The sequence below is a fragment of the Parasteatoda tepidariorum genome, chromosome 11, assembly GCF_982258835.1.
Source record: "Parasteatoda tepidariorum strain Cologne lab strain chromosome 11, Ptep-v5.0, whole genome shotgun sequence".
Taxonomy (NCBI): domain Eukaryota; kingdom Metazoa; phylum Arthropoda; class Arachnida; order Araneae; family Theridiidae; genus Parasteatoda; species Parasteatoda tepidariorum.
The window spans coordinates 47,849,981-47,974,334 of record NC_141765.1 but is presented as its reverse complement, the minus strand read 5'-3'; the positions used below and the strand labels follow the sequence as shown (position 1 = coordinate 47,974,334).

At 27.6% G+C, this 124,354-nt stretch overlaps 1 protein-coding gene across 1 annotated transcript; it reads right to left on the bottom strand.

Annotated features, from left to right (window-relative positions):
- Positions 1–3,755: 3,755 nt before the first annotated feature.
- LOC107439185 (tolloid-like protein 2) lies at positions 3,756–108,656 on the bottom strand. Its single transcript, XM_071187656.1, has 10 exons — positions 108,541–108,656; positions 62,745–62,832; positions 45,567–45,633; positions 40,154–40,331; positions 35,499–35,689; positions 21,781–21,978; positions 21,548–21,701; positions 9,903–9,997; positions 8,331–8,486; positions 3,756–5,802 (listed from the first exon to the last, which is right to left on the bottom strand). The coding sequence occupies exons 2-10, from the start codon at positions 62,802–62,804 to the stop codon at positions 5,528–5,530; spliced, it is 1,374 nt and encodes a 457-aa protein (XP_071043757.1). The 5' UTR covers positions 62,805–62,832; positions 108,541–108,656; the 3' UTR covers positions 3,756–5,527.
- Positions 108,657–124,354: the final 15,698 nt, after the last annotated feature.

Here is a 124,354-nt window from a genome sequence, read left to right as displayed (position 1 = left end):
ACCTTGTGTCTGGCTCTATGAGATCACCAAAAAGTTCAATAATGTTTATCCAACCTATTTGGAAAGGATTTTGTTAAAATCGACTATAAAATAAGATGGTTTAATAAGAAGTGATCCTGATTTTATTCTGATACTTTAGAGCTTGGCATAAGAGCCATTTATTCGGTTTAATTTACTTTTCAGTTTTGTATTTTTTGCTTAAGTGTGGTAATAAGAACGATAATTTTGATGAGCAGAATTTCTGGTAAACTCTAACCATATGAACGGAAAGATTATTAAATGAATGATTTAAATACCATATATTTTGGTTTTATTAACTAGAATTATGTTTTTGTTTTCAAGAAATGTCAATTTAGTCAAACTTTCATTCTCCAATCAGCCTAATTGCCATCCAATTCAAATCAAAATAAACAAAATTCAATATTTTTAGTGGATTCTATTATTATTCCATCATTACAAAGAAAAACAAAAATTCTATCTCTTAGTTTTTAAACGGTACATATTGATTCTTTTTGAATAATGTGAAGTTATAATAAGTATATTTTGATGTATTTTGTAGATAAATATATCTTATGTTTTGTTTTCTAAACTGCATTTTATTTTTACAAATCAGGCTCATAATCGTTTTAAACATTTCATTGATTTGTGTGACACAGTAAAAAAAAAAAAAGAAACAAAATAGCTATTTTAGAAATTTCCCGATCCAATGAATGCGACCGGTTTTCTTTCTGGTGGTTGAACAATGAGCCAGAATCAGTTATTCTGCGCCAAATATAAACGAAGTCGAATTTCGAGTCAGTTGAAAAAACAAATATTACCGAAGTTCTTTTCCCTTCCCATAAGAAAACCTTGGAATAACCTTTAGACAGTCTTCTTCAATGTTTAAACCTTAATTTATATTGAAATAACTGAATTTTCACTTTCTCAAGTGTTTAAAGGTAAACAGTTTTAAAAGAAACAGTAAAATAGTTTATTTTCTTAATAGTCTTTTTAAAAACTTGATAAAAATTTAGAAGCTAAAACTAATTTTGTTCAAGACAAAATAAAACACTACTTCCAGAAAAACTAAAAATCTATTGGTAAAAAAAATTTATTTTTAATTTTAATCTTATAGCTTTCAATAAAATACGTTATTAATATTTCAAAAGGTTGCAGTTTCCTAAGTGGTAAGAAGTTAAAGAGATAAGTTTAATTTGTTTAATTAGGCAAATATTAATTTAAAAGTTAAATAAGACTTTAAACAATAGGAATTTGAAGAGGTTAGCTGAGAATTATCAATTGCAAATTAGATTAGTGTATTAAAATATTATTTCCTTTAATTATTGTCTTTTTCGATATTATAAATTTTCGAATTAAATCAACTGAAGTGATAATTCCTACAAATGATGCTGTATTAAATAATTTTTGCAACCAAAAAATGTCTTAAAAGATAATAAAATTTTTAGATATTTAATTATGTGTGGATATTTTACTCTATATTATAATTGTCTTTCTTAAATAATAAAAACATTCTGAAAAGAGGGGTTAATTAAATAAACTTTTTAATTATTTATTTTTCTAATTTTATTTTCCTTATTTATTACCCTAATAAATGATGCCAAGTTAAAAAGTTTCACGCAATAAGGTTTTTTTAGACATGTTTTTGCTAATATCTTTTTCTTGTAATATTTTTTTTCAAGTTTCGAAAGAAAATGCAAAAAAAAAAAAAAAAAGAATCATATTAACAAAACGAAGCTATATTGGAAAGTTTACTGTATAATTGAATAAAATATTATTGAATAAAATATTGCATCCAAAATATTTAGACTTTTTTTCTACTTTTTACTATTAAAATTCAGCCGTTTAAGAAAAGAGACAGTTTTTTCCTCATCTTACCCCACCTGACCCTAATGATTCCAAATATAATATCGGTCAAAGTTCTTCACCAAACCCTGTTAGCTGCGAAAACTAGTTCACGAGACAACAAAAACAAAAGATTACCTGATTCTATTCTAGTAGTTAGAAAACCTTAGTAATAACAACGCAATGTCACAAACAATAATGATCAATTTGGTAACAGACATTTATTTTTTGTAACCAAAAAGACTTAGGATGTTCTCTTACTCTTGTTTTAAAAGACTAACTAAAAAAGCGAAAAGATTCCACAATCTTTCCTTTTTTTTTCTTATCCAATCTTCGAAGCAGTTAGCTAAATAACTAATTAACTTATATTGTTAAATAATATAAGTTAATAAGAACTTTTTAAAATGTACATAATGAATTTCCTTTCATACAAGGTGTTCCTTAACCACCACAATAAATATGCATTTTTAAAATCCTTAGCAAAATGAAAATGAAGAAGTGCGTACATTGAGGATCAATATTTAAGGGAGGTAGAAGCAAAAATGCGATCGAAATCTGAGAAGTCATTATACAGAAACGCACTTGTAACAAACAAGATAAGTTTGATTGGTCGTGGAAATAAGGGTGAGGGGAGTAGAAAGAAGTTTATTTGAAACACCTCTAATAAGTTTCGACTTCCTATTTAACTTGTTCTGATGTCTATTACCTGCACTGTGATTTGTCAGGTTTTGATAACGGTTTTCTTTTTTCCTCGTTTAAATATTAATTTGCGACCTCCAATGCGTAGGGTATTTTATTTTCATTTTTGATGATGATTCTAAAAATACATATTAAAGGTGGTGTTTACGGAACAGCATGTATTGTGTGAATTTTTGTAATGAATTAAGGAGATTCACATGGAATATTAATAACTGATTATTGTTTATAAAACAATTACATTGTCAATAATTATAAAAGTCTAACGTCTCATCAACAAGTGTTAGCATGAAAACTATTCTATGGTTCACCATCCACGCATGCTTTCGGAGTCAGAGACCTAATCGTGTGCCATTGTTGACTTGAATACACAGTGCTTTACGACTCCCCTGGACTCCCCAATACAGCTATTGGTTTTTAGGACTGGAAACACGTTCAGAATTGACGAGACTTGTTTCCGATTGTATGGAGTGAATCGACGTGTACGGCCCAGCGAGACAATTTCCTGAATCCATAGACCTACTTATCAACTGGGGATTGTTCAAGTTGATGAAGACTATCAACTTATATATGAACTTATATCAACTTATTCTGAAGACAATCATGTTATAGTGTCTGTGCAGTTGGCGTGATATGAGACCCTTTATACGTATATATACGATTCTTTAGATGACAGGCATGCATGTAAATATCCTATCCGATTGTCTGCATCCATTTATGTCTGTTGTTCAATCTAATGACTTAGACAGCTGACCAAGCGACACCCAACGCAGAGACTTGTAACCAGAAACACTCGTCTGTAGACACTTCCAACTCATCATCTGAATACCCAAAAATGAACGTTATTGAACTTATTTGAGATGCCTTGCAACGTGCTGTTCAGAGAGACTTCACTCTCCCAGCTCACCCTACTATATATTTGTAGATTGCCCTGCAGCATTCATGTCTCCAACTCACATTCGTTGAGCCAGTGCCACATCATCCGAAAGCACTTCTGTGCACTCAAAGAATATATAAGTGAGTGTACTGACGGGTACTGACGGGGACTCATGATATTAAACAAGTGTACGTGTTTTTTTTGGGTGGGGGGGGTTAAGGGTATAATATATAGATATTTATTAAGAAACGCGTATGAAAAAAAAACTAAGAATTTAAGATATTCATATTCCTTTGATGGTACATCCTTTAATAAAATTTTCAAGAAAAGAAAACACAGCTGAAACTTATATTTTATTAATCACTAAACAAATAATAACAAGTGCATCAATAGCAACAAAAAATTATCTGTGTTAAAAATATATACTTAAGCATCTAATGTGCTCGAAAAAGGCGGGCTTTCCTTGAATGTTTTTTTTTAATTTAATGAATCTATGATGAATAAATATAGATACTAAAAAAGTGCATCATTAAAAATTGTGTTAATGCTAAAAGTCAAAAAGAAAAGTGCTGCTATAAAAATTATGAAATATTTTTTAAATTTACTTTCTTTCATCATCCTAGTATTTAGTAAACAGTAACAAGCAGGGCAGTTTTCAATTTATTTAACTCTCTTGTCTTTAAAATCGTAATGAGGCGTATATTATAAAAACCAAATAGATATCAGTGCTTATTCCCAACATCAGGTGACTTTTTAACAAGCATTTATATGCCGTGTGTGCTGAGAAACACTATGTTAATCCATTAAATGCAAAGCGTCTCTTTTTAAGGACGATACTAAAAATGCACAATAATTTCATAGAAATTACATTTCAATGTCAATGCTTTAAAAAATTATTTTTTGTTTAAAAATGGCAGTATCAATTTATTTTTGAATCAGGTGCAATAGTAATTTTCTTGTAAGTTAGCTTAATTAGTTAATTCTCTATATAGGCTCAACACGTAATTTTTTTTGGAATTTCATAAAATATTTTTTGTTACTATTTGCGTTCTTTATTTTCTAGGTAAAAGCCCTCTATAACTATGGAGAAATAATTTTTTTATTTAAAAAGATGCTTTTTACCTTAAATTGATTTTCCCAACAGAAAAAAATTTTTAACTAGAATTTGAAATTTTTGCACAGCGCCTCACAATTTACAGTGAAAAGAAAAAATTTTTCGAGGCAACATTTTTCAAGTTCGGGAGATTTTGATTTTTTTTCTTAAAAAATCACCATTTCAGCAAAATTTGGTATAATAAGAAATCTTATAGTGTCTTCTGTAGCTATTTGTATATGAAATCAAAATAAATTTTATTTTTCATCACAAGTGCCAAAATTTCAAAACTGAAAAATTTGCATGTACTATTAGTTCTGTCGCTTGCTCTTCATAAAGAAAGGTCATATATTGTAGAAATACTGTACGATTGCTATTTTATTTTATATTGCTTTAGAAAAATTGATTTTTATAGATTACAAAGAAATTTGTTTTAGAATTAAGATTTATTTTACTGTCTTGCTGAAAGAAATTTACAAAATATGCTTATTTTTTCCAACACTGGAATAGCTTTACCTATTAAGGGATTAAACAAAAAATCGTTTTGCCCGATATTTTAGCCATTTTCCTAGATAACCCAATAGCATATACTGTTAGATTAAGCAAGTAAAATATCATTGGTAAGATGTGGTTTTGGCATTAATGGACTAAGTATAAATATATTATCTCAGTACTAGTATTTGTGATGTTGACCATGAATTAAAAATTCTTCTAAAGAGGGTTAAGTAATTATCAAATAATCTCTTATTCATCAAAGGAGAGACTGGCAGTGCGCTTTTATATTGTTGAAAATAATTGTATGTCGTATAAAATATTTCTATTTGGAAAATTTCCAAATGCCTCTATAATAAGATATTCTGACCTATAGAGTAGTATAAAATATTTGGAACAATCAACCATTTTGTGAAAAAAAGTTTTTCAGAAAATTCAGATTAAAAAGCTTGGTTTTAGAAATGGTTGGCATGATATTTTCTTTTTCTATATCTTTCTTGGTCCCTTTGACAAATATTTATGATTTTCTAAACAACAGTTGGATATCCCTTGTAACATATATTGTATGAATCATCAGACAACTCAGCCAGATGACCATGAATACTGCAGTCGCTGGATTGGGATACGTATTGCGAACTTCTTACTAAAGTGTTTGGACTGTGTTCCAGTTGACGAAGTTGCATTGCTAAAGCTTCTCTTTCATTACGCTGTCTTCTTTTACGATATATATAGTAAAATGTACATGCAATGGCTAATAAAAAAGCTATGATTCCACCACAACCTGCAACTAAGTGTAGATGGCCTGCAAAATAAAATACAAAATATAAAATTCAATGCAGAAAAAAAAATTTTTTACTTTTAAGTTTTGGTAGCAGAATTTCTCGGTAACTGCAAAACTACACTGTAAAAATTCCAGAAGAAATTATGGCATAAAGTATCGGCATGCAGGGTGCCGGTATTTTTTACCGTAAAATTCATTTTTATCGGAACATGTTACGGTATAAAAAATTCTTAGACTGTAATTTTTACAATAATAATTCACGTAAAATCACGGAATCAGTGTAATTAAATAAATGATACTTACACATTATACAGTTTAATAATTATATAGTTTAATACTTTTTGGTAAAAATAAATGTTACAGTAAAATGAGTTTTACGGATGATGCTCACGAAGTGCAAGTACTTTTTTACCGTAATTTGAGCTGGAATTTTTTTCAGTATATCTTCACAAATCCAAATTTGTCTGCAACCTCGACGCAGTCTGACCGAGATTATTATTGTAAAAATTCAGCTTAATCTAACATATATATGATTCACAATGTGCAATTATGCATAAAAATATCATATTGTTTAAATTTAAGTTGAATTTTATACAACTATACTAAAAAAATGGAATAAATTCCTGTAAAAACCCTGTAATCACGTATAAGAGAGAGAAGAAAAATTCTTTATTTCTTGCTCTTGGCGGTGTAATTCTATCTATTCAACTTTTTGATTTCAACTAGAAACAAATTGAGAGATATTTTTAAAGGGAGTTTTAGAAATTCCTCCACATTTGTTTGTTTGTTTTTAAAAGATAACATTTAGATGAAAAATAATCTGTAAATACTGTAATAATCTGCAGCGCCCTCTGCCGTAGAGGGTTTCTGATACCATGCCTATAAGTTTTGTAAATGCCGCTATTACCTGTTGCTAACGTAGAGTTAGCAAAAGAGAATGAGAGAAAAGAATTTGCCTAAATAACTGTTAATGAAATGATTGAATTCTAACGAACTATTTAATTTTTTGTGGTTCGAGCAACGCACTTTACCTTATTAGTGCCCACGATAACAATTTCATTGACGGTTTTGAAAAGACAACATTAGAGAGGAGGATTTCTTCTTTTGAAGCATGTATGAGATAATTTTATCTATATTGTATTTCATGTATGAGTTAAATTAAGTCTACATTTCTTTAATTATCAGCTTTGATACAGTACAATGAAAAGTTCAGTAGTCCAGTCTGGAAGAGTATTAAAAGAGTTTTTGGTGAAAAGCACCGCAATATACGCGCAGGTAATATAACCGTCATGTTTTTGTGTATTGTGCTATTGTTGAGTGTGATTTCTATAGATTTGAAAAATATGTATCTGGAAACAGTATTAAGGAACAGTTTGACGTAAGAATGTTACGTTCCTAAAAGAGAGGCGTAACTAAATATTATCCCAAACCCGTTCATTTTATCAATGACATAACGTTACAAACGTTGCATGCTCGTAATAAAGCCTTTTTTATCTCCCTAGCGCGAAAATAGTTCATCAAAATGGTGAGAAAAAAGGTTTAGTTTGTAAAACATTTATTAACTGATTAATTCTCATTCAAAAAAATATTTTAGTAAACACAATTGTAGGAACATTTTTTTCCTTTCAATCTCACAAAATTCAAAAATTCATTTAATTTTGATATTTTGCATTTGATCTTCAAAATTTACGGATGTATCGATTTTCTCAATTAAAGTAAAAAAAATAAAACGTATAGAAAGTTTTTTAGATCATTTAACGACACTTATTATCAATACTGGAACATTATTAAAACTGCAACTTGGGCAATAATGGATTAAATATGCAAATTACTGCAGACGATTAACTCAAGTTAATGTGGAAATGATTAATTATGAAATATTAAAACTTATTTTTTTTCTTCATATTTATAGTCTCAAAAAACTTCAAAAGTGATCGAAAAAGCTTCAAAACTACATTTTTAAAGTTAGCCGGGTTCAAATCTTCACAGATTGATTTTATATTTAAATTGTATGTTCAAAATTACATTATTTACAGAATTACATAGGATGTTTTCGTTTTATAACATAGTTTTTTTTTAAGCGTAGTTCCTGGAGATTTTGTTTGGGAATTTTGATTCTTTTTTCTAAATACGCTCTTTTTCATAAAATTGGTTTGACCAAAAAATTTCTATTTACCTCTGTAGGTATAAGCATATATAATTGAGGAATAGTTTTGATTTTCACTAAAACTTAAGAATTACAGCTCTTTCGTGAAAGAAAGGCTCCATCGAAAAAAAGCCATACACCCACCATTTTTTTTTAATCACTTAGAAAACATTAACTTTTACAGTTAATTATTCGTATAAGAAAGAACCTTTTTCAGAATTTTGACTTATTGCTTTGTCCTGTTGAAAAAACCCCTCCAAATATGCCTATTTTACCCCCACACGAGAGAATTAACCTCATAAAGAATAAATTTAAATTATATGACCACGTATATATATATATATATATATATATATATATATATATATATATATATATATATATATATATATATAAAACTTACATCTTTCTTCATCACTATAGTCGTCTTCACTGCAATTTGGTAGACCGTCACACACTAGGGACTGATCGATACAATACTGAGGCATCACATTACAAATTGTAGTTGCTGAATTTAAGCAATAATGGCTATCTCGGCAGATGTGCTGCTCACATTTCTCTGTATCATAAAAGAAAAATATTTGTTATCGTTTAAGAAAATTTAATTATGATTTTTGTCAGAAAATATAGAATCCTAATACTTATAGCAATATCAAACAAAACATTCAGAACAATAATTAGTAAAACTACGCAGTAAAATATTTCGGTGTATGGTTGCTGCTATTTTTGGTGTTTAGTAAAACTAAAATTTTTTATTGTGCATGCAGTCACATTTTTTTTATTTTCTCTGTTAGAGTTTTATTTATTCATTTGTTTGTTTGTTTGTTTGTTTGATTGCTGTCATCAAATATTTTCAGTCCCATTCAAATCAGTTAAATGACTTCATAGCAAAAACATTTCATTTAAAAAATAATCATACTTTTTGTAACATAATCGCACTAATTCTTACAAAAAATTATTATTTTGTCAATTTTATATAATTTTTGCACGATAATTACAGTTTTGTGCTTAAAAATGTGTTTAGTTTACCTCAGCACCAAAAAATGGTAGCAACTATACATCAAAATTTTTTATTGTATACTTAAAATTAATTCAACGAAAAAAGATTGCAGGATAGCAAAAAGTATTTACTTTTTTAGAGATTTAATAAAACTTATTTCATGTTGTTGAAGCTTTTATTGCATTTTCATAAATGAGTTTCAATATATTTTATGACAACTTAATACAATAATAGTACTTAACTTAAAATGTTTCTTATAAATGACTTATTAAAGATAATAATTAACTTAATTACCTTATAAACAAACTATTTTCTTAGAATCTAGAAACAGCAAAATATTACACTAAAAATCTATCTAAAAATAGTCAGGAAATTAATTCTGTAACAAAGGTTTGAAAATTTATCTCAATGTAAAGATTCTAAACTATAAGTATAAAATAGAATAATATTATATTATTAAGATATGCAACTGGCTTTGATATATTAAAAATATTTCGAATCAGCATTCTTGTACAAATTTAATAAAAATAAAATTTTAACAAGTCGCATCTAAGAAGTCCCAATTGCCTTACTTTTTCATAGAGATAATTTTAATAATAATTCCTTCTTAAATCTACACCCTCTAGCAGCAGCAGTTGAAAGTTTTACTTTGAGACAGTTCCGATTTTTTAAAGTTATGTCAGAAATTAAGTCCTTTGTACAAATCATAAGCGGCACGAAACGCACGAAAGAGTTACACGAAAAATAATTAAAAAACATTCCTTTTATATTAAAAGTTTCAAATTTTGTTACAACAAATAAGAATGATGTTATGTCTTGAAATATTATTAAACTATGAAATTGAATGTAGTATGAGAAGAAAATCATGCAGCGAAAAATGTATCATAATATGCAATTGCTCTAAATAGTTAAAGCCTAATCTATAAATAAAGATATAATCTACAGAAATTATTATTTAATGAAAATTTTACTTACCAAGAAATTCAAAGCTAACAGCCGTCCAAATTAATTTAAACCCCATGACTTTTTCAAAGTTTCCTTTTTGATCAGATGATACTTTTGTTTTAAATCTGTAAGATAAAAAAAGTTAATTATGGATCTAAAGCTGAAACATTTTCTTTTGAAAAAGAAAGAAATGTGTATGACGTGGTGCGAAAAAATCTCATTGGGTTTATTTGAATGATTTATACGAATAGTGTGCAAAGAAGAAATAGAACAACCTGAGTAACTTTTAATCTAATGATTGGATTTTCACTGAGACTCAATCTTAATGAATCGAAATCTGTTTGTGGCTTATTTCTCAGATTCCTTGTTTTTACTTGTTTTCTTTCATAATTTATTGTCGGTCTCCCAAACCTCTGAAAGCTTTAAATCTTATTGCTAAGTAATGAAAAATCGTATGAACTGACCATTTCTAAAGCTATAAAATGAAACTTTAAATACTTCTTGAGAAATTTTAGAAAATATCAAAAACCGGAATGGAAGTGTATCTTCCATTATTGTAGGGTAGTGTACCTTTTTACCTTATCAAATTATTGGGAATCTGGAAAACATGCTCTTAATAGTTTGGTCAGAGATCGATAAAAAATTTGGCCCCATAAATGTTAATTTTACTTTCTGCGTTTTTCTCCCTATCTCGGGAACTTTTTGTGAATCAAAACATTTTTGCATCCATTTATAAAATTCGTTTATCCGAAGATACTTTCATGGAAGAAATAATTACTTATTATTTTATTCAATGATAATAAGAACACTGAATTATAAAGCAAGCAAAGTTCCACACAATTTTAAATATTGCTGTTTATATGGTAAAATATAAAATTTGAAAGAAATCGGTTAAATAGTTTCTGAGTAATAAAATTTTTTAAAAAGTCGTATATTTAAATTTTGATTACTCGAGATTTAATATTTTGCGCACTGTGCATACAAGACTAAGAAGAAGTTAAAGCACATAGAAGAGGCTTCTAATAACAACGCGTAAAAAGTCATGTCATGAAATTTATTTAAAGTTTCTCATTATTTATTTCTCGTAAAAAACATTGGCTACTGTTTTGATAAGTCGAATACACATATCTTGACTGTATAGTCCCTTAGAAAACGATGCCACCCCAATGCTTGCTTGAGCTCATCGAATTGGAAGATACAAGGGACAGATCGAATCTGGATTATGAAGGGGATAACTCAAGAGTTCCTCCTTGAATTTCAGCTGAAGTTTTTGACTGTGTCAGTGGTTAGCACTGCCGTGAAAAAGAAAGACCTTGCGAAAAAATTCATCTGGAAGTTTGAATTTAATTACCATTATGAATTTTTTTTTAGCGTTTCCCCAAACCTCTGAACACTGACTCAAATTCCATAGCTCCTGGAAAGCAACAAAGAGTGACATCCTGCGATTGTTCCCTCCACTAAACGCTGCTTTCAGAAACTGAATAAATGCCTTGACAGCTGTCTCATAGCGGACTGATAGCAAGACACGGTTTCCAGGACAACACCGAAATCATGCATTACTGCCAGTGAGTGGATGGGTGACCACTTTGATCAGCCTGCAAAGGGACTAAAGGTGCATGGTATCGGTCAGTTCCACAGTAAAGTGTTCGACTTCACGCACAGGACGTTGGGCTACTAAAGCGCGGGAGCCACCTTTTAGCAAAGTTTCAAAACTGTGATGCCCATGTCTTTGGATTATCCTCAGTGATGCTCCCGAGACCCTCGACAATAGCCTATTGTGGCGTAAATAAAATACTACCATTTAAACTCCATAGTTCCCAAAAATCAACAAAGAGTGACAATTCTCTATTGTTTCTACATTTATGCGTCGTTTTCAGAAACAGAATAATTTTTTAACAGCTATCCGGTTGCTATTTTTTCATCGTTGTTTTCCGCCTAGAGAGTAAAAAACACGATTTTTTTAAACACACCAGCAATCACGTTTCGGGTCTGTTTCCATTTTTTTTTAAATAACATAGTTTCTGTTTACTTAGGTACTGCCTCACTATTTATTGAGAGAATCCAATATAATGATTGTATAAGCTACTGCACCGTTTAAATTATTGTATGAGAATATCCAACATATACCCGAAGCCTAACATGCTCAATAACGTGCCTAAATTATTCGCCACATAAGGTATGAGTAGCATTTATGTCGTCAAACATCATTAATGTTTCTCGAACCACATCACAAAATATTCTAAACCTCTGTTTCGGAATTTCAAACTTCCATTAATTTCAAACATGTCTACAGACTTTAAACTACTGTGACTTTAGAGGGAATCACTAATTCCACGAAATCAAAATGAATCAAATTGTTATAATCTTTCTCCACTGAATTATTATTGATCGAAGATTTTCCACAATTCCTATTGTCGACAAAGTGAAATGGTTAGATATCAGCAGATAATTAATTTGAAGTTCGTTCGATAAAGATGGTGCTTATTAATATGCTCAAGATATTACCAAATTGGGCTAGATTTATATTTCATTTCTCTCCAATTCTCTACCAAAATAAAAAAAATAAAAATAGCAACTTGGCTTCGAAAATTCTTCTAGAATTTTTGACTGTATTTAAAAGAAGGTTTTTTAATTGTAAATTTAAATACTTCCAAAGGATATCAATTAAATAATGTAAATACTAATCAATTTTTGAACTTGATTCAGTGAAGATATAGTGATAAAAAAATAAAAACATTGGAACATTATAGTAATGCTCAATTAATTTAAACCATTAAGAGTCCGTAATTTCATAATTGAACTCATAATTGAACAAAAACTATAATCGAACTCAAAATTAATAATTGAGCATAATTTAGTTCAATAATAATTTTATAATGGGGTAAATATGTGCTAAAACTGAAGGAAGACTGTATTGATAATACACCTATTTCATAATATTTCGACATTTTAACTTTTAACGCTGATACTTTTCAGAATATACATTCACAGAAAGTGTTTAAAGACATTGAAGTGGACTTAATGAAAAAATGGTATCTATTCAGAAAAAGATTCTGCAGAGTTATGAGCTGGGTTCAAAAACACCTTAACTGCAGAGATAGGTTAAATCATGAAAACTCCCTCCTTTGCTTGTAGAGGTTTTGAGCCATTTTAGTAAAAATAGCTGTCAGGATCCTGATTCCTCTCCCACGCATTTGATTGACCCCTTGACCTGAGGGTCAGAGGGTGAAGGACACTGGAGGTGTCGTCCCCTACATTGGGGGTGGAGCAAAGGACTGTTGCTTATGGGAAAGAGGATTTTTTTAGAGGAGAGATTAGCTTTGAACGCAGAAGAGTTGAGTTTCGAGTTGAACTATGCTAGAGAAAGAATGAGAGAGAAGGGAGCAGCAGCGCTCCGGAATATTATATTCTCAAATTCATGTATCATTTTGTAAATAATTCTATAATCAAGAATTTAGTAATAAATAAGCTAAAATTGAAATAATCCTTGGTCATCCTTATTGAGGAGTCTTTAAAAACGAACCAAGAGACAAAAGGTCTCACAAATGTCGCAGCCTGACAGGATGGAAGGAGGACTACTATGCTAAGGAAAAGAATCATCGCCGATGCCCAGTATGAGAAATGCCCAGTAAAGAGAGTTGCCTTATGGAGTTTGTCTTGATAGAAGGATGCCTACGGAAATGCCTAGTGAAAAAGATTGCCTGAAGGAAAGGATGACGGCGGACTGACAACACCGACGGGAGTTGAAGAGACGGTACTGGAAAGGGACTATTATCGCCGGAGGCGATAGGCAGCCAGCGCTACCCCCCCCGTGACCGGTGACCAAAGAGTGTGGTTTCAACATCGACTCTCTGACAAAGAGGACAATTGAAAAGATAATAAAGGGAGGTAAGCTTTATCTCATGCATGAAAGGATAAATTACACGCTCACATTTCTGGGTAGAAGTTTAACAAAAAGGGTAGTTAGTTAAGGGGATAAGTTTATTTTGTTTTGGTTTAAAGTCAACCTGATGTGTTACTTTATTTGAGCTTAAGAGATTGGCCAGTTAGCTATAGTATTGTTTGTAATTGATTTGATGTTTTTTTTTTAAAGTAACCTAGTGGTTGATTTGTTAAGAGTGTAATTTTTTTATTGCTTTATTAAGAGTATGTATGAAAGAAGAAGAGTATTGATTTAATAACATGTAAAGAAGTGTAGGATTATTTAAAGATTGTGTTGTTATATGTCAATAGCGAGCTGAGTAAACAAGGCTCTTGGTTTATTATTATTTAGTAGTGATTATTATTTATAATGCATTCTGTTAAAGTAATTTTGGACGGAAAAAAAAAAAAGGGTCAAGGAAGGGGTTTGCTTTTGTTTAAATGATAAAATGGTTAATTATTATGACTGTAGAATCTATGAAATTTAAGAGTTTAATTTTGGGGAAAGTAAAAGTGTATATTTTAGGTGTACCAAAAGAGTACGAAATTGTATTATTTTGCAATGAAAGTTGAAAAGAGTAACTTGTATTTATGTGAATTAAGAAGTAATGTTTGAATATTGCACGTTTTGAATATTGCATGATACAAATTGTATTGTATATGTTATGGTTACATGTGAAGGGTTAAATTTCATAATAGAAGGTCGGTGTATGAGAATGAGGGAAAGTGTCACTAAGTTTCCTTTTTTTTAATTTTATTGTTAAATAGCATTGTTTTTTTTTTTTGTGATTAGGGAATTAAGTTAATACTATCAGTATGAGTTTTATTTTTAAAGCAATAAAGGTAGATTTGGTAGTCCTAGCTGAGAAGCTTGGGATAACGGTTCCCGAGAACGCCACGGGTGCTAAGATAAGGGCATTGATCATCGGGAGTTCGGATTACGATGAGCAATTTACTAAAGATGTTTTAAGTGTGATTAAAGAGGATAGATTAGAAAAAGAGGAACGGGAAGATAGGGAACGTGAAGATAGGGAACGTGAGCGACTAAAATTAACAGAAGATAGGGAACGGGAGAAACAAAAATTAAAAGAAGATAGGGAACGCGAGGATGAAATAAAGAGGCAAAAAGAGCACAGACGAAAATTAAGAGAAGGTGCGGAACGGGCGTTAAATAGAAGGATGCGTGAACTGGAATGGTTAAAACGAGAACGGGAATATGATTATGAGCGGATAAGAAGTACTATAGAAGGGATTGAGCTGATAACAAAAATTTTAATGAGTGACCAGGATGAGGAAAGTAAAACCCAGGATTGTAAACCCTTAGGCAATTTAAATGGATCGGTTGGATGTTTAGGCACCGTGGAATCAGCGGAGAGGCCGGAGTCCCGAAGGTTTGGTTTTGGAATTGAAGGAAAGGAGGTGAATGTGAAGGGTGGGGTGAGACGATTTCCTGAATGGAGTGGTCCGAATGTTAATAGAAAGGGTAAGTTTCCGCTTGAATCGCTGAGGAAAAATAGTACTAGCTCAGGAAAATGGTCCCCGAAATGTTATAACTGTGGAGAGGTAGGACACTTAAAGAGGGGGTGTCCGAAAATTAATAGATTTAGGTTAGATCTGAAGAAAGATCAGGCTAAGCAAGATTCCGTAGAACGCGTTAGTCACGAAAAGAGGGTGAAGAAAGACGAATCGGATTTGCGTAGAATCGAGGTGGTTGAGGAGAAGTCTTGTTTCTCAAAAATAATATACAATGTTCCTAAATTAAGCGTATCAAGGCAATCGTTAGATCCTGAAGAAAATTTTGAGATAGGGAGATGGATCTTTGTAAATTCAGAGATAGGCCCTGCTGTAGAGGAAAAGCTCAGTAATGTTCCTAGTAACTGTGGGATAGGGGAAGGAATAGTAAACCCAAGTGAAAAAATGCCGGTAGTGGTCAAAAGTGAAAACGAGACGACGGTGATAAGGGATAGGGAGTCAAAATTAAAGGAGCATGTTTTTGAAAATGCAGGGGATGAACGGAAGGGAAAAGAGTGGGAGAAAAAGATGATCGGTTCTGAGGGAAAAGAGCAAGAAGGGAACAAGGGGATTGAGGCTAAGGACACTGACCTTGCTTGCGAGAATTCGGACGGGAGAGGAGTGCGAATCACTCCGGGGGGTCTCGAGGTGTTGGAGATAGAGTCAAACGGGCGAGGGGACGAAGATCCACCATGTATTTTAATGAATCCGGAGTGTGGGGAGAAAGTAGGGGGTGGAGATAAGGAATCACCCTTTTCTCATGGCCAAAGATTTAAAAAAGAGCAGGTGCAGGGCTCCGAATTTGAAGGAATGTTAGAGGAAGTGAGGGAGGATTTTAAAGGCAATGAAGTTTGTGGTCAGCGAGGGGTTGGAGTGAAGGTTATAAGTCCAATTAACGAGTTGAAGAGGATGGATTTGTCCTGTGAGAAAAGAAAGGGAGATAGCGACGGCGCGATGGAATCTAAACTTCTGTGGTTTGAGGGGAGAGAAAAATTGTTTAAGTATCCTAAGAAGGAGTTGTACACAGCTGTGAATTCAAACACTCCCGATATCAGAATTAAAACCCGAAAGGTGCAGGTGAAAATAAGAATTAGTTTTCAGAAAGGGGGATCGGAAAGAAACAGTAGAGCAAAAGAGTTAGCTAGTCACTTAAGAGGAAGTGGTATGGAAAGAGATATGTTCCAGGGGATTAGGTCAATGAACTTGAAAGAGTGGACATTTGGGCAATTTGGACGGTTAATTTTGTATGCTAATTATTATTATTTGTTAGGCAGGAATTGGGGACATGACTTTAAGGATTTTATTTTGATGGAATTTTATAAATGGATTTTGGCATGGATATTTTATTTTTGGCCTGATAAAAGTGATTTTAATGCTTTGATTGTAAAAATATTAGGTTCTTTTATGCTATGTTTTGATTTTGTATTTATTAGTTGGTCAAGTGTCCTAAGTGTAATTTTATGTTTATTAAGGTATAATGCGGCCAATCTCTTTTGCGCACGGGAATGTGTGCGTGTAATTGTTTTTTGGTGCTGGGATGGGCTTGCATTGTTTTTAGGTTTCACTTGTACGACCAGGGAAGAAGGTCGAACTAGATGAAACCGGGGGGGAGGTGTCAGGATCCTGATTCCTCTCCCACGCATTTGATTGACCCCTTGACCTGAGGGTCAGAGGGTGAAGGACACTGGAGGTGTCGTCCCCTACATTGGGGGTGGAGCAAAGGACTGTTGCTTATGGGAAAGAGGATTTTTTTAGAGGAGAGATTAGCTTTGAACGCAGAAGAGTTGAGTTTCGAGTTGAACTATGCTAGAGAAAGAATGAGAGAGAAGGGAGCAGCAGCGCTCCGGAATATTATATTCTCAAATTCATGTATCATTTTGTAAATAATTCTATAATCAAGAATTTAGTAATAAATAAGCTAAAATTGAAATAATCCTTAGTCATCCTTATTGAGGAGTCTTTAAAAACGAACCAAGAGACAAAAGGTCTCACAATAGCATATGAGAACAAATTCCTTGTTAAAGTTAGAATGAAACTTCTGAACTAAAATTCTATGGCAATCTAAATATGAGATCTAGTTGCGTGTTTGTTTCTAGTTAATTTGAAAAAAGTTTACATTGAGAGCGAAAGTTGACAATGCGAAAAAATTTACATTGCAAATTATTTACATTCCGAAATGAATGTACTACGTATAATCCAATCAAAGTAGGAAAATAAAATTAAACAAAAATTAAGAACAAATTCAATTTAAAAACAATAAGATACGTGTACACGCGTAAGATTATTACACATACGTTTAAACAATATATATCTTGATTTAAAAAAAAATTATTTATAGTTTTGTTCTCATGCATTTCTTTTTGCAGTGTTAAGCAAATTACATTCCGAAAAAATATTAATGAGATATTTATAACAACGGGTCTCCGCTGCCGTATAAACGATTTTTTATTTAAAAAACTTAAAGAAAGCTTTGGTTCTATTTTCTGTTGGTAGCCTGAATTCCTTGTAAAGAGATTTACAGAAAAAGTAAAATTAAATAAAGAATATTATATCAAAGAAAATATGGAAGTAAGAAATAAAAAAGAAAAGTAGAATTATAATCTTTTCTTGAGCCAAAAGATAATAGATCAAAAATATCATGAACGTCAATAAAAATAAAATAAATTAGTTCAAAAGAGGAAAGAAATATGATATTTCTTTCAAAAGAAAGTTAAGAAACAAGCAAAAGTAATTTTGAAAATTAGAAAGTGATCCGGGAGGAAAGTTTTGAATTTTCAAAGGATTATTAAAAACTAACTTTTCTGAAGAGTTATTAAAATACTTTTTACTGACTTTTCAATAAACGAAATATTATCAGAAAAATATAAATTAAGCCTGAGTGAGTTTAATTCCAAAAATGCTTATTCATATAAATGAAAAAAAAAGTAAATCAATGACACTTTATTTAGCAAAACAAAACAAACACACGCTGATTTAAACGCCAACAATCAAATTGAAAATTCTCAGAGTTAAGAACCAAATTATCGTTTATACTTATTTAGTTAATAAAACCTTTAGATCTTAAAAAAATTATGTATGGAAATGCATAATTAATGCATAAGATGCAGAAATTGCAAAATTTTTATGTTTGCATGATAACTTTTATTTTTTAAAATATTATTAGAATTAATTTATCCCCGATTATATCAGATAAACAGAACTTAAATAGATACGAAAATTATTTTCGTATCTATTTAATAATAAATGCAATGATTTACATAAGATTATAAAAATCACTATTTCAGAAAAGGGAGGGAATGATATCAGTTGATATTATCAAGAGCAGAAAAGCATTTTTGTTCGTTTATGTTACGATTTTAAATATTTTTAAAAAATATTGTGTTGCAAAAAGGACAAACTTTCATTTTTATCACAGCTTGGAGAGTCTTAATATATGGAATTGAAAATGAGATGCAAGGGGGGGGGGCACAAATAGGCTGGTGAATTTATAGTACTTGAAATTTTAATTTCAAAATAATAAAATTGGTTTTGTAAATGATTAATTGTAAGGAATTTGGTCAACAGATTAATAGCATTTTATTTTAAGTTTGAGCATTTTACTTTAAGCTTAACATACTTTTGTAGCTTGGGTTAATCAATTTGCTGAAGCGAAATACTTGCTTTTTTTAAAAACGGTTTCACACAGCGAAAAAAATTCTGATAAAATTACAGTACAATATGATAACAACATTTCTGGTAAAAAAAAACGTAATTCTGGTTAATAAAACAAAATTATACGGTATTTAAACCATCAATTTGGTAATTTTGTTTATTCGTATGGTAACTCTGGCTCCGGAAATTCTGGTTTTTAAAATTATAGCTCTTTTTACCATGTATTTAGCAAAAAATATAAAATTGAAAAATAAACATTATTATGCTGTTGTGTCTTTTTTTCGTGTCTGCATTTTAAGTTCTTAGATTTATTTATTTGATTAAAACAATTGAATAAATGCTTAATTGTTTAATTTAAAAAAAGAACAATTCTATACGTGACTTATGTTAAGAAGTAGAAAATCTGTATTTTAATTTAGACACGGAAGAATTAATAATGCAATAAAATATAAATCATATTATTATTTATTTATTTATTATTTTTTTTAATTATTTCTACTTAATGCATTTTATTTCCACAAACTAGCTATGCATTCTCTGTGCATTAATAAAAACATTCATGGCTCTCATTACAGCGAAGTAAAGTAGAAACTAATGTAATATTCCTTTAAATATGCATCATTAAGTACACGGAGAAAAGAATTCTGGTGAAATTACAGTACTGTACAGAAATGGTACTTCTGGTAAAAAAAAAAAAATTCTGGTTAATAAAACCAAGATATACGGTATTTAAACTATTTACTTGGTAGTTTATTCGTTCATATTGAAACAGTTTACCGGAAATTCTGGTTTTAAGAATTGTAATTCTTATTACCACACATTTAGTAACAAACACAAAAACTGAAAGTAAATTTAACAAAATAAACGGCTTTTATGCCATGCTCTAAGTTATTATGATAAAATTACTAAATTTTACCATATTTACCAAATTTTATAAAACATCATAAAATCATATTTTACAGTTAATTTTACCATAATCAATATAATATAATAGTTAATTTTACCAGTTAATTTTACCATAGCGTTTCGGTAAAAACTACTGAGCATGTTGGTACTCCCATAGAGCCGGAAACACGGTAAATTTTACCTTATTCTGGTAGTTTTGACCATACTTCTTTTGCCAGTAACACCTTTACCTCGTATTTTTTGGTAAAGAAATTTCAATTTCATTTTTATTTATGTTGCCATTCAAATATAAAGTTGCCTTGCTATTGAAAATTAATTGAATCAGGAAATAGTCATCCATGCTTATACGCTCAAACGTATTTTTATGTCTGGTCTATGAGCATCAGTAATTGATCAATTTACATTTCGTAGAATCAATATATCAAGCCTATGTATCATGCACCTTGTTTCAACAAATTGAATGGTACCAAACTATTATGGCTAACTAGAGATTTTAAACTGTTTTATGTATCTTAGTATAATTAACGATGAAATTATGCTATAAATAGGTTAAACAAAGTTCTGACAAAACAAAAACATAACAAATGCAACAAAATTTAGAATATTCAATACTAATGTTAAATCTGTCCTACTCTAAAGATTTGAGACATGGCACTAAAATGAAAATAACGTGAAAAAATTCAAGTATTTTTTACAAACAGTTTAAGAAGAATCATACGTTTCAAATGGTTCTATGAAATTTGAAAAGCAAAAATCCTTAGAAAAGCAAAACAGAAACCAATTGAACTCGAAACTTAAAAACGTAAACGGAAATGGATTGGTTATGTTCGACGTAAATCTGAAATATTTGAAGTAAAACAAGTTTTTGATTCGAACCCTCAGGGCAACTGAGAAGAGGAAAACCTAAAAATACTTGGTGAGGGTGAATTGAATTATAAGTGAATCGAAAACTATAGAAAGATATGGAGAGAGGTAAAATATCTGGCTCCAAATAGAGTGAGATGGAGAGTTACGATAGAAGCTCTATATTCCAATTTGGAGTGAAGAGGTATAATGTGTCTTACAATGATGCGTCAAGTTGGCTCAGGGAATAGAGCACTTGCCTCTCAATGAGGTGACCCGGGTTCGAATTTTGGTCCCGAGATTGCTTGTTAATATGAATTCCAGACCCGGATTGCACTGACCACAGTGCTGACATAAAATATCCTCAATGGTAGGCAGATCATGAGTTAGAATTACTTTGCCAATAGAACAATAGAAACAATATTGCTAACCGCGGTTTTCGTGGTTTTCCTCTACATTTTGCTCAAATCCGGGTAAGTTCCATCAAAAAAGTCCTCCAAGAAGGCAATTTCTCCCAATACTTGATCCAAAAGTTCCCTTGTCTTCTGGATTCGGTTCAAAATTACAAGGCTCTGAAGTTGAGCATTGGTAGTCGTAAACTCAATATTGGGTCGGTGGTTCAACGACGGTTATAAAATAAAATAAAATAAAATAGTGCGTTAAAAAAATTTAGATAAGATAATATTTATCTGCGTTCAATTGAAACCTCATGATTAATATCCCTCAAATTATGTAGTAACTTATTTATGACTACGTTGTTTAAAATATTGGCTAAAGGAGCAAAAGTGCGTTATAAAAGTTAAGACAATTTTTTAAAAAAATTATTAAAAGTGAAATATTACCTTATTAAAAGTCTATTACGCTTGGACATTTGAGTTCGCTCTTCAACATTTTTGTAATATTTTAGATCTCCACAAAATTTCTTCATTATTTCGGGATTAACAGTAAAACTAGAATATCCATCATAGATAGAAAGCTCAGCATCAGCACAGTTAGCTAAGTAAAGAAATGCAGAAACATAATGAGGTACTTTTAAGTACATATACGTGAATGTTATGAAGCAGTTTTCTCTTACCTATACTTCCATATAACTGAAGTTCCAATATACGGATATATATGTGCTTATTATAATCTACTCGAATCAACCAAACGCAGTCTACGTCTTTAGGAAAAGAATGCGGATAGCCAGGAGAAACTATAGTACCCCCAACTCCAGTTTCTGTTCCACCGCAACCTTTTATAGATGGAGTGCTTTCTGGAGGTGGTATGTATTCTAAAAAAATAATAATTTCATAATTAAAAGTAATTAGGAAACAATTTTTCTTTTAACGCGAATAGCAATGCTAAATTCAATTATTAGCTAAAAAATTACTGATTTTTAACTACACTTTTTCTGAACATTCGAGAATATTTAAGTGGACGAGATGCATTAAAAAACACGCATTAAGCACATTTCGTAAGATTTTAATAAAAATAAATTCAAACTCGCAACATTACAGATTTTTCTTACATAAATTACAAAGAAGAAGTGCTTGATTAACTGTAAAGATTAATTATATAGTATCAGCAACAGAATTCCTTTTTAAAAATCGAAATAGGAAAACGACCTTCTTTATATACATAATAAAAGTATATAATGAATTCTATTTCCACCCTTTATAGGAAAGCTATAGGAAGCATACTTCCTATCAACATCATTAATTTTTAAATATCGATAAGAAGCTATTTCCCGCCTGTGTGACTTGTGCGGCAATCTCATAATATTTTCAGAAATACAAAATAAATAAAATAAATAGTAAGTGTAAGGGTTGACGGGGTCAAGATGAAATATTAGCATAGCGAAGTTATTTTTGTGTGCGTGCGTGTAGCGCTCTTAAATTTCAAAATTTTTCATCTAGTTTATTTGTAGTTATCAAAACAAAATTTATAAATTCGGCAATTCATAAGTGCAGAGATTTAAGTTAATTGCCAGTTTTTTAAGTAGTGAAATTTTAAAAATCCCATCAGAACAATGGTCTTAATCATATAAATTTGAGATAATTGGCTAAATGAATTTCTTTTTTTAAATCAATCTTAATACCATAAATGTTTTAACTTAGCATAACTAGAAAAAATTGCCATTTAAAGCTTTTTCTTAGCATTTTTTAAATTTGAGAGATTATTACATTTTTAAATTTTGATTTTGATTTTTAAAAATTTGAAATTTTTTATATAATTTTTTAGTTTTAAATTTCATAATTTTTCGCAGTTTTGATATGAGTAAATGAGATGGCAAAATCGTATCTTAAAATTCGTATTGATTTATCGTAAAATATTATTACTCGAAGATTTTTTTAAAAAAAGTATATAAGTTTAAATTGCAAGAAAAAAGAAAAGGAAGATGTTCCCGTCTTATTTTTTTAAGATATTTTATCGCATTTTACAAGTTGTATGGACATGATAGTTTAATTATTGATTGATCATGATGTTTTAATCGATATTTATCTACTTGCATCCATAAAATTGTATAAACATATAATGTTTCAAAAACACTATATATTTAAAATCATGTTACTTGAAACATTAAAACATCAAAGTAAATAATCATATTATTTTTTTAAACGCGATAAAACTCACAAACTCAATAAAACATATTGGTGATTTTAGATATAAAAAATGCTTAATTGAAGAGTCATATAGTCCGAAGAAATATAATACTTTATTAAAAAAACGAAGCAGAACATACTAGTTGATAAAAGTTTTTATATAATTAATTATTCAATAACCCTACTTGGATTTAATCGTGTAGCATTAATTCAACCTAACAAAAATAAAGCTTACAGAATTATAAAACGAGCTCCAGGAAAATTAATGGAATTGAAGCCATTAACTACACATAAATTTAACGTATTTTAATTCTATGACCTTTTCCTTTTATAATCAGGCAAATTTAGTTTTTTGAAACAAACAATAAATCACTACTTTAAATTATTTTGAAGAAAAAAAAAATAAATGGGTAAAAGCGTTTTCATATTCCTGGTCAAAATAACTACAACTGATTTATTTACTAGAATTGTTTAAAAAAATATAATTCCTGAAGTTTTAAATGCAATTTTATGCAGTAAAAAATTTGTGTGTAATTGATGTAGAGGTTTACTTAAAGATGAGAAAGAGAAGACAAAAAGAAAACTGATAAATAATCTTGAAATGCTGGTAAAGCAAAAGGGAAGAATAATTTTTCTTTCCAGATATTATTTTTCGTTAATCTAATGCTTTTCTGAAACAGAATATTACCCATCATTCCTTATAAATGTCTTTATTCACAACTGAAATTACAGTAGTTGAATTGCCAAACTTTATACATGGAGGCCAAATAGATTTACATTATTCATAAGTTTTGTTTGCTTGAAATTTTTACATTTAAAAGTAATAAAATGATAATTTCTTTTAATTCGGACTTTTGTATAAGTTATCTTTATTTTAAAAGCAATGTTTACTAATTTAAATTATTAAAATTTCAGAATATGATACTTTTTAAAACATTTCGATTCGAAAGTTTGAGTAATGTGCCAAGCTTAACTTCCTTAATATTTCAAAAAGCTTAATCATTTTTTAGAACACGAATGTATGACCAATAGTTCAAAATTTTTCAATGGCATTTGGCTATTATGAGCCATTGCACAGAGCGAAAAATAAAAAAAAATGAACACTTTAAATAACTTTTGATTTATTGTTCGGATTTTCATGTGGTAGGACTTAATCTTATAGGTTCAAAGGTTTAACCTTAAATACACTAGTTACACTAGTAGTGCACTAGTTGTACACTAGTAGTGCACTAAATACACTAGTTGTGCAGATGGAATCAGACACAAAAAAAATCACTTCTCTGAATTAGCATGCCTTCAAGAAATGAGGAATAACTGCAATCTGGAAAATATGGTCCCAATAGTTTAAGTAGGAGAGGTCTTAATTTGAAATAGTGTCAGTTCTAATTAATTAGCAAACTTTAAGTTTAGCCTCGAATTATTAAGATTAGGTTTTAGCACATGAACATCTGATCATTGGATCAAAAGTTATTGAGGTTGTTTTACTTTGTTTTTTATATTGGCATTAAATTTTACTGCACTGTATACAAGAAACTTAGATGCTGGCTTTTTGTTTTAAACCCTTCTGCAAGTCACACAAAAATGAAATAAATATAATATATATTCTCAATAGGGGTCTCAATATGATATCTAGGTGAGATAAATACAAACACAATCAAAACTTAACTCAACCTTCAGGAAAAAAGCGAGAGAAATTATTATATTCTGTTCTACCGCAAGAGAAAAGGTGGAGTCGGTTATATGAAACGCCCCCAAGCTTCATCAGATTATTAAACTACACTGAAAAAAAAGTTTCTCAAAATTGATCAAAAATGTGTCGGAAGCGCTCGAAAATTGATTAAATTGATAAAATTGAAACAATATTGAACAATATACACAGTTTTGAGCAAAAACTACAGTTTCAAAAGTGAGGTGGAGGGAGAAATATATGAGACAGATGTTCGTAAGTTAATCACATTTAAATATTAATCGCCCCCTTGAAATATTTCCTCATTGTCACTAACTTATTTTTTAGAAATAATTAATTTTAAGTTTTCTCTGCTTCTACTGAATAAAAACAGTTGAAACTTAAGATTTTTCAATAGAAGAACATGCAGATTAATATGGTATGAAAACTTTATACTTCATAATTCAAAACTTTTTCATCCGCAATTAAATATAAATAATTAAAAATAATAAATATATATTAAAAAGTATTTTTCGCATGAAATCATTTTTGAGTAAATGGGTTTAATGAGTAGGTACAGTTTTTTTAATTGATTTCTGTGCCCGATTTCGTAACCTAACTAATAGTTAGCACTGAATAACTAATATATTTGATTTTATCTTCAGGATCCATTAAGATTGACACTTAGAGCGTGAAAATCCGATAATTAGAACGAAAGTTATTCAGGGTTATATCTTTTGTTTTGCGCACTGTACAACCATAGTGGTACGGCGATCCTGGATGTCATTGGTTCCAATCCTGCCGGCAGCCAACGAACTCTCTCACACATTTCTCCTTTCACATCTCTTTTGTGACTACACATTTTGCTCAAGAATAAGTACACTATCTAGCCATTAATGACCGGACACCCCTTGAACGGCAGATGGACTCGTCCTGGCGAAATAAATACGGAACCTGTGGTGGGGGAAGGACCATTCGCAAGCAGGCAACGACCATACGAGCGTTAACTGAGAAAATGAGTGGACGGCGAGAGCTGAATGAGGCGGAAAGGGGCATGATCATAGACGCCCACCGATTTGGTCCTTCCATACGTGCCATCTCCGACAAATTTCAGATACCACGGTCAACAGTTGGTGACGTCGTGTTGAAATGGGAACGAGAGGGAGTGATAAAACCGCAGTCCCGACCCGGCAAGCCCAAAATAATGTCCGACAGGGATCGACCATGTCTTCGACGTGTAGTGAAGGCAAACCGACAAATGTCGTTCGACACTGTCGCTACCAACTTCAGGGCTGCATCTGGCAGTGTTGTCAGTACAAGTATCATTCGTCGGGAGCTGATTGCGCAAGGATTTCATGGACGAGCAGCAGCACATAAGCCAAACATCTCTCCATCAAACGCCCACCACCGATTTCAGTGGTGCGGAGCACGTCGCCAGTGGACAGTAGAGCAATGGAAAAGCGTTATGTGGAGTGATGAGTCACGCTACATGTTGTGGCACTCTGATGGACGGGTGTGGACCTGGCGAATGCCCGGAGAACGGTACCTACCGGAGTGCATTGTCCCCACTGTGAAGTTCGGCGGTGGAGGAATTATGGTGTGGTCCTGTTTCTCATGGTTTGACCTTGGACTCTTGGTGTTAGTGCGTGGAACCCTGAACGCAGAAGGGTATAGAGACATCCCGGACAATTCGGCGCTTCCCACCCTGTGGCAACAGTTCGTAATGGCCCGTTTGTGTTTCAACACTATAACGCTGCCATTCATAAAGCACATGCCATCACGGACTGGTTTGATGAAATGGGGGTGCAAGAGCTTGACTGGCCATCCCAAAGTCCCGACATCAATCCAATTGAGCATCTCTCGGATGAGTTGGAGCGCCGGTTGAGGGCCAGACCATAACACCCCAAAACCACCACTCAACTCTTCGCCATGTTACAGGAGGAATGGCGGGCAATACCTGCCGACGTGTATCAACACCTAGTGGATAGCCTTCCTAGAAAAAAGCTGTGATTCGGGCGCGTGGCGGCCCTGCGCCCTACTGACTTGATACTAGCACCTCATGTATCCAAAATGAGGGGTGTCCGATCATTAATGGCCAGATAGTGTATATGCTGTTGCAATTTTGAATACTCCAGATTTTTGTTTATATTGTAATACTAATATTTGCTTTGGGGCTATTGTAAGGAAATGAAAGTGTTATAGGGCAATGTTTTAAGGAATGTGAGTATTACGAGCAGAATATATTAAAAAAGTCTTTAAATAAATAAAATTTAAGATTATAAAGCGAAAATTAGTAATATGTTTCTTTGAGCTGTGGTGGCTCAGGGGATAGAGCGCTCGCCTTCCAATTAGGTCACCTGGATTCGAATCCTAGCACATCCAGTTCGCACCGATTACAGTGATGACGTAAAATATCCTCAGTGGTAAACAGATTAGGGGTTAGAATCTCTTTGCTGTCGGCTTAACTGTAGAAGGTTTTCGTTGTTTTCCTCTCCATGCAACCCAAATGCAATTTAGTTCCTTTAAAACGACCTCTATGAAAGCTAGTTTGTCCCAATGCTTGATCCAGAAATAATCTTGTGTTCTGGATTGGGTTCTAAATTACAGGGCTATAGAGTTGAACTTTGATAGTCGTAGGCTTAAAATTGGGTCGACAGTTCAACGACGGTTGTGAAATAAAATCAAATCCTTTTAGTGTGGTTTTACTGTTTTTAGTCACAACTACATTAATCGTAATTCGTCAGATTTTGATAATATTTTGCTTTCTTTCTTGCTTAAATATTAATTTGTGATTCCTATCATTTTTATTTATAATTTTTGACTTTATTTTTGTCAAAATTCTAAAACAATGTCTTATGAGAGGTGATTACGAAACACTCTGCAACTTTTAACAGATATCAAGATACTGTTTGATGATTTAATTTTCTTGAAATAGTTTCTTGTTATCTTTTTTTCCACAGTTACAATCAGTTTGCCAACAAGTTTGCCGTGTTCTTTTAAACTCTTTTATCCATTTTTGAAGTTAGATTCGAAGTAATTTTTAAAAGAGATATTTTACTTTCTCTTACTTGATTCCAAAATTCGTATGTTTTCTAACTTTACTTTTCTGTATTTTTTTTATTTTATTTGTGAAGAACTCAATATCCTTTTTTCTTTTTTTTTCTTTGCGTGTTTCTATATACCCTTGGGGCTTCACTCAAATGTTCAAAAAGTTTGAATTAGATCTTAAAACTTTTGATTCAATAGCCGAAAGAGAGGTTTAATTTATATAAGGACTTAATTTAAGTTTTTAAGTATAGGGGAGAGTGGGGTCAATTGTAACATTTTTTGCTTAACTATTTTTAACTAACAAAAAATCCAATATATTATTAGTATTAATTGACAGACGAGTAAAGTAGACTATCCTCTACTAGAAAAAAAAATAAATACCTTATTTTAAATGTTATTATATTAGTGATTAACAATTTTTGACAGTCGCGCACTTGTTACAATTGTCCCCACTTACGGGGTCAATTGTAACAGTTCATAAATTCAACTAAAACATAGTTAATTATACATATTATCATAGTTGTGATATATTTTTTTATTGATCAAAATAGTAATGGTATTTTAGGAGTAAAAATAATGAGCAGAGACCTAAAGGGTTAAACTTTTAACTTTAAGGGGTTAAAAATTTTAATTTATGCTGTGAAAGGTGACAAATGAAATAATGCACATGCAACATAATATAAATGATATAGGAAACTATTGGTGGTTCTTAAAGAGTTAAGTAATGGTTTGTAAACATAAGATTATTTATTTTCAGCTGTTACAGTCGTCCCTTTACTTATTGTTACAATCGTCCCCAAGTCGCCATTTCAGCTTCATTTGTTAAAAACAATGCTAGTTAATTAACAAAACTAATCTTTTTTTTCTTAAAATGTTAATTAAGGTGTCCACTTACATATTCGGTTAATAATTTTTATTTGTTTAAACAAAATTACTATGTTACAATATAATATTCTAACACCAAAAAAAGTACTTACGTAGCGTGAAAATACCTTTTGTGATATAACTCTTTCAAAAGTACATAAAAATGGTTGCCAGCAGGGGTGTACATGTAGATTTATTAAATACACCTTGTGCGCCACGTAGGAACCGAATCTAGAACCCGACACTCGAAATATTTCCTCTGTTACAATCGTACCCTGTTACAATTGACCCCACTCTCCCCTACCAACGAGGAAAATTTGTTCCATACTTAAATCTTATGCTAATTATAGCATAAAATGTGAAATTCTGTGTTTAAATTGTCAAACATATTATACATGAAAAAAATTCTCTGTCTCGTTTTTGTCATGAGAAAAAGTGTTTTCCAAAATATACATAATTTATTAAAACAACTTTGAAATTTTTTTTGATCTGTAGTAAACGTAGTGATAAATTATTTGCCACGTGTTCAAATTTATTTACGTGTTCATATTATAGGGCACCGTTTTTAATACAAAAATGTGAAATTTAGGGAGACTTATTTACAGAAATAAAAAGAAGTCGTAGGCTTATATTCTCTTATACTAGGTAGCATTAAAAATCATTGCAATATGCAAATAATACCAGATAAACCCTTCTTTCAAGAAATTAAATATCTCAGTTTAAGAAATTGACTTACTTGGGCATTTACATAAAGGTATATTTTTTGTGAAAAAAATACAAATAGATTTTCAAACTGTTAAGCATATTCAAAATGTAAAATGGATAATTAAGCGTAACCACTTCATTCTTTTTTTTTAAAAAAAAAAAAAAATTTAAAGTCTTAGATACGCTTTTTATTTTAAATCTAAGGAAAGAAATCTGAGAAATTCAGATATTTTAGTTTTGAAAAATTAATTAATAATAACTTCTTATCAAGAATAGCATGCTAATGCATTTTTTTAAAATTAAAAAATCGAAGTTATAGAGCTGTTTATCACTAATTTCGTTCCATATTTATTGTTTTAAAACTTCAAACATTTTTTAATTGCAATTAGAATGAGTTTGCACCCGGAGTTCACTCTATATATTCTATTTTGCTTTATCAGTAACCAAATCTCATTGGTTGGGATATAAAATAAACGTTTTCTAATCAACTTCTAAAAATACCATACACTAAAAGTTAACACATCCACTATTTAACAGTGTAATTTTTTATCACATTTTACATTAAGTTTTTTAATGTATATATTTATTCTATTACGTGTTTATTTAAAAGTTGTTTTATTAAATATAGTTATGCACAACTCTGAACTTTTGAAACAATCGAGTTTAAGCTTACTTTTCGGTTTCTAAAAAATAAAGTAGCAATATGTAGTTTTCAAAGTTATTTCACAAAACTCCGATTTTACTTTTTTTACTCTGCCGAAAGGAATTTTATTCATCGTTACTTGATTTAAATCGTGTGACAACAGTATTTAAAATGGAACGCCTTTATTTTATTTCACCGCGCTATGCTTCAGAATCGAAAAGCTATCTTCAATCTAAGACATTTAATTATTTATCTTTTTTAGTTTATCTATAATTTGTCTTTTTTCTCAAATTAGTAACTCAAAAAAAGATAATTAACTTCCTTTTTCTAAAGAAAAACTAAATGTTGTCAATTAATAGTTCTAAAGTAAAGAAAACAAGTAATAAAAGAACTAGCAACATGCTTAGAAAACAAAAGCCTGAAGTATCTGCAATTTGGCATTTTGTGGTTCTAAAAACGTTAATTAATTTTTATCTCGGAGATTAGAAGTGTGCTTCTCTCAAAATTTTTAAAAAGGTGCAGATAATTTCCTGAGATTATTTTCTGATGCACACAGCTGTTCATTTCATAAAATAATAATGCTAGAGTAGTATTTCACAAAATAATAGCTTCCAGCGAAGCAGTGTAACCCAAAATATAATGATTTCCTGTCCAAAAGATGGAATGAGAATAACATGAAACCTGACGTATATCACTCCAAAATGTATGAAAGGCTTCCTGTTAGTTTCAATTAAATTACTTCTGATTGCAAAAGATCACGAATAATTAAACTTTTTAAAAGAAATTGAAATAAATCTTTTAATTTAGTTAATTCTGCTTCTAAGCGCTTTCTATGAATAGTATATACTTCTAATTTTGAAGCACGTAAAGGTAGAATTCCTTTTATGTCTTCGGCAAAGTTGTAATATACAAACTCGAAGTTTCTTTTATTTCTTACATTCTAAACTTTTAACTACTTTTGACTTTTCTAAGTGATTGTTTTGAGTCGTTCACTATTTTTAATATCCTGCAGATTTGTCTAAGCAACAACATACGAGATTTATAAAAACCTCTCAGACTAGACGTATAGTTTTCCTTTCTCTTTCTTTTTCATGATTTTTTTTTTACTGTGAAAAAATTTAGTTTCTTTCCCCGTTCGAAATTAAATTTTTTTTCTAAACTTTTAACTTTTTTTGGCTGCTATATGCAGTTTTAAGATGCATTTATAGATAAAAATGAAGTAAAATAAGGAATATAAGGTAGAAAAATTAAACACTAACGTGTTCAACGGCAATGTTATTCGTTTAAGATAAAAGAGAGATTTTGCGTAGAGTTTGTATAACGTTAACCTTAACTATAACTTTACTATAACTATAACGTAACTATAACATTGTATAACGTTAACGTTAGAGTTAGAGAGAATTGTAACGCTTTGCAAAATCTCTCTGTTATAAGGAGATGTCCGTTAAAATATGGTAATTTTAAGGAAGAAAAAATTCTGGTGAAATTACTTTACTGTGTTTACCATACAGTAAGGTAATTTTACCAGAATTTTTTCTTCCTTAAGCATTTAATATTAGACTTCTTGACATTTCTGGTAATTAAAACTCTAATTTCGGTAATGAAAACCAAAAAATATACGGTTTTAAACAATGCCTTTTTGTTAAACAAAAAAGTGAGTTTTAATAAGTCAAAATATAAATTTAATACTTAAGACCTTAGAACCTTTTGAGGACACAATAAAATATTTTTATTAATATTACATTTATATATAGATCTTTAATATAATTTAATATACCTAAATGACTTTAAGAACATCATCATTTATGTTTGTCTATCATAGTTTAGTTGTAAGAAGTTCCTTTTAAATTAGAAATTTCTTTACAGAGCACAGAAAAAAAAACAGAACACGTAAGGAACTTTTATTCTAGAGATCAGATTTTCACGTACTAGGATGCAATTTTAATGGTTTGAAAGACTGACACTAAATATACTAATTAATTAGTGCACACGATATTTTAAGTAGAAAAAACAAACACTGAAACGTACTTTTACTGCAACACACATGCTTTTTTCACAAAATTTAGATTATTGACATACTGAAAGTATAGGTGGTTGCCACAATCTATAAAATATTGTCCAAATAGTCCATGCAAAAGAGTGGCAAAAAATTTGAATTCTCTAATTATGAATTACACTTTTTGTGTATTTCCAATTTTCTCTATAGCTATTTGAGAGAAAGAAAAAATTTTTACACACTGTTTTAGAACCCGTTAATCTAAAAATAAAGATCCTGCGAAATATAATTTTTCCAATTATTTATTATATTTTTATAATTTGAGTTAATAATTATCTAATGCATATTTTCAATTACAGCTAATAGGAATTTTACTACAATTTGAAGTAATGTAATTTTCAATGACAAAATATAAATTGAGCGAAATCTGTAGTATAGGTTATTAATGGAACTTCAAATAAGTATTTTTTAACTTTTCATTTATCAGGAAGTAATAGCCCGATAGTCAAATGTTTTCAAATATTTCTTCATTTAAATTTAGATAGTTTAAAATAAATTAAAGAAATGCGTATCTTACTTGTAAAACTGTTTCCAATCATCATAAAATTAAATAATCAAAATAATAAAATTTCCTGTTTGTGATCAAATTTTTTTTTGATTCCTCTAAAACAGTTTTGAAGATACTGCAAAATAATCCAAAAATTAATTAAAGAATAAGAAAACTTTCGGCCACCCATTTGATTAATTGAAATTTTTATAGGTTTCACATTTTCAATGTTGCATCAGCTATTTAGCATATTTAACGTCAGCCCCATGAGTCATTAAGTTTGCATCTCAGTACGTGACCATCTGATCATTAGACCAAAAGTTATTAAGGTGTTTCGTTTTATATTCTGCGCAATACATTTTCCTTGATAGCCAAATACCACAATCTCATGTTCGAATGGAGTTGCGGATAAAATATTCAAAAAATATTATTTTTTACCAACCAATAAATAGAGATTGTTGGTAGAAGAAAAAATTTTATTCTTTGACTAAGAATTCTTATTTGTATAGTCTGAATCAAGGCACATTTATTTTTTTTGCCTCAGTGAATTCATTAAATTTTAAAAGGAAATTATCTAATTTGCACATTTGAAAAGAAAAAAAAAACTAACTCACGCATAAAAACAAAAATTCATGGCTTATTTTATTTTTTAAAGTTGTCAAATTTTTTAAACCTTTGATTCATAGCTTAATAATAAAAAAAATATTTTGTCCTCTACTCTCATGAATTCCTATAAAGAAATTACATTAGAGTATAAAAAGAAATATTTTTTTTTCTTATCATGCAAAAAAATGAAAGAAAAAAAACGTTATGTGCTAAAATGCTCGTTTCATTTTTGTATAATGCATGATCATAACTTTTACTTCCCATTATGCAATCACTTTAAAAGGAAAAGTTTATGTTTATTTTTCTCTTTCAAAAGAAAAGGTTGCATGTAAAGAATTCTTATTCATAGTTTATGTTATCCAATAAAGAATTTAGCTAGTTTATATCATCCAAGGAACTTAAAATATTTTATACTCTTAAAATATAAAATATATAATTTGTTCACAAACATATCACATTTGTTTAGGAAAAAGAAAACTATAGAAAAGAATAGAAGAATAAAGATAATAACATCATTACAGAGAAAACTTATATACAATATTATATTCCTGTGAGTTTCATAAATTTCTTCAGAGAGTATCTTATTTCTTTATAGGTAAATAACATCTCAATTTTTCTCATGGAATAAAGTAAAATATTTTGATTTACTCTAAAGAAGAAAACAAGAGTTGAAAAGAAAATTCATATAATCAGATGTTCAGAATTTATCACAAATATTATTTTTTCTTGAAGTTTAAATAATTTGTGATTTAATTTGAAATTTCCACCTAGATAAGTTTTCTTTAAAGAAGCATTTTTACGGTGGAACATATTTACTGCAGTAAATTTCTGATACCAATGATACGTCCACTTATAAATGCAACCACTTTATTATTTAAATGCAACCACTGAAACGTCCCTATTTACACGCATGTTCTAATGGGTGTTTAATATGCTTGCTGAAGTTTATTGTTTTCTTTTGTATTGTTTCTTGTTCTAAAATTTTTGGCAATACTAATTACCTGTATTCTTTTAAGTTATGAGCTTTATATCTCAAACTAACAATAATATTGATGAAAAGCAATACCCACCGATAAGTATTATACTTAAGTAGAAATCTGAAATTTGGATAAGGATGATCCTTAAAAGAGTATATATAGCATGTATACTCACACTATTGTATTGATATATTTTGATTTCGCTATGTTAATACAATATTAGAATCTTTTTTGCTGATATAATAGTGTAGGCTGATAACGAGATTATATAATCTCCTTATTTTGTTTTACGGCTTGTTTGTTTGTTTTCAACTTTTTTAAAAATTTTTAAATGAAATTTATGTATTTTAAAAAACAATATATTTGTTATAATGTTTCTATTTCTCTTTAAAATTATATTTTTTCTTGTTTTTTTGTATTTGTAACTTTTATGTATATATATATATATATATATATATATATATATATATATATATATATATATATATATATATATATATATATATATATATATATATATATATAGCAGATTCATTATGAGGTCTCTATGTGAAAGAAAGTCTATGTAAAAAAACTGGAATTTGACATTTTAATTTTGAACTGAATTTTTGAATGTAACTAGAGCAAAATATATATGTTAAGATGAAAACAAATTTTAGTTCATTAGTTAAGTAATTGATGAATATTTAGCAGTTTCAATACTGATGAATATTTATTGATGAATATTTAAATATTTAAAATATTATATAAGATGTTCTGTAGTATTTAATTCATCATAATTTGAAAGCGGCTACTTGTTTTAATGAAACATATTTTCCAAATCAGTTTCTGAATTTTATTAGAAAAGAAATTATGTAATTAAACAAATCACTAGAGTAATTAACTATATTTCTAAGAAAAACTGAAAAAACAGTTCTCTAGTCTTGGTTTGAAATAAAACATCGAAGCATGCTCAAAATTGGAATGAAGAAAATCAACCCACGCTTTGGAACCATACATAATTCATGTTTACTTTTATTGACTTTCATAAAAACGTAAAAAAATATCCAGAAACACCGAAAATATAATAATTACCCAAGATTCTAATGGTCGAATAAAATGAGATGAGAAAATCACCTGCAGTAACAGAAAGGATTTAAGAAAATGCGAAACTTACTTTCTTCCCTGAATTCATACGTGCCATAAAAACCTTTATGGTGAACAATGTGATTGGATCGGAAGATGATTTCTGCTTTTGGATGCATGGATAAAAGAGGGCTATCTATTCTTTTGCCACAGTATCGTCCTACCAGTTCTTTTACATCCGATGCTGTTATTGTAGAAACATCTACGTAATCGGTAAGACACCTAAAACGTCGAACAAATGCAGCAGAACATTAAAAAATATATATTTATTATTTTCATCGTATATTTAGGGATGTTTATTACATGCCTATTTTCAATCAGAGTAGGTAAGATTTAGGACACACCATATAATCCATTGCAGTAAAAGTATGGTTTTTATATGATTTTGTTCAAATTATTCTTAAACTGTTCAAAACTCATATGTCCTCAGCTGAGACTTTATTGAAGTTCTAACAAAAATAGCGAGGTATTAGAAGCGAATTATAACATAAAATTGACAATTTATAAATTAAACAGTTGTTGAATGCATAAAATATGTATAGATTTCCTTGAATCATATATAATAAAAGCTATTGAGTTAAAAAGAGTTATAATATTTTCTGTCGTTAACTGTTCATATTGTAGCGTAGCTTCTGGTGAACATTGTTGAGTAGTTACAAAAATAGCACTTACTGAATTTGTAAAAAAGTACATATATTAATTAAAAGGAAGCTCTTAATTGGAAATTTCGTCTTTGCTATTTATTTTAAAAAAATAGCTGCTTTTTTTAACTATTCAGAGTTAAGACAATTTTTAATTACAAAGTTTCATTGTTATGATTTAAGTTTATGTAATATATCTTTCATGTTCTTATGTACTTCAAAGCTTATTGTTATGATCTTAAGCATAAATTGAATTTGGATTTTGTTTTAAAAATTAACATTAAGATAATATTTAAAATTAAATTTCATAAAAAATATAATCTGATATTTTTTTTCCGGCAATAAGTGTATTGTGTTTATATTTCGAATTGTTAGTGTTTTAGTTATTTTCAGAATGGCATGTTTTGAACACATTATTACACTCTTTTACAATTTTAGACACTTTTGAACAATTTAAGACATGTTAGAGTAAGGAATTCTCACTGGTGTTAACCAGTTTAGGACATTTGAAATCTCAAACCCTGATTCTATTCAATTTAAATAAGTTTAAAATTGGCAAAAATGATTTGTAGTAATTGTTCAAATATTTACATGCTTCTTATTGTTTTTAGTTTAGCTTCCATGATTCATTCACTTATATTTTATTCATATATTGTATTAGTAGATTGTCTAATTTTCTAATGTAATCTTACTAGCCTAATACATCTGACTTCAAACAATATAACGCGTTAATGACATTTTTCATTATAAATAATAACATATACACTTATAAAACAATTTAATATGAAACAAACTGTATTACACTTTATTGTTTCTTGCGTAATTTTTAGTGTATTATTAGATTTCGTTTTAAAATATTCGAAAGAGGTTGGTTTGAGATATCTTTTTTTCTGTTTGAACTGATTTGATGTAGCATGTACTAAGAAACAAGTAAAATATTCAAATATTTCATGATTTCGGCAGCACTGTGTTATTCACGGTATTATTTTTTAAACTCTAGTTTTAATAAATATCAATAACTTATCAGTTTAAATGCAGGCGGCAAAAAAGATTAATTTTAAAAGTGATTTAATTATGTTCTTCATTTTGAATAAAATAACAAGTAAATATTACTTAGTGTAAAAACTTCATTCTATTCAGAAATATACAGATTTGAAAAAAAAAAAGAAGAGAAAAGCAGTTGACTTGTTTCAAGCGCTCAAAAATAGGTACCTACATTCAAGACTTGCCTGACGTAAAATGTATTTCCACGCGTTATGGAGTGATGGTGAGGAACTAATGTCTTCGGGAAGGGAATCATTCATATGAATGAAACAAAATTCCAGGCCATCAAGATAAGCTGATGACATATGTGGTGAAAATAATTTTGGCTCTGACGAAATTCAGTCCATGTCCAAGATTCCAACAATGCGCAGCATTTGATAATTTCTCGTATTCTTGTATTTCTTATTTCAAATCTGTATATTTTTTGAAGCGAGTAAAGTATTTTAATCAATTAAAATCTTTGAATTTATTTCAAATAAATATATATTTTTAAAATTATTGTTATCGATGAACAGTAAAACTAGAAAACTGGAGGCAATTATTGCTTCTTCTTTTATATAGTTATTTTCTTGCATTTTTTTTATTAAAATTTATTTTCTGCTTCTATAAGTTTTTTAATAGTTTATATTGTTTCTCTAAAGGTTCTTTAAATTTTGATTATAATTATTCATAACTATTACTTTTTTATTTATTTTTAGGCACATTACTTGTATGTCCTCCCAAAGATTTATTTTGATTTCTATCTTCTGCTCATATCCTGTGTTATATCTGTATCAATATCTGCTAGATGCCCACAGGGAAGGACAATAAATAACTCCAAAAATGAATAATTCATTTCTCATGTTTAGTATTGGTCTACATGAACGATAAAATTTTGCGAAGTTCCATTTATTTCAAATATATTGCTGGTATATATTATTGAACAGCTCTGAATTTTTATTTCTTTATTTTTATTATCATCTTTAAAACAGATTTTCTTTTTCTGAATAGGTTCATGATTTTAAAAATGTTTATAACAAAAGGTATTTATTTTGTTTTAGTTCCGATATATCATGTCAAAATTAATACATACTTCTGGTGAAAAGAGGGAAAAAAAACTTGATTTTGTAGTTTAATGTTCAGTGCACATAAAATATAAAGGAGAACACGTGAATAAATTCTGATCTACAAACAAGATTTTTAGGCTCAAAAATCTTTGGGATTCAAGGCGTTTACTTTGCATTTGCTAGTTCTTTAGTGAAGATCTTAAGTTACAAAATTAAATTAAAACTGTACTTTCACTGAACAAACAGACGTTTTTTTTGCAATTGATGTGTATTTTTGATACTCAAAATTGGGAAAAGTCGCAATCTTGAAAATATAGTTTAGACAAGAGAGCGGTCGAAAGCTTGTGTCTTTTAATGTTAGTGTTTAATGTTTAATTAAATGTTTAATTAAAATAATTTTTTGCATACTTCGCTATGAAACTAAAACTGTTTAATAGAATCAAAGAATTTTTTATCACAATTATAAAACTCGTTATTTTGAAGATAATTCCATGTGAGAAATAATTTTAATAAAGGTCAATAATTTTTTTATCATTCAATCTAATAATGATTGGAACATTTTTGAATAGTTGGATAAATAAATATTTATATCACATTAAACTAACTTATTTTGAATGACAAAGTCAAAAATTTGAATGAAATAGGTTGAGTACTCCATGAAAAATATAACGCTTCAATGAAAGTATTATTTTTAAATTTCCATTTCTCGAAAACTATATGTTTGATTTCGGTCATAAATTTGATTGATCGGTCGCAAATTTAGATTTTGTGATTGATTTCGTTCATTATTTTGTTAAAAATTGCGTAAAAATGCTTATATTTCCAAATCATTGGCGAATTCATCTGAAACCTAGTTTTCATATGAAAACTACGGGGGAAAAATGTTTTATATGCATAAAACATGATTTGGAGGGAAAAAAAAAGAATTTACACGTGAAAAGGAAGTGTTTTCAAGAGTATAACCCATCTTTATTTTGTAATAACTCTCAGGGAAAGTTATTTTCATGTTATTGATTTTTCAAAATTTAGTAATCCTCAAATTGCAACGGATGGTGATCCAATCGTCCTTTTTGTGAAAAATGGAAATAAATCGTTCTTTGCCTGTGGTCTTCATATGATATATACAGTTGTTTTTAGATTGACCCATTAACTATCAAAACTCTGGTATTGTCCAGTGTACCTCTTTTAAACTATGAAAACCGCTAAATTTTTTATTATTTCATTCCTTTAGTTTATCTTTACAAGCGGAGATTCGTGTTCACCAAAATATATTAGTATTGTTAGTTTATTTTATTTGAAACTATGCGTTTGCAATATTTTTAATATGAGTGATAGCCAACTAAGTTAGCTTACGAACTATTTCTGTATCACTTTTTTAAGGATGGTACTTTTGGTGATGGTACTTTCATTATTTAGTGATGTAAAATCACAAAATAATGTTGTGCTAAAACGTCAGGGAAACACTTTCATAATTTTAAACAGTTTAAGCATATTGAATGAATTGTTTAAATCGTATTGAATAACAAAACCACGTACAGTTTAAGAAATTACGGTCTTTTCTTAAAAAATTACGATATATTAAAAAAAACAGCCTTTTCATTTCTAAAGTTTAAAAAAAAAACGATTTTATTATTTAAAAGCACAAAATGTATACGCCCCAGGCTTCTAAAGCAACAAAATGGCACTTATGACATAAAAAAATATCCTTCATGCGAATTAAAAAAATTATGGACTTTTCTTAAAAAAATTCGATATATTAACAATGCAGCCTTTTAATTTATATAATAAAAAGAATGCTTTTTATCCAAAAGCACAAAAATTATTTACCTCAGGCTTCTAAAGAAACAAAATGGCGCTTAAAAAAATATTCCTTATGTGAATAAAAAAATTCTCAAAAATTTGCCTTCAATGTTTCGGTGTTACATAAATTACAGAAAATAATATTTATTTCTTACCCTTTGGAGTATGGAGGTTCAAGGTCAAAAATGTGAAATATGATTTTAAGCGTTTCAAAATCATGACCCATGAAGTTGTAGTAGCAATCCATATTTCCGGAATATTTTTTGGGATAATTGGGAGAAGAAAAAGTTCCTTCTTTGCTGATTTTGCTGTCAAATTGATAAAGGCACTTCGCTAAAAAATTTAGCATTAGTTATAATGACAAACTTATTTGAAATTTCTTAACATTATAAAATTGCTATCAATTATTGAAAGATTATAGCATTATTTTACCAAAAATGTTTGAAGAAAAATGATTAAGATTAGATAGACAGTTTTCTGTGATTGCAGTGAAATCATTCAACGCTTCTAACTCTTTTCCTTTTTATAAAGTTAATTTACTATTCTATACAGGAGTGGACACTCGTGAAATATTGGATCCAGCTCAAATGAGTGAATTATTGGATCCAGCTCAAATGAGTGAATTATTGGATCCAGCTCAAATGAGTGAATTATTGGATCCAGCTCAAATGAGTAAAACTGTAACTAAAGCTAGTAGGCTGAGAGATACGATTATTGATGATTTGGTTAATACTGCAGCTTCTAAGGTTAGCTAAAAAAACAAATATTATCGATTCATTTAAATAGAAGATAAGAATGCTTAAAATAAAGAAACTTTATTATAAATTTTTGATTAAATTTAAATTTATTGTCAAAAAAAGCAATTTTTTTAGCTTATTAGAGCTTATACTAAATCTATATTAAATACTAAAGCAAAATCTTCTAAAAATGCTGAAACAATTTGAAATCTAAATCTTTTCTTCTGAAATATTATGATTGCAATCCAAAGCTAAACTTAAATTATGTTTATTACATTTTGTGTGAGTAAAATTTATCCTACATTATCAGTTTTAAATTTCAGTTGAAATATTTTCAAACTTACTTTTAAGAGATAAACTACAATCCATATTTAATACAAAAACAAATTCTTTGTAAAATGAGAGAAAAAATTTAATCGAAATCTTTTGATACTACTATATTATGTTTAGCTGAGATTATACTTGTATTATACTTATTACATCTGGTTAGAGCAAAATAAGTTCAATAAAACCAAACATATTATTTCTGTTTTTAGTTTCTTAATTTTAAACATATTCATGCTTAATTTTAATTGTACCCCAGTACCATTAATATATTGTTAATATTATATGTTGTACCTAATTTCATTAGAATTAGAAATGCTAAATTGGCAATAGATCTTAAAAAGAGTTTTTCTCTAAATCGTGTTTTAAATTTGGTAACAGTGCAAAATATTTGTTCGCTCGAAATGAAAAACTTTATACGGAACAGTAGTACTTTTGTAAATGGGTTTTAATTTCATTTTTAATACAAAATTAAAACCAAGAAATATTTCTTCTTCTAAATCTCGAATAAAAAAAAACATTCAAAACTGATTCCTTAAAGATTTGGATAACTTTATTCGAGTTTTGTCAGTTAATTAAAACCATTCCGAGAAAAACACGTTTAAAGCTTAGAAATTAAATTTAAAAAAATTATACGTTGAGTTTTTTAAAGAAGCCAATTTATCTTGAAAGGTTGGCTGTTTTAAAACAATTTTAAAGCAGCCAGGCTTATATCTTATTCCCGACACAAGAAGTGTAAAAGAAAAGTTTGATCAAATTATATAATAATTAATTATCATAATTATGAAAATTTACAGAAATTATCTATTTTAAAAGTTGTCTAGTTCTAGTTATCTAGTTCATTTTAAGAGTTGTCTAGCTTTAACACTTACCGCTAGGTTCCAAATACGATTGGTTGCAGAGTTATCTAAATAGAAATGACTATACAATTCAATGTTGTAACTAGATAACATGATCATAAAATGTACTGGGAAACATATTAGTATCTTACAAAAAATATTTTTCTATTTTCTTTAAATACAGTTGTTACTATTTGCTAGCTTATAATGTTTGTCCCATGTTTACATGATTATTATTATTTTTAAGTTATGAACTCTTTTAGTTAATGATTTTTTAAGAGTGTAAAAACTGGATCAAACCTCCCACAAGTAGAAGGGATTGACTAACAATAAATAAAAAAGGTGTATTAAACCTATACAGCATTAATTAAAAGCCTAAGGAAATGTCACAGGCAATTATTTGAAATAAGGAAATATCAAGTAATTATTTCCAATTTAAAAAACAAACAAAAACAAATCTGAATCAAATTTGTTAAATGAACTTATTATTCCATAAATTAAACTAACTGGCAACAATTAATTCTATAACTTGGTTTTTTTTCTATTTGTTTCAGGTCTTCTTTTAAATATTTTGCAAAGTCTTTTTGCTTTTTCTTTGTTTTTTCGAACGTCTTTTCGAATTCGTCTTTTCGAACTACACCGAATTTTCGTATATTAACGTTAGAACACAACATTTAAATGCACGTTAAGGCATGTTAAAGGCGCAAGAAAGAAAACCTTGCTACCAAAAAAAATTCATAATATACATGTTTTTTTCAGGATTTTATTTTCAAATTTCTAATGGTTACACTATAAAACCTGTTGTATAATATCCCTTCGAATATGATGTTGAACAACTCAAAGGATTTTGTGAAGAAACCCTTTACACGGATTAACACCAAATCGCGCTACCACGTACCACTTAGCGAATGCAATTTAAATCTAAGCACTTATAATAGAATTATTTTACACCAAATTCTTGATCATTTCCACAAAACGAGAAATATTTTCCCTTCCGAAAGCACCGATGTGTTGCACTTTTTTTTAATCACCAGAAGTATTGGTAAACAAGAATTAATCGGCACTTCTTTATTGCTGTAAGTGATTGTGATTTGATTAAATGATTTATTGTACGTCGTTTAAATAGGCACATATGTTTTTAATTGTGCAATTATTACGATTATATATTATTTAAATCTCAGTGAGTATATATTATTTGAATCTCAGTTAAGTGATTTTAACTTGCATAATTTCTATTAGCTTCCGTTTTGTTAAGCCTTGTTTGAATTCGTTTTTATCTTTTCTCTACGGTACTCGCTAGTTTGATTTGCAAGCTAATTTTATTTTGTAAAGTAGCGTATATATCGCTCTAAATTAATGATTCTTACTTCATATTGTATCGTTATTATACGTTTTCTGACTTTCTTGTGACTCTTATCTAACTATAATTATAAATTTTAATGCTTTTGAATAAAAAAAATTTTTTGGTGGCTACTTTACACTTAGTAATGTAATAAAACATTCTTGGATTAGTGGAACACGACTTTGGTGTGAAGTAGGCTTGGAAATATATCCACGGTATAAACTCATAAAAGATATGACATTAAATTTCGTTATATACTTACAAAGTTTTCAAAGTTTTCTTAACAAATAGTTGAATTCCAAAGATTCTGTATCAAAACATGTTAAAAATTTTGCAACGGGAAAAACATTATAAAAATTACATTTGAAATATTTGATAATTTAAAGGCGAATGTTAATTTTGTTCAATATGACCACTTCAATGAAACGACCACTTTAACAAAATGAAATTAGCCAAATAATTTCATTATTCAAGGAATTATATTCTTTATCTACTTTAATTACTTTCCTTCAACTTCAATAATAATTTACTTTCATCTCTATAAGTTATTGTAAATTAAATTAGGGAACATCACATTGCGACTTAATTAATTTGATTAAAAACTGAACGTTTAGGTTAGCATTGGGTTAACGTTTTTGTTTTTATAAGTCTGTTTGATGTTTCCTTGCATAATTGATTCATTTTGCCCATTTAATTTATTAATCATATTGCAATCAATGATAATAATTTGCTGCTTTTGTTCTTTTACTTATATTATTTTTGTTCTGAAAATTTGATCTTGTTCATTTTTTTGAAGAAACAAATATTAATTTTGCGCATTCATATTTGCGTGAATATTTAAGTCTTTATTTCGTAATAAAGTGTAACAGACTGTGTTTATTTTTGTATTAAAGTACAGAAATATGTTATGTATTTTCTCTGTATTTATATATATATTTTATAAGGAGTATAGTATGATTATCTCTTACAAACTTTGCACTATTTATGATTTTTTGTTGTATACTCAAAAAGTGCTTCTAAAGGGTAAGGGATACCTTTTTGACACATTTTTTTTATATTAAAAATGTAAGAAGCAATTGATTCACTTAAGAAACATATAAAAATATTTTCAGATCTTTTATAAAATATTTTGAAATATTTTCAACATTTGAAAAAAAAATAATGTGTTCAGTTTTTATCATAAATGAAAATATGCTATAAAATAGCATTTTTTTAAAAAAATTATTTATCAAAAACTAAAACAGGATTACATGCTTCAACTTTCTGAACATCAATTAAACTATAACATAAACTATGCAGTAATTTTAAATATTTATATTTTTAAAGTTAATATGGAAAAATTATCATGGAAATTTTTAACATCTCATTACCATTTAAAACATATTTAATATCAGCATATTTTTAGTAATAAAAATTTCAAAATTAAGAATTTGATGTAATGACTCATAAATATTTTTAACAGAAAATAAAATTTTGATTAAAGAAGCGCTCATATAAAATCATTTTTTCCCAAGTTCTTTCAGTTTTAAAGTATTAATTTTGGATAAAATAAGGCATAACAGAATACTATTGGAATAACAAATTATTTTGCAGCAATCGATTTGATAGAAATATGTATGTTTAACGAAATCAGTTTATAAGAAAGAAATTTTCACCTATTTCATACGCATCAGTTATACAAAAAAAAACATTATTATTTAAGCATTTAAAACATGAATAATATCGGTAATTTCGAAATAAAATGATCTAAACTTTTAAGATATTTGTGTTCTAGATCCTCTTAAATTTTTTATTCAGCTAAAAAAATTGAATGGAAATGTAGAATATGATTTCAAAGAGCAAACAAATATAAAATCACTTTTTTTTCAAAATTTTATTGCTTTTAGGTGTCAGCTTTATATAAAATAATTATTAATAGAAATTATATAGTTTATTAAAATTTTATATAGAATTATTAATATGCACTAGTCTCTGCACTAGTCTAATTTGCACACCTCTGTATATCAGAAAATTGTTTGAGTTGCAAATTATTCAACAATAATCGATTTGACAGAAATATGTATGTGTGAAGAAATCAATTTCATGGAAAACAATGCTTCGCTTATTCAAATTCAAATTATTAAGAAGTTGAAAAAGAAATGCATAACTTTATTACCAAAAAGTAGGAAATAGGTTTTTATTTATTTAAAAAACACGTAAGAATCTAAATTTCTATGTATGAAGAAACTTTGTAGTTTCAAGATAAAAAAAATTGGGTTAAAATTTACATAATTACATAAAAAGCCAATTATCAAATTTAAAAGAGCAATTTCAAAAAGTAACTTACCTATTGTCTCACTGTACATAAGCATTAAAACGGGATATTGTATGAAACTTTTAACACTCAAACACATCTGAAATTATAAAAATACTAAAAGTTTATTTTTAGTGAACTGCAGTTAAACCCTTTAGAATGAGATACGCAGGTTTTTATATTAAACTAGAAGTATCTCGTATAAATTAGTTAACCGCACTGTTAGAAATTTCTCGGAAAAAATGGTTAAATAACAATTTATTGAATGGTTATTTTACCATATTTAATCAAAACAGTCAAATTACCATAAATAAAATGGTAATCAAACTGTTAAGTTTGAGAAAAACTGTTTATTGACTGCTTTCACCTAATGCGGTTAAACAACAAGAATTTTATCTCACCAATTAGAACCACCTAATGAGGCTACTTAGTTCTATGCATCGGCGTACATATCATAGCCGAGCGGGCTTATCTGTCAATCTCATGACCGGCAGAACTGGAGTTCGAGTCCCAGAGGTGACTCCACAATATTTCTTCCATTTCCTTCACCACATGGAGAATTTCCAGTGTCCGGCACTCTCTAATTACCATTACCTTACGTAAAACCGAGCTCCTATACACAGTTAAATAATGATTTTTCTTTACGTTTTTAAAAACTGCTAGTGGTAAATGGTTAAAAAAACGTATAGTTTTATATTCATCGTTTTATAACCACACTTTTTGTAAATGGTTTCAAAACCATAAAGGAAAAAAATGTTCTTTACCGTAAACTTTACGGTTAATCGGATGGACAGACAGCTGCCAGTTATTTTACCATCATTTCAGAATGAAAATTTTAACAGTGCGCTTTTAATGTCTCATTATTAACAGAGGCAAAATTTTAATATAAAAACTATCACATATTAAGAAATATATTTCCTGTTATAAATATTTGAAATGTAATACTAATTATCATGTAGAGAGCCACTCGTATATTTAAGGAAATCTCGGCCGGGTCACGTGATGTTAAGTGCACTGGTAACAAATTGAAATAAATAAAAAAATACATTTTTATTAATAAAAATTAAGTAAATTTTTAATAAATTTTAAGTAATTATTTTAAATAATGTAAAATTTTGTTTTACATCATATTTCACACTGTCTGTCACCAGGGGTTGACATAGCCTAACGGTAAGTTCATAGTCAGTCACCAATGACTGACATAGCACTCAATGTATTTAACACAATCTTATATAGAATAAGAACTTGTCTCTTTTCGACTTTAATAACTGAAATATTATTTTATGACAATAGAATGAGGTTTTTCTTAAGATCGCGTTGTCGAGAAAATTTTTTGTGTTACACTCCGTAACTCGCTCATGGGCTTACGATTATTTTTTTTTTTGAATTATTAACCCTTAACTTAAGGAATAAGTTCAAGAAAATGAAATAACTGATTTTTATCTATTTTAGTTCTAAAATGAATTATAAATTATTAACTATAATCCATCTTTTTTTCGTTTACAAATGCGATATTATCATTTGTGTTTCCTAGTTTTTTTTATTAACTGTCTATAAAATTATGTTTTTCTTTAATTTTGTTGCTTTTCATCAAATATAACTCGTATCGGATCATTTAAACTAAATAAAAAGTTTTTTTGAGAGGAAAGAATTCCTTAACATTTTGAGGTAGAAAGCACATTTTTTATTTAATGCAATTTGCATGATACTTTTAAATATAATCATATATACATACTTTTAAATATAATCGCCATCTAGAAAAATTTGTCATCAATAATATAGTAATTAATTTTGCCACACTCTTAGTTAAGACAAAGCATTTGACAGTAAATTCTTTTTTCTCCTGGTTTCTAAAATAAATAAGTTAAATCTTTAATCTTACCATCTTACCTTTATTGCTTTCTAAATTTCTTAGAGCAAATTCTTGCAACATATTCCATATGATAAATTGAGTATCAAATTTATTGCTTTATATTGCCTTAAAAAATTCCAGATAAAATTACGGAAAAAGTATTGGAACCCTGGGTGTATCATCCTTAAAATCCATTTTTACCTTAAATTTTACAGTAACGTTTATTCTATTAAAGTGATTCAGTAATTTTTTAGTAAATATTACTATAAAAGTATGGATAAATCAGATTTTATTCTGTAAAACTTAGAGTAGAAATGAATTTTACAGAAAAATGAATTTTTAATCATAAATTTTTAATGAATTTTTAACTGTTGTCGTATAAAATTACGGTACATCAGATGATTATTCTGCAAAACTTCAGAGTAAAATTGAATTTTACGCAAAAAGTATCGCCACCCTCAGCGCCAGTACTTTTTTTACCGTAATTTGATCCGGAATATTATACAGTGTATAAAGCATAAATCGTAAGAAGTAAATTAAAATAAGCTTAAGTGTGTTATAAACTGTGTAATGCCACAAAACTAGAAGCAAAATATTATTACAAAATTTTGATATTTGATTCTAGCTTCCATAAGTAAATTAATTGTGAGGAAAAATATTTATTATTACAAATTTATCTTAGAATTAATTGTGACCGAATTAAAAGGTTCCATAAAAAATTATGATAAATATATTGAATTTTGAATGTACATAATATGTATAACGTGTTAAGAAAAGAACAGAACACCTTCAATAACTTTTGATCTAGCAAAGCGGATTAATATCTTCTTTTTAAGATGCAATGGCTTCAAATGCTTTACCTAATATGTATATAGTGTAACCTATTTATTTCTGCAGACGATGGTTTTAGTTCCAAAAGCAGACGCAAAAACAATTTCTAAGAATAAATATAAAATAAAAATTACCATAATTTATTTATAATTTTTCAGATTTTAATTCAATATAGATCGATATTATTTGAAATATGAGATATAAAAAATTAATATGAAAGCAAACTTTGTAATTTTAGATTTCAAAATTTGAAGGAAATCGGTCAATAGCATTTGAATATTCAAATTTCAAACAAGCTGCATTTTTAAATTTTCAATTCGCAGGAACTATTTTAGGTTTTATCTTTTAAAAATATATCTGTTAAAGTAACATAATTTTTTTTTTACTTTACATATCAACATTTGTTTGATTATTGCTAAAATAAATGATAAGAAATAATAATTATAAAAATTTCTTTTTTTTAAGAAATTGGATCATTTTTGGATAGATGCATTTTATGATTGCACTCAAAAATCGTTTCCTTCGCTAATACATGTCAGAAAGTTCTCGAAAAAGTGGTTAAATAACAATCAATTTAATTGTCTTTAAAGTCACCACTTTTTACGACATGTGTTCACATTTATTTACTAACTTAATATTATCTGCCTCAATAATTTAGAAAATTTAAGCTTAATAATATAAATCGGCTGATCAAATTAAAAGTCTTTTAGTTATTCCGTTTTTTTATTTTATGCATTGCAGATAATTTCTATGTAATTATACTGATTGGGTTAAGTCTAGTCAGCTTGCACCACAAATCCTCACCAATTTTCATTCGGATTAAGATTCGATGGTTTAGGGAAGCCTAGAATTGAATTTAATTATCTCTGGAGAATCGCTTGCTAATATAATTTGTTATCAAACCGTTGTGATATTCTGAAATTCAGCTAAAGTTTTAATCTTCACGTATCTAGGGGAATAGAATTATTAATGAATCAGAAATGCATTTATCTTTAAATACTATAGGATGAAGAATTTAGTAAGTTTCATTAAAAATATTTGTTATCTAATATTTATTAGAATGCTTTAAAACTTTTCTTTTCTTTGTCAAAATGGATAACTATTGATTCCATAATAAATCCAAATAATTGTTTCGGTATGGCAACATTGGAGAAACACCATAGCAAAAATGTCGAGAAAAGTTCAGAGCGTTTTAACACTTTGAAGCGTAGCCTTTAGTATGGCATGCTTTTAGTGTTTAAAGATTGAAATAGCTTAAAAATCTTTCTATACAACGGATTGATCACAAAATAGTAGAAAAAATTTTAATAAAATTTACCTACCCCACTTTTTACTGCATTATTTCACATTTAGGCTAATTATCTTTATTCATATTCTATTTTTTACTGTTTTTTGAAAAAATTGTTTTTACATATATTTGAATTTTTTTTTGTCAGGCTGATTCAACACAGCAGCATTGTTTGGATAATTTTTCTATTGTTGTTTTATTAAAATGTTTTTAAATAAAAGAATTTTAAGAAAAAAATATTTTATTTTCTTAATAACGTCAAAGTTCGTCGACCTTAAATTTTCTTATAAGAAAAGAATCGCAATTTTAATTTATTTTTTCTTAATACGGTGTTTATGTAGATTGACATAATTAAAACGAAGGGAAAATTGCTGGTTTTAATATTGTGTGCACTGCAGTGTTTTTTTAATAGAAAACTATTCAAATAAAATTATTTGGAACAGATCTGGTTGATATTTTTCAAAACGAAGTATTTTTTCAATATAAAAACACAGGAAACAATCAAGTGTCGCCAACTCTGGTTGCAGAATTTTTCAATAATTTGTTTTCAATGGTTTTAAATATTTCACACTTTAAGAAATTTTCGTGAAATTCTAAAAGTTGACCATTAATTTATACGGTCTACTCCCTACTGTGAGAAAAAAGCCTATTGTCAGTAGATATTACGAACTTCAACAAAATTAGAAGAATTTAATTAAATTAAATTAAAGCACACCGTTAAATTAAAGCACTAGCTGCAGCTTCCTTCTTCCGGAAAGAAGTCTTCCGAATGTAAAAATATAGTTCTTGATAAATTATTTTCATGATGAGTAGCTGCCATTGGTTGTAAGCTATTAAACCTCTATCCGGAAAAGTTCAACATATCAGCATAAAAAAGACACTGGGACTGGTAGAAATAATACCAGAACCTGAATAAACTTACTACCAGTTTATAATTATGTATGAGACAATACTGGAAATTTCGGAACATGGTATGGCACAATAGCGGACATTTTGATACAGGTTGACAAACATACTGAAAATTTTGAAACTTGTTGGGAAAAAAGCTATATATCTCTTTCGGCGAACAAATAAGCTAATTTTAAATTCCTCGCTATTTATGAAGTTTTGAAGGTAATTTTATTCATTAAGATCTTCGACGTTTTTATTTTTTTCTTGACTTTATTTAGTCAACCACAATTTTTCAACCACAATGTGTGTATTCGTTTTTCTTAATTTTTCACAAGGATTTTAAACATATATATTAAGAACGGTGTGTTATGTACATGCAAACACGCGTGTGTCGATATTAATAAAGATACATAAGATTAATAATCTTTGACATTATTGTAATTATTTTATAACTTTGAAGCATCAAAAAATTGAAAGTGAAATTTTTACAAATTTTGATTATTTGAAATTCTGCTTAAAATAATTTACTTAAATAAGTCTGTATTGTAGCAAATTTTAGCTTAAATACATTTTTATTAATTTTTTTTCACCTTTGCTTTAACAAAAATTGCTTTTATGCAAATTTATGATAAAAAAATGTTAATTGAAATTATAATTTTTTTTATTCGAATTCATTTTAAACTAAATCTCCTTCATATTCAAGACTGAACTTAACATTTTGTTCCATCGAAGCAAATTACTTTTATTATAAGTTTGGTTTTTAAAAAATTTTTTAGGTGGTCAAAAAAATTAGTGGTTGGAACCAGAAAAAATCAGCGGTTGGAACTAGAATTTGAATCGACTTGCTATCGCTGGGAATCGAACATGGGTTGACTTATTGAAAGGCGAGCGCTTTATCTTCTGAACCACAGTGAAAGTAATGTTATAAATTCTTTTTAAATAATTTCTGATATAATAAAATTATACTTTATTGGATTCATATGTAGTTTAAAATATTTAAATTATGTCTTAATATGTACTTTTGTAAATTATACTGTATAATATTCTAAATTTTAATGAAAATCGTTCAAATACTTTTTGATTCTGCAATAAAGTGTTTTATTTGCTTAAAATTATTGGTTTCTTTCAACAATTAGAAGAAACTAACTGAAGGAAAGTTGACTTCGGAACTAAGTGCAAAAAATATATTGAGAATATGTAGCGTGATTAGAAGCAATAGAGATAATTAGAATTCTGAAAGTGCAGACCAGTTCATATTACGTGTAGATTAGTGTGAAATCAGATTAGTTCGCTAGAGATTTTTTTATCTTCTTCATTAAGACTTTCACAAATTCAGTAGTTTATAAGGTAGGATTTTTTTTACATAAGTGAATTACTTAAGAAGAAACTGCACTGGTACTCTGCAATGTAAGTATAGTAATATTTTACACAACCATTTATTAATTCGAAATAAATGTATTAAAATTTAAAAAATTTTTTATAGAAAAAGTATTTCAATTTTTATTTAATAGTGAATATTAGTTGTAGTTCTACTAACATAGATAAGAAAATAAAACGCAGATAAAAAAATTTAAAAACATAATACTTCAGTTTTGTTAACTTAAGTTTTTTCCATAAAATAAACATTAAAAATTTATTGTTTATTACTTTAAAATTAAATATTTTTTAAAAGATGATTCAAAACTGTTTCATTTTAAACCAGGAAATTAAAGTTATGTTTTAATTCTTTGTTAACTAATGTTTTTAAAGTAAACATATTTTATTTGTTACAAAAATTTAACAGATCTCTTTTTATTGCTCGTCTTCCTAAAATTAAATCGATAACTGAATAGATTTTATTTTAATTTTATAATGGAAAATTGATTAATATATGTATAGTATAAATTTTAAATGTAATGGTGTTTTAATAAGCGCACCAAGTGAAATAATAATTTTATAACATATAAACTAAAGTTTTAAGAGTAAAAAAATAAATTCTCTAATGGATATCATTTGCTGTTAGTATTGATGAAATAAAGACATTTATAGGATATAATTGTTATTTAACGACTCTATAAATTCGCAAAAGACGTTATAGACTCCACACGTCAAATCTGATTATTATGGCAATAAGGCTTTTATTAAGGTGCCATTTTCGAGCATTATGTTTCTGATTTTTTTTTAATAATTTCTTTCATCAGGAACATGGTGGCTGTTTGATACACAACAATTACAGAAGCGACCTAATTTATAGAATAAAGGATGAAACTTTGGATTTCCCAATTTTAAATTCCTTCAAACGACAGTGTAGAATCAGCCGTCCACGTTGAGAAATTGAATAACAGTAATGACAACAAAATTAACAGAAAGATTAAAGCCAGAATTCAACAAGAGTTTTCCAATCAAAGAGGAAACCCTCAATAAGATAGAATTCCTTGCCATTATTCTAAAAAATGATGAAATACACTACCCTACAGTAATGAAAGAGAAACTTTCAGTTTTTGACATTTTCTTAAATTGCTCAAGATATACTTAAAAGATTATTTTGTAATTTTAGGGGTGTTTAGTTCATGCTATTTTTCATACTTAGCTATAAAGCCTAAAGCTTTCAGAGGTTTGAGGGACCGACAACGAAATATAGCAAGTATTTAACAATAACGAAAGAAAGCAAGTATTTTTGAACACCCTATACGAGAAAATCAGACAGTAAGCTTGTAACTTCTATCGATTACTTTGGTTGCTAATTGCAAAACATGCATAAAATTTCATAAACCTAACTGAAATATTTATTCAGGGGCTTGTACTTTTTACAGTAATTTAATCTGTAATTTTTTTTAACATTCTACTGCACCATTATCATTTTGTGTCTCGGTACCTATTATGGTACTTGTTATGGTTCCCAGACGATATTCTATAATTTTTCACTACAATAGTTTTGTATTATAAGCTGTATTGTACTTTATTGCTATTTGTTTGTTTTTAGAATTCTTACAAATCGGCACTTTACTATAATATCCTTTTTCAAATTAGATTAACCTATACAATAACAATCACCACTGTATAACGATACCAAAATGATGCACAAAAACTACTTTTCTTAACGTAATCTAGCATTTATGAAATTATTATGTTTCAAAATGGAAGTGGAACAAGCATGTCATTTGACAATATGCCTTAATAATTCTATATTCTATAGTACGAGTAATTTTCTAAAGCATTCTGTAATCATAGTTTATGCCATTTAACTATATACTTAATCCTGCATGAGATTTCCTCCTAAGTTTATTATTTTATGAATTTATTCTAAGAATTGTTTGGGTACTGTTCTCTGACAAATAAACTGCCTGTTATAACGCAGAAAAAGTGCTATTTCACACTACGTCAGATTAATAATTTTATGTTTTTTGGAATAGGAAGTCTTAGCTTTCTACATTTATAGTTTGTGTCATTTAACTCTTAACTTAATCCTGCAAGAAATTTTCTCTAAAGATTAATAACTTTTAAAATTTATATTTAGAATTGTTACAGAAATTATTGTTTTCTTACAAAGAAATTGCCATCTCCTAACGTTGAAAAAAATATTTTCCTTCAAGTAACAAAAAGAAGAAAAAGAAGTCAAAATTAAAAATGAAATTCACGTTTTCCTTATGGAGGTAAAATAGAAACTGATACATATGTTTGGAAAAAAAAGAGGAAATGGAAACTGATATATGCACCGTAAGGTTCAAAAAATTGAACTTCTTACACAACCTACATGACAACCTGCGTCTAACAATAAAATGTTTATTCAGCAAGTTTGTGACAACTTCATTTACAGAAAAACATTTTTTTTCCACGCTTCAAATAAAAATTATAAAAGAAATATCCAATATCTCTTCCAGATTTTACAAAAATGTTTTTGAGTATTTTCGAAAAAATCTTGAAATGATACTTTTATTCATTCTTTTTGCTATGTATGAAAAAAAGGAAAACATTTTTTCCCTTTCTGATAACATCTTTGCCAGAATACGCTGCATTAAAAAAATTAGTTTGCAACATCTGCATAGCCTCAGTTTATTTCCTAAAAATATTCAGGCAATATTTACCATAAATACATATTGTTCTGTAAATTTGAAGTGCCACATTATGCGAAAACCTCAAAATGTTTCAAAAATATTCTCTCTTCTTCGATTTTCTCACGATACTTGACATTCTGCAGGGATAAAAAAGGAAAAATGCTTTTATAAAAGAGTCGGTGAGAAATTTGTTTCTACCAGAGAAATAGTTTGAAGTAGAGCAAGCCGTAGAATAACATCACGCAAACGCCATTACTTTTAATGGGAATTTCTGTGAATTGTGCTTTTCTTAACTATCGATTGAGTTCCAAGTCTATTTCTTGAACCATCCATAAATATCATTAAACGGTCCAATTTTTATTTTATGATTCAGTGAGCGATTATTTGAGGCACTTGGCAACTTACATTTTTTATTTATTCTTAGCAATTTTTATGTCTTTTACACGCTAATTGTAAGGTTTAAATAGTTAATAGTAAATTTCTCAACTTAATCCAATAGTAACTTTTTTTAATTCTAAATCAGACTACTTAATTTTTGATTTTCAAAAAATGAAGAGCCATTCAATTTTATTAATGTTTATGTTTTGCTGCTGCTATTACAGGGCTTCATTTTTTTAAAAATACTTTCTGTACGTGCAACTATATAAAATTAAGATAAAAGTAATGGGTTATGCTTTAGTATCAAATATTGAAACTGCATTAAACTTAAATAGAATAGCATTATTCTAAAACAAATTTCTAAGAGAAAAATTTTTTAAAGTTTTAATTTTAACCTTCGAATCAGCAAAATTAAAACTAGTTTTATTTTCCATAAAATAGTTATATATTTTTTAAAATATTTTTTAAACAATTAACAAAATATTTATTTAGATTGAAAAATTCTTAGATTATTTTTACTCTAACCGGAGTAAGGTGCGTGTTAAATCTGTTGTACCTGAAAGCATTTTTGTTGGCTGTGGAGTGGAAGCTTGTAGCAAAGTGTACCAGATCAGGTACTGTCCACGTCGTCTGACTGAGGTCTAAATTACGTGGCTCTATTTTGATGGCCGCTAAGGAATAGTTTCCTAAAAAATGGAGCTAAGTACTAGACCATCGATGGGTGACGTGTATTTATTTTGATAATAGATTGACCATGGTCGGGTGAAGTGATATGTATTTATTTTGAAATACTATCAGAAACTTGAAAAGAATCAAAAATGCGAAATGAAAAGAATTTTTTTACCATATGGACATCTTAAAATTTGTTAATTAGAAATAGAATCCTTCTGTTTGTAGTTTGAATTTTGGAGAAAAAAATTAATAACTAATTAGTCAACTGTTATTTTCTCATAATTAAGGCAGTTGATAAGGTAATTTTGAAATATGTTTTTAATAATAAGAAGCCATACTTTTATGCTTTTTACACACTCTAAGAAAATTTAAGCTTCTTCCAATCGATCAATAAAAAAATACGAAAAGGAATTTTGCTAATCTATTATTTTTTAATATGTAATTATCTATAATTAAGGTTTCAAATTATTGCTTCTAATAGGTGAAGTATAAACAATAATAACAAACAATATTATTTTAACCTGTAAAAAATCACATTTTTTTTTCCTTACTTGGCCTAAAAACTTTTTACGAGATAAAAAGTTTAAGCGACGACAAACCTAGCATTTAGAATAATACTAAATTTTTATACCTATTCAATTTGTATTTTTTGTGATATTGGGCAATGTAAATGTTTGGTAATATGAATAAGCTTCTTTAGGACCTTTTTTTCTGAATAATTTACTTTAATAACAAAAAAGTAACATAAGAAGTAGTTACGTCAATGTGCATTAAATTTTTAAGATTTTTGGGTAACAAATGTTCTCTAAAACTGTTTAGTTTGTAAGTGAATCTGTAGATTTCATACCAAATAAAAATTCATAAATTTATAAATCTCATTATCTTTGTGAAAGTTAATAGAAAAGCTTTTGCGAACATAATCGTGAATATGTAAAGCTCTTCTCTGGAAATATTTGATAACATAGAGGTGGATAACATTGTCGGTAAATTTTTACTTAAAATATTTTTAAAACTTATTTTATGACATAAGGGTCTTTGAAATTAAGGTAAATAAATATAAATTCATAAACTATATTTGTAAGAAAAAATAGATCCTGAAATGGAAACTTCAGTATTAATATACAGGGTGTTAAATTTTTACACGTTAAGTGGATAGGAATTGAATCTATGGAGTCTGTGGGTATTAAAAAAGCATCTTTATGGTAAATTCTATTTAGAATCAACTTAGTAAAACTTTAAAAACTTTCTCTATGAAGCACGAATCTGGTCTATTCGAGAACTCAAAAACTTTTCTGTCAAAATTACCATTTCTTTTTCTTTTTCTTCTTAAGAAAATAATCGATCATCAAATTCCTTACAAAGTACTGTAGGATGTGTTTTTTTCTTCGTGTATTTGAATTTTTATGAGTTCTAAATGAGTTCTATTCTCCACGCTTCAATGAGTTTTATTCTCTACTCTTAAAAAACACTTTAAAAAATCTTAATAAACAAGGTACCATACTATTTTTTATCTGAGCTCAAAAATTTGCTCCTGTTTTCAAAAGTTTTGAATTGATTTTGACCAGAATTATGAAAGTCTATTTAAAAAGTAGCCCTGAATTCTGAAGGATAAGCTTTACTGTAAAATTCATGAGAGAAACTTACCCGAATTTGCATATTATGTGAAAAAAAATACATTCTGTTTCAGAAAGGGAATACCACGAATATGTTGCTAAAGAAGGAAGAGTGAGCTCGATTATTTCAATCATGCTCATTTACAACAGCATAGCTCTATTTCTCATACGAATATAACCTTTTTTAGTATAATGTTATAGGTTTGTTTATTATAAAATATTTAAGTAAAGACTTACTAAACAATATTATTTTAAGTATTTCATGTGAAATTTGTTTTGTTAAAGATGTGTAATATAAATACTCTCTAGACTATTACAATATGTTTTTCATATATTACGAATCTACTTTCTGTTAGTGATTTTGCTCTTTCTTCACTGCAAAAATTCCGAATAAAATTATGGTAAAAAGTTCTGGCACCGTAACTGCAGAATCAATAAAACCGAATTTACTGTAAAATTTCATATTATAACTTTTACAGTAACATTTATTTCATTGCAGTGATTCAGTGGTTTTACAGTAAATATAACTGTAAAAATTATGGTAAATCAAGTATTTTCGTACCATAAAATTTTACGGTAAAAAATAGTGGTACACGGAATGCTAACACATATTTTTTACCGTAATTTCCACCGTAATTGTTTACTGTGTAGTAAAACGTTTTGAATAAATAGATATTTGAAATGATTTCTTTTTAAAATTAAACTTCAATAAAATTTTCAACTTCACAGCTTCTTTCCTTTTAGATTAGAATAAATTAATATCTTTTAGCTAGTAAGCATATATTTTTTATAACTACATGAAATTATTATTAGAGACATATGTACTTTAAAGCTATACCATGCAAAATATTTTCATTGATCCCAGTAAATTATCGAAATGAAATTACTCAATTAAATTACTGATGTCGGTGAAATTGAAGTTTAAGTTCATTCTTCATTGAAAAGTTTCGTTTCTGACATCACCTCTTTATGAAATAAGTCCTTTTTTATAAGCTAAATGTTAGAAAAGGAGTTAAGACTCATTCCGAATCGCTTATTTTTGGAGGACTTTAGAATAGCAAAATGATAGTTCAATTTACTTCTATCATTTGAATTACATGTCCTAATGGAGCGAAAATGACATCTTAAATAAATGTGCGATTACTTCGAAATTGCCTTCAAATTGATAGCTCACTGGATATCTAATTTAATGAATTAGTTCACTATGAAGACGTATAAGTGAGGTATAGGCACTGTAGACCCATTTAAATTGCATATTAGCATTTAGTCTTACTATTTTGGTACCGACTGCTTCAGTTACTGAGTTATTCAGTATATTGAGTATTATCTATTCAAAGCTATCTGTAACTATTCTTTAAAGAGTTAAGAAATTTAAAATGCTTGTTAATAAAAGAAACTGAAAGTGTTAACGGGAAAAATATAATTATAAAAATCTCTACTATGGTAAGTATGGCTATATATTTCTACAATTTAATAAAATGAAGTTCATATAACAACTGTAGGTAAACTTGTCATACTGAGCATTATCGTTTAAAATTGTAATAAAATTTCTAATGTTGTGTTGATTTAACTTTGAATTTAGGGAACATTGTTATGAGAAAAAAAGTATGATCGAAACTATCAGAATATGGGAAAAGCTTCCGTGTTTCCGGCTCTATTGGAACACCAGAAAGCAGGGTAATTTTTACCGAAGCGTTTTGTGAATGAATTTGGTAAAATTGACAATAAAATATGGTTTTATAACACACGATAAAATTTGGTAAATGTTGCAAAATTTGTTACTTTTATTATGATGCCTTAGAGCATAGAAACAATTTATTCGGTAAAATTTACTTTTCAGTTTTGTATTTTTTACTAAATGTGTGGTAAGTAGCACTATTTTGAAAATCAGAATTTCCAGTAAACAGTTACTACATTACCATAATTGCCATTACCATACGAATTTTTTTTCTCAGCGTGCTTAAAAGGAAAGTACTCCAAGTGTCACTTATGACTCATGCTGAATGTAGTATATAGATAGGTTTTAAGGCTAGGTAATAATATACGGACATTCTTTAGTCTGTTTCGAACTAGTTACTAAGTTTTAGGTGCTTTATATTTTCTCAAAATATTTTTTCGTCATATATTACGTTAACTATTAAAGTCAGAATTTGAAGAGTAGTAATGGTTGTGAGAGGCTGCGTTTATCAATGTAAGTAATGCTTCTAAATTGTAAGCTTTTTACAATTCTTTTTATGAAAAAATTATCACAGAAATTACTTTAGTGCGTTACTTTTTATTTCAAAAAATAAAAAATTGCTCGTATTTTAAAGTTGGAGAAACAGTTTTCTTTTTCAGCAAATGATTTCAGAAGCATTTTATGATCGTTTTCTGACCTCATACACTTGTAATAATTGTGATTTGAAAAAACTATGAATAAATAAGGTGTTACCATCATGGGTTATTCAATGTATTATTTACTTGACAAATTACATTTTAATTAATAAAAACAAAATACATCTATTGTTCCGACGGAATACATAATATTTTTGCGTTGATTACTTGTTTTCTTAATTTTTTAAGAAACAGTTATATTTAATGAACATTTATAACTTGTTAGACAAAAACTTGATAATTCATTTCACATTTTTTCGTCAAAACTTAAGCTTTTAATGATTTTTATTTTCCAAACCAAACTAGAATTTGCTTTAATTTTTGTCACGTCCTGACTCTTAACCTATGAGTCTCTTTGTAAATAAAAAGTCAGCTCCATTTGCAAAAGACACTTCCTTGTTAGTAGGAAAAAGTAAGAATTGATCTACCAAATATATGTAAAAAGAATAAGTAAGAAATTGAAATTCGTTTTTACACTTCATTGGGTGCACCTGGGAGTTTTTGATGGATTTATCGAGCACGTTGAATTTAGGAGATAACACAGATAATGTATAACAATAATACCAAAAAAAAAAAAAAAAAAAAAAATCACACTCTAAAAAATGAATATTTTTTAGTTCTACCAACCATTTCTTATATTTTCTAGAATTTGTTTTTACCACACAATTCATAAAATTTAAGAAAACTATCGATTTTTTTAAGATAAAAATTTTTTTTAATTTTTTTTTTCATTGTTTAAAGATCATACGTGCGCAATGATGTGCAAGGGTGATATTTTATAGCTTTAATAGTAACGAAGCGGTATATGTATATATCAGATCATCGTATATATATTTTGCAGGTAATAATGATGTCAACTTTACTTGCTTATTATTTGATATTGGCTTAATATTTTAAAATTCTGTTTTTTAATCGGAAAGTTAAACAACCCGACTGTTTAAGAAAATCATTACAAGTTCTAAACACATGAAAGATGTTGCTTTCAAAATTAATTTTGTAGTAAATGTAACGGTTAAAAATTGTCATTATTATGAAGTATGAATTCTTATGTGGGAAATTATGGCATCGTAGTAATATTATTGTTTTCGGCTTTAGTTCTACTTCACAGCAGAAGCAACAAATTAGTTCCCTAAATTATATCCAGGTAACTTTAATCTTATAAATGAGCCACATAGTCACCCAGGTGAGGCTCTTAAGGTCAACGTTCAGTCTGATCCATCTCAGATTATAACAGCAGAAATAGATTGCTACAAAATAGATGAAATGATGTAAAGCCTAGAGAAAGACAGCCGAAATTGGTCAATAGGTTTACTCTTGCATTTCGCCGGACAACGCTAGACAACACACTGCACTAATGACAGTGGCGAAACTACGGGAATTGGAGCTTTATCATCCTCCTCCATACATACCAGACCTAGCCCCACTTAGTACCTCTTGTTTCTTAATTTGGAAAATTTTTCTTACGAAAACAATTTAATTTAGACAAGATTGAAAAACTTGTTTTCTGGAAGTCTAATAAATTCGGTTCGTCAAGTCTTTATGCCGGAACAACCTACCTGCTACTTAAATAACAAGAACTTAACGACAATATGATTGTGCATACTTTAATGAATTAAATATTTCCTTATATTTGTAAGTTATCTATCAACGATTTCTTTTTTTAAACAACACTATTATACTTTAAAATAAATACCTATATTTGTGTGTTAGAAATCATGAAAACTTTAAATTTACTTATAGTTTACTTTGATATTTTCTATATTTTGATATTTTTACTTTCATATTTTTACTTTGATATTTTCTATATTTTGATATTTTTACTTTCATATTTTTACTTTAATACTTACTTTTTACTTTGATACTTGAACTTTAATGCATAATTTTAGCCTCAATATTTTAACTTTAATACTTATTGTTTTACTTTAATATTTCATTTACTTATTTGTATTTTACATTTATCATAAAATGTCTAACCTTATCGACAGTAAAACCTATTTTTTTGTTTATGCAATAAGAATAGAAGCATATATTGAATGAGATATCAAATACTTTTGCTAAGATTAAAAAAAGAAAATAGAAAGTTTCATATTATCCTCAATTAATGGCCTATCATATTTCAGCTTAACATAAACATAAATGCCGTTTTCACTAAAAGAACACAGAAGTGCTTTTCCACAAACAATGATAAAATAATGTAGTTTGCTCTGCACATTTTTTTCTTAACCATACAAGATGAGAATATATTCGATATTGAGATTTCACGTCTAGGCGAGGAAAATTATATTCATATATACTTTACCTTAATATTTTCTTTACTTTGATATTTTTACTGTAATATTTTTAACTTAATACTCGCTTTTTGCCTTAATATTTTCTGCATGATATTTTATCAGGAAATATCTAACAAAATCGGAAGTAAAACTTATTTTCTTGTTTATGTAGGAAGAATATCGATATATGTTGAATAAGTTATCAAAAAACTTTTGCTAAGAGAAAATAGAAAGTTTCATATTATCCTCAATTAATGGCCCATCATATTTCAGCTTATCATAAACGTAAATGCCACTTTACTAAAAGAACACAAAAGTGCTTTACCACATACAATGATAAAATGATGTGGTTTGCTCAGCATATTTTTCTCTTAGCCCTGTAAGTCAAGAATATGTTCGGTATTGAGATTCCCCGTCTAGACTGGGAGATTAAAAAAGAAAAATCTGAAGCATGCACAAATTTATAAGTAATGACATCATAATAAGTTTTTGTTTCTTTAAATTCATGGCGAAAATGATGCAATTCACATTCATAATAAAATATGATAGAATATTCTAAAAAAATAAAAAATAAAAAGTCAACTGTTACACGAATAGTATTACGTTGTTAGAAATTTTAGAGAATGTTGAACCCTAATTTGCTGAATCCTTAAGATGGTATTTGGTTTAATCATATTACCGTACTTCTTAAACTTAATCACGTAGTACTATGAGTCAACTTGTACAAAAACATGTTCCAATTTAATACTTTATTAAGCATAGCATGAAGAAAATTCGCACATTATTAGGGTTTGCAGGGTATCGATATTATGGTTTAAGGTTGATCCAATATTTGAGAGCACATCAAAAAAATAAAGTATATTTTTATGATTAGATTAGTTAAGAACTAAATATCAAAATTTTTCTCGTAAAACTTTTTATATTATTTAATTGACCACGTATTAAAAAAGAAAATGTCATGCATATTTAAAAATAAATATTTTATTTCAAGTATTTAAAATTTTCTTACCTTCTGTGCAAACAAAAAAGATGTTTTTTTAAAGTTGGATTCAAGGCATTTGAATTTCATATACAATTCCAGTCATCAGGGAATTTTTCTGCAAGCAAAAATACTTTATTTATATATTGTGTCTGTTAAATGGTTTGTATTTTTTTCACAAGGAAAATTTAACACAGGCTCATTTTCACATTCATATACTTTTTTCTGAATATTTCAAATATTTTTGTAACATTCTTTTTATTTGTTAACTGTGATGGATTTATTTTAAATAGTGTAATATTTTAAACTCCTTTTTTGATTTTAAGCTGTGCTGTTTTAAGTTAATAGAACAACTTTATACCCCAATCGCCTAATATTACAATATTTAAATATTAACTGCATTTTAAGTATTAAAATTTTTAAAATTTTTTTTTTAAATGAAGTTTTGATTATGGCAGTACTTAGATCACATGTTATAGTCTAAAATTTACTTCGAAAGGTTTCTTTTTCATTTCAAATTTTATTTAAATTTCCTAGTGTCATGACATTGTAGGCGTTACATATTTAAAAGCTTTTTAATTTTATTTATTTTAATGATTTATTTTTAATCCTTTGATTGCTTCCTCAATAAAAATTTCCATTGAATATTCTTATTAAAGAAATAACTGAACTAATGAAAATCAAAATAATGAAAATCAAATTGAAGCGGTCGATGTTAATAGGAGATACATTTTTAGGAGAATAATATTTTGTTGGTATTGGAATATCAATCACCGATTATCAAATACCGAGTAATTTTCCGGACTGTCTAAACAGGGGAATCTAACAATTGGAGAGCAATTAAAATAATCTTTCCACAATTGACACAGTTTTTTTGGTTTTGATTTAAAGTGCAGATTTTTTGCATACCCTCTTTTGACATTAACCGCTTCAATTCTATACGTAGATATTCCATCATTAACTTACCAACACATTAACATAAATATTTAATACATAAATATTTGAGACAAGCTTTTAAAAATTCGTAATATCCTTAAAGATTTATCTTCAGCCAAATAAATTGAAATTTTAAATTTTTTTTAATAGTAATTATACTGTTTTTAGTAAGTCTAATTAATTTAATAAAAATTAATTGGATCCATGTATTTTCGACTACTGTTTTTCTGTGATCCATAAACTTCAAAACCCAAGAAATAGTGAAAATTTTCAATAGACATTTCACGATTAAAGATTTCTCCATTAACAAGAATCATCATTATACGCGGAGAAAAAAAAATTCGGGTAAGATTGTCGTACTCTATGGTAATGACATTTCTGGCAAAAAACATACAAGCATACAAATCATAATTCTGGATAATAAAATCAAATATACGGTATTTAAACCATCCATTTGTTAATTTTCCGATCATATGGTAATGGTTTACACAAAATTCTGGTTTTCAAAATTACAGTACTTATAACTACATTTTTAGTAAGAAATACAAAACTGAAAAGTAAATTTAACAGAATAAATGATTTTTATACCATTCTCAAAAATATCATCAAAAATTACAGAATTTCACCACATTTACTTAATTTGATCCAACATTATAAAATCCTATTTTATTATTTTTTTAAACAAAAATCATTACCAAAGAGCTTTGGTAAAAACTACCGAGTTTGCGGTTTTTCCATAGAGACAGAAAGACGGTAGATTTCATTTTCCGGTAGCCTTAACTACATATTTTTTTTCAGTGTAGAAGCATACATAGTGAAAATTTCAGATTCATATTATTTACGTAATATTATTTATTACGTTATATTATTTATTATATAACTATCCAACTAGCAAAATCTGAAGTTATTTAAGTAACGTGTTGATTAAGACCGATTTCACTGTTGCAAATAAGTACTTTTACATTCTAGTAAAATAATGTTATCAGCTGAAATTAAAATATTAGATTGATAAAAAAGTGTATAGTGACTCGGAACCAGTGACTCTATACCAAGTTTAAGAAAAACCTTTTAGAAAGGGCCTCTGCTACACTGTTAGAAATTTCTCAAAAAGATGGCTAAACAACAATTTGTTTTACCATATTCAAACAAGACAATCGAATAACCATAAATAGATTTTTAATTTAGACTGCTAGTTGTGAGAAAAACTATTTATTAATTACCTTTACCTAATATGGTTAAACAACGCCAAATATATCCACCTAATAAAGGAACTTAGTTCTTCGCAGATGGGTACATAGCTGAGAGGGCTAATCTGTCAATTTCTCAACCGACAGAACGTGGGTTTGAGTCCCAGCATTGACGCTACAATATTTCTTCAATTCCCTTTTCCATAGAGAGGACCCTGCACTCCTCAATTTGTGACCCTAGGCTATTGGAAAACGGTACTCTCATTGACGCGTAGATGCACCATAAAACTGCAGAACTAACTCCAATATCCAGTTAAATTTCATTTTTACGGTTTTGAAACCATGCTAGGTGTAAATGGTTTAAAAAAATCCGTTTAGTTTTGTGTTTATTAGTTTTTAACTATACTAGCTGCAAATGGTTTCAAAATCGTAAGGTAAAAAAATTTTCTTTACCGTAAACTTTATGGTTAATTGGATGGACAGACTAGTTAGTTAATTGGATGGACAACCAGTTACTTTACCATAATTTTAGAATGAAAATTCTAAGATTGTTACCTTAATCTACTGTTTAAATATTCTCATCGCTAGTAGTTTAATCAAACGACTAAAAATTAAGAATTAAATATAAGAAAATGAATACAGTTTTTTAAAAAAAAGCAGACTTTTATTTTAAAATATTTTTATATGTTGGTTGACATAAGCTATTTACATTTCTTTGGTTAATAAACAGGTTATTAATGGAAATTGTAATTTTACAGTTACTTTTCTGTTATTTACTGTTAATTTATCGGAAAGAGAAGCAACTAAACAAATTTTTCTCCGATTGGTTTCGTACCTGATAAAACTTGCATTATAACATCCAAATCAAATCAGATATTTTTTTTCCCGATAGTAGAAAATAGATTATGGATTCAACGTCATTTAAATATTCTGGTGCACTTCTTTCATCGCATTTTCAATTCAAAAGAAACTTTTCCAATGGCCTAAATTTTTTGTTACAAAACAAAACAAAGAGGAAAGAAAAAAAAAACTATACAAAATACTTTATATTAAAATACAAAAATCTAGGAGCAGCAACATTTTAGTCCTGAAAACCCTTTTCTAACAATCGAAATGCTAAACAAAAATTAAAACAAAACATAGCATATTAGATTACATTAAATGATTGCAAGAAGAAATGTTATAAACATTTAGGTAGCAAACAAACAAACATTTAGGTAACAAAGGTAGCAATTTCATGTGATGCATCGGGAAATGTAGAAAATGAGCCACAGTATAAATATGTCATATTGTATAAATATGACATGCATCATAACAAATGTTTTTTTAATCATACGTATAAAAAATATGCGCTCTATTAATAATGAATAACAACAATAATAAATAACAACATAAAAGCACAGTCAACACTTTGAAAATACTCCCATCTGCACGCAAGCTTTATTCATCTTCTCAAGACAGGTGAGTAATAAATTAACTATTAAATTTACCTATTTACTTAATTGATTTCTGAAAAAAGATCTATTTGTATTTTAATTACTAATTTGCTTAAATGCTATTAAAATGCAACATATAAGAGTAACTGTTTCACCCTACAGATGAAATACAGTAGTTTTTAAAATAAAAGTTAAGCTATGAAGAAAGTTATTTTTTGATGTCAGTATTATCAATTTAACAATACTTTAAAATAGAACCAGCTAATACAGAAGAGAGGTAATGTGAGATCGAGATTTTAATACATCAGCTTCTTAGTTTAGAAAGTAATTATGTAAAAAAAGAGCTTTATGCAAACGATGGATACGACAGGTAACTTTCTTGTCTGTAATAGCTGAGGATTAAAAATTCTCGTCGGAGTTGTAATAGCGTTTAGTTAATTAAGTTTTACAAAATGTTCAATAAATCCAGGTATTTTGTTTTTTACCTTTAGTTGAAACAACGTAAAAAGCTGTTCTTGATATTGTTTACGGTGTTTTTTAGGTTCCCACCCAAAAATTTAATAAATGTTTAAAGAAATTTCGTAGTAAATAAACTAAAAGAAGCTGAATAGAGTAGAACACACTTAAAAATAAATTAATTTTAAGAATTAAAAAAAAAAATTTTTTTTCTGAAAAAAGCTTTTTTTTTTAAATTGATTGATAAGCTAAAGACTCTTTGACCCATCCTTTCAATGTTTTAAAAATAATATTTAAAGAAATAGTTACTCCGAAAGATATATTGATATTATTGTTAACAGTAGACTTTGTCTAATTAAAATATAAAATATAGGGACTGAATAAAAGTTTCAAAAGCTTATCCTTCTTTTATGAAGTCATGATTTCATTTCAATTGTTTTATTTAAGTTTGTTGCGGAATTGCAAATCTGTGAAGCAAAAATTCTTTTATCTTTTTTTAAACGATTTACTTGCTAAAAATTATCGAGAAGATACATTTTTCAAATAGATTACAGCAGCCGTCCGTTAAAATAACTAAAAAACAAGATAACAATTACTAAAACACAAAATAATTTAGAAAAGGGCTTAAAAATATTTGCAAAGTTGACAAAAATTGTTGAATTCCTTTGTAAAAGCGAGAGAAAGTGAAATATTTTCTACGATATAAAAATTATGTAATGTGATTATACTTAAAATCATAGTGGAGTACAGAATAAATTCCATATGGGACAGAAAGAATTATGCTAAAGAAACAGCTAAGGATAGTTTGCATTTCATTTAATTTTTTTAATTTCCCATAAAGTCAGAAATACGGTAAATGTTACCATTTTATGATAGTTTTGATCATACTTTTTTTTTTCAGCAAAATAAATATCCTTAAATTAAGACTATAGCTACTATTTATTTAAGAATATTCAGTTATGAATTATGATTATGAACTATGATTTTTCAGATGATTAACCACTTTGTTGGGTATGAAATATTATTAAAATAAATATTAATACTCATGCTTAAAATTACTTATTATTTATAATTTGAAATGTCATTTTAGATTTCAAAAAATAAACTTTAATGGATTAATTTCAGATTTTGAGAATTATTAAAAAATTAATTCTTCAAAGTTATTAAATTCAAATTATTCAAACAATTTAGAAATCTTTAAAAATCATAAAAGGTCACCTCTGTTCTAATAGTCTTATAGAAATGTGTAAATATAGAGATGTTATAGAAATATGTAAAAATGCATTAATTTAAAGAATACTAAGTATTTAAACAAATGGCTTGCTCTTTATCAAAGGTACTGTAAAACTGAAATGTTTTTGATAAGAAACGTTCACATTGTTAAAAAATAATTTAATAATTTGTTTATTGTTTAAGACGAAAAAAGAATTTATTCTTAAAATGGCCTCAGGTCGAAAAATGCATTATTTTCTAAAAAAAAGACTATTATATAACTATTTGTTCTAGAACATTTGATTATACTAGAAAAATCCGAATACTGCTCGACCTTCAATCAAATTCTGAAATATATTCATTTCATAATTTTATAATTTTGATTAATGTACGGAATACTAAAACGCGCAATATTAACACATTCAAATTAAAAGAAAGATCCAAATTATGAAGTGGTCTTTAATTTTAGCCACAAATTTGAAATTTGATAATTTTGTCATAACTGTCTTAAACAATATTAAGCTGCTTTAACTACCGGGGTTAAAAAATTCGAAAGATCCTGACTATTTGGGAAATATTTTCCAGATTCTGGATTCCCTCACACTTTGAGGGTCAAGAATCCTTCGAAAAAAAGGCATTTTTATTCATAGGAAGAACATTTTTGAGTTTGATTTCATAATTTAAAACATTGCTAGCATAAATTAAGTAGTATATTTCAGATTGGCCCTCAAGTTATTGAGGTTGAGTATTTTTTTGTAAAAATCTAATCAATAGATTTTCAGGATGCTCACTTTTATTATTGAGCACTATTCATATATTTTATACTATTGCACATAAGAAATTTTATGCGGAAGTATGCATTTTGATGGAAAATTAATCATTATCTCTTCATTAGCACTGTCAAGAAACCTGAAAACCAATAACTATGTCTTAGTAGCTTTTTTACTATTTTCCAAACTAATTGCATTTTGGGTCATTGCATTTGTTAAAAAATAGCTTGCAAATTAATAACTTAATTGCTTTGATCATTCGATCAAATGTGTTAATAATTGCATATTTAGTTTCACTTGACATTCATAAGTGTGTATCTACCGTGCATACGAGTGCATACATATGTAACATATGTACTCATGGTGGGGTCCTGCCGATTTAACTCATATAAATTGTGTACGTTGGCATGCTTCTCGAAAATACGCACCATTTCTTTCCAAGTAATATTTTAGGAATGCTACATAAATAATCCTTTTATTTTATTTATTTCAAATAAATTCACTAAGTATGGTCAAAACTAACGAAATATTGAGAAATTTACTGCGTTTCTGGCTCTATGGGAACACCAAAAGGCACAGTTATTTTTACCAAAACACTTTGGTAACGATGTTTCGGTAAAATGAGCAATAAAATATGGTTTTTATTACCATGCTGTTTGGTAGTAAATGTGGTAAAATATAGTAATTTCAAACATAAGTCGGTAACTTTAACATTTCTAGTATAGTTCGGAATGACGCAAAAATGTTCAAATTGATAACTTATATTTGATTTAGTAAACACTTGCTAACTCTTCGTTTATCGGCAGTTAATTTATTTTACGAAAGATATAAGTTAACATCTACCAACCTTTAGAATTGTAAAAAATATTCATTCGTAAATGTACAAATACCTAGACAAGGCTAAACTATATCTGTAGCTAAACTATTATGAATCAGAGTTGCCTCGCCAACCTAAAATGGAAGAGCAGAGGTAGCGGTTTTGAATCAAACTGCGACCTTGGATGCGTCTATTTATTGATATTTAATTATTTGTATTTAATTATTTATTTATATTTATTTATATTTATTTATATTCATTTATATTTATTTATATTTATTTATATTTATTTATATTTATTTATATTTATTTATATTTATTTATTTATATTTATTTATTTACATTTATTTATTTATATTTATTTATTTATTTATTTATATTTATTTATTTATATTTATTTATTTATATTTATTTATTTATATTTATTTAGTGCTACGGACACATACGCAGGCTTGTGTGCTCATTACAAAATTCGGTTTGTATGCCCTTGTTAATTTGAAATACTGATAGCATAAGACAGAAAAAGACATCACAGATATACATCCGGATCAAGGTAGGATTCGAATCCGTTACTTCCACGTTATAATTGATGCATCTTTGTATTGCATTTCTCTAATTTGAGCAATCTACTAAGTAATTTGCCTTGGGTTTACAAACAATGTTTTGTAATGAGCACACAAGCTGTCAAATAAATGTATTTAAATAAAAAATAAATTTGTTTTACAGATATAATGGAGACTCGTGTATTCATTTTAAAAAATGCATTGTAAACTCTTACCAATTTGAAGAACAGATAGCACAAAAATTATTAAAAACAGCACAAAGATACTGAACCAGCAACATTTCAGAACGTTCAGAGGAAGGATATAACACCCTGCTTCAATAAAGGCACTAATAATATATGGTTGTATTATATATATGGTCAGTATTGCAGTTCCGCTAACCGCTCTGACGTATAGATGTAATGTTTTCGAATCCCGCTATAACGCTTGCTGTATATTCTATGTGTCTTTCCCAAAATTGTCTTATGTGTTTTTCAAATTGATACGAGTCTTTAAACCGTCCTTTATATTTGGTTCTAGAAGTGTCTCTTGCAGTTTTTATGACATCCTTCTTTAAAATAAATAAGAAATAAATCTTGAAAAAATTTACAAAGAAACTCAGATCTATGTGAGATTTAAAATCCCACTAAATTCACTAAAGAAATATAAAACGGTCACCATAAATTGATATATCTAAGCTGAAAATAGTTTAATAAATCTTTAAAATAGTTTAAATAAGCATTTGAAGCCATCATTCATGTCCTTTTTTCCCCTGTTATAATTGAGAAATTATTTTCGAATAAGAAATAATTAACAGTTACTTTACTCCTATTAACCATTTAAATAAATCACCCTTTTAAATTAGTTATAGAAGTTTAAACAGATAATTTCTCTTCTGTTTTGTGTACAATGCGTTATGTTTTCATCAGTTATAGTGTTAATAATGTTAATTACCTATGAACTAAAAGTTTCATAGTTGCTTAAGTTTACAAAAGAGTTTTATAAAAGTTAATCATTGAAGTCTTAGATTTAAGAATATATATTTATGGTAAGGCATGTGAAAATTTGGAAATCTTTAAATGCGTTTGTTATGGTTTATCCGTTAGCTTTGAAACTTATTAAATGTCACATTATATTATATAATGTCACATATTCATTCCTACTTTGTTCGCCACAAAAAAAACATATTTTTAATACTTTCGTGGTATGTGTAACAAAATTCGATTTCATTTTTTGTGGAAAGATATTTTTTTGATGTTGATGGATCGTTTACAGAATGTTTTCGACCATTTTATTTATGAGCATTCGTTTTTTTTATTAAATTTGGCTTTTCAACAGGTCTGCGTGACTTTATGATATATTATTGGTAGAACTCCATATGTCGTTATAAAAAAGTTTATGTTTTTGGAGCTTTAGCGATGGTAGGTAATCTTTAGTCAAATTATTTTAGAAATGTTTTAATACTTTTCATATTACCTTTAGTGCGAAAGCGATTGTTAACGAAATCTATATTTTTTAGATCATGTTTTGATAATGGAGATGAAGTTCGTAATAAAAAAATGTTTGAGTTTAATCTATGATCATAATAATGCTAGTAAAGAGTTTAAACTTTTATTAAACTAAACAGGTTTTTTATTCGTTTAATAATTCCTCTATGACACTGCAGTATACTATCTGAACAAAGTTTAAAATAAGGAAAAGAAAATATTTGAAATAAAGTTTGGAACTGCGAAAAAGAATTTTTCTCGGATGTTCGTGTTAGTTTTGGGATAGTTAGAGACACTTTTTTGAAAGGTGACACCTTTTAAAATCAAACTCTTCCTTAGTATTGTTTCCAGATGCGTACTTCAAAAGTGTATAGAATTTTCACTGGATAACACTACTCTACACAGGAACATTTAGTAGCCTAAAAGTAAATTTTGGTGTTTTTTTCATAAAAAAGCGATTTAAAAATGTAGGTCTACATATTGCCTAACAATCATTCATATACTTTAAACATATTAAGCGAAATAGTCTTTTTCAGGAGCATCACAATTTAAATTCTGAAAAATAAATAACTGTAACAATATTTATTTTTTAAAAGGCTTTTTACAAAAAAATGCCTTTTAGAATTTTTCCTGAAAAGCTGAAGAAAGCTATACAATAGAAGATTTCGCTATGACAAGAATGCTTTGTTAAATAATAAAAACAACTGAGCTCCATCAAAATTCCAAACAACTATCAAAATGAGAATTTTAGAATTTTTTATAAGACTTAAAAATATATATGACATTTGTAATGGTTCTATTGTTGCGCTAAGGAATGTTCTTTGCATTATTTAAAATTATTTTTAAATATCATAAAGGAATTCGTTAAAGCCATTATTCATAATATAAATTTCAATTCCCTCTTTTTTAGATCGAACTCTCTGTAAATTCAAATATTGATAGAAACTTAATTGTAATGTTTTTTAAGTTTTAATATTTTATATTACATTCCTCTAAATAAACTTTAAGCTTGTGTTATCTAGATAATTTTAATTTCGTTGGAATGTATATCATACTTTAAACTTTTTCCATCATAAACAAAGCAAAAGTAAAAAAAAAGTTGGCAAAACGACTCATTTTACAAAAACAATTTTTTAAACTTCGGAATTCAGCAAATATTTAAAGTAGTTTCATAAAGATTAAAGAAATAAAACTCAAATATTAGTTTTGCTTAAAAATAGTTTTTTCTTACTATTATATAAAGCTTACTTTGTTTGAAAAAGTTTCACCAAAAACCAACTCCCGAACACAATTATCATGGACTGCTGCACTTAATTTTTGAAGTAGACAAAAGACAAGATTTTGTGTTAATGTTGAATTCAAATTCTTGCCTTAGAAGCGTAATTTTGATTAAAATAAACATCGTTTTTTACGTGCTTAGTTTGTTGCGTATATAAGTTTCTCAACAATTTTGAATAATATTTTAAAACATTGGAAAAAATCTTTTCTTCTTCATTCCTCAAATAAATCTTTTGTGTTTCATTATTTATTACACTTGTTAAAATAACTAGTTTATTCCACTAGTTAAAATTACTAGTTTATTCTCCTAGTTTACGAATAAACAATAAAACCTCATTTTTACTTTTTGTGTTAAACCTATACTAATGAGTTCAGAATTATTTTTAACTCATAATTCTTGATATTGCATTGAAATATTGCGTTGAAAAACGAATTCAAACATTATCATTACAGTTTCTTACTAAAATTTTGCTGCGTAAAAATAGTAAGTTAGAGGGGTCAGCAATATGAAGATCAGGAAAAAAAAAATGATTCAAAATATGTATGAAAATTATAAGAGAAAATTGTTGTGTAATGGAAATTTTTGTACCTTTCAAACAATTACAAAGATTGCAGATTTTAAAGAAATGTAGTTTTTAACGTCCGAAAAAAAGTTTTAAGGTTATAGAAAAATAAAATGAAGATATTGAAAACATCATTTTCTGTATGATAGGATCTTCTTAGTAAAAGAAAACTAAGCATTAAATATAGAAATTTCACTCAAAATATTATTATCAAAACCTTACGTAAATGAAAGAAAGGACTCAATATTTCTGAGACTAATAGATAACTATTAATTAAATCTTAACGTCACTATTTACATTGATTAGTTACTTGTTTGGCTCGCATTTTACTCTGAGAAAAAAAAATTTTGGTCAAAACTGCCAAAATATAGTAAAATTTACCGTGTTTCTGGATCGATGGAAACACAAAAAAAAAAAAAAAAAAAAAATCTCGGTAATTTTTACCGAAGCAGTTTGGTAATGATTATGGTAAAATTAACTAGAAAATATTGTTTTACATTGCTAGAAATGTCTCGGAAAAAATTGTTAAATAGCAATTTATTTGTTATTTTACCATTTTCAATCAAAACAGTGAAATAACCATAAATAAGATGGTATTCAAACTGTTAACTAAGCGAAAAACCGTTTATTGACTGCTTTCACCTAATACGGATAAACGACCAGAATTTTATCGTACCAACTAAGTCTATCTAATGAAGCTAATTAATTCCCTGCAGCTGGGTACATATTATAGGTAAGTGGGCTATCCTGTCACTCTCAAAACCGACAGAACTGGTGTTCGAGCCCCAACGTTCACACCACAATATTTCCTCCATTCTCTTCAACACATGAATAGTTTCAGATGTCCTACACTTTGTAATGCCCATTACCAAACGAAAAGCCACTACCATTCAGTTAACTTTTTTTAATGGTTTTGAAACTATACTGGTTGTAAATAGTTGAAAACCGTATTGTTTTGTACTCATGGTTTTATAACCATACTAGTTGTAAACCGTAAAGGTATAAATATTCTTTACTGCAAACTTTAAGGTTAATTGTATGTACAGACTGCTGCCGGTCACTTTACAATAATTTCAAAATAAAAATTTAAACATTGTATAATTCGTGATAAAATTTAGTAAATGTGGTAAAATGTATCTTAGAGCTTGGCATAAAAACCATTTATTTAGTTAAATTTACTCTTCAGTTTCATTTTTTTAAAACTAAACGTGTAGTAATACGAACTATGAATTTGAAAATCAGAATTTCCGGTAAATCGTAACCATATGAACGGAAAAATTAACAAATGAATGGCACAAATACCGTATATTTTGGTTTTGTTAATCAGAATTATGATCTATCTTCTTTACTAGAAATGTTATTATCATACTGTACAGTAATTTTACCAGAATATTTTCCCCCACGTAAGCCAATGTATTTAATTCTTCTTCCGATGTAGTCTTCAAACATTTTAAAGATGTTTACCAGATTTTGAAGCCTTTCAATATAATTTTTGAAATTGTTTTATTTATCATTTGTTGAAACCTATATTCATATCGGTTCCTAATTTTTTTTCTCAAAATTCTTAATCTCACAGTTATTACTTTCAAAGAATATTTTAAAAAAACTATAAAACTATGGTAGAAAATAGTTTGAAGTAATCATAGCTATTTTATATAACTAACTTAGAAATCATATTTCAAATTAATTAATAAAATTTGAGAATTGAGAGAAGTATATAACATATCTTTATACATCGTAATCCACCTCCAAATGCAATCTAATAAAAATTTAAAAAATAATAAAAAATTCTAAGTAAAAAGACATTTTAATTAATTTGAATTGATACAATTTATAAATCTTCATTCTGATTATTTGTTTGATTTATCATAATTGAAGCCAGTTAATTTTGTTTTATAAAAAATATTTATATTGTTGATAGTGTTATAAAATAGAAAAATAAAACGGAATGGATACGTTTTGAATCTAAGATTTATTCCTTTTATGTATTAGTTGTTGCTGTAACATGATTAGTAGGTTCTGTAGTCTAATTTGAGTTAGAACAGCTTGAGTCATGAATGTTGTATTTCAGTAGTTAAAAAATATTCAAGACCATCAAAGCAGAAATAAATAAATATAAATTACGTTTTTCAGACTTCACATGAAATAATCAGAAAGGAAACATAAATACCAGAAAGCACGTAAACTTAGTGTGAGAATTTTCTGTGTCAGAAAAAATTTCATTTGCCCTAGATGACTTTTTTCCTTTCCAAATCGCAAGCAATGCAATTTTTATGCCATCTTAGAAAGAGTTTGGGTGGATAAATTTTTGACCGAGTGATCATAAAATGACCTGAATATTTTATACTTTTTTTCTCTGCTCAAAGTTGATTTCGAAATGAAAAAAATTGTTCTGTTCCAAGAAAGTTAGTCTCTAAGTATATTATTTCACAAAAAAAAAAGAAATATTTAAAAAAAAATCCTCCATTTGAAGGAGGTGAAAATATATCCATTCGGTAGGTTGGGCATTAGTTGCTTCAGGGTACATAACCGCAGTGCTTTTTTACATTTCTACTCTAAACAACAACATCAGAAAAAATTATTCACCTGCGCATTTTGTAGGTTAAAAAAGTATGTAAGTACTTCTACTTTCAAAACTCATTTTTTAGTTCTTAATTATTTAGCTGCCTAAATAAGCTATATTTGTTTGGTAAAAAACTAAAAAAAAAACTCTTCAATTCTTATGATTGTACTTCTTGAAATTGTTCAACATTTAAAGAAACTTTCTGGTTGAAAAATTATGTTTAATTATTTCTGCCTGGTACACCGAAGTAAGCATTTATGTAAAAAAAACACGAGGCTGAGTTCTGTATGAATTTCGTAAGACTGTTTGTTTGAATCTATAGAAAATGAAATATAGTACGAAAAAAGGGGAAAAAGAAATATTTTGAAAGAAATATTGCTCTGTATAGAAGTTTTAAAGCAAGTCGATCTTTAGCAGTAAATTATTCGAAAAAATTCCTTATTTCAGGACAGTACACAAAGAGTACACACTAGAGTATATGCATTTACAATGCATATACAATGCTTACAATGGTGAATTTTCTTATCTCATATTTTAGATACATTATCTATACTAAAGTTTCTATCAAAAAATAGTAAGTGCATTTCAGACATCCATGTATTTGAATTACTGTCAATATATGCAATTACTCCAAATTTTTCTAAGAACCTTTGCACAAATAATGTTGAAATTAATACACAAATATTGCTGAAATTGATTGAGAATTTATTTTAATTTCTTTCTCACTTTATAGCTGAAAAATTGAACAATATATTGCTTGATATAATATTTTTTGGAGTTCATATTTCAATAAGAAAAAGAAAACGCTTTGATCAATGCGAATCAGAAAAATACATTTCATGCCATTTTCTGATTAATGCGTCCAAGAAAATCAATTACTTGTGAAAGTTTAATCGAAGATATGAATTGTAGATAGCTTTATTTTTTAATGTTAAATAGTTTTATGTAAACCGAATCAACTCTTCAAGAGATTTTAATTTCACATTCAGACAAAATGTTTAAAACTATAATTATAGAACTTTCTTCGTCGTAACTATAATAAGCTTGCGATGATCATCATAGTGTTTTCTCATGCATATGAATTATGCATTAATTTTTTGTGCAGTAAGTCTGGCACGCATAGGGCTTGGTTTTTATAATTATTTTATTGTCATTTAATTTTTTTAATGTTTAGTTCCATTATAAGAGTGTCGGTTTTGTCATGTAGAGATAATTTTGCTTGTTCGACATTATTTTTTTCGGAACTTCATTTTAATTTTACAACGAATAAAAATGTTGGTTTAAATACTGCATTCCTTTAACGACTCAGGTAACTAGCACTTCTCGTTTCATTATATTTTTTTTGTTTAGTAGAAATTATTTACTCTTTTAGGTTTAAATAACCAAATATAACCCCAAAAGTTTAAAGCATTTTTAAAAATCTTAATATCTACTCTTTAAGGATTACTTTTATTCAGTAATATACTTGTATTAAGCAACATAAGTTTTCAATTGGTTTTCAAAGTGTGTATTGAAAACAAAGTATTGAGAACTTACAAGATTTACGCATATATATATATAACAATTTACCCACTTTTTTAAAATTAAAATAATATATTTTTTTAGAAAAAGGTTGGAAAATATAAAGAAAGTTTTGTACGCTTTTAGTATCCCTTAATATTTTTAAAATAAATAATAAAAAACAAATGGGTAACAATTAAATAAGGGCAAGTATAAAAATGTAATGATTAACTGAGAAAAAAAGCATGACCAAAACTACCAGAATATATTAAAATTTACCTCGTTTCTGGCGCTATGGGAACAGCAAAAATCTTTTTACCGACACGCTTTGGTAATGATTTTGGGAAAATTAACAATAAAATATGGTTTCATATCAGGGGATAAAATTCGGTGAATATGGCAAAATTTGATAATTTTATCATAATACCTTAGAGCATAAAATAATACATAAATACATAAAATCAGCTTATTCTGTTAAATTTTCTTTTCAATTTTGTATTTTTTACTAAATGTGTGGTAATAAGTACTATAATTTTGAAAACTAAATTTTCTGGTAACTTGTTAACATATGAGCGGAAAAACTACCAAATGAATGATTTAGATATCGTATATTTTGGATTTATCAACTAGAATTATGTTTATTTATTTTTTACCTAAAGTATCATTTCCAAACACTACAGTAAATTTACCATAATTTTTTCCTTCATGCGAAAAAAAATAGCAGCTCTGCCGATACAAAACAAGTTTAGCATTCAGCTCTAGCATATTAGTATACCATAGATATACCATAGAACTAGTATATTTCTTGAGCGTATTATATTGAATGCAACATAATGCATTAAGAAAAATTACTAATTTTATGTTAAATTTAAAGAGCAGCCAGTTCCACTTATCCTCATGAGTAAATAAATAATTAAGCTGGTGACTTCTTGCTGAGCTATATTTCGTCACGAGTAAATCCAATTACTTTTGATTGAAATACAACCGAACTCTACTAAGACATTTTTTTAAAGTACACATATTTATATTCATTTGGGAATCGGAAGAGCTGAATGTTTCTTTTAGCTAGGGGGAGATTGATGTAAAACTTAGTTTAAAATGTTTATAATTGTTATTTTCTGAAAACTCAGTAATTTTTACCCATAAACAGATAGACAAAACAAAAACACGGACTATTATACACCGAAGATCCATTACATTATAACCACCCTCCATCTATAACAATGGACTCGCCCAGGTTTTCATGGTTTCTCGCCCAGGAACAATGCATTCATGGGCCACATTAGGACCCATGCTCCTCATAGAACAATACCTGACGTCTGTAAGCTACTTGAACATAGTTGCAGACCAGATTCACCCATTCATGGCAACAGTTTTTTCTGCGGGGGATGGTGTTTACCAACAGTCATGCACCAATGCACCCCGTCATGAGGGTCGAATCGTCATGGATTGGTTCGAGGAACATTCCAATGACTTTCAAATCATGTCTTGACCCCCAAATTCACCTGACCTTAATCCAATAGAGTATTTGTGGTCCTACTTGAAAAACCAAATTCGTGCTGCCACGCTACCCCTTCGCAATGTGAGGGAATTGAAGGACCAGTTGGTGAGAGCTTGGTACCAGATACCTCAGACTACCTATCAGCACCTTGTGGAATCAATGCCACGGCGGGTGCTAGCAGTTTTGAGGGCAAAAGGTGGTCCTACATGTTATTAGCAGGGTGGTCATAATGCAATGACTCTTCAGTATATATATTTATTTATTTTGGAACAAATCGAATCGTTAAGAACTACAAAAAAAACAATAAAGTTTTTGCATCATATCCTCATTCGCTGAGGGCTTAATAAGAAATATGGTTTAAAATTTTCAAATTGTAGTTTTTAGCGTATCCAATATTTCTTTCATATTAACAAATATACTAAACAAAAATATAAATATCTGCATTTTTTTTAATTTTGTGTAAGATTGTGCTATTAAAAACAACACTGGGAAAATATCTTTCTGTTTCATATTAGCTCATTTGTTGGGGCTTATGATGAAATGTTGTTTTAAAAGTTTTGAATTGTAGTTTTGAGCACATTTGATATTTTTAGATGTAAACAGATATACAAAACAGAAACACAAATTTCTCTATTTTCATTTTAGGCAAGATTGTACTATTTAAAATAACACTGAAAGAATAGATTTCAGTTTGATATTAGCCTTATTGGTTAGGGTTTATGATGAAATATTGTTTCAGATTTCTTAAATTGCTGCGACTTTACTAAGAATTATTGTAATTAAAATCTAATTTCAGTGAATAAAAATTTAGCGCTATTTGAAAATCACGTTAAAACACTCTTTCATTTTAAGAAGGAACAATACATTTAAGTAAGATTAGTAGAAAATGTCTTACTCAATTATATCGCTACAAGTATTAAAAAATAAAAATAAAAACTTGTTTACAACGCCCTAATACTTAATTCTTCCTTTTTGTAGATTTTCGTCCAAAGTTTTAATTTTGCAGTTCTCTTTTTCTACAAAACTACTTGTGAAATACTTCACCTTATTTCCAAGTACTACAGTGGAAATAAAGTTTTTCTTTGAGGCTAAGTAGAGCTATTTGAAAGAATTTATTGAGCAATTATGTCGCTGTGATCTTGTGATTCTCCTAGAAACGGTTTCTCCAGTGCTTTATGCAGAAGCTATCTGAATTAAATTTGTTTCTGCAGCATTTCATTAATTTTATTTTCCGTTTCCTTGACGAGTTTATTGCGGATGGGAGTAATTTACTGCATTCGATTAAATTAGAGGTACGGATAAATCTCTTCATTGTTGGCGCAGAGAAGCTCCTGACAGTTGATTACTAACTCTCATTCATTACTATCTTAGAAAGGATTTACTCATAAATAAGAGATTGTGAATGTAATGGCCTCATTGGTAAAGAGTATTGTCTTTAATTCTATACTTAGTTTTATCACTCTTACTTACGTTAGACTTAAGAAAATAAGAGATTTTCTTCCATGTTTATTAGCATTTTCTAGTAACATCAAAAGAATTGTTACAAATGTTTGAATTTAATTTACATAAGCTAGAAACAATTTTACAAATTAAGAACAACTTTAAGAAATATTTTTATTTTATTTTTGACAATGCACAATGTCAAGGGAATTGTAACCCATGATTCATCACCAGTGGCGTTTAATGACTCACTCTCCTGTTCGACATTTCCTTTTACAAATTGATTCTTGACTTTTTCTTTTTAGTTTAGGTAACAAATTTTAGAGGAAATAAAAGCTTGTATTATAATTGCGACCAACTACAACAAAGAGTTAATGGCCGATGGATTGAAAATTAGCAGCAGGGAGCAGAATTCGTATCAACTAGCCACTGCGAAGATTCGTAACTGGGCATTTTATTAGGGGGCAAACGCTCTCGCCCTTTGAGCCACAGTGACTCACACAAGGATATTACTAATTTTCTTTTATAATATAAACTTTTATTAATTAGAAGAATTTTTTAAAATAATTTGCTCGTAATACTAACAAATCACAAGTTAACTTTTCTAATGTACTAAGTTTGCCAGCAACTGTACAAGAAGACAATTAGTTAATTGCGAAATTAGCTATCCATATAACCCTACATTTATATTTTTGAAACTGCGATTATGGTCTTTCATTCCTTCAGAGTTGCTTATAGGAATAAATTGGTTGGTAAAGAGGAAAATAATAACTCGCCAGGTGGAATTAGTTCAAAACAGTTCAATGTAAACTCCTATGCAAAATGATTTTTGATGCATGCGTTGGCTCATTTTTCTGTAGCACGAGTGTTATAAAAAGTGGGTTCGAATATTGATCAAATTATAGGTAGGTAGATACTTTATTAGGTAGGTCTTACTATAGAAGCACAATGGGCTATTGGTGACGGTCTGTGAAACATCTCTAAGGATGATTCGAAGACATGACATCGCGATTTTAATCCTCTGCAGAGGGGATGGCTTGCCTGCTTTGCTAGCCCGACGACCTGCTCGCGAATTCGAGCACTTTAGGGTAGAACAGTTTAACGAGGACAACGCACCCTCGGTCTCTATGCAGGTTGATTAAAGAGGTCAGCAACCCGCTTACTGACAGCAGCCAGTGATGCTTGATTTTCGGTTCTACTGGGCACCGTGTCTTTACGATCAGTCCACTGAGGAACGATCCAATTTGAGCAAATCAATAGTTTCGAGTACGTGTGTGTCGCTGTTCTTTCGCTCGGTTATCTGAATTACGGCTAATGGTGGACATTTTGGAGAATTTTAAATGTGATTTCCATTTATTAAAAGATTTCGAGATTTTTAAGCATTTTTCGTTGAGTTAGACGTTAGCTATCTGCAGCGTCATCTGTAGAAAAGTTTTGGAGCAAAAGCTAAGAATTCAAGGAGAAAATTTTAAACTCTGTTACATGATTTTATTACGAGAATATTTTTTTTAACCTTAGCTGTTCTGCAAATATTAATCCGTTTGTCTAATATAGGACAACCTGTATAATTCAGACATCGCAACTATTTTAAAGATCATCAAATTTACTTAATTAGAGTCTCATAAGTGTAAAGCAATTATAGCATGCATGCAAAGTTTGTTGAGAATCACATGTATCTCTTGGAACTTAGGGAAGAATTTTAACATCGTTACCCAAAGCCATGCAACTCTTCTAAGCTAAACAGAAGGGGTCTGAAATTATGTATCAAAGTTGTTTCGAAATCTTGAGAAAGAGTGCTTCCTTGGCAAGAGGGCAATCCTTTATTATGTGCCCTTTATATATAATTGGTTATTGAGCATAATGCTCTTCAGAGTTAATTAACTGGAGATTATCTGAAATAATTATATTTGCAATTTATTAAATTTTCGTTAGCCTGTTTAAATAAATCTTAGAAGATACAAAGGGTTCTAGAATTATTATTTATATTTCAGCAACGAAGACTTAAATCGACATGTTTAATTTGGACTAAATTATCATTCTTTTTTCATCGATTCGGATATTTAAGCTTGTGATTTGGCTGTTTTTCTTCAAAGCAGTCAAATTACAAGCTTAAATTTACGATTGCAAAAATCTAATTTGACAAAACATTTATACTATTAGAATTTTAATATTTTATTATACAAGTTATTATCCATTTTAATACTGCTTCATTATTTATCACGCTTTTTATGTATTTTTGTGACATTTTAAAACGTAAAAATAGTTTTAGATTACGCAAGCTAAAAATACTGAACTAGCCTACTTATTTGTTAAAAGATAATAAATAATATATCAAAAAATGTTGCTAACAAGCTATATTTTCGGAAACCCAATTTTGTTACCCTTTAGCGAAACAAGCAGTGATCCTAAATTTATGATCCAGAAATGATCCCCATCTGAGAATCTATTTATTCCATAAAAAGTTTTCAGTAAATCAGTGGTAAGCATAACATTTTAAAAAAATATTTAAAAAAGTCTTCAAGCAACTTTTTCTAGACAATAATATAGTTAATAGCATAATATAGTAATTATATAGTTCATAGAAATAAATGCAGTAAACTAGAGAGTAGGAGAATGCATTTTTATTCGATTTTTTTTTTACTTATGGAATATATTATAAAAGAAAATAGTTCTCTGAATCGAAAATGTTTCGAATCCCTTTTATATTTTCAGTTTTAAACTTTAGTTTTGAAATAAAATAGGGCACGTCAAGACGTTTTTTGGACAGCAAATTGTTTTATTTCAACAGCCTGAAAGTTTTACATATGCTAAAATTAATATATTTATTAAAAGAAATACGAACAGAGCCGAGGTGGTTTAGGGGATAGAACCCTCGCGTCCCAATGAGATGACCTGGGTGCGAATCCCAGCGATGGCTGGTGTATACGAATTCCGCATCCGGCACGAACCGACTACAGTGCTGACGTAAAATATCCTCAGTGGTAGATGGATCATGGGTTAGAGTCTCCTTGTCGTCTGACTAACCGTGCGAGGGTTTCGTGGTTTTCCTCTCCATATAATGCAAAGTCCTCCACAAAGGCAAATTTCTGCCAAGACTTAATTCAGGAGTCTCCTGGTTTGGGTTCAAAATTACAAGGTTACGCAGTTGAGCATTGATAATAGTTAACTTAAAATTTTGTCAGTTGTTCAACGACGATTATAAAATAAACATAGGGGAGAGTCGGGTAGCCCCGCCCAGCGGGTACCCCCGCCCACAGTCAATTTCACATGTATAGAATATTTTTTCAAGTCAATGGGCCATCGGACATTAATTGTTGTATTAAAAAAAAGATTATTTTCAAAGTTTCAAGTATTTATGCAGCTGTTAACATGGTGAACAATAGTTTTGAAAATATGTTGAATACAGTAGTCATGAAATTAAGAAAAATTGGTTGAATGTTTCGATTAAACTTCATTTTAATACTAAAAAAATAATTTTTTCTATACATACAGCATTAAAGTATGTAGTCTTAAGTTTAATTTGCACAAAGAAAGAAGTTTGTATGTAAAAAATTGCTCGAGTAATTACAAATTTACAAAAAAATTGGATTTCGGGTAGCCCCGCTCACATGAATGTCGGGTATCACCGCCCAATTTTATTTCGTCGATAAATGCACGATGGCAAATATTATTATTTTATTTCTTCAAACTTGAATGTTATATGCATTTTTATCAACAAATATATGTTTTAATATTATATGAAACACAAATTAAAATATTTAAAAATGAAAAATTAAATATTTTTAAAATGTAATTGATATATCCAAATTAAATTTAATATCAAGAAATCATAAATATTATGATAAGCTATTTGCTTATTTATTTATTTTCACTTATTTATGAACGAATCAATCTACAGAAGCATTTGAATGCAATCAAAATACAAAGTGAATTTGTAATTTTATAAGAAGTATTTTATATTAAGTTTATAAGAAGAGATCAACCAAATAAGTTTATATTGAAAAACAACTATTGTTATTAATTATTGTTACTTAAATTAAATTACTTTCGTTAAATATTTAATATAAATATATATTAATATTATAATAATTAATATACATTAATAATGATAAAAAGTATTACATTTGTTGTTATTAAATGATAGAATTCACTAAAAGTATATGAATATGTAATAAATAAAATAATTTTGTGATAAAAATGATAAATGAGGTTTATCTACTGTCAATACATTGGTCATTCTCATTTACACCTGAAAAAATAGCCAAAAAACACAATTTTTGTAACTGGGCGGGGCTACCCGACACATTTTGAAAAGAGCTGAAAAACATGTTTTCTTAAATTTCTATTTTTTTAAGTTTAACTATTCTTTTTTTGGTTTATTCTTCTTACATTATTTAATTAGATGATAAAACAATAGAAACATACAAAAATGTTGATTATTACTCAGTATTATACAGAAATATAAGCAATACTCCTTAAGTGAGCGGGGCTACCCGACTCTCCCCTATATGAATACATACTTCTCTTACATTTTAACAACTTATCTAAATGAATCTTCATAATATATTTTCATTGTTTATTATTGTCTAAAAATTCTTAAAACAAGCAGAACTAAAATAAATATTAACTTACAAAAATAAAACGATTAAAGAGATACAAAAAACTTTTAGAAAGATTTTAGAAAGATTTACAGAATTAAAACCAAATATTTTATATGAGTTTTCAAGAATTCAACTTCAACAATTTAAATCTGATATAAAAAAAAATACATAAACTGCTTTTAAATTATTCATTTCCGCAACTTCATCTTGAAACTTTTCAAAAACTCTTGATTTTAACAAACAACTAGAAAGTAAATAAAGTAATCTTGAAGAGTAAGGAATTTGAAATTTTTTCACTTTCAAGTTGATTGTCCTCTTGAATTATTCGTTCCTGAGCGGAAATATTATAAACATCATGACTAGGTACTCTTCATTTTGTACATTCATAAAGTAAGAAATAATTAGAAAGGAAAGATTTTTTATTAAGCATTTATTAACATAGGCAGAACAAAATATAGGAAACCTATATTTTTGAAGGGGAATTTCTAGCTTTGATTGCTTTAGGCTTGCAAGGCCTCTTACACTTTTGTGCCCCATGTTTTTGATGCTCCAAGGCATGAATTCTTTAGCAACTTTTTCACTCATTTTTATTGAGTTTTTCATTATTTCTAAATATTGATATTAATTACGACAGACTTTTCGCGTTGTTGATTTATGTTGATAATAAGTTGTGTATGAATGTTATGCTAAATTGGATTTCTACATCACTAATTTGTATTTTTTGCAGCTCTCAACGATGTGTCCAACAGTTTCTAGCGCAATAATGTTTTAATTAAGGAAAATCCGTAGTAGATCTGTTTTTAATTCATACTTATATGTTTTTGGTTCACTATTAGAATTATCTCGGTAAGATTAGTTAAATAGCAAATTAGTTAAATAGCAAAAAAGGAAATACAGCATTCTATTTGAAAATCAATGGGAGTTATAGAAATATGTTTTAATTATATCTTCTATTCCGTTGCAAATTTAAATTTTTTAAACTTCACTACGCAAAGCCTTTCTCTAAACTATAAAGATCAGTAACAAAAAGCTCAAAAACTTATTAAAAGCCATTTTTTCATTCAAAACGAAATCAGTTCTCTTATTGTTTTGCTTTAGGAAAGAAAACCCTAGAGATTATCATAAAATGCATCAATTTTATTATAAAATGTATGAGGTTAATTTTAAATTTTTGGAGGAAATTGACAATTTGTAGTCAACAAAAAAATAAAATATTATTAATTTTTAAATAATAACATTATAAAATAATGATAATAATAAACTAATGATGATAATAAAATAATTATAATAATAAAATAATAACGATAATGAAATAATAATAATAATAATAAGATAATGATAACAATAAAATAATGATAATAATTAAAAAAACGCAGCTACCATGAATAATTTAGGAAAAAATTTCTTATTTCCTATACTACTAATGAAAAAAAGTCAAAGAAGAATGTTTGAAAATCATGTTGGAGGTAGTTCAAGTACAATTAAAATTTTGCTTAAAAACCTTAAAAATAATCTTAAATTTTTTTTTAGATAGAACTTATTTCTTATTGGATTAATAAGATCAGGAAAAAAAAACTGATTGAAAATGTAAAATTAAACCAAAAATTGTGACCATAGAATCAGTATAAAATTTATTCTAAGTGAAGCTAAGAGTATTTGCAGTCTCATAAAAAATATAATTTAATTAAATATTACTATTTTTGCTTATTTTTATTAATATTGAATTTAATATTTATTACCATATGTACGTATATTTTTGTTCATAATACAAATTGCATAAATAAATTACAGTAAATAAAGTAAATTAAACTACAATCATTAGTATTATTCTTATTTTAAAAAATAAACAGGGATGTTATCTTTCTTGTTAACATTTTAGTACACTATTAAAAGTACTCAAATTCAAACTAAGATATAAGAATACGAATTAAAAATTCTGTTTAAATTGAACAGAATAATCCTACTAAATTTAAAACGAAAAGCGTGGATAACTTGGCGAAAAGAAAATTAGCGTTAATTGAGCTATATTTTAGTTTTAGAAGATTAGCAGAATGATCTAGCTTGTAACGCAAGGTGAATTATGGGGACATTTTAAATTTCGTAATCAAATTAAGCTTTCTTAAACAGTTTGTTTCCTTACTTTACTTTTTAAGGAAATATCTTACTATGCTCTAGGTATGCAACAAAAATAAAAGATGGACATATTTTTTGTCTCTTACATTTTAACATTAGATAATATTTAAAGAAATTATGATAAACTGGAAATATTATTAAAATGGATAGTCCTTTTGAGCACAGTGACTGTTTATAAGCAAAAATAATGAAGATTTACAAATCTAAATTTTTTAATGGTTTTGAGAGATTAGTTTGACTGTGCATTATGTAATTATTCTATAAAAGTTTAGTGAGTAATAGTCATGGACTGAGAAAAAAAGTATGGTCGAAACTACCATGATATCATTAAATTTTATAATGAAGTTTCGCGTGTTTCTGGTTCTATGGGAACACCAAAAGATCAGCAATTTTTACCGAGGAGCTTCGGTAATGATTTTGTTTAATTAAATATTAAATACAGTGTTATAATTTGTGACAAAATTTGGTAATTTTATCATGATTCCTTAGAGCATACCATAAAAAATTTTTATTCGCTTAAATTTACTTTTCAGTTTTGTGTTTTTTACTTAATGCTTGATAATAAGAACTATTATTTTGAATATAAGAATTTCTGGTGAAACTTTACCATATGAACAGAAAAATTACCAAATTAATGGCTTTAAATACCAGATATTTTGGGTTTATTACCAAAATTATATTTTTTTACGAGCAATGTTTTTACCATACACTGTTAGAATTTTCATTCTAAAATTATGGTAAAATAACCAGCAGCAGTCTGTCCAACCAATTAACCATAAAAGTTTACGTTAAACAACATTTTTTACCTTTACAGTTTTGAAACCGTTTCAGTTATAAAATCGAATAAAATTCCGTTATAAAACCGAGTATGGTTATAAAATCATGAATACAAAACTATACGATTTTTTTTTAACCATTTAGAACTGGCAAGGTTTCAAAACCGCAAAAAAATTAATCAACTGATTTCTCTTTTTTGCTAGATAATAGGGATTGGAGAATATAGGACACAAATTAAGGAGTGCCGGACACTGGAAATTCTTCGTTTGTTGAAGGGAATGGAGGAAACATTGTGGTGTCAACGCTAAGACTCGAACCCAAGTTCTGCCGACCATGAGATCGACAGATTAGCCTCTCGGCTATGACATATCCGCAGTTGCAAGAAACTAAGCGGCTTTATTAGGTGGATACAGTTGGAGCAATAAAATTCTTGTTGTTTAACCATATTAGGAGAAAGCAATTAATAAATGGCTTTTCTCACAGTTAACAGTCTAAATACCATCTTATTTATGATTATTCGACTGTTTCGTTTGAACATGGTTAAATAATTTGCTGTTTAACCATCTTTTTGAGAAATTTTTAACAGTGTAGCAGAGGCCCTTTCTAAAAAGTTTTTCTTAAACTTGGTATCGAGTAACAGGTTTCGAGTCACTTTACACTTTTTTATCAATCTAATATTTTAATTTCTGTTGATTACTTTATTTTACTTTAATGTAAAAATACTTATTTGTAACAGTGAAATCAGTCTTAATCTAATCGTTACTTAAACAAATCTGAAATTTTAACTATATCATTCTACACTGAGAAAAAAAAATATAGTTAAAACTACCAGAAAATGAAATCTACTGTCATTCTGCCTCCATGGAAAAACCACAAAATTCTGGTTGTTTTACCGTATTTGGTCAAAACAGTTAATAAACGATTTTTGTCACAGTTAACAGTTATCATTATCAGTCATTATTTAACTGTTTTGTTTGAATATGGTATAATAACAATTAAATAAATTGTTTTTTAACTGTTTTTTCTGAGAAATTTCTAACGGTGTACAGTAATCATACCATACAGCAATCTTTACCATGCAGTAATTTACCAGAAATTTTTTCCTCGTGCAAATGCAATTTTAAACTTCAGAAAGGATTAACTGCAAAGGATTTCTGTTCTTAGAATATTGAATTGAAAAGGTAAAGCAGTGAGTTTTCAAAAATCTGTATCGAAGTCTTACTACCAGTTTTTAGTTTCAGGAGGACGCTGGTCGGCTAACTTTTCAGCATCACACTTACTAAACTGTTTTAAAAAAGACTTATACTGTCCATTGGTACAATTGCTACTCCTGCAACAGAAGTTTTTCATTGAAATTTTTGACAAATGACTAGTTCATTGAATTGCATTACAGGATTTCAGAAAACACCTTTTCATACTAATAATAAAAGTAGCAATTTTTATGAGTTACAAATCTGCTACACAATTGATCACAATATTGAACCTTGGCCTATTACTCTTCTTTTTATTTAACTGCAGTTATTTTAATTTTACTTTGCCTTATAAGTATATTGAGTTTTAAAGAAACACATATAATATTTTACTAGCAATTTATGTTGTTACGCTCAATTGATTCCCACAGTATTGAACTCTTTCGAATTGAACCTTCGCACATTTATCTTTGCCTTATGAGTATATAGAGCTTTTAAGGAAATAGCAGATAATATTTTAATAGCAATTTAGGTTCCTATGCTCTATTGATATTTACAATATTGAACTCTGGCATAATGATCTTCTCTTTATCAACTGCTGATACCTTAATTTTACTTCGCCTTATGAGTATAAGTTTTAAAGAAACTCAGATAATATTATTATAGCAATATAGGTTGCTACGCGCAAGTGACACTCACAGTATTGAACTCTGGCATATTGCTCTCCTTTTTATCAATTGTGGTTAATTTAACTTTATAGTATAGTATATAGTATATTGAGTTTTAACAAAACACAGATAATATTTTACTTGCAATTTCGGCTGATAAGCTCAATTGATGCTCATAATATTTAACTCTGGCGTATTGAACCCTGGCATACTTCTTTTTATCAACTACGGTTTCTTTAATTTCACATTGCCTTATGAGTGCATTGAGTTTTAACACAGATTATATTTTACTTGCAATTTAAGTTGCCACGCCTAATCGATATTCACAATGAAATCTGGAATATTGAACCCCTAGCATATTGTTCTTCTTTTTGTAATTTGAGTGTAATTTGTTAATTGATTAATTTTAGTTCAATTTTGTTTTGCCATTTTGAGTATAAGACATAATATTTCACTAGCAATTTAGATCACCGCAAATAGATATTCGATCAACTTTCTCTTATTTAAAAATTATTCTTTAGAAAGAAATCTGATTAATTAGCTTATATAAAATGTAATTAAGTTATTTTTTTCCATCGGGGAGGATAAAAAACCTTTCTTCTACAACTATTAAATCCATCTTTATTCGTGGTTCCGCAAGCCGTAATTATTCTTAAATGAGATTGTTCACTCGAGAGGTTCACAATTACATTAATTGAGCATAAAACTGAAAGAATCTCATAATAACATCATTACAAAGTATATGTTCGACAAAGCTTAGAAAAAAGAACATCAAATATTAGAGTTTGAATAATTGTAAGACTCTCTCTTCAAATTATAAGACATTCATTCATCCCTAAGAATCATTAATGACTATTCGACTGTGATAAGTGGGAAATTAATTGAGTAAAAAATCAACCATGGAACGAGATGAGATAATTTGAAAGTTTTTTCCTCCCTAATTAATGAATATTTGACTCTCACTGAATAGCGATTTTGTGACGTGATGAAATTTTGGTTAAATTACTTAAAATGAAAATTCTTTTTAATAGAAATATGTATTCTTTTTGGGGGTAGCAGATATTACTATCTATATTAGGTTATTAACTATTAACTTTCTCTGTTAGTTATATGTTTTAAAGTTAACAATGTTGGAGTTTTCTGTTCGGATTGAGTATTTTAAAAAAATTTGCAAATTAATTTGCTCACTTAATCCAGTTAAGTTGTTTCATTTTCAGTGCATGAAAAATCAATTTTTTCAAAAACTATACTAATTTATTTTTCTTTGAAATTAAAATGTTTAGTTATGAATGGAAATAAATAAACTAGTTTTTAAAAGTCAATGAAGAAATGTATTCTTATAAAGAAGAAAATTCTACATAATTAGTAAACATTTATTTAACTGCCCTCAACATTCCAAAAAAAGCTTCGTCTAAAGTAATTAACATAATTAAACCCTTCTGGTATTTAGCTGTCCATTTCATCATATACATATTAATATATAGCAATTAAATACGAGTATACAGGTGTCAATCAGATATTAAAATAACTTTCACACGACTTTGAAGTATACAGTGCTCAGATAAATCACAAACGAAAATCAAAATGAGCAGAAATGCCATTATTTTCCGATTCCTCTAATGTAACATATGAAGAACTTAGTGGACGAACCAGGTAAGAGACATTTTAGTGAATTTGAGTAAATTTTATATGAGTTTTCAAGTTTATACGCTTCTTCGTTCAATCTTAAAATTTTTAGTATATTTGTGATGACGTAACTCGAATTTAATCGGGCATATTTATTATATCTAAATTTATTGAGGCATATTTACTTGACCCTAACTTTTTTATAAAGGAGGAGTTTTGATACGCAACAAATGTTTGTTTTTATGGAGGATTTTTAATATTTTTCAACGAATATAATTTTGCATAAAAAACTGAAATAAACATACATTTAGGCTCATGTTCAAGTGTTTAGAATGCTTGTTACAGCTAGGACAGTAATGTTAAGTGCTAGAATACAGCAACTCAGTTCAGCTTTTTTCTCCAAAAAACTTTGTATCTCTTATTTTTAGTGTTCAAAAATAATTTTTTCACAACTCAAATTTGTGGCCACATCAGTTGAATTTGATTATCGTTTTGTACACCTGATTAATAATGTTTATTACGTAAAAAGGTATTCTTAATATTTGACATAAAAATATTTTCTGCCTGGGAAAATAAATTTCCTGTGTAATGACTTTTATTAATTTATTTTAAGGCTTTTAATTATACAGATGTCATTTTCGAAATCAAGAAATTCTGATCATTAAACATAACATTACTTCAATAGCACATTTCGCTTTTTTTTATTCTTAGGCATAAAGATTAGCAGAAAGAAATATTTTTAAGTTGATTTAAAAGACGTAATTGCCAACTTTAGCAAAACTATAGTAAATGATTAATTAGAAAAATTTGGGAAGGAAGCAAATAGTTCGGAGAGTGGCCAATTTCGCCATTACGAATTTTTTTTAAATGCAATAATTGAAAACAAATGGAATACATGCGGTTAATAATTACTTCTAGTTTTAGAAGAAATTGAACTTGTATCCTGAAAGTTTAATTTTAATTACCTTGATAGAAGATTAACATAAATAATGGTTAAATTGAAATCATCCTCCAAAACAACTAAATTTAATTAAATTCAGCATAACCAGCTAGAAGTTCATTTTTACATAAAATTAGAATAGTTTTTATCGTACTTTAAAAGTAGTCTTAAATTCTGTACCAAGACATTTTCAGCTATTTTTAATTAAACTCAGAGTTTAATATTTTACTTTAAAAAACACTCTTTCTACGAAATTGCAGTTTTGCTCGCTTTCTTTTAATTTTATATGGCAGTTAGTTTATTTTAAGTTTCAAAAGTAGACAAAAAATGACGGTTTATATAAGCTATATTTCGATATTATATAGGACAAATCTTGTGCCCTCAATAAAGTTTGGTCAACCAAACTCCTCTCACTCTTTCTCATTTAATATTAAAATTAACAAAAATCGTTAGTTCATATAGCGTTTAGTTCAAACATTGTAATATAGATCAAACATTTCTCTCCAAATTAAGTTTGGTCAATCAAACTCCTCTCACTCTTTCTCATTTAATTTTAAAATTAACAAAAATTGTTAGCTCATATAGCGTTTAGTTCAAACATTGTAATATAGATCAAGCATTTCGCTCCAAATTAAGTTTGGTCAACCAAACTCTTTTTAAAAATAAACATTTCTAACAGTTTAAGAAATTATACGAATTATATTTAATAGTTTTAAATTCGAAAAAAAAACTTTTTCCCTGTTGATAGAAACTTATAGCAGTTGAATGCACCGAACTAAATGCTAACTACATGATACTGGAGGACTTTTTTTCTAAAAAAAATAAGCATCTATATTCTCAAAAATATTGATTCTATGATGAACCACTATATCGGTAACTTGAATCTTAACATGGTGTAAATGTACGATGTTTAATAAATTACTAACGTAATAAGGTGTTGAATTGAACAATGGTATTCTGCAACCAATTTCAAAATGAATGATAATATGGTTCAACTTTGCATCAGATTAAGGTTCCAGCAAATTTCAACAATATTATGGTTAAACACAGAGTAAATAATTCCAGATCAAGTTACGAAAAAAAGTACTAGCACCCTGATTCAGTATCCGTAAAATCCATTTTTACTGGGAAATTTTGTACCGTAATTTTCAAGTAATATTTAATTAATTACAACGATTCAGTGATTTAACAGTAAATATTGCTATAAAAATTACAGTATATTAGTTTTTTGTTAAGCAAAATTTAACGTTCAAATTGGATTTCACGGTAAAAATATCGGCATTCAGGGTACAAGTACTTTTTACGATTATTTGATACAGAATTTTTTGCAGTGCACGCTCAGACATTTCTAACTGTGTAAGAAATTATACGAATTACATTAAAATGTTTTTAAATTAAAAAAGAATAACTTTTTCTCTGTTAATTGAGAAGTTAAACTGTTAAATACATCAGACTAAATTATATCTACATGGTAATTGAGAGCTTTTTTCGATTGTGATTCTTCTTTCGTGGTTATGACTCATATTTAGGGAATATATAGTAACAGATGGATAAACATAATTGTGATTCACACTGTAATTCACTGAGATGATAATCACGAGTGATTATCATCTCATTTTTGGTGATATGTAATATATTCATTGCAGTGAGAGTAATGGATAATTTCATTCAAATTCAGAAAATGGATAATAAAAAAACAGGGGCAATAAATTCTGAATATCACTTTAAACACGAATGCTTTCACTCGCATTCAGTGAATAAACTAAGAAAAAAAACATGGTCAAAACTATTAGAATATGGTAAAATTTATTCTGGCTATAATCTATATATCTTATGGTATCAATTCAATTCTGGCTCTATGGAAATACCAAAATCCACTGTAATTATTACCGAAGCGCTTTGTTAATGATTTTTGTATAATTAAAATGTGCACAAAAATTAATTCAATTATAGCTACATTTATTATGTGACCTTATACAGGTAAAAAAAAGGCTGCTCATAAATATCAAAATATGGTAAAATTTACCGTGTTTCTGGCTGTCTAAGAAACCCAAATGCTAGGTAAATTTTACTGAAGCACTTTAGTTATGATTTTGACAAAATTAATAATAAAATAGGGTTTTGTTATATGTGATAATACTTGATAAATGCTGTATGATAATACTTGAAATGATAATGTATGATAATACTTGAAATTTTATCATGATACCTCAAAGCATGGTATAAAAACAGTTTATTTGGTCAAATTTACTTTTCAGTTTTGTATTTTTTTTTATTAAATGTGTGGTAATAAGATCTATAATTCTGAAAACCAGAATTTTCGGGAAACCGTTACCATATGAAAAAAATATTATCAAAGAAATGGTTTAAATACAGTATATTTTGGTTTTCTTAACTAGCATTTTTTAAACAGAAATATCATTTCTTTATTGTTTTATCCATGTACTTAATACAGTAACAATTATTCTTCCGTATCTAAATTACGATACAGATTTTTCTAATTCTTAACATGAGTCACGTATAGAATTGCTATGTCTTTAATGAAAAAAAAAGTAAGGATTCAATGAATTGTTTTAATCAGATAAATAAGTCTAAGAGCTTAAAATGCATGCACGAAGAAACGATAGAACAGCATAATAATTTCAGAGTCCAAATTTTGCCCTATTTAATTTCATAGAACAAGCCGCTTTCCCGCGCATTTGAGAAAAATCAAAGCATTGATCCGACGGAGTAAACGTCAAAGTTACTTTACATTTCACATAAAGAGAGGGAAAATTTTTAAGCCTTGTCTGGTGCTTTCTAATTAGCAGCCGCGGAACTAAACCCATCGGATTCCCCCACGAGATTTATCGTAGAACCATTTATAAATATTAAATATTCTTAAAATAATGTGCATGAAAGGGCAATAATGCTGAAAAGTCAAAATCTCGAAGTATAAGTTATTATACTTTGTATTTACAAATAGCATTAACATCTATTTCAATAACGAATGAAGTTTATAATACCTTTTCAACACATATTAAATTATTACAATAACTTGTATTTAACAACAATTTAACGATAGAAGGCAAGAAAAATAAAACTGCTAAATTTACAGGTTTTATTAACACTTTCCGTGTTATATATGATAATTTTAATCTTTATTTTATATTTATACAGAAAAAAATTGTAGTAAGAAAAAAAATCCTCCATCAATTTTCACTGATATTATTTAGCGTTATTTATCAGGAAAAAAAATTCTTAGCAAACCTTAGTCAGTGCATTATCGACTAAACTGAAGATTTTGTCTAAATCCTATATGCACACTGAGAAAAAAAATGGTCTGAATTACAAGGATATGGTTAAATTTACCACGTCTCTGGCTCTATGGAAATACTGAAAAGCCCGATAATTTTTACAGAAACGCTTTGGTAATGATTTTGGCTAAATTAACCATAAAATATAATGTTATGATGTGTTGTAAAATTAGTGATAAAATTTTGCAGCTTTATCATGATTCTTAGAACAGGACATAAAAACCATTTATTCGGTTAAATTTACTTTTCAGATTTGTATTTTTTGCAAAATATTTGGTAATGAGGAAACTAGAACACTGAAATCCAGAATATCCAGTAAACGGTTACCATATGAACGAAAAAATTATTAAACGAATGGTTTAAAAATATCATATATTTTAGTTTTATTACCATAATTATGTTTTTTTTTCTTTTGAAAAAAGAAAAAATGAAACGGAGAAATAAACACAGAATGAAACAGAAAAAAAAACCGAAATGTTATTACCATACTATTAATATATTTTACTAGATTTTTTTCTCAGTGTACAGTGATTAAAAAAAGAAAAGATTTCCTGTCCACTAAAAGGGGATGGGGTCATTGAAATTTGAAAAATATTGCCAAAATAATGTACTTAGAGGAGCTTTCATTTGAGCTGCTTAATACTATTTAAATTTTTTGCGTAACTTTCCTTTTTATGATATTACTATAATTATTATTATAATTTAAAATTATAATTACGAGAAGTGTATTACTAAGAAATTCTCTGATGCTACACAAAAATATGAGTTTAAACTTAAGAATCGCGATGGTGAAAATCTGCTGTTCAAAGGATCATTTGTTCAAAATTTAATTTCGTTTCTAACATGTTTCGTTGATGTCGAGTTTTTGGATATTTTAATCTTAAATGAAATAATATTTTAAAAGCCATGTCTTAAAATGGAAATAAATTTGTGATTTCGTTTGACAAACACGACTGAGATAATGAGACTAATGAGAAAAATGTAGAAGTTAATGCGGGCATGAAGATAAATGAGAATACGGAAGAAAGAAGTAATTTGAAATCGTAAATCATTATTGAATAACAAATACATTTTAATTTACTTGAAGTAATTGATAATTTATGTAAGTTATTGAGTTTCCGTTACAAATTAATTATAACTATTCCAAAATTCTACAATTCAACTCAAACTAATTTTCTACTTAAATTAATGTTTTTTAATCACATTCAAAAACATAGAGTAAGAACCATGCAACTAACTTTCTTGTTTTTGTTTTAATATTGACTGTTACCATCTTGAGAGTATAATTAGCTCAACATATATGTAATAGAAGTTACTAATGCAATCTAAAAACGATTTTATGAAATTTAATCAGATTTTATTCGATTGAGTAATTTCATACTTAAGTTAAAGTTATAAAACTTTAGAGATATTTTCTATAGAATAGGTAGAAATTACGTAGGATAATTAAACATTTTATGAAGCTGGCTATACTTGTTTTATCTAAGGACACATGAGTATGACTTACTTTATACGTTATACGAACTTTATACGTTATACGAACTTTGAACACAATAGAAAAAAAAATTATCTTATCTTAAATCTGAGTAGCTTATTTATGTTATTAAACTGAAATATATATTTTCCTTAAATGCTTTAAAAATTAAATTACTTAATGGAATACACACTGTAGAAAATTCCAGATAAAATGGCGGTATGAAATAACGCCGGATGTATGAAATAACGCCACCCCGAATGTAGGATCCATAAGAAACATTTGACCGTAAACTTTTATACCGTAATTTTTACAGTGATTTTTATCTAATTACAGTGATTACTGTAAATGTTACTGTATATTAGATTTTTTTGTTCCGTAAATTCTCAGGGTGCCAGAATTTTTCCTCATAATTTGACCCCGAATTTTTTACAGCATACAAGTAATTTTACAAGGTACGCCGAGTAAAATGTATGGTCCAAAGTACCAGAATATGGTAAAGTATCAAAGTATGGCTCGTATAGAACACCAAAAATCTCGGTAATTAGTTTCACTGAAGCGTTTTGTTAATGAATTTCGGTAAAATGTGCAATAAAGTACGGCCTTACAACACGAGATAAAATTTGGTAAATGTAGCAAAATTTTTTAATTTTATCATAATTTCATAGAGCACGGCAAAAAAATAACATTTATTCAGTTAAATTTACTTTTCAGTTCTGTATTTTTTAGTAAATGTGTGGCAAGAAGAACTATAATTTTAAAAACCAGAATTTACGGGAGCCATATGAGATAAAGAAGTACCAAATGAATGATTTAAAATCCATATATTTCAGTTTTATTAATCTGAATCATGTTTTTTTTAAACCGGAAATGCCATTACCATATGGAGTAGTAATTTTACCAGAATTGTTTTCTTTCTATAAGTATGAGTAATGGATGTTATACGCAATAAAACTGTTCTGATGAATTAACCTTTTTAGTATTTATAAGTTTTTTGGAAAACTGAATTAAAATAAAATTTCGGTTTAAAATGAAGCATCGACTTCCAATATTGCTAAAAATCATCTTTTTAAGTAGTTTCTATCGTAGTATAAGAAATTTACCAAATGAATGTACTTCATGAGCGAAATAGCGATAAAAAAATTTTATTTAAAAATTTTTTTTTAATTATTTATATTAATTATTTTTAAAAATAATTCTTTTTTATTTACTTATTTAACAAGAAACTATTTTATGAGTTTAGTGGAATGAGTTTCAGTGAAGATTTTCATGACATTTGGCTCTACTGTGTCAAACATAAACAAATAACTCTAGATAAACTGACCAGAAAGTGTTGTAAACTAAGTCTGTCAAAAGATGTAGGATCACAGAAGGTCTTCTAAATCATGTGTCCTTTGTAAACCCAAGAAAGACAGATACATTGATATTTAAAATATGATATTTGTTTAGTAATTGAATTAAACATTGGAATTTGGAGTGTATAACATAAATTTTTAAAATATGTGCTAAGTTGCGGTAAGAAGTTAAAATCATGAGGGAAATTATGATAATTAGAATTATGCAAAAAAAAAATTACAACATTTTATTCTCCATATTTCTTAGAACAACCCAATATACCAGTTTCTTAAAAAAATTAGTTAAATTTATCTTTGTATACGTAAAACAAGTATTGTCAATTTGTAAAAGTTAAGTCAGGAAAAAAATATAACTTTTAATATTAAGGTTAAAATATCCTTTTATTTCTTAAAACTTTTTTTAAAATTGTTTAGCAATAAAATTTAACACCGTAACTTTGCTCTCATAAAATAAACTTGGTGGAATATGTATCAATGTCTTACAATAATTTTACATTGAAAGAAATTGAGTCTTTTAAAAATTATATTTAAAAAGCTCTTTTTCTCAAAACTTTAATTGGATCAAATTGTTTGAGTATGGAAGTTTAATGTTTATTTAAAAGAAAACAGTTTTCAAAAAACTAAATCCTTTTGAAAAATAAATATATAAAAACATATTTTGTCAACACTTTGCTTAAAAATGCGTAATTTGTCACAAATTAAATTAAGGGATAAATAATTTGTAAAACTCTCCGTGATTTTTCAAATTATCTTTATGACTGAATAAAGCATTCAAAATTAACTTTATACGTAACTAATGTTTACACTTCATTCAGCATTTTTTTTTTCAAAATCTCTGCCACTCCTCGTTATCTTAATAAATGCAATATTATCAACATAAATTAAGGCTTTAATTAACGTCTCTCATCAGGAAAGTATAGAATAACAAAGTATGTTTGGAATTTTTCAGTTTGGTGGATTAATTTATTTCTGTATAGCACAGTAAAATTTCTTTTAGAATAAATATTCTTTTTACTAGCAACATAATCTCCTTTGCCCACAGAATAAGTATTATCAATGTTTATTAATTGTAAACCGATAACACTTTCTAAAGAAAAGAAGCTTTGTTTAAAAATCCTATCCTATCTAAACTAACTTAGCGTCATAATATTTGTTCCGTTAATTTCTTTTTATTGATTTCTTGTTTTAATAAAAATAAAGATATGGGAAAAAGTTTGAACTTAAATTATGGGCCATTCTATGCCAATGTTGCTATTTTTTGGTATTTTGATTTTTATCTATCTTTGCTTAGTGGTCGTCTTATTTTAACATGGAAATTCTCACTGAACAGCAGATTTTATTGGTAAAAGCAACCAATATAATATATGACATTCCATTAGGTGTTATGTTTGCGAAAATGTGAGGAAAGCATCTGTTTTTAGGTATGCTGTAGGTAAGAATTCTATTTTCTTAAATTTAAAATTAGACAAAAGATAAATTTCATAAAAGTAATATTTTTAAATTCCCGTGAAATGAGATAAATTATTTTTATAATAAATGTGCATTTTTTAAGTAATAGGGTTAAATATAATAGTATTAAATAAAAATAAAACACTTTTTGCTTGTTTGCATCAACAACTTCTTTTTGATCATAAATATTTAAAGAATCACTTTTATAAGTTAAAAAAACTCAAGTTATGGTTTTCTACACGGATAAAAAATCTGGTAAAATTACCACCCTCTATTCCGGTAAAATAAAAAAATCAACTTTAATTTTGGTAATAAAAACCTAATTATACGGTATTTAAATCATTTTTTGGTAATTTTTCCGTTCGTGTGGTAATGGTTTACTAGAAATTCTAGTTTTAAAAATTGTAGCTCATATTATCACACATTTAGTAAAAAATACAAAACTGAAAAGTAAGTTTTACCGAATAAATGGATTTTAGGACATGATCAAAGGTATCACGTTAAAATGACCAATTTTGGCAACGTTTAGCAAATTTATCACAGATTATAAAACCATATTTTATTATTAATTTTGACAAAATCATAACTAAATTGCTTCAGTAAAATTTGCCGAGTTTTGGTTTTAGACAACCAGAAACACAGTAAATGTTACGAAATTTTGATATTTTTGACCAGATTTCTTTTTTTCCTGTGTTAGATTACATACTAAATGCAGCTATAATTGAATTAATTTTTGTACATATTTTTAATAAAGTACTGTCATTTTTTCTCGTAAACCTGTTAGTCTGTTACAATGTAATTACCTTATTTTATTTCATTATTGCAATCATTTTTAAGAAAACCTAATATAAAAGTTTTTAGATAAAATCCAAAAGAGCGCAGTTTAATAAACTTTATAAAAACTAAATTGAATACACTTAATGCAAATTATTTATTGACATATTATGTTGAAGTTGAAACCTGAGTCACTTAGAATAGTATCAATACTTCACTAGTTAAAAAGGGATTGCAAACAACCATACTAGAGCTCCACAAATCATAACTTTAAATATACTGATATTAGGTAACCACACTGTAAAAAATTCTAGAACAAATTATGGTATAAAGTACTGGCAATTTGGGTGTATCATTCATAAAATCTAGTTTACCGTAAACTATTATACCGTGATTTTTAAAGTAATAATTATTTAATTAGAGTGAAACAGTGGTTTTACTGTAACTATTACTGGGAAAATTGCGGTATTTCAGATATTTTTTTTTCGTAACATATGCCAGTAAAATGGATTTTACGATATTAAATACCGGAGGTCTGAGTACTGATATTTTTTTACCGTAATTTGTTCTGGAATTTTTTACAGTGCTTAAGTCCCCTGATGTCGAAATCTGAATTTCCGTGTAAACCAAAATGGTAGTATTTATCGAAAATTATAAATAAAAACTATCTTTTGCAAAAAGAATTTCTTTTGTAATTAGGAAAAAAACAACCCCTCGGTCAATAATACTATAAAAGTACAAAATATAATTTTTAACTAAATATTTTAATTAATTTAACGACCATGAAAAATAAACTTACTGAATATTTCCGATATTTAGATTCACCATACAAAATTTGTCAATTATTCGAAATAGATATTGCAAATTTACCCAAAGTATAACAATTTGTTGTACTTTGGGACATAAGAAATTTTTCCTTGCGAAAGTTTTACTTGAACCCAATTAATGCCAACGAAACTATATTTAATTTTTTAAGCCACTAAATTAAGAAAAAAGTATGATTAATACACAATGCAAAGAACATGAGTTCTCGATGTGTGTAAACCTAATTTGAAAGCAGTCAATATATAATTGAGATAAATGGAGCAGACATGAGCACATAAGGCGTATATATTTTTTTTAATAGAATTCTTTGCAACAAGAGTGATGAGTATTAATGTTACGTTCTCTATATTTCATGTAATGTGTTTGAATGCAATGTAAGTTCGATTATTTTTTAAGGAAAGATGAAGGTAAATGAAAATTGAAACTTTTTATAAATGTTTAAAAGAAATTAGAAACTTCGGTGAAAGTTATTTCCCTTGAAAGAATTTCATTTATTTGCTGGAAACAGAAAATAGTTATTTGATAAAAAAAAGGGGGAAAAATATATTGAATCAAAATACATGAATTAAAGGAATATGTCATAAAAATAGTTTAATTTTTTCAAGAGTGATGAGTATTAATGTTACGTTCTCTATATTTCGTGTAATGTGTTTGAATGCAATGTAAGTTCTACTATTTCTTAAGGAAGGATGAAGGTAAATGAAAATTGAAACTTTTTATAAATGTTTAAAAGAAATTAGAAACTTTGGTAAAAGTTATTTCCCTTGAAAGAATTTCATTTATTTGCTGGAAGCAGAAAATAGTTATTTGATAAAAAAAAGGGAAAAAAATATATTGAATCAAAATACATGAATTAAAGGAACATGTCATAAAAATAGTTCACCTTTTTCAAATTCTTAACTTGTTAACTAAACTAAATATTAAAAGTATTCTAATAATACATTACTAAAATATACTTATAGAATATAACATTTCCTGGTGACATAACATTCCCTTAGACACAGAATTTTTTGCTGAACATTTTGTCATACTTTTTTCATTATTTTGCTTTAATTTGGGTCAAAATAAGTAAAAAAATATTATATTTAACATTTTATAGCATTTTAAAAATTTATGGTTATGAAATACTGGTGCCTTTTTCTGCATTAAAGGTCTTTTCTGCATTGTCTTTTTCTGCATCTTCCAAAAACGGTTTACTTCCGAACAATAATTTTTTAAATTTGAGGTTATTTAGATCTGATAGAAACAGTCATTCATCATTGAAATTTCTTTAATTAGAAAATAAATTATTGATAAAATTTTAAATATTATTGAAAAAAAAAATTTTTTTTTTCAAACTTCTTTTATGGATTTTATATTTTTGTTCAAATATAATTCCTATAATCTAATGGGTTTTCTTAGTAGATATAAGTCATTAAAAAATACCAAAATGTATTTATGCTCGTAATTAGAGCGTCAAAAAATATTATATATATAAAAGGGACACCGGTGTCCCATTTGCTTCAAAGGGTTAAAAAATTGCAACAAATTAGAACATCTAACCCAGTTGCAAAAAATATCGTAGTTATAAAAAATTATGCATGAGTTTTACCTTTGTCCGAAGGTACAACATGTTTTATTGTCCCAGGGTAAAATACTCTAATATTTTAAAGGTATAGCATGATAAGAAAAAATATGAATTGTGGCCTAATATTTAAATTTATTAAATCTATCGAATGTTTAAATCTATTTAATCATAACTAAAAAATTTAAAATAATTTTTTTAATAACCAAATAAAATTCAACTTAATTGTTTTATAAAATCGTGTTTAGGAAAATAAAATAAAATTAAAAAGAATTGCTTTTCACAGAAGAATTAATTATTCTTTTATTCATCAGAAGATTAATTTAATACTTTCTTTCATACCGAAACGCAGTGTCGTATACTATAACTATGAATAACTGTGTGTGTCTCATATTATTTTTTCTCTAAACTTTATATTTTCATGCGTAATAACTATTGAAATATAAAATTTCGAGTCCAATAAGGTACTTCCGGCACCCTGAGTGCCGGTATTTTTTACCGTAATTTGATCCAAATTTTTTTACAGTGTAGTACAGTTGTTTAAAAATGATAGTTTGGGAAATGAATGTAATTTTGAGTAAAATAATTTAAAAAGCAAATTATTTCTTAAAATTGACTACTTTTAAAGTATTTTTTTTATAACTGGAAATCAGTTGCGAAACGATTCTAAAAAGTAACATTATTAAAAAAAAATACTACATTAAAGTGAGTGTATTCTTTAAATTAATTTCATTTGAATACTGAAAGTCTGGTTAAATTTCTTTAGAAAGAGATAATTGTTTTCAACGTGCGACTTGAATATTTTATTCGTTTCTTATCTAAGTAAGTTTTAAAGAAGTCAATATATTTATTCTAAGTTTTGAAAGTGAACAAGAAATAATATTATTTTCTTAACGTCCAAATATTTTACTTTAAATGTTTGATGTTTGTGAAGCAGGGTTAAGAAGATCAACTTGTTAAATGTATTTACGCATTTACAAGATGCTTGTTTTAATATTAATAGCAACAAGTTTAGATATTTGAGTTTAAAAAACTAATGATACTACTTTGAGTTTCAGCTTCACATAACGCTATCAATATTCAAAAAATAGCTCTCTGAAAATTTAAACATAACTGTGCAATATATGTTTGTTGAGGAGTCTGTGTAGAGCTTAAATCAACAAGATTTAAATATCTCTATTGAAAAGCTGTTTGTTAGGCTTGCCCGCATTTAAAATTCATGAGCAATTCTATTTTGTAGTAGATTTAAATTATCTTTCATTAGTGAATTATAACTTCGGTGTATTTCAATTAATGATTTCTATGACTTTCATTCATTAAAATTCAATACATATAAGGAAATACATTTAGACAAACTTTCCGTTCTGATTTTATTTATTCAAGCAATAATAAAATAATTGGTTTTCCATTTTAAATAGAAGCTTTAAAAAGACGTGAAACGTGAAAAGTATCAAGTACATTTAAAGTAATTAAAATTTAGAAAATCGTATTCTAAAAATCTATTTGTAAAAATCGTTAACTTTATATTGAGCATATTTCAGTGTAAATGCATAAAAAAATCTTTTTAAAAATTTATAAAAAAGTCAAGGTTTACTCATTGCTTATTAATTTTTTTCAAAAGTTCAAGCGGAAATATAATATTTTAACAGAACATTATTTATCATTTTATGTATAATTCCGGTTTTCAGTACTTGAAATGAAAAATGGAACACTTAATTGCTTAACCTTTTGTTCTAATAATCGGATTTTCACGCACTAGCTTGCAATATTATTGGTTCAAAAGTCTAACATTCAATCTTTATGCCCCCACACCTGCAATGATAATTGATTCACCCGGGAGATTTTCTTAAATACAAAACCAGACACAAAATCGTTTTATCCCTGCTTAGACATACATGAAGCCTTAAAATAGGGTGGTAACTGAATTCTGGAAAATATGGTCCTCATAGTTGACTAAGAAGAGTGGTCGAAAGTTTAAATTCATTAATGTTAATTTTACTACATTTTGCATTCTGTCTTATTTAATTTAACTGTTTTAAAATTTTCATTTCTCAAGAACTACTTGACAGATTCCGTTCAAATTCTGGATTTTGACATCTAAAAATATGAAATTTTAAATTATGTAAAGTTTGGGTACCTTAACCGATCAACAATGTTTTGATTACTTTAAAATTAAATTATAAAATATAACAAACTATAAAAAAAAAATTAGAGAATGTTTTTTGGGTAAACGAGTTTTATAATTGTGTATAAAAACTTTTTGATTGAGTTAAATAGTTTCAAAGATTTGTCGTAATACGCAAAAAGTGGACGTTAGAAACATTAAGAAATACTAATTTGTCACGGTTTTTGCTAACTTAACAATTGAGAATATGCTTTCCACACAATAGATACCTCTTGCGGTCTATTTTGTTATATTTATCTACTATTTATTTGTCGAGCTTTTTGGTGCTCCCATAGAGCCAAAACACGGTAAATTTTACCATATTCTGGAAGTTTTAGCCAACTTTTTTTTTCTCTCATTGTACTTAATACACATAGGGCATTGTATTACTTTCCTACTTCTGTTATACTTCCTGTTAATTTTATCACTAGCTAATTTACATAGTATTGATTTTAAAAATTATTTCCTTGTATTAATTATAAAATTCAGAGATATAAAAAATTGAATAAAAAATATTCATTCAATTAAAAATATTTGAGTTTTGTGAACATTATAATATTGCCTTTTTCGTTTATTGAAATATTTTGATTGTTTGTTTTATCAAGCTTATATTTTTTTAGAAAAAATCATAATTTGAAAAATTAAAATTAATATTCAAAATAGAACTACACTAGATTATTTATACATATGCGAAAAAAATGTTTAGGAATAATCTGTAAAATTAGTATTTCACACAATCATATATAAAAGTACCCCGGTATTCCCGCAAGTTCTTAATTTGAAAAATTCATTCAAAGTAAAAACAATGAATATACAATCTACTACGGAGTTAGCCAACTTATTTTAAAATTTAAAGACAGAAATTAGCATTGATCTTTGAATATTATCTGTAAATCTATTTCATTAGTTTTTCCAAATTGAAATAAATAATAATGTGAACTTATATTGTGACTAAGATATTTTAATTAATTGGTACTGTATTCATAAAAATATATGTAAAATTTTTAACGTCCTTTAAGCACCACTAAAAGTGCACATTTTTTATAAAGGTCTGAAATTTTAACGGAATGCCTTTTCTTTTTCGCTTTAATGATAATAAACTTTCAGAAATAGTTTCTTCAGAAAATTCTATTAACTCGTTACCTGTCTTTGACGTAATATTACTCGATATGGTATTTTCTACTTCTTGTTTTGTTGTAATATTACTTTCCGGTTCAATCCTTACATTTATTTTTGTTTTGTACGTATAATTTTGTTTTCTACGCTTTGCCGTTATACTGTAAGAAATTCCAGAGCAAATAATTGTCTGAAGCACCGTCAGTATGGGTGCATCATCTGCAAAATCCAATTTCACCGTGAAATATTTTTTATAAAAATAATTTTTTATAAAATATTTTTTATATTGTAACTTTTACACTAATATTTATATAATTCGAGTGATTCAGAGATTTTAGGGTAATTATTTATTAGATTTTTTGTTCCGTAACGTGCTCCGGTAAAAATGGATTTGTGTGCTGTTACTTTTTACAGTAATTTGATTCGGAATTTTCTAGCAAATAGCAAAGATTGCCTGCATGCAAAGAAAGAAAGAAGAGCTACACGCTAGTTGAAAATCAACAAGCTTCTCGAATTAGAAGATGTAATTTTTCAGTAAAAACTTGTTTACACACCAGAATTCTTATATTTGTAACGAATTATCTCGGTGTTATGTTATTCGGTAGCAATAAGTAATTTCAGCATACGTTCAAGGAATTTTTAATCCCTTTTCCAGAGATTAAATATTTTTTTTATTTCTTATAAACTGCTCAAAGCTAACCTTAAGTTGTCTTTTCTATCAACTGCTCGGAGCTAGCTTTCATATAAATATTTTTCAACACTTGTTTAGATACCAAATATAACCCAGGTATGAATTTTTTTTAAAGATAATGCTTAATTAATTATTTACGTTTTACAAAAAATACTAATACTTGTTGTTTATGACAAAACTTTTATAAAATAATTCAAGCCTTAAACTAAAAACCTTTACTTCTAATTTTGAACTATTCAAATACTTAAAAATATTTGGAGTAAACAAAGTAAAGTTCTCACTAATTTTTTCAACTATGTTTGACCGGGAAGAAGTTTTTAACTTTTCTCAGTTCAAAGCATTTTTAAAATTAAAATTTTTAAAAAGTTATTTTAAAAGTTTGTGATTTATATTGAATTATTTTGATAAAGGAATTTTAATGTATATTTTTTAAAGTCATTGAATATTTTACCTTTGAAGTTTGAATATAAAATGGCCGCAATTATGAATGAAAGCAGTTTTCTTAATTGCAAAGTAATTATTGTAGTCCTACTACATAGTTCGTCCAATTATTGTTTGCAAGGTCTTTTAAAAATAAATTTTTTAAAAAAGCATTTCTCCTGAGTTGATTTTCAAGGAGTTACGTATTTTTAGAAACTAAACTTTAAGCATCCGGCTATAATGTACATAATTTAATATTCAACAAATATTCTAAATTTAAACACATTTGCACAAACATAATGTAATTATCAACTGACAATTACAATTAATATAAAAATAAAAATTTGTATTCATAGAAAAATATAGACATTTTAAAGGAAGTTATTCAGAGGAGACAAAATAAACGAATTTTTAAAACAATATAAGTGCCATGTTTTGGAAAGCAACAATTTATCGAATCAGTATCAAATCAAACATTCAGTATAAACTCAAGCCAAAAGTTAAAAGTTTGAAAAAAAATTTAGGACATATTTATGGAGAAGTTTTTTTTTCATAGTTTCCTAAGTTGGAGAATGTGGGGAAAAGTATAGAAAAAAGTAAATAAATTACATACATTTCTTTAATCATGTTCGCGTTTACAAAGAACAAAATAAACTAGTAAAATGATTTAATTTTTCGAGGAAAAAGTCTTTTTTCACCTTATCGTAAAGCGAAACATGTTTGCACATGTGCTTAAAAGAAATAAAGTAATTTTATTTTTTTTCAAAATTATCACTCTAAAACTAAACTTTATTAATTTATATTTTTATTAATAAAATTTTAAAATTACTATCCAGTTTATAGATTTGAGAAATTATTTTTTTAAAAAAAACTATCAAGTTTTCATTTCTGTAAAAACTTTTTAAAATGCTATCTAAATTTTATTTCCGTAAAAAATAAAAAAATGCTATCTAGTTTTCCATAATTTTTTTTAAATTGCTATCTAGCTTTTAACTCTGTAAAAGATTTAAAAAATACCGCCAAACTATCTCAATAATTTTTTTTTAAGGAGCAGAGAAAAAAACTATCTACTCACCGCAAAAGCAGACCACCTGTTAAACGCGATATCAAAGTTACCAAAATATCCGGCAATACAAGAGGATGAAGTGCCGGATAGCTAAGCCGGACTGACGTAGCCGGCGCATGACAACCACCTGATAGGATGGAAGGGTTCATTCAGGTAGGAGAGCAAACAGAATACAGAGGCGCAAGATAAAAAAAGAGAAATGAATGGATTTTCAAAGAGGTTTACCTCAATTGATTCCCTGGTGAAAAGTAAGAGAAATATGGTGAGGAATATGAGGTTTAGTAAACATTTATAGCCTATTTTTCCCACATTCCTCAAGATTTATTTTGTGTTAATTTAAAAAATGAGACATTATAACAACAGAACATTATTTCATATTTTACTCAGTTTACAGCTTTCAAAAAACAAATTTCCTTTTTCTTTAAGTGCTATTTATCAGAGCACACACAATACCTAAGTTTTGTTATTAATTTAATATATTGTTACACTTCCTTTTGCTTTATTTTGGAATATTTATTCTATTTTATGCTTCGATAACTTTTTTTTTCTCGTTATAAGTTATCCAAAAGTTTCGCGCATACTAAAAAGTTTTTGATTCTCAAAGTTCGGAAAAGAGGGAGAAACAGTTTACATCCAAATGATTAAAAATGGTTCATATTTTTTGGTTCTGCTTCTTTTCTGTTCCTTTTTTAATGAATTTTACAAATCTGGATAGTGTTTTTGATCCTACTATTCATTATTTTAAGCGTTTTAGCATTTTTATACCTAATTTATTAGGAGTGATGTGAGATTATTGAATCTCGGCGAAAATTAAAAAATATTGTAAATCATGTTTTTTTCATCTTGAGAAATTTTTAAACATTTTAGGAAACTTTGAGACTTTTTAGGACAATTAAAAGAAACTTACCGAGTCTCAACAAAAATATTTATTAATAAAAAAAATTAAATTCCTAAAAATAGTAATATAAAAATAATGAAACTGCATATATTTTTACCCATTACTACTAAAATAACTCAGTGAGACACAATTACTTTTTAATTATTACAATAAAATAGTGAAGAATTCAGAAACATATATAAGCTTCAGTTGCATAATTTTATATTTCTAAGCTAATATTTTGATTTACTTAAATAATCTATATTATTAAATAATCTAATTTATTAAAATAATCTCAAAACCTCACTATTATAAACGCCTTTTTTAATTTTTAAAATTGTAATTTAGAGGGAAATATAAGAGAAAAACTATTTTTCACACCTAAACTATATATTTATAAGGCTCAAAAAGTAAACTCGTAATATACTCTGTTCGTTAAGAGTAATGTGATACACAGAGACACTATTACTTTTAATTTATTTTAATAAAATACTAATGAATTATTATACCTGTTAAGGAAAAATAATAAATATAGAAAAGTCTAGAAAAAATTATGATTGTTATTATTTTCGAAATCGTGAAACTTATAACAAAAATTTTTATGAATAAATTATACTGTTAAATAAAATCAAGTTCAAGCTTACTTCACTTTTTTTACTTTTCTTTCGAGAAATAAAAGTTTCTTCCAATAAATTATGGCAGTATACTGTAAAAAATTCAGGACCAAATTACTGTATAAAGTATCGGCACTTGAGATGCGTCATCCGTAAAATATTAAACAGTCAAAGATTTTAAGGTTATTACTGTAAAAATTATGGTATATATCAGGTTTTTTTGTTCCGTAACAAGTTCCGGTAAAAATAATATAAAGTACCAGTTCTCTGAGTTCTGGTACTTTATACCGAATTGTTTACAGTGTAATAACAATATATTAATATGATTCAAAATCTTTTTTCTTAGCAATGACTGTTTAATCTGGGCCAAAATAATAAAAAGTACTGTAATTTATCTGTAACTTATCTGTTTATTAATAAAAGATATAGAATGTTTTAAAATTAATAAATGTAAATATATAAATAATAAATATATATTTAAAATAATAGAAAAAATTATAATCCGTTATTTTATTAGCCCTATACACTATCACACAAAAGACCCATACTGGGCTGTCTAATATTGTCCTCAGACTATGTTAATATATTTTCCAAGATTTAATAGCTTATAATTCTTTCCGAATTAAACCACGTGAAAAAACTTTACACAAAGAGGTTCGAGATGAAAAAGTTAAAAAGTTTGAGATTTTTTATTACTTGAAAAAATAAAGCGAATAGTAAAAAATTACTTATTTTTTTAATCTCCGTTTTATCTCCGTTTGTTGCCCATATTGACTTTCAATTCAAACTTTGAAAGCCTTTTATGATCAATTAATTCATGTGTTTTCCTTTTAACTATAAAATTATTTATCTCCCACTCTAAATGAAAATATTTACATTAAATTTGAAATCCATGCTTTAATTGTAATCAAATTTTAGAATTCGTCTTATAATTATTTTAAAAATAATGAAAAGGAAGAATGTGCTACTTCATTTTTAGAGTTTTTTTTAAACACTAATAGAAACAAAAAAATTAAAATATGATAATTTTTTCAAAATAAAGTATACAAGCTCGTAATATAAGCATAATAATTTCAGTCATATCTAATCTTAGAAACATTAAATTTTGAATATTTTTAAAAATGTTTCATCAGGAATTTGTGAATTTTTTGGTTCGTTACTTATACAATACAAGAAAGCAAACAAAAAACAGCGCAAACAGTCTTAATAAATATGCGTTCCAGTCCCCTTAAACTAGTATTTTAATTTTGCACGACAAACGTTTTGAATTATACCAAAACAATTTTATTTCAAGATGGCAATGTAATTTAATGCATATCTTTTTACTATTGGAACTCATAACTAAACTAAAGATAGAAACCCTTAAACATTAAAATCAAAAGTTACTATGACAAATACAAGAAATACGAGCATGAAAGTATAATAGTGAAAAATAATGACAATAAATGATTAAAAATGATAAAATTTAAAAAATGAATCTAGATGATGCAGAATTTAATCAAATTTTATAAGTTTACACGGAAGAAACAAATTCTGTTAAAAAATACCTTAGTTTATGGTACTGATATTTCAGTGAGGAAAAGAAATCCTAATTCTGCGAATAAATCCAAAATATACTGTATTTTAACCACTAAAAAATTTTTCCGCTCATATGGTTATGGTTCACCGGAAATTCTGGTTTTAAAAATTATAGCTCTTACTACCACACATTTAGTAAAAAATGCAAAACTGAAAATTAAATTTAGCCGAATAAATAGTTTTTATGCCATGTTCTAAGGTATCATAATAAAAATACTAAATTGTATCACAAATTATAAAACCATATTTTATTGTTAATTTTACCAAAGTGCTTTGATAAAAAGTACAGAGTTTCTTGATATTGCCAAAGAGTCAGAAACGCGGTGAATTTTACCTTATTTCTGAAGTTTTGAACATACTTAGCGTAGGAAACTCAACACTAAAATTTAATTAAATTTGTTATTGCTATCAATGAATTAGATGCAACAAGATATCACTTAAAAAAAATCTATGTTTATTAAAAATACTTTACCTGATTGCTAACATTCTTGGAATGAAATTCAAACCTTTTTCAGCCCACAATTTCTTAAAAAGAGCTAAGACTTTTTTTTTTTTTTGTGAATTATGTAAACGAATATTGTAAGTGGAATAGTAAACTTGCTTAAACATAAAAGAATGCAATTAAATGAATAAAAAGGTCTAGAAGTTTTAAATATAGACTTTTAATCATTAAACGGAATAGATAACAGAAACGCATGCATTTTATATTTATTCTGTAGTGCAGCCGTTAAATGGGATCTTTAGGTACTCTTTTTATTTGAGAAAGTTTTAAATTATTGAACTTTGCTTCAGTTTTTTCACTTTTGCATTGTAGCCTGATTATAATTACTTCAAAAAAAATATGCCATAAATCCTCTATCTATTCTCATTTATGTTTAAATAAATATTGAAACTATGGTTACGAAGTTGTTCAAACGCATTGCTTATTTTGAAAATTAATGAGACGCGAAGTTTAGGATGAAGTGCATTCTGCACTGCGTAGAAATGTTTGAAACAACATCGAGTCTTACTGAAACGAAGAAAAATATATGAATTATAAATATGGTTTTCCTTCATAAATTGGAAACTATTTTACTGCGATTTTAGAAATTTGGTAGAATTTGCTTTACATATTTCTAATGGCAAAGGAGACTAATGAAAGTATATATGAGAACAAACTCTCCACGATTTTGAGATAATTTATTTATGAGCATGATTTTATGCGTGTCTTTCATATCTAGAAGTTTACAATATTTGAGTAGACATTACTTTTATTATGAAAGCGAAAGGCGAGTACGTAATAATCGTTTATTCTTGTTTTGATTCCAAGCCAATAAACTTTTTCTTTTAAACAAAATGAAATAAATAATGAAAAATAATGTAAAAAATAATATATTATGTAAAATTCATTTGTCCTATAATATAATACGAACTCTAATTAAAACGTTTAGTCGATTTTTGCTCAAATAATATAAACATTTTTGCTTATTCACTTACTTTTTTTCATTTGAATTTTTCGTCTTCAAACACTACCGTATATATATATATATATATATATATATATATATATATATATATATATATATATATATATATATATATATATATATATATATATATATATATATATATTGAAATTAAATTTTCCTAATTTAGCTATTAAAAACAGACAGAAACTTGTAAAATGTTTGTTGGCTAGAACCAGAGTTGGTTATGCTTGTTACTAGCTCACGGAAAGGACAATTCTGGTAAAATTAAAGTACTATACGTTAATGAAATTTCTGCTAAAAAAAGACCCATAATTCTGGTTAATAAAATCAAAATATACGGTATTTGAACCATGCATTAGTCAACTTTTTCGTTCACATGGAAAAAAAAAACAGTTTACCGGAAAGTTTGATTTTTAAAATTATAGTTTTTATTACAACTTAGTAGAAAATATAAAACTGATAAATAAGTTTAATCAAATAAATGGGTTTTCATGCCATGCAGTAAAGAAACATAACAAAATTACTAAATTTTACAACATTTACCAGATTTTATCGTATTTTATAAAACCATATTTAATTGTTAATTTTACCAAAATCTCTTCCTAAGCGCTTTGGTAAATATTACCGAGCTTTTTGGCATTTCTATAGAGCCAGAAACACGGTAAATTTTTTTCTAATTCTGGTAGTTTTGACCATAATTTTCTTTTCTCAGTGCAGGAACTTTTTCGGATCATTATGCTAAACAAAATTCTATTTCTGATGATTTTGAGGATGGAAAACCAGAGGAGGAATGGTTTTTGAATTTTACGAAAAAACAACCTTGTTTACCTTTGGAAAAAGACGAGTACCTACTAGTACAGTCATTGTGCAAACAAGTACAATCATTGTGCAAACCGAATACAATTCCAGTTTTTACAAAAACCCCAAAGCAGTATGTAAAAAGAAAAACTGATATCATCAGACAAAGCCTGATTTGTATTCAATACAGATGAGTGAGAATACAATAATGACACCCCTCCTACCGTGAGCATGTAATGAGTGAGAATAGAAAAACAATAGTTGAGGTTTCTGGAGGGTCTTACTATGATTCAACAGCAGTTCTAGGATATGTATCAACTGATGGTCTTCATCCCTTCTCAAGTGGTCAGAATTACCCGAAATATTCCCTTTTTGAGAATTTTAGTGGGTTGATTATGATCACCCCTTTAAAAGTAAAAGCAAGCAGCTTAGAAAGTTGATTATTTTTTTTCTCTACATTTTTAAAACTCAAGTAATCATCCTAAACTATTAAAATATTTTACATGAAAAAATGTTAAAATAAAAAAGTAATAATTAACTCAATTGACTCTACTAGAATTTTAAAAAATCTTTTGAACTGTACTATAAATAGAATTACTTAAAATTTTAATTTTGAAAAATAGTTAGGACACAGATTTTTTAGATGCTTCCATAACTACTTTATACATGCATTGAGTGGTTTTTTTTCACTATAATTTTACACTGTAAAAAATTATGGATCAAATTACGGTTTAATGAATCAGCACACTGGATATGAGTACTTTTTACCGTAAAATTTAACTGCATAATAAACCGATTATACAATAATTTTTTTACAGTGCATGGCCACTTTATTAGACACTCTATTCATTAGATATGAAGTACATATGCTCCTTATAACATATGGAACTGAAACACATTAATTGAATTATCCATTTACTTTAATAAAATATCTCTGTAAATTTGTTAAATGAATTAGAATTGTCAATAAAAAGAAAAGTATCTGAAATTCGAGTATGATGTGTACCTTTAAATCTTAAACCCTTTGACTCAGAATTTTTATGAAACTCATTTTTCATTATTTTGTATTAATTTTGGTCAAAATAAGTAAAAATATTATATTTATCATTTTAATAATTTATGACATTAAAATACAGCAAGAAACACCGTTGTCTTTTTCTGAGTTAAGGGTAAAATCTTTCGAGCACGGCTCCCTTCTAAACAATAATTTTTCAAATTTGGAATTATTTACAGTTGTTAAGATCTAATAGACAGTTATTCATAATCGAAGTTTCTTTAATTAAAAAATCAATTATTGATAAATTTTTTGAATGTGAATGAAAAAAACTTCATTTTTTGAACCATATAGTACAAACATAATTTCGAAAATCTAGCAGATTTGTTTAGTAACTATTAGCTTGCTTGTTATAATTAAAAAAAATAACAAAATATATTTTACGTCTAATTAGAGAGCCAGGAAAAGAATATATAAACGGGACACGGGTGTCCCATCTGCGTGAAAGGGTTAATACCGAACATTCCCTGTAAATTAAATATGGTTAGAGCTTCAAATGGGCAAAAAAAATCCTGAAACGTATTTTTTACTTTGAAAAGAGCTTAGCTGTTAAAGATTTTTTTTATCTTTAGAAAGTATTATTTAATGTCCATTTTCACATATCTAAAAAGTCAAAAATTTAATACAAATTTCAATGACATAAATTCGTGATTTTACTTCATTCTATTTAAAATGCAGTAAATTTATTTAAATAACAAAGAAATTACATTAGTTATCAATGTAAATAATTATTTTATAATTTATTAAATACCGTATTACTTCAGAAAATAGTTTTTCAAAGAAAATAAAATCGATTTTTCTCTCGATATCTTACATTCGATTTCCTTTTTTTTTTCTTTCTAAAAATCGATTACAGGGATTTTATTCTGCCATCTGTGACCATTCTCTTGAGTTAACTTTCATAATGAAAATTGTACACATAGAAAAGAATCATCGAGGAAAATCAAGGAGAACAAATTTATTTAACTTCTTAGCTTCAAAAATATTTAAATATTAATGTCAAGAAAGTGTATCACTAAACGTAATTCCCAAGAAAATAGTTCTATTCTTAAGTTATTAAATTTATCCATTTGTAAATGAGAAGTTTTGGCATTGACTTAATTTATTTTGATGGCTTTATAGTTTTTTTTCTCTATTGACCACATTTGAACAACTTCATAAACAGATTAAAGTGTAAGTGTTTGAAAACAGTTAAGTTTTACAAAAGGGAAACACTTAATGTTTTTAAAATGAAGCATATAATGTATTATAAGTGAAGCATTTAATGCTTTAATAAATAAATTGAACTCCTGTTTTTCAAAAAATGAAAAGCTAAGTTCTTGTTATTATACACAATTTTTTAAAAATATAAAAATAAATAAATTTTTTCCTTTATATTTATTAATTGCTCGATTGTATGCGGGGTATTATTGAATAAAAGTAAAACTGATTTTTTAAACTCCACTTCAAACTATTGTAAATGAAATACATGAAAGCAGATTTCTCCTTAAAAATAAATATTTAGTAATGACAAAGGATAAATATTTAATGAAAGCTGTAATTTGTTTTAAAAAAATATAGATTTGAACCATTTTTTAATGTTTTGCAATTTATAAGTGTTACTGTTTTTTAACTACATATAACGACGACTTCGTTCCTATTTATATTATCATCAGCAGCATTGGCATGATAGACCTTTGTGGGCCTGAATCTTTCTTTAGCAGCTTTTCCCAATCCATCAAGGGATTAAATCAGCTACAATGTAACAAAAAAAGACATTTAATTGTTATAAAAAATGAATAAAAGATTTTTAATTATTTAAAGTATTAATAATACATTCCATTTTTTCCTTATACGAAATATCAAATTTTTTCACGCAAAAAAAATTCAAACTTCAATTTCTTCTTATTCTATTCTTATAACTCTTCTTAATACTAAACAAATTCTTTCTTTAAAATGACATTCTGGAGACCCGAATGCTCAATGGTAACACTTCGCACAGGTCTGGGTTCCTTCCTCGAACCGGACTAGAATGGCTCAGGATTTCCCTTCAATGGATCGATAAAATTAGTACCAAGAGCTAAACACTGGGTAATCTGAATTTCGCTTAGGGATTAAACACTGGACGTTCTGCATTCCGCTGATTATAAAACCGGAACATCTGCTTCTCTACACCAGAGTCCAAAGCCAAGAAAAATGGAATGGGCACAATTGGCCTTGATCCATCATGGCTTGTCATATCTTAGAATTTAAATTAGTTTTTTAAAATTAAATTATGATTTTTTTTAGATAAAGCTTTCCGTAAATTTTTCAATATATTAATATTTACAATTTATTAATATTTAAAATTTATTAATATTTACAATTTATTAATATTTACAATTTATTAATATTTACAATTTATTAATATTTACAATTTATTAATATTTACAATTTATTAATATTTACAATTTATTAATATATTTACAATTTATTTACAATTAATATGATACTCACAAACAATTTTTCTGGCAAACATTCTTTTTTCAGATCTCCATGACAAAAAATTTGAAGATATAACTAAATTCCGCTTCTGGCTTTTTAATACACACTGTTAAGTTTTATTACATTTTCAAAAATATTAACTAAATAGTTTTCACAAATATATTTTTAATTGATTAAATTTTTTCAACTCTTACGGTTTTTTATTTCAAATTTTATTTAACTCTGTTCCATGCAGCCATCTTAAAACTAAAACGCAGACGAAAATAAATTATCTCGAAAACATTCATGAAAACGATAATTCAAATAAATATTGACAAAAAAAAAGTTCCAAAAACTAAATTTTATGGAAATATTCCATAAAATTACCTTTGAACGAACTAGTAAATGTATACAAAGGTATTGGCAGGATAGGTTTTTATTTTCTTTCACGTCATACCTACAGTTTAATATCGAACGAATAATTCTTACATGTTTAATTTAATGGTTATCGAACAATTTAGAGTTAGTAAGTACAAAAATGCTTCCAATGAAAACAAAACCGGCTAAATAGCTACCAAGAAATTAAATTTAAAGAAGTGACAACCAGCTCATTATTTTCAATGCATTTTCCATTTATGAAGTATTATTTCGAAATATACTTTTATAAGTAATAATATTACAGAAAAAAAATTGCTCAAGTATTTTTTAGCTATGATTTATTTTGTGGTACTTTTGTCTACTCACGATTTAAAGACCTCACGTCGCACCCGTTACCGTCGATAAAACGAGAATCGTTAAATCCAACGTTGACAGCAATTGTAAATTTCAATTTCAGGGTAAATTTAATTAAGTTTCATACGTCTTTATAGGACTGAATGGATGACATTATTTAATAAACATTTTTTCAATAGCTTCTTATTAATTTTTGTTCAAATACTCTACACTCTTTCACAAAGTTTCACTAATCGAACTAAAAATTCTGTTACCTCTTATTTCAACGATGCATAAAAAAAAACTTCTAGAACTACATTTTTTTATTTTATTCTAAGTACAATTGTGATAACAGTTCATTAGTTTCTGATACAAATTTTTTAGATAAAAGTAAAAAATTCTTGTTTGGCAACGTTTAAATTACAATTTCTGATTAGGAATTTGAGTATGTTGAAATTCGAATTCAAGCAATTATCACTTAAAAATAACTTAAAAGTAAGCTTATTTTATATATATATATATATATATATACTTATAAATCATTTTTTTTTACTATTCAGGTACTCAAATTCATAATTTAAATGACGCTCCCAGTATATCTACAATAGCAATCTCGTTGAATTTCAAATCTTTTGGAACAGCAGTTTCGATATAACCGAGAACATTCTAGTGCAAATTTGTATAGATGATTAAGTTAGCAGTGTGATCATAATTTAAATAACGTGCCTGGTGCATTTTCAATAACAATCTCGTTGAATTTCACATCTTTTGTAACCAGAGTTTCTATATAACTAAGAATAATATAAGCAGTTTTCTCAATATATTTTTCCATCAGTAGTTAAATGGTATCCTTATGCAAATTTGAATCGATCGTCGAGTTGACAGCGTGACCATAATTTACATAACGCTTTCAGTATATCTTCAACGACAATCTTGTTGAATTTCAAATCTTTCGGAACAGCAGTTTTCATAAAACTGAGAATACTCTAAGCAATTTTCTTAATATTTTTTTTCTATCGGTAGTTAAATTGTATTCTCATGCAAATTTGTATCGAATATTGAGTTGACAGCGTGATCACAATTTAAATAACGCTCCAGTATATCTTCAATAACATTCTCGTTGAGTTTCAAATCTTTCAGAACTGCAATTTCTTTAAAACCAATTATACTTTAGGCAGTTTCCAAAACATTTTTATCTATCAACAGTTAAATCATACTCATATGCTAATTTTTATCGATCGTTGAGTTGACAGTATAAACATAATATAAACAAGTATATTAAGCTTTTGCAGATTATATTTAATAAAGATATCATAGATAAAAAAAACAACATGTAAATAAATAAACTAGTCTTTCATTTATCTAAGCTATGAAATGACAAACATACTGCTCCAAAAGCAAATCCTCTTGTCTTTTTATTGACAAGCCTTAAAAGAATATATCTTCTACAAGTAAGAAAATATTTGAAACACGTTGAAAAATATTTAAAAGAGAATAGAGGCTGAATTTCTTCCACGTTATGTACTTGCGTAAATAAACTTAAGCTCTCAGAGCTTACTTTGAAAAGCGTAGGATACTGAATTTAAAATGCTTGTCAATGTAATATACCTTGCCTTAGAATAAAGGATTATTTAATAAAAAATGAAAAATAACTGCCTGATTTTATTTAGAATGTTGCACTTTAACTGCTTTCTCATTTTAAAGTTAATCCACATTTTGTAGTTTTACTTTTATTCACAATTGTGTGTAATTCATTTCTTATTTTTGAACGCAATATCAACATGATTTATCAATACTGTTTTCTTCAAAACTATCGATTCTAAAATATCAACAAAATTTTTCAATGACTACAATCTATTTTTTTTCTTTAAATATTTTCCAGACATTTTTAAATTTCATTGAAATAAGTGATATTTTCCAAAGCAATTCAATACATTGTGTTCATTTTCTCTTGTTTTCATAGCACTTTCATAACATCAGATCCCAAACATTACTTTCTTTTATGATAATATTTTTGAATAACAGTTACAATGGATTAAAAGAAAGTTTAAAGGTATTATTGTCTCGTTATTTGAAAACAGTCAAGTATAAGTTTTTAAATGTTAAAAGAAAATGAAGGCATCGGAGTTGTAACAACTAATAATGATTTAAAATAAGTACATCTTTTTTTTAAATAATTACTTCCTTTTCTAAATCATCAGTTGCTACAGCTCTGGCTCCCCATAAATCCATATAGGGAGCAAAAAAAAAAAAAATACCCGCAGGAACCTAGAACAAAAATAAAATTCTATATCACTTCTTACTTTACTTTTATACAGTAACGAAAGTGAACTTCTATGAATAACAGTTGGTCTATTGATGAGATTATAAGTTACAAGACTTACAATATGTGAAACAATAATTGTATTACTATAATTTACAGTAAGAGACAATAGGATATACTAATCAATTTTAATGCTAACCATTTTATAAGTTTTGAAATTAAACGCAAAATGTAATAAACTCCGAATAAATAAACAATATAATTTTTTTCCAGGTGTATTTGGATTTTTATTCTTCAAAATGAAATCAGAATGTAATGAATGTCTTAGACTAAATCGAAAGCTAAAATTCTGATAGTTATTAGTACTTTTTTTTATTTTTGCCATTGCTGGAAATAATTTAATAAATTTTTGGGCAAAGGTGCGTAAACGCACCATTTCAATAAATATTTTTTATATTAAAACTGTGACTTATATTTACATAAATTTTACTTTCTGCTATTTTTAAGGTTTCTGAAGACGTCTACAATATATTAATAATTCTATTGGAGTAAACACTTTTTGTTGAGAAATTTTTAAACCATGTTAGTTTTTTTTAAATTTTTTTTTTTACCTGGAAACGGTAAATGACTTTTTGAAAGTGTATAATTATTCCATTTGAGATTAATAATGTTTTTATGATGGATTAAAGTTGCAAGTTCTGTAAATAAAATTTAAAAAAACAAATGTCATAAGAGAACTAGTGTTTAACTAAATGATTTGTCCATTGATTAGGCCAATAGTGCATATATGCGTCATTTTGTTTCTAAAATAAAATATTATTTTTCCTGCATGAAGCCTTTTTTGCGTCTGATCCAATTTAAGCATATTTCAATGAAAGTAACAACAAATTTTATATTTTTTTTTCGCTTGGCCTAAAATGGGTTAAAGAGCTAAATAAGTTTTACAGCTACAAAAAGTTTAATCGTACATTCGCACTTAATTTTACTCAAAAAATAATTGGCAATAATTGTTTTTAATTAATTGGATAATTATCAGAAAGCTTTGTACTGTAAGATAAAATAATTTCAGCTGTATTAAATATCATAGTTTTGTACATTACAATTTTATGAAAAAACACAAATTTGAAATAAATCAGTTAAGTAGCTCGTAAGAAATGCAAGTTTAAAAATTTATTACTTTTAATAAAAAACTACATTTTTCAGGAAAATTTTCAATTGATTTATCGACATGCCAAAATTAAGTAGTTCTCATAAGAAGCAATCACTTTTTTTTATTATCGATTTTTACAAATTTTCTATGTATATTATTAGTGCAATTTTCAAAAAGTTAAACTTTCACTATTTAAATTTTTATAACAAAACAAATGAGTAGTCTTTTGCTAAAACACAGTAACGAAAAGAAATGTCGATATCGTAAAATAACATCGTAATTCATAATATTTATAAAATGATTTCTAGAGAAAAAAATACAAAATACGTTTTCAAGAAATAAATGTAAAATAATGCATTCAAAAATTTATACAAAACGTGAATCGAAAAACTCTGGAGATGAAAGAAGATTTTATTGCTTTCTATGGAATAATAAACCAATAATCTTTTATCCGAACTGATTTGAGAGGCGTTGTTAGAAAGAATAAATTTAGGATTGTTAAGCTCAGAAAGCAGAGTAGGTTATATTTTGTGACTGCTGTCCAATTTATTTTTTAATAATATTCTCAGTTGTTACCATTTTATGTTATTTATTTTCAAGATAAGTGAAGGGAAATTGTAGAATAAGCAGTTATTGATATGAGAGAACAGAAAAATCAGCTAAGAAATAAAAGCCACGCGTTATGTAATAGTTTAAAATAGATTTTCTAACATCTGTAAATTTTCCGTTGCAAAATTTATCTTTATGTATTTTCTATCAGTAATGTTTTAAAATTTTTAGTGTGAGCTTTGAAATGTAATGTGATTACAAGGCAAATTGGAGTTGACGGCATTGAAAAAAAAAGGGGGGCTTAATACCCCAAGAACTATGTTAAACTCAGAAAATAGTATTAAAATGATGTCTTACTCCAACAGAAGAAGTTTTAATATTTTTTTATCTTCTCTCAGTGGATAAGATAGAGCTCTAATTTTTTTTTCAGCAAAGTCTTAAAAAAATGGTTAGATTTTAAGAGCTAAAAATTTAAGGTTAGATTTTAAATGGATAGATTTTGATTGCATACGCATTCAACTTTATCAAAACGGAGAGCGTAAATCAATTTACACAACTGAATGGAATTTTTCTCTTAATAAGCGTCAAATAACAGCCAATAGTACATATAGTGGTTTTAAGGTATTCCTTTATCATTTTTATTATTATTGTCATATAATTTTGAGCCAAACTCAGAAGACAATCAAGTATTAAAAAAGTTTTCCTAGAGAATATTGTTATTAGGGAGACTGAAAAGCATTTAGATTGCATAAAACAAATAAACACAAAAACCTTTCGAGTTAGCCTGATAACACTTTAATCCGTGATCTTTTCACTCCTCTATTTACGTTTTATGGGCACGGAACAATGTTCGCTAATATCCTTGACTGAGACTTTAGCCAGTCTTTATCAGAGGTATATTCTTTGAATTGAATTTGTCGTGTACCTATGAGCGTTGCTAATCAGGTAATTAATTTAATTTGTATCCAGCGTTTATAATCTTATTTCCTGCTTAAAAAATTGTGGTGCTCTCTACCGAAAATGATTTCCTGAACAACTTAAAAATATGGCTTTATATTCCCCTTAACTTTCTATGAATAATTTTATTATAATCATAATTTGTTACAACCGGTAGATGGTTTTAATATAATCGTTCTTCCGATTAGCAATTTTCTTGAAAATTCGAAAGCATTTTCATTAATGTGCGTAAAAACTTCTTTGCAATAAAATTAGTTGCGATATAAAATAATAAAGTTATATATTTAATAAAGAATAGAAACATTTATTCACAAGAAATTAAACAACCCCGAATACGTAATAAATGGCTAGTGGTTATCTTAACCAAAAATATTGGATTTATATAGAAAGGGAAAAAAAGAAAAGAAAGAAACGCTTTAGGAAAACATTGTCATTGTGTCACTTTTGGCTTCCAGAAATGACAGCTGAAATAAAGTTGAATTGAAAAGAAAAGAAAGCGTTGTGTGTTTCAGAAAATATATTCGAACAAAAGTTACAAATCTTGATTTTTCTTTCCCGCTATTTTTCTATGCTAAAAAAAAAGGGAGAGGAAAAAAAAATGCTGGTATCAGTGTAAAAACAATAAAAAATTCATAATGAGAGACGTTTCCAACCTTTTTTTTTAATGTTACAAGATTAAACACTAACAACTTCTAAGCTTGATAGAAATTTAACGAAATTCAACCAGAAGAAAATAATGATTTGCTGTTTAATTAAAAATTAATTTAATGCTAATAATAGCATTAAAAGAGTTAGTGTATTTTAAAAAATCTCGGATGTAAGTACAGAAAAATGTACCGGCACTCAGGTTGCCGATATTTTTACCGTAAAATCCATGTTTACCGGAACAAAAAATCTGACATACTGTAATTTTTACATTATTAATTACCGTGAAATCCCTGTTAAATATTAATTACTGTGAAAATCACAGTATAATATTTCACGGTAAAAATGGATTTTGCGGATGATGCACACAAAGTACCGGTACTGTATTTCATTTAATCAGGAATATTTTATAGTGAAGTGAAAAGGGCGAAGCAAGACATGCTGTGTTCTCGAAATACATCTATAAATGCATAGTTTTAATTGTTGTTAAAACTCTATTTATAATAGATAAGGTAAAGCTAGGAGAGTTTGCACACAATTCAACAAAATAATGAACATTAACTTTTTGCAAAACTAATTCTTAATAATGTTAACTACATTTTTGTTGTTGTTATTCTTAAATTGTTTGTTGAAATTGTTGTCAGGTTCGTGTAAACATCATAATATTAGAAGGGAACTTAATGTTTAAAGAACCAGAAAAATGAAAGAACTTTAAT

What these genes read in the sequence shown, in the direction of transcription:
- LOC107439185 (XM_071187656.1), bottom strand. Translation starts at nt 62,804, where the DNA reads ATGAAATTCAAATGCCTTGAATCCAACTTTAAAAAAACATCTTTTTTG. An exon ending in GTATGAATTCAGGGAAGAAA is followed by an intron (nt 21,979 to 35,498) that starts GTAAGTTTCGCA and finishes TTATTTTTTTAG; the next exon opens with AATACATACCACCTCCAGAA. An exon ending in TGTTAGCTTTGAATTTCTTG is followed by an intron (nt 8,487 to 9,902) that starts GTAAGTAAAATT and finishes TTTATGATACAG; the next exon opens with AGAAATGTGAGCAGCACATC.